The sequence below is a fragment of the Triturus cristatus genome, chromosome 2_2, assembly GCF_964204655.1.
Source record: "Triturus cristatus chromosome 2_2, aTriCri1.1, whole genome shotgun sequence".
Lineage (NCBI taxonomy): Eukaryota > Metazoa > Chordata > Amphibia > Caudata > Salamandridae > Triturus > Triturus cristatus.
Genome location: NC_140582.1, coordinates 1205004511 through 1205148689, shown reverse-complemented (window position 1 = coordinate 1205148689; position 144179 = coordinate 1205004511).

Sequence of the window (144179 nt, the reverse complement as noted above, 5' to 3'; positions counted from 1 at the left end):
ATCAGAGCGCTTTACAGCTGAATTTCGGTGAAACAGAACCGAATACGTTGCAAGTCATTAGATGCCTACCAAGTTTAGAACAGAACATTAGGCAACAAAAGATAATATATACAGATAATATATACACATATAGTCATCAGTCAACAATTGACTTACCATGAGTGGTTTAAAGTAATAGACTACATTTTGAACATGTATATACAAGCCCATATAAGGTTAGTGAGCGGCTAGCGGGCGCATGGAATAGTCATGAGAGGTTTGTAGACAGTGACAAAGAATCTGCTCTATGTACTTATGGTAGACATTTCCTCATATAGCATGCTTTTGCTTCCTTTTTGAATTCCGTGATGGATGGAATTCTTCTAATGTTAGGGGGGATAGCGTTCCAGATTCTTGGAGCTGCCCCGGAGAATGCTCTATCATAAGTTCTTTTCTTACAAAAACGGGCCGGTTTCAATAGTAGGTCTGCATGGCTCCTGGAGAATCGGCACCCTCCTGATAGCGTGAGTTTTTTTGCGAGGTAAACTGGAGTTTTGTGGTGTAATGCTTTGTGCGTGATGCATGCCAACTTGAATTGAATTCTTGCTTCGAAGGGCAGCCAGTTAAGGGCTTTCAAGTGAGGGGTGATATGGTCGAATTTTTTGGATCCAGATATAAGTCTTGTGGCAGCATTCAGACATGCTTTCAGTGGTGCTGTTGAGATCTTGGGGAGCCCGGCCAGAGTTGTGCAACCATACTCAATCCTTGATATGACCAGTGCCTGAACTGCTATTTTGAGATCTTTGTTATTTAGGAATGGTTTCAGTTTCCGCAGGTAACTTAAATGGAAACGGGCGTTTTTTGCCATTGAGTTAATATGTGCTAACATGTTCAGGTTTTTGTCCAGAGTAATTCCGAGATTTAGTAGAGTTGACAATCTTTGGAGTACATTTTAGAGCAGTGATAGTGTTGGTCCATTCTACTATATTTGATTTGCTTTTTTGGGGTGTAATCAATAGGAATTCTTTTTTCTGGGGGTTTAGCTTCAGGTGGTTAGCCGTTAACCATTGGATGGTTCTCGATAGTGCATGGTTCATGGTCTTTATCTCTTCAGATGATGTGACCTTGATGTACAGCTGGGTGTCATCGGCGTACATGTGGAAAGAAATGTTCGCTTTTTGTAGTATATCCGTTAGTGGTTCTACGTATAGGTTGAATAGCGCCGGAGATAGTGTTGACCCTTGCAGAACTCCGATATTGTTTCTGGTCTAAATTGATCTCTTTAGTAATCCTTAGGTTTGGATATATAGACGCTTTAAGCTTGAGAAAATTATAAAACTCTGAGGGCTCCAGGTGGTATTTTGTCAGTAAATTCGAAAAGGATAGGGGAGGTTCTGGCTCCTAATTGCTGAGGGAATTGCTGGTGTTTTTTAGGATGTATTTGGAGTTGGTGAGTTGCTTGCAGTTGGTTTTGAGTAGAGTTAGAGGTTCTAGATTATTCAAGATTGCTCTTTCATCTTCCAACCAAACAGGGGTGTAATTGTCTGGGGTTTGAAATCAGTATATAGCTTATTTTTCTAGAAAGTCTGTCTGATCATTCCTGAAGTTAGCCAAGTTAACGCCTCCTAGTGTATTGTGGAAGGGAAGTTTTTTCAGTGCTATTCTTGCTGTTTTAGCCTGCCAGATGTACCTTGAGTTCAGTTTGTCTTGTTTGTGTTGAAAGTAATCTGAGAGAAGTAGGGGGAAAATAGTGACAAATGTAGATGACTAGCTGTCTGATAAGTTTTTTGTTATTTTTTATGGTGTCTATTAGGTCTGAACCAAATTCCATCCCCAGGTATTTGATGAAGTAGGGTTGTCAGGTTAGGCCTGAATTTCCTTGTAGGCCTTTCGGCACATATGAGTTAAGGGGTTTAACTTCAGATTTGTCTCTATTCAATTTGTATCCCGAAAAGGGCCTAGATAGGAGTGTGGATTATCAGGGACTATAAAAATATCATCTACTTAGGCAGAAATTGGCACCAGTTTCCAGTTAAAGTCAATTCCCGATGTATTGGGGTTGCTTTTTTTATCCAGTGGAAGGGGTTCTAGCACCAATAAAAAGAGGGATTGTGAAAGTGGGCAGTCTTGTCTCGTACCTTTTTGTAGTTTAAGCCGGAGGGAATGGTAGCCATTAATGCAGATGCAGATGCAGATGCTTGGGTTCTTATATAGGGTCATAATCATTTTTACAAACTCGTCGCCTAGATTGAAGGAGCAAAAGGATTGTTTAAGAAAGGTACATGATACTCTGTCAAACGCTTTCTCAGCATCATGTGTAATAGAGGCAGAGGAGGATGATCTTGCTTTGTCAAAGACATGGCAAAAAAGGCGGGTAAAGTCATTTGACATATGTTTCTTTAAGAAGCCGATTTGGGCGTTACGTATTAGCTGAGGTAGAAAGATGTTAAGGTGCTCGGCTAGTATCTTTGCGTACATTTTTGCAGTCTAAATTCATCAAGGAGATGGGTCTGAAATTATTAGGGAGTGTCAGATCCTTTCCATCTTTCGGAATTACATAAAACAAAAGGGCCACCAACGACAGACAATGGTTAAGCACTTGAATTCCCAGGTACAATTATATCTGAAAAGGTGCATCCACTTCCAGCATCCGTCGTTGAAAGATGCTCTAATGGTTCCAAAAGTTCACAAACATAAGGAAGGTGCACTCAATATAAAAGTCATTCAGATTCACAAATATTTTCCTTTGTGATTTCAAATTTATTCCAGATTTAATCGGCAAACAGCCAACGCGTTTCGTCCCTTTTGCCAGGGGACTTCTTCAGGGCTGCAGGAGTAACATAAAAACATATAAACACATAAAAAAGCACAAATATAATCCGACAACCAACAAGAATACATAACAAAATACACATATATAAATACAATTTTGATCAATAACAATTGTACACATATATACAACAGTGTATGTATAAAATGACAAAGAACACACACATTACATGTGACGTGTTATGTTAGGTATATAGTGCAGATGTGAAGCTAAAACGTGCTTTATCTGAATCTAAAACTGCATACATTCTTTAATTAATAAAGAGAGAACTACTCTAAACGGACATGCAAAGAAGGAAAAGGAGAAAGGAAAAAGGAAAAGAATTAATTGATGAAAACCGATTGTAAAAATAAAAAGTAAGTAAATAGAAATTGAAAATATATAAAACCAACATAACCAGATAAGAAAGAGTAAATAATCTCTAAACCAGGACATGTGGCTTGGCATTAAAAAGACATAGGTATATCGTCTCACCTAAAAGTCAGATGAGATAAGGCTACTTATCGCCACTTCAGCTCAATAGATAGCCAAGAAACGTCCGTGAACCGCGCAATGTTCATCATATGTGTATCCCAATCTGAAAGTCAGAGTAACAATGGGCAAGTGGATGTATAATCTATCTAATCTAAGGCACGTCGCTAAAGTATTGTTAAAATAAAACTAATGTGAAACTAGGTATGTTCCTAAGGGTGACTTACATATTCATCAAGGGTATGTAGCAGCAACGTGAATAATGTCTTTGGTAAATTCTAGATCAGAAGGAGCTTCATAATAATTGCACTCCCACTCTAAAAGCAAACGATAAATAAAAAACGCAATGAAAGCGGCGATTTTTAAAAAACCTTCAAATTTCACAATTGCGCCGAGAAGCAGGTACATAATCTTACACATATGAAGAGCACCAATATTAGTCCCTAATATATACAACAGCGATGTGCAATAATCGTAATGCAACATATCACTAGTTTCCAATGGCTTGAAGTAATAATAGCATCAATATAATAGACGGCAATACCAATCGTGTGTATGATGCTCATATTTCATATAACGTATCTCGGCATGGATATAAACACCGTTAATAATCAAATTCCCAATATGAGACGCATCATGTCAAATGTCAAACTTGAAACCCAAGCGCTAAATATAAAATCGCACCTGGGTAATGTAATCACTTTCTATTTATCCCATTGAGTCTAATCGTACAATGTAATTAAAAAAAGTCAACAGAAAAACACGTCCCGAACCGCAAAGAAAAAGCAAACTGTTGCATGCTACATCCAAAACCTCTTGTTAATGCTCGCATAAAAGTCAATGCAATATACCTGACTACCAGCTCTGTTATCCATTACACCAAACTTTAGAAAGAAAAAAATATAAATCAGGGCGCTGTGTGTAAAGCGCAGTTATATGCGAACGACAATTTAAAACCATATGTACTATATGTACTCACTTGTGAATAGAAGTAGAACAGCAGCATGATAACTGGCCTTCAAACCCGTCCCGCAGGACGCGGTCGGTTTTTAAAACCCAAACAAATTAAACGTAAGTGACGTAGCCTACGTGGTGACGCGTCATCTAGCAAAACCGACATAGGTACTAAACACTGAAAAAGGAGCCTCCGTATGGAAGTGCGGTTGCCATCTTTGAATGGGCAACAAACTATAGAAGCTCTATAGGCAGTATTACGAACTGAACCAACACGGGCTAAAAAATCTAAATTGGGTTTCAAGTTTGACATTTGACATGATGCGTCTCATATTGGGAATTTGATTATTAACGGTGTTTATATCCATGCCGAGATACGTTATATGAAATATGAGCATCATACACACGATTGGTATTGCCGTCTATTATATTGATGCTATTATTACTTCAAGCCATTGGAAACTAGTGATATGTTGCATTACGATTATTGCACTTCGCTGTTGTATATATTAGGGACTAATATTGGTGCTCTTCATATGTGTAAGATTATGTACCTGCTTCTCGGCGCAATTGTGAAATTTGAAGGTTTTTTAAAAATCGCCGCTTTCATTGCGTTTTTTATTTATCGTTTGCTTTTAGAGTGGGAGTGCAATTATTATGAAGCTCCTTCTGATCTAGAATTTACCAAAGACGTTATTCACGTTGCTGCTACATACCCTTGATGAATATGTAAGTCACCCTTAGGAACATACCTAGTTTCACATTAGTTTTATTTTAACAATACTTTAGCGACGTGCCTTAGATTAGATAGATTATACATCCACTTGCCCATTGTTACTCTGACTTTCAGATTGGGATACACATATGATGAACATTGCGCGGTTCACGGACGTTTCTTGGCTATCTATTGAGCTGAAGTGGCGATAAGTAGCCTTATCTCATCTGACTTTTAGGTGAGACGATATACCTATGTCTTTTTAATGCCAAGCCACATGTCCTGGTTTAGAGATTATTTACTCTTTCTTATCTGGTTATGTTGGTTTTATATATTTTCAATTTCTATTTACTTACTTTTTATTTTTACAATCGGTTTTCATCAATTAATTCTTTTCCTTTTTCCTTTCTCCTTTTCCTTCTTTGCATGTCCGTTTAGAGTAGTTCTCTCTTTATTAATTAAAGAATGTATGCAGTTTTAGATTCAGATAAAGCACGTTTTAGCTTCACATCTGCACTATATACCTAACATAACACGTCACATGTAATGTGTGTGTTCTTTGTCATTTTATACATACACTGTTGTATATATGTGTACAATTGTTATTGATCAAAATTGTATTTATATATGTGTATTTTGTTATGTATTCTTGTTGGTTGTCGGATTATATTTGTGCTTTTTTATGTGTTTATATGTTTTTATGTTACTCCTGCAGCCCTGAAGAAGTCCCCTGGCAAAAGGGACGAAACGCGTTGGCTGTTTGCCGATTAAATCTGGAATAAATTTGAAATCACAAAGGAAAATATTTGTGAATCTGAATGACTTTTATATTGAGTGCACCTTCCTTATGTTTGTCATCTTTCGGAATTACTACAATATTGGCTTCTGTCCTTGTGCCCGAGATAGCTCCTGAGTTTGCAAAGTGGTTAAACAGTGTTAAAATGGTCAGTTGAAGTGACTGGGCGAGTGTTTTATAGAATTTAGCTGTGAAGCTGTCCGGGCCAGGTGTTCTCTTTCAACGTGCCTGTTGCATTGGAGATTTCAGTCAGGGAGATACGTTTACCTAGAGACACTTTGTTTTCTTCTGATAAGCGAGGTTTCTGTAATTTGTTTAAGTAGTTTTTGGATTGGTCAGAGCTTATAATCTGATCGTCCATGTATAGTGTCTCTTTTTTTTTATTTTGTTCATGTTTATGGTAAGAGGCCAGCATTCTGCCTGCTTTGTTGGCTTTGCATAGCCTGAGGCCTGTACATTTGTTTATCCATACACTGGCTTTTTTGCTTAAAATCTTGTCATAACCATATATTTTCTGAGTGACAATAGAGAGGGTATCTTCATCTAGGTTTTTAGTGTGAGATAGTTTAAGTGGTCTTATTTCTTCTTCCGGTTTCACAGGTTTGGCATTTTTTGTTCTATTAATTTTTTGTTTTTTAGGTCGATTAGAGTTCCTCTCAGCAATTCATTGACAGCGTCCCAAAGTGTATACATATTTGTGTTTGGTAAGTTATTGTCAATAAGGTAGTTCGTTATAGCCTCTTCAATGTTTTTGTTTTTGTCTGGATTGGATAATAGGTCATTGTTGAATCGCCATACTTTACTAGGGGATTTTGTGTTAGTACCTGCTAGGAGCGCATTGTTGCAGGAGTGGTCAGAGCATTATCTCGGAGATATATTTGATTGGTATATATGTTGTTTAGGAGACTGATATGAGGATATAATCAATTTTTGTATAAGAATTATGTTGTGCTGAGTAAGAAAGGGTACTCTCTGGATTCAGGGTGTTGTAAATGCCAGGTATCTTTGAGATTGTACTTAGAGCATATTTTTTGTAGTATTTTATGAGTTTTGGGTGGGTGATACTTACAAGTGGATTGTTGGTCTCAAGTTGCATCAAGTGGCAGGTTAAAATCTCCTCCCACTATAATAAGTTTGTCAGCGGGTATATAATCAATCTCGTTAGATTCAGAGGCCTTCTTTTAAGGCGCACTTTCTATTCAGTTTACTCAAAATGAAAAGAAAAGGTAATAAAGATAAAGTTAAAATTCAATCCAATGCAAGACCAAGGCAGACTCTTTGCCTTACTGCCAAGGGATTCTAAGCTTACTGCTACTCAAATGTGTGGCTAATTTAACACTTTGGGACCGATTCCGATTCCGGCCGCAAAACGTACCGATTGACACGGACCGGGAACGGACACTGACCGTCATGGACCGGCGCCGTACGACCCGTGTAGTACGATGCAACACGTGTGAATTACAACCGACACGTACGGAATACTAGCCGTACGACCGAGCCGTAGGGAAACCAGTGATTCGCCCGGAAACGGGATGCGATTCGCACCGACCGACATGCACCAGGAATGAACCCGACCGACACATACCCGCGATGTCCGATCCGCGCAGTACGATGCAATGCGTGGAAAACCAGACCGGCTCGCACGGAGCCCAAGCCGCATGACCGACACGCACAGAATACAGGTACCTGAAGCAATAGAGATCTCCGCGACCGATGAGTATGAAACACAGAAGAAAGTCAGCATGAAAGACCCGGAGAAGCCCGCACGAGCCAACATCAGCGTCCGTCTCGGCCAGAAGAACGTCTCCTTCATGCCTAGAAAACCCAAAGGAAAAAATACAAAAAAAGGATCAAACAAGCAATGACAAAGTCAATAAATTAAAAAAAAAAAAACCTTGGAACAACGACACTCCCACAACTCCACCTATATAAAGGACACTAATCACTACCATGATCCTTTGCAAATTCAAGAGAACAGCCAGCAGAGAACACCATCAGACAGCAACCACAGACACACTCACAACTCACCCATCACACAACTTTCACACCATTAGCACCTCACCAAAAGCACTCACACATACACCTAGCAAAACTGACACTCACCCACCCTCATTTGCACCCTCACACACACATCACTCACCACCAACACCCATCACCATGCCCCAAAGAAGAATCCAAAGTTCACAGATAGTGAGTTAGAAGTGCTGATCGATGGAATCATCAGAGTAGAGCCACATTTGTTTGGTACATTGGTCCAAAGGACCCCCATGTCACAGAAAACAAAGATGTGGGTGAGGATCGTGGACAAGGTGAACGCACTAGCACCAATGTTGCGCACAAAGGATGATATCCAGAACAGGTGGTATGACGTGCGTAGGAGGGTCAAGAAACTCATCGAGAAGGATTACGCCTTGAGTCAGCGCACTGGTGGTGGCCCTCCTGCAAAACTAGTATGCTTCAGGTCCAGGAGGAGAAGGTGCGGGACATCCTACCACCAGAGAGCGTCCATGGTCTATCAGACATACCAGAGCCTGGTGAGTACACAACCAATATACTCAATATTTTGTGGCAAGGGGACAGTGAAACCATGCACCGTTAGCAAAGCCACAGTAACCAATAGATAATCATCTCAAGATGTGTGTGCTAGTCAGACAAACACAATACCTACCATCTCATAGTGACTTGTAACTGTGTCATGACATGTACAAACCTACCAACAACTAGAGCAAGGCAGTGGCACAAAGCTACATAAACACTGTCAGACAGTTTGCCACCACAAACACACTACCTCACAGTGCAGCTGACTGACAGGAAGGAATAGTGGGTATGCAGGTGAAGTGAGTGTATCCAAAAGCATGATGGGGCCTGTAGTCACAGATAATGCTCCCTTTCCCAATTGGCCCATCAAGACCTCTCTGAACCATGCCCACATCACAGGGAGTGGAAAATGACTGGCAAGATGGCTGACACTGGGTCCTGCTGTGGGTAGCACAAGGCCCTGGTAGGGGTTGTGCGCAAATCAGAAACAGGACACCACTGACTGACATCCTGATAGCTAACTTGCACGCCCTCCAATGGAAGCACGTTTCAGGGTGGGATGTCTGGCCGGGTGGGAAGGAGGACTGACAGCTCTGACCATACTTACCAGCATGTGTAGACACACACACCCCTCAAAACAAACACAACTCACCCGGTATAATGCATTGACTCACACTATAGAGAAATATCACTCAAAGATACACCGCACTGGGTTCTGCTGGGTCAAGCACAGAGGCTCTCTTTGGATTTGTAGCCAAACAAACACCAGGACTTCACAGTCAGCCATCTTGCCATTGCTGCCACACTCCCTCACATGGAAGCAGAGTAAAGAGGGAGGAAGCATGGGCATGCTGGGAAGGGGGGTTTAGCCAAGAACATGATGGGAGTTGCAGTCACAGACAATACCCATCCACCCGCATGGCCCAGCAAGCTCACACTGAACCATGCTCACCTCACTGGGAGTGGAAATGGACAGACAAGATGCCTGACACTGGGCTCTGTTGTGGGGAGCACAAGGCCCTGCAGGGAACTGGGCACCAACAAACACCACGACTGCACTGATTGACATCCTGAAAGTTAACCTGCACCCACTGCAATGGTGGGACGCTTCATGGTGGGATAACTGGCCTGGGGGAGAAGGAGGTCCTGACTTGAAAGCAAATAACACCGATGCTGGCCATACACACACCTTCTATGCTAAAACACATTGCACACGTGGTACCAGTCACTCAAAAGATAATGCCCGGGCAAGATGTCTGACACATGGGCCTGATAAATGATGTGGCTGAAAATCACACATATGCACCGGCCAAACCAGGGTCGCACACACAGCCACTGCAACCATATGTTCAAACTCACTGTCTGGGGATGCAGTGTCCAGGGGTGCCACCTGGCCTGTCTGTGGAGGTGTGACTTGCAGATGACAAGTGTGGAGATCCATATATAGTACATTGCACAAAACACACAGGAACTCACATATGCATCATTGACAGGGGACATCGGACAGTGAATGGAATGGACACACCAATATAGCCGATACCGTAGAATGGTCTCATTCACTCTTGGTGCTATTGTGAGCTTCATTCCACTCCTACATCGTGCTGCAACATATACATCCTTCACACAAAACACACCACTCACTGACATAGACACTGTAGACACAAGGTCTAACCTGGACTGCATTGGAGGAGACATGCTACTCACAGTAGCCAAATCACAACACACACAACAAAAATCAAATCACATATGCACGTACAAAACTCAGCACCAGACTCAGTAACGATGATGACATCATCACTTGTATTAAATGAGATGGGAACTAGAAACACTGTAAAAAACACACTTTCTCCCAAGAGATCACAGGCATACCGGACTGTGACCATGTCGTACCAATACACCAATGTGACACACAAAGACTAGCAAAGTCTGCTACCACATGTGTACCATCAATAGATCCGATGGCGTTCGGCATGCTCCCCAGTGTATAAAAAGCATCCTTTATGTCAGTGAGTTGACCTGGGCTAGGAAACTTGATGTACAGGTCAAGGAAATGCAACATCCCCTCCTAGACATCACGTAGCACACTACTGAACATAGTTTGCGATATACCACCAGCAGTAGCCACAGTGTACTGGAAGGTACCAGTAGCAAAGAAGTGCAGGGCTGCCATCACCTTCACCTCTGGGGTCAGTGCTGTAGGGTATGTCCGGCCAGGTAGCTTATGTGGCGCCAACTGCTCTGCCAACTCCTCAATCAGTGGCCTGGTGAAGAGGTACAGTCGGATGCAATTGAATTCCTGCATTGTGTCAAGGTCTGGGAATGGTCTATGGACAGCTGGTGCCCTGCAGTACAGAGATGAACAAAGGAAGATTGTCGATTCATCCACCCATGTGGGTATGACCAAGCAAAATAACACATGATACATCATGACAATACACAATGTACTGAGGTGTGTGCTGTTGGGTATGGACACATATGTCACCTAGATGCCCATTGAAGAACCAGAACCTTTTGGGCCTGGCGGCGCAGGGTACGCCTTAATCTCCTGGATTCACCTGCTCAGCTACACAGAGACACGGGACACTCTGTCGGCGTTAGAAGATCAGATTTATTTAGCTGCAGCTAGTACAGTTATCCCAGAAGTACACAAGGTAGGTTCTCAGGAGACTGCCACTTCACTCTGTGGCGCACAATCTTATATACCATATAGAAACATATACATTAACCAAATATACACCCAGAGCATACAAGAAAGAGACAATAAGGAAAGTTGGAAAACAGGACAGAAGCAATAGGAGAGATTGGAAAACAAAATGTCAGATGACTCGAAGAAACCTCTCCTCCAACTATGTTTGTCACCCCTCCCTCAAACTAATTTATTAACGGATTCGTAACTAACTTACAGGTGGCGAGATACGTTTGTGTGTGTTGGAGGACAGTTGTGAAACGAGAGAATGCTAGCAGAAAACAGTGAAGGCCAGACGATAAGATAAAATCAGAAAAGAATAGTGTGAACCAACAGATAGTTGAGACGAGGGTTAGAAAACCAGACGGGGATTAGTGTACTCGGCCAGTCCTAACACCAGCTTTGCAAATAGAGGCAGAAAGGCTGTTTTTAACACAAAGCTGCAGAGAAAGCAGAATAGACTTTGTTCGCCGTGCTGCCTGAGTGATGGCAACACAAAATGGCGGCGGAGCACAAAATGGCGGGTCGATTCGATCGCGATCGGAAATCGAAGTTCCTCAGACCCTTCTTTTGCCAGAACTCAGGCAAGATAGACTCATGTTAATCTGAGTCAATGTCGATAGCCATAAGGTCATCGAGCTGTTGCTGTAACATCATTCTTATATTTTCTGTTACTTGTGGTTTGGGTTTAGGGATGCACATAGTAGCACATAGGTCACAGATGGCGGGACCACAGTCATACAAAGACAACAGGAGCAAATAATGGTCAAAATTATTCCAAGAAATGTCAACGCTTTCCAACCCCATTTGGACAGTAGTCCCCAAAACCACTCCGTAAAAGACCAATCTCCTTCGTCCTGATGAATAGAATCAGAGATTATGTGCAACTTGGAGATAGCTTGGTATACTGTCGGAGCGTCATTTGGTATGAAAATACAGCAACTTGCCCCAATCAATTTGCACACTCCACCACGATCCGCAAGAACAAAATCTAAGGCAACTCGATTCTGTAAGGTCATAAGACGATCTGCCTGTAGTTCTGCCGTGATATTACTTAAGGCTCCTACAATTATGTCTATTGTAGTTTCTACGACACGAACCAGTTGCCTTATATTTCTGCTGTTAGCCATTGGACCCCAGAAGTAAAGAAATCCTTTGAGGAATTCTCCTCCCTCTTGTCCTGCTGTGTCCTTCGAATCAATAATCCCTCTGCCGTATCTATTTCGATGATGATTTGCGGAAGCAGTGGAAGTATGGGGAAGATGGAAAGCTATATCGCAAGTACCAGAGAAACCCGTTGGCAACCATGTATAAGCCTTATTATAACAAATTAAATATGTGCCCAGAGACGGCACTAGAGGAGGAGAGTTTTGAGAGGAGTAAACATACGTGTGGGAACAGCTATTTCCTTGCATAGTGTCAGAAGAGCGAACGTTAATTTGCAGACAGAAATTTCCCTCATGAGGAATCGTCCAAATTGGTGGAGATTTTCTTTGTTTGACCTTATCATTAAGGCTAGTGACGTAATGGGTGACATTCCAGTTTGTATACGCTTTTCTTTCATCAACGGAAATCAACGGGCCCGATTCACAGAACTAACTTAAGACAAAATCCTAAACTTACTACCATTTTGGTATTCACAGATGGCACTTACTCATTTCGGTATTCACAGAAGTTAGGACTCCTAACTTTAGGACTCCTAAATGCCTTCTGTGAATACCGAAAGTCTTAAAATTAGGATTTTTCTCAATTTAGTAGTAATAAAGTTAGGACTCCTAACTTTAGGACTCCTAAATACCTTCTGTGAATACCGAAAGCCTTAAAATTAGGATTTTTCTCAGTTTAGTAGTAGTAAAGTTAGGAGTCCTGACTTTAGGACTCCTAAACTGAGAAAAATCCTAGTTTTAAGACTTTCGGTATTCACAGAAGGCATTTAGGAGTCCTAAAGTTAGGACTCCTAACTTCTGTGAATACCGAAGCGAGTAAGTGTCTTCTGTGAATACCAAAATGAGTAAGTGCCTTCTGTGAATACGAAAATGGTAATAAGTTTAGGATTTTGTCTTAAGTTAGTTCTGTGAATCGGGCCCTTACTATTTTCCATGATTTTAGCAATAGCTACCATTCCCTTGATTAATGAGCTATGACTAAAATCTGGACCACCAATATACGAATTGATGGATCGTTTGAACTTGCTTTGGTAGGCATTGGAGAAGATGACAAAATAAGCCCAAGCAGAACCCTCATAAGAAAACGGAAGAACTAAATATGGCATTCCTTTCTCTGTGGTATGTGGCATAAGTCCACACACCCAACAGTCAGTCGTATTGACCACTAACTGGTGTTGGTGTAACAATTGGACAAAGGAATTGTTATAATATTCAGTTCTTCTAATGAGTTCATGTTGAGGAAGGGTATGAAAGAGATGTGGAGAGACAGTAGAAGAAGATGAAGAGGAAGAAGGAGAGACAACTTTTTGCTGCAGAGCATAAATAATCCAACCTATAAAGGCTAAAGTAATACACAATAATATAATAATACATAAGGTTATATTAAAACGACTGTACATTAATTTACAGGATTATTTCTTTATTTCATCCTTTCTTTCTCTTTTCCCTAGTGTAGTTTCCATCTTTCTAATGGATGCTCACGGCAATCTTCCTCGATCACTCAATCACGATTGTCTGCCGTCCTATGACACTGCAAGTCCTGTAGGCCTATTGCCACTACTCAGGTCGCAATTAAGACTTCTTCCGTGATCCTGCAACCGGGATAGAATACTACACAAGAGAGAAATTTCCTAAATGTTCTTTGTTCTAGGTCTTAGATTGTAGTGTTCTTTTCCAGGTGTGGTCTGATCTTGGAACAATGTTCGAGTATTAGTTGTATTCAAGCGACGATGTGATGGTATTGCTTCCTGCAGAATGTCGTCGTCCTCTTTCTCAGACAGTGTCCCATTCAGGCGTACATCACTAAAGGGCATGAATCGTGGAACCTTTTCACTTTCGAAGTCACCAATGCCCCTGCGCACCCATTGATCGTAAGGTAAAGGCAAAGGCACTTTTTTACAATGCACGCCGTGAATCCAATTTTTCTTTCCTTCGACTTTAACTGCTGTTCTCATGGTGAGCAAAACCAGTCGGAGTTCTCTCCACCTGGGTTCCAAATTTCTCGTCCTTTGGAAATTCTTGGTACAGACCCAGTCACCTGGTCGGATGGAATGACCTGGGTCGGTGGAAGCCTCCGGTAAAGCACTCTGAACCTGTTGATGGAGAACACGCAATTTAGTCGTAAGATCATGCAAGTAGTCAATCAACATTGGATATGGCAAGTCTGAGTATTTCTTAGGGCGAGGGACTCCCCATACGTTAGCCGGACGTCCAAAAACCACTTTGTAAGGGCTAAGTCCCAAACGAGAGTGTACTGCAGTTCTGGTGGACAGCAGAGCCAATGGTAGGGCATCGGGCCAATTGAGTCCTGTACTAGCCTGAACTTTAGCTAGTTTTAACTTTAAGGTTACGTTGTAGCATTCTACTAAACACGCTGACCGTGGATGATTTGCCGCATGGAACTTTTGCTTGATACCAAGACCTGCACAAAATTTTTGCATGACTTGGCCAACAAATTCGCTCCCATTGTCACTCCAGACAATGCGCGGCAAACCAAACCTGGGGAAGAACTCTTTTAATAGTACTTTAGCTGTGGATAAGGCTGTGTTGTCTTTTAAAGGGTATGCTTCTATCCATCTTGAAAAGGCACATACTACCACCAGAACGTATTTGAGGTTGTTGCATCGCTCCATATGAATATAATTGATTTGCAACACCTCAAATGGATATGTTGGAGGAGCAAAGTGACCTGCTGGAGTTGGGGTTCCCTTTCCTGGATTATACATTAAACAAACAATACAATGTTTCACTATATTGTCTGCGCATTTTGGGATTTGTTCATTTTGCCACACTGGAGCCAGAAGTTTGCATATACCTTTTGCACTTAAGTAGGCTGGACCATGCGCCATAGTAACCACTGGAAGTACATAGGCATCTGGGAACAACCAACGTTGGTGTTCAGATAATTCCACCCAACAACCCATCTCATCCAACATTCCTGTACTTTCTCTCCACTTGCTTAACTCTTTCTCTGAAGCCTCTTTCTGAATCGCTATTACACTTTCCACTGTATCCTCATACATTCCTCTCTCTCTAACCCAATTCGCAGGACCCGCCACATACATTCGACTTGTTGTATCTCTCGCTGTCTTTTTCGCTATTTCATCTGCAAATGCATTTCCTCGGCCAACATCATTTGTAATCCTTTTGTGTGCACTACACTTCACAATCGCTATTTGGGTGGGTAAGGCAAGTGATTCAAGGAGAGCAGTCACTAACTGACCATGTTGTATTTTGGTGCCATGTGAAGTCAGAAAACCCCTTTCCTTCCAAAGACGCCCAAAGTTGAACGCTACACCAAAGGCATACTGACTCTCGGTGTACACGTTCACTCTCTTCCCTTTTGATAACACACATGCTCTCGTTAAAGCTTTCAATTTTGCTGCTTGAGCTGAATTATGTCTGATGCGTGCTGTTTCCACAATTGTATGCAAAGTAGTTACAGCATAGGCTGAAACTGTATCTCCATTAGGCATTTTAAAGCAAGAACCATCTACCCATAGAGTTCCATCCGGATTCTCTAGCGGTGTGTCTTTCAAATCAATTCTTCCTTTTGTCTCTTCCTCAGTACGGAAGAAACAATCATGTTGCTCCTCAACACTTTTCTCATCTGGAAGGGGCAACAGAGTAGCTGGATTCAGGGTATTAGATCGCTTGATGTGTACGTGACTAGCCAAAAGTGTCAGCTCGTATCCGGTTAAACGAGCACTCGTAAGATGCTGCGTTTTCGTTCTGTTTAGTAAGGTATCCACTGTATGTGGTACCATGACAATGAGAGTGTTATCCAACACTATTCCAGCAGACTGTCGAATAGAAATTGCTGCTGCCGCTGTCGCTTTGAGGCAACTAGGCAATGCTTTAGCTACAGGATCTAATGTAGCCGAAAAATAGGCACATGGCCGCTGTTTGTCTCCGAATTGCTGTGTTAAAACTGACAACGCACAACCTTCTCTCTCGTGAACATAGAGTGTAAAAGGCTTACTGTAATCAGGAGTACCCAATACAGGAGCAGAACACAGAGCAGTACGTAAGTCGGTAAAACTCTTTTGGCACTCATCAGTCCATGGAACGGGCTGAGGCGTATCTTTCAAAGTGAGTGCCAACAAAGGCTTGGCCAACAGAGAGAAGTTAGGGATCCACTGCCCACAATAAGAGGTAATACCCAGAAAGGCACGTACTTCCCTTTGTGTGGATGGCACAGACATTTGCGTAATCACCTGAATTCGTTCTGGTGTTAATCGCCGTCCCTCCTTTGATAGGAGATGACCCAAATAGGTAACCTCTCGACAGACATATTGTAATTTGGAAGGTGAAACCTTATGATTCAAATTAAACAAATGGCTTAACAATGCAACAGTGACCTTTTTGCAAATATCTTCTGAATCAGCAGCGACTAACAAGTCATCCATGTATTGGATAAGACCTGCACCAGACCGCAAATGAAAAGTATCAAGATGACATTTTAAAGCTTGGCTGTAAATAGAAGGACTTTCACAATAGCCCTGAGGTGCGCGCTTAAACCGGAAGCTTCGGCCTCCAAGAGAGAAGTCAAAAATGTCCCTACTCTCTTCTGCAAGGGGAATACTAAAGAAAGCATTCTTTAGATCAATAACAGAGAACCAAGACGCTGTGGAAGGTATCATCGTCAACAGAGCAGTGATATCTGGAACAACAGGAAATTGTGGTACAACAATTTTCTTTACCTCCCGCAGATCAATTATGAAACGATATACAGGTGGCTGAAAAGGATCAGTGCGTTTAAGAACAGGAAGAATAGGACTATTGCATGTGTTACCTCTTGTTTCCTCAACCACACCCTTTTGAATTAAATCATGAATGATTTCTAAAAGCGCTTTTTCACCTTCAGTGGAAATTCTATACTGTGGTATGAGCGGTAATTCAACATTCGGCTTGAGAGTGACAACATAAGGTGGAATCTCAAGACAACCCACATCATTCGGACCCGTGGCCCAAAGCGTTTGCTGGAAGAGAAAACAATTCAGGGGGGAACTGATCTTTGGACAAATACATTGGGGAAATCAATTTCTGTCCTAAAGTAAGATGTACACCAGAAGGAGAACAATATATCGTAGCATGCATTCTTTTCAATAGGTCTAGACCCAACAGATTCTCACCACAACTATTCGTCAACAGAAGTGGAGCTTCCAAATCGTAAGGGCCAATTGAAATAGGCAAAGGGCAAGAAACCGGATTACGAACAGGGGCGCCAGAAAATCCTACAGAAACATTCGTTAAGACAAAGGTGCCCCAGGGAGTTTAGAATGAATGATAGAACTTCTCATCGCCCCAGTATCTAGAAGAAATGGCTCTGAAACACCCATTGTAGTGACGTTAACATAAGGTCCATTCTGATCCACTGGAACCGACACAACTCCCTTACTTTGTCCATGGCTGTCCTAGTTACCATGAAGACTTTCATTTCCGTTTTCAATATAATGGTCTTCATTATAGTACTGAGTAGACCTAACATTTTGCTGGTCAAAGTAGTTCATGGTATTGGGAGAAGGAAGAACACGCTGTTCTTGAGTCAACACACCTCGACCTCTACCTCTGTTTGCTGACTGGAGGCCAGCACGACCTCGTGGAGCAGATAATGTTCCATTGCGCTGCAATAAAACCGGACAACTACTCTTAAAATGACCTTCCTCTCTACAATAGGCACATTGATTAGGTCCTAACAAAGGTCGCGGAATGTATGGCTCAGGCTTTTGATACACCCTCTGAAACTGCGGAGGCTGCTGTAACTGAGGCTGAGCATAGCGAGGAGGATAAGCTTGTTGCAAGAGAACCTTTGTTTTTAGTTCTTTCGTCTTTTTCTCTTGCTTCTCTTTTTCTTCTTTATCTCTGTTTTCATAATATTGTGCAGTAGCCAATATCTGGGCAGAAGAAGAAACAGCCCATGAACTTTCAGAATCTTTCAATTTGTATGACAGCTCGGGAAGCAAATTAAATACGAATTTGTCCACAAATAATCGCTGTCCACCTTCTGTAGCCATATCTTGACCACTATGATCAATAAATGTCTCCTCGAAACGAGTGAAGAAATCAGAGACACTTTCATCTTTCTTTTGTTTGCATGCTGCTAGTTTATCCCAATTAACTCTCAATGCAGGCATCATAGTTTTCATTAACGTAATAATCCTACCAGGGAGTTCTGAAATCAATGCTTCAGGCTTTGCACCACCCACTTGGTCTCTGTCTGTGGTAGTTATAACATCCCAAGTAGCACCTAGTTCCTGGGCGTGATCCTCTTTACGAATCTTAGCCCATATTGTCTGTGGAACTACATTTCCCATTAACATATCGATATCAGCTAGGTTCATGATGCAAGCATCAACTGTCTGTGATAATTCTTTATAATAACCTGCAGGGTTTTTACGAGGATCCGGTAGAGTCTGCTTAAGGGCTAAAACTTCAGATCTCTTCCAGGGGACATGTACCCATATATGTTGAAAATGTGCAGGAATAGCTGGATTAGCACCTACTCCCGCAACCTCTTCCTTCCAAACTGGAGGAACCTCTCTCATGGGACAATTTTTCAGTGTCAATTTAACCGACGGATCAGAATCAAGGAAAGCCTGAGAGAGCAACAAGGATCTGTAAGAAATAAGTGTCCTTACAGCTTTCTCAACCTTAGAACCCACAATAAGACCTTTATCAAAATCAGTCTGAACATCTAACAGATCTTGTGGGATCGGACTCAAATTCACGTCTTCCCATTCTTTAATGAGAGTATCGCACATTGCATTAAAAACATATCTTTGCGTAGGCGCATTCCATTGTGAGAAGGTAGGCATAATATCAAGCACACTGTATTGAGGACCCTTTTTGATCCATTTACGTGCGAGAGAGTCTAACCTTTCTAGTTCTTCAAAATCTGGGAACTGACTACGAGACTGTCTTCGAGCAAAAGCCAGAGACACATTCAAAGCTCCAAAGAAAGGAGATAGAATACCAGTGACAGTGTCTGTGAGACGCTTACGCACAGACGGAGAATTGGACTTAAGAATTGGAGACAAAGTATCAGGAGAACTGACAGGAGAAGAACCGATTATTGCAGGTGGAGCAGAAGGCAAAGGAGATCTAAGATCAGGAGATGAGGGCAAAGAAGTTGAAGTTAACGGTAAAGCCGGCAAAGGCGGTAATACTGGAGGAGGGAAATGCGGAAGAGCCGGAACAGGCGGAGGTATCGCTGGCGGCTGAACAGGCTGTAACAATTGGGGTGCATTGGCACTTTGTGCATAGGGCGGAGGCAACCTCAATAAATGCGACATTAGGGGATCTTCTTCTATTTCTTTCTTGTTTTCAGAAGGGGAAACAGGTAACACCGGATAGCATTTATCTATCGCCATGCGATGCTGTCTTTCTGAAATTTCAGTCACATTATCAATTTTATCATCTTTGAATTGTTGGGCAGCCTGTATAATTGTCATACCCTTTGCTTTTCTATCTCGTTTTGCTTGCTTAATTTCTTTCTGTTTGGCTTCCTTACGCCAAAGGCGGAAAGAGTCAAACATTGCCAGCCAGGCTTTTCTTTTGAATAGAACTGCTTCTAAATTATCTAGCACATCGGGATAAAAACTACAATTTTCTGGCCATTTTAGAACACCATCTTTCTTCGTGTATCGGGTCCATGCCTCGTTAAAGGCAATGGGGCCAATACCATGTTTCGAATAGAGCTCATATGTGGGAGTTTCAACCGAAGGAATCGGACGAGAGTCCTCAAGTCGGGAATCCCTATTACAACCAAAGCAACAAATTCTTCCAAACTTAGTCAGACCAGGCATCTCGTGATTTCACCGGACTGTTCACAAACTTCAAGGGGGTAAAACTCAGTTTACGCAGCACAAATGCACTTACCCTCGGCTTCGGCTATTGCAATAGTCGAATCTAAGGACCACAAATACTAAGAAAACAAAGGACAAAAATTGTGACCCACGAAGATACTTAACTAAGGACGTCTTCTCACACCAACAGAGGCACGTCTATCGTCTCGCCTTACCATACATCATCAAAGGAAGGGCCAAGGCAGGGCAGCAGTCGGGGCAGCGGTCGTTAGTAGCCGTCAGGAAGGAGTAACCGTGCTGTAAAAGACCTTCGGACCACTTTCGACATACAGGGGTCGCTTAACGTGGCTCGCGAACCCTCCGGAATTTTCTTGCGGGGTTCCTCACGACTTTCGGGCAGAACCGGTACCACTGAAGCCGCCCCACGTTGGGCGCCAGTTGAAGAACCAGAACCTTTTGGGCCTGGCGGCGCAGGGTACGCCTTAATCTCCTGGATTCACCTGCTCAGCTACACAGAGACACGGGACACTCTGTCGGCGTTAGAAGATCAGATTTATTTAGCTGCAGCTAGTAAAGTTATCCCAGAAGTACACAAGGTAGGTTCTCAGGAGACTGCCACTTCACTCTGTGGCGCACAATCTTATATACCATATAGAAACATATACATTAACCAAATATACACCCAGAGCATACAAGAAAGAGCCAGTAAGGAAAGTTGGAAAACAGGACAGAACCAATAGGAGAGATTGGAAAACAAAGTGTCAGATGACTCGAAGAAACCTCTCCTCCAACTATGTTTGTCACCCCTCCCTCAAACTAATTTATTAACGGATTCGTAATTAACTTACAGGTGGCGAGATACGTTTGTGTGTGTTGGAGGATAGTTGTGAAACGAGAGAATGCTAGCAGAAGACAGTGAAGGCCAGACGATAAGATAAAATCAGAAAAGAATAGTGTGAACCAACAGATAGTTGAGACGAGGATTAGAAAACCAGACGGGGATTAGTGTACTCAGCCAGTCCTAACACCAGCTTTGCAAATAGAGGCAGAAAGGCTGTTTTTTTTAGCACGAAGCTGCAGAAAAAGCAGAATAGACTTTGTTTGCCGTGCTGCCTGAGTGATGGCAACACAAAATGGCGGTGGAGCACAAAATGGCGGGTCGATTCGATCGCGATCGGAAATCGAAGTTCCTCACCATCACCTCACATTTAATGCATTAGCCAATCATTGGGCTGTGTCACAGTACCTATGTACTGCTGTCACGTTCCAAACACACACCACAGTGACAAGTGATGCCTGATGTCTCCCAGGCATCACAGCTCTTTGACATGCAGATACCCAGGGCCCATTTATTGGCACATGGACACTGGCATGACATGGCGTATCATGTACATGCCACAAAACAACCAAGAGTCCCACAGGTAGTGGCCACTATTGTTTCTGCAGGGCCTACATGGACGTCTCGTAGTCACACACAAAAGATCAATGTTGATGCAAAAACCACATGGATGTGGAGACTGTCTCCCATTGTGCACATTTGATCAGACACATCTGAGACACAACATGCACACAGACTGTGGGTGTACATCAGAATTGTGGCTATGGGTCTCACTGTGATGTACATACCATCTCACCCAGGACTCAGGGTGTATGTGACATGTCCTAAACATATCCAACTTGCAACTGTGTCCATGACTCATGCCCATAACTGTACAGTTGCACATCACAGTGGTAATGTGCACAACACATGAAGGATTCTGTCCCCATGAACACGTGCACAGCCTGGGAGTGGCTGCACCAAAGTGCCACACAACAAACCAAATGTTGCCCCCCTACACACACAGGTAATGCAGACTTACATGCCATGGGGCACAGTGTGGCACATGCTGTAGTGTGGTAGGTGTGCACCTGAGTCCCTGGCAAGTAATTGTGTGTGGAAGCCGTCAAAAAGTCACACCAATGTCAACAGACGCGGGTGACTGCTACAGAGACACATTGCACAGTTCAGGACTGAGCCATGTGCACGCTTAGCCATTGACTGCAATGAGAATCGATGCGGGTGACTATCATGCATACGCTTCATGCAGGCATGGACCGAGCCGTGCATACGCTTAGCCATTGACTGCAATGTGAACCGATGCTGGTGACTATCATGCGTATGCATTGCACAGTTCAGGACCGAGCCATGCGTACGCTTAACCATTGACTGCAATGTGAACTGATGCGGGTGACTATCATGCATATGCATTGCACAGTTCAGGACCGAGCCATGCGTACGCTTAACCATTGACTGCAATGTGAACCGATGCGAGTGACTATCAAGCGTACGCATTGCACAGTTCAGGACCGAGCCGTGCGTATGCTTAGCCATTGACTGCAATGTGAACCGATGCAGGTGATTATCAAGAGTACCTATTGCACAGTTCAGGACCGAGCCGTGCGTACGCTTAGCCATTGACAGCGATGAGAACCGATGCGGGTGACTATCATGCATACGCATCATGCTGGCATGGACTGAGCTGTGCGTACGCTGAGCCAATGACTGCAATGTGAACCGATGCGGGTGACTATCATGCATACGCATTGCACAGTTCATGACCGAGCCGTGCGTACGCTTAGCCATTGACTGCAATGTGAACCGATGCAGGTGAGTATCATTCATACGCAGTGCACAGTTCAGGACCGAGCCGTGCGTACGCTTAGCCATTGACTGCAATGTGAACCGATGCGGGTGACTATCATGCGTACGCATCGCAGATTTCAGGACCGAGCCGTGCGTATGCTTAGCCATTGACTGCAATGAGAACCGATGCGGGTGACTATCATGCGTACGCATTGCACAGTTCAGGACCGAGCCGTGCGTACGCTTAGCCATTGACTGCAATGTAAACCGATGCGGGTGACTATCATGCATGCGCATTGCACAGTTCAGGACCGAGCCGTGCGTACGCTTAGCCATTGACTGCAATGAGAACCGATGCGGGTGACTCTCATGCATACGCGTTGAATCGTATGGAGACGGGTGCATGTGGATTTTCAAACTACGCGTTGTACAGTCAGTTGACCGAGCCGTGCGCACCCATTGGCTCTGGACTGTCATGGAGACGAACGCGGATTCAAAACTTGTATGAGTTGTGCGCTGGAAATTCAGTTGGATGCCTACAACAATGTTGCAACTTCTTTGGTTTTATGAAGGTGAAGCTTTGAACGATGCGGAAGACATGTACGAGTCGTACAATTCCATGGATTGGCCAGATTCATAGAATGCAACCATGGTGGACCTATCACTTGGGATACATGGCACAGATTCTGCCTCCGCAGCACAGATATAAGGCTGGCTGGCCCCCAGGGAGCTCACTTGCCTGCACTACATGCTACTGGACCACATCTCTGCTACCACTGCTGCTGTCTCTGCATCCTCTGGCTACTGCTATGGCACGTACTCTGGAGAGGACCCCAGCCTTCACTGAGGAGGAGAACCAGGCCCTGCTGGATGGGCTCCTTCCACAGTACTGCAAGCTGTATGGGAAACACGGGGAGTAGGTGAGTGTGCAGTCTACTGCTTTTCTCAATTGTGCATGTTGTCTGACTGCAGTGTGTACGCCAGTGGCAAGCGTACTCACTGAGTACTTTCAACCCCCAAAGTGTGTAGGTACATGTGATGACCAAGTGTTCTGCAGCAAAAGTGCATTTGTGCAAGCTTCAACTTCCCAGGCTATGTTAACATGTCAGACATGCAGGGCATTTGTCCATTTCCATGGGTGCACTACCTGTGTAACTCATTTTCCTTTGTAATGACGACATGTACATCCAACTGTGTGCAGCACAAATATGGGGCATGTGTGTTAAAGGATTTTTAACTTTGTCATCCTCACAGGTTGATGCCCACCAGAAGCAGGATATCTGTCTGACTATCGCCCGGGCAGTTCGATCAGTGGGGGTCTACAAGCGCCGGATCCGCAACTGCCAGAAGAGGTGGCAAGACCTTCAGGGCTGGACCCGGAGGATCGCAAAGGTCCAGCTGAAGCTGTCGCCTCCTCGCAGGAAGGGTAGACACCGGACCCTGACCCCCCACATCCTTAGGATTCTGGCGGTGGTCTTCCCGGAACTGGATGGGCAGCTGAAGGCCAGACAGCAGCAAGGAGGGGGTAAGTCCATGCCTAATCTGTGTACTATGTCTGACGTGCTATTTGAAGTCTTTTGGCCTGGTCACACTTCAACATTACGTAGGTCTTGTAGTCCAGGACTCATGTCCCTCAATTGTGTGATGCACCCTCCTCATCTGATCCACAGGTGTGGACCCTGCAGTCTGTGGCTTGTGTCACTAGGGCACTGTGTCCCTGCAGTCAGCTATGCTTCAGGTTCCGGACAGCATCTGTTACCATGACTCTGTTGTGTGTTTAATGGTTGGGTCAATTATTTATACAATGCCTGAGAACTGACATGTGATCTGTGTGTGCCCTTGATATGTGTTCCAATTGCTGGTCTGACTCGCCATATGTGCCTGGGGTATTTCAAACACACCCATGCAGCAGGGGACTCCAAAGTTCGGGCCTCAGGAGTATGTATATCAAGTGTGTCACACTTGCTTAGCCACCTGCTTACTGTCCATGGCTATACACTGTTTCACGTAGACCTGGGCAGTCATGCCTACTCAAGGGCATTTAGAAACACTCTGTAATCCCACTCCTGTGTATCAACTTACAGGTTGTGCTTAGTGACATGTGCCTTCAGGTGTCTGCCTCAGTGTCATTGTGGTGTGGCTTCCTTTTCAGGACAACTGGGGTGTTCATGAGTTTGAGGGTCAGCAGGACATCTGAGATGTGACTATAGGAGACGAGACCTGTGTGACATATAGGTGTGTGATCACTTGACAGTGCACAATGGTGTATGCAACTGTGAACTTCAGGCAGCTGTGTTTCATGCACATCAGACTGTGATGTGCTCATGCACAGGGAGTTGTGTTCGCAGAGACTCATATGTCTGTTTTGTATGATGTGGGGTCATCTGGGTCCGGGATATGTTGTTTGCAGGGGATGGACAAGTGTACTTGTCAGCTGCAGAGTTTGCCTTACACATGACCTATGATTGTGACACAGTGCATACTGTTGTTGTCTGGATGCCCTGCCCCTGTGACAGGAGACAGTGATGACTGACTTTCCAGGCATGCCTGTGCCATGGCATTTAACTTGCTATGAGTGATCCTGCATTGGGGTCAAATGTGCTCCATGCACCCCATTGTGGCATTGACTATCAGGACATGAGAACATCATAGTGTGTGTTGCTGGTATGCATCACAAGCATGTGAAATGAGACTCTGGCCATCCCTTCTTCCTGACACCTGTACTGAGTCAAGAGATGTGATGTGTGTATAGTAACATACTCCTACATGTTCACTTGCATATCCAACAAATGTGTAGGTGGTGCATGTCTGCACATTGGGGTATTAGCATCCAACATGCAACAGACATATGGGTGGAAGTCCAGGAGGGATATGAGTGCCATGGGTGATGGTGAGACTGACAATTGGCTTATTCAAAACAGTGTGAGCACTCTGAGCAGTGTTCAGCTGATGATGCCAGGGCTTGCCCTGTGATGTGCTGTACTCACTGTGGTGTGTGCGGTCAGTGCAGGTGACTGATGTTGTTCTTTTTTTCCTAATTCTATCCAGATACATCCACGGCCACAGGAGGGGACAGCTCCATGGACCAGAAGGAGCCACAGAGCCAGACTGGGACAGAAAGCGAGGAGTTGAAGGGACCCCGTGGCACGGAGGGAGAGTGGAGCCACACCGAGGAGTCCTCAACACCATCCACCCCAGCTGAGGGCCACAGCAGCTCGGAGGATGACTCCCTTGTTGAAGCGGGTGTCAGAAGCCACCATACCCCAGCTAGTAAGGCTGTCCCCGCCACCACCATCACCACCCTCGCTTCGACTCCCATCCCAGAGGTTCGTGGAGGCTCCGGTGTTCGGGAGTATGTCTCCTTTGTGCCAAGCACCGCACCCCCTGCCCCTGTGTCCCCTGCTGCCCTGAGTGTGGAGTCTGTGGACTTGCTTTGACAGATCCATGTAGAGCAGACATCAATGCTGAGTGTCCTCCATGCACACACCAGTCTGTTGACACAACTGGTGTCGTTCATGGAGGGCATTTCATCAGGCATGTCTGCCCTACAGAGGACCAGATCAGTCCCTGGCCTCCTCCCTGACGGCGGCAGTGTCCCTCCTCTAACAGTCCCTCACCCCTCCTACCCCTGCCCCATCCACGATTCCTAGCACCCTACCTGTCCCAAGCACACACACACCAGCACATTCACCCAAACCCACAGACACGGGCAGCACACAAACACCCAAACCAAGGTCTAGATGTGGACAAAAGCAACCTCAAGGGACTGATACCACACTCACAGGGGATGGTTTGCAAACACTCACACAGGCATCCACAACAACTCCGCAGTCCTCCAATACCTCTCCCTCCAAGACCCTTTTCCTTGCCTCACCTGCAACCCCATCTCCTAAGAAGCTCTTCCTCTGTGACCTTGGCCTCTTCCCCATCAATCCAGCAGATCCAGCCTACAAGGGGAAGAGGAAGTCCCCGCACACAGAGGGGAGTGCCCCTCACACCCAGACACCCTCCCCCAGGCTCAGTCAGACTGAGGCCCCAACCCGCAAGTCCCCCCGGAGCCAGAAGAGCAAGACCCCACCCTCGCCCCGCAGCTCCACAACACAGTCTCCGTCCTCCATTCCCCAGGCCACCACTCCAGAGGTTCCCCCGCCACACCCTGCCCCAGGTTCCCCCACCCACAGATACACCATCCCCAAAATGCTCTGGCCCTCCCCCTACCATTTGCCCTTCCACCCCCACCCCCCGGTCAGACTGTTTGTGCCACTGGTGTGGGGACCGTGCCCCCCTCTGTCCTGCCGACCTCACCTGCACCCCATTCCGCTCCCATGGAGTTGGGCACTGCCGTGGAGTCCACGACCACCCCGTCTGACTTGGGCACTGCAGTGGGGACCCAGTCCACTCCATCTGACCTGCCCACTGCAGTTGTGCCGGCACCCACCCCATCTAACTTGTGCCCCACAGTTGTGACTGCACCCACTATGTCAGACACCTCCACTGCAGTTGCCAGTGACTCTCCTGCATCTACCACCCCTTCACTGCCTCCTTCTGCTGAGCCCTGATCCTGTCCCTGCGGTGCCTGGCCTGCCCCCATGTATGCCCCTCCGAGTGGATGTCCCCTGTCCTTACCAGTGCAGTCAAGCAACGTGTAACAGTTGTCAGTCAAATCACATTGTTGACATTTGGATATGGACTGGCCATTGGCCTTTGTTTTGAAAGGACTTTGCATTTGCATTTCAATTTTGCTGAATAAAGCATTTGTATTTATCCTTGTGAATTTGATTTAGCTGTACATTATGTTGATGATGTTTACCGTGACCTTGCAGTTATAATGCTGGATTTCCAATGTTGAATACTGAGGTGTTGATGTGATGTACTCCATGTGGTCCATGAGATATGTATCCTATTCTGGTCGGTATCCATGTCATCCTTTGCAGCTAACTGGGTGTGTCATGATGAACAATTTGTGAACATCTCTGTAAACATTTCATCTGCATGGTCACATCTGTGGCTTGCACATATGCACATATGATGTGCTTCCCATTGTCCAATTTGTCTATTTCCCTGACTGTGGGCACATCTCCACTGGACCTGCAGGTGTGGGCATCATTGGTGTAGGAGCAACTGGGTCCTCTGTGCAACTTGCTGGACAAATGTATTGAGTATGTGCAGATGACTTAAGGGACACTCCCGTACCCAGGCTGTTGTGACCAGAGCCTTCATTAGGTGGAAACTGATGGCTGACTGACCAACTGTTCTGCTGACATGACTGAGACCTGCTGGGACTATGTTTGACACAGCTTATCTTCCACAGGAGTTGAGTCCCCTCAAGTAAGTGTGTTGTTCCGTGACATTGTCTGGGCCCATGGTGTGTGTTGTGTGAGCATGTGTGTGTTTGTCCACATCCCTTTTTATACACAGGCAGTGTTCCCTTGATATTTTCCTGTTGTTGATGCTTGCTGAGTTGTACTGTGTTCATCCTACATCTTTGTCCTGGGCTACCAGATGTGTGGGTGCATGACACACTACTGTTAATTGGTGTTTCATCATTGGGATTTGTCAGTTCGGAGTGGTGATGATGTGGTCAGACGCAAATAGGACACAATCAGGGGTCTTCAAGGCACTTTTTTGTTCACAATATGATGTAGTTGTCCCTAGGTGGTACCTTTCGATGATTGAGACATGTGTATGTGTGTGTGACTGCTCCCACTCATCAGGTTCAGGGCTGCAATGTTGGCAGGTGTCAGCATGTGTGCCTTGTGGTTCTCCTTGGCTTCTGCATTGTCCTGGGACTGTGGCAGGGATTCCGAAGGTTACGGGAGCTTTGATGTCATGGCCATGTACTGCATACTGTGCAGTATGTCTGTCATTCACCAGGGTTGTAGACTGTCCTAGTGTGATGAGTCTGTGCACCTTAGTTCCCCCCAACATTACTGTGTTTGTCATGGGTGCATGTGCAATGTCACATGTCCATGTGGGCTTCACAGGTGCACTTTGGTGCAGTTCAGGGTGTGTGGTGTTGAGGGTGGACAGATGTGAATGTTTGCATAGATCGGCCCCTACCTCCCGTTTGTCCATGGATGACAGGCCATGTTGAGTGATTTGTGTTTGTGGAGGTGTGATGTACGTTTGTGGCACAGGACACATGTCTGGGTTTCACAGTTTGTACGACATCTACCTTTGTCATCACAGTGTACGTATCATGCATGCTTGTGTCACCCCAATGTATGGTCCCTGGGGGTAGTGCTGTTGTGTGTCAGGCTCTTTCTGTTTTAGTTGCTGTTCATTCTAGCTTCTGTCACATGTGTCTGTTGTGCTCCCTCTCATTTATCAAAATGCCTGATTGCCCACTAAGTGGGGCCCAATGATGGGTTACTTTTGTATGGCACTGTGTCCACATCTGTCTCACTGTGGTTCAGCCCCCCTCACATGTTGTGTCAGATGTGCAGTGTGAGGTTGACTGTTTGTGTTTTTGCATCTGCACCAGTGCATTGGTATTGCTGTTGGGGGCCATTGTCTGGATGTTGTTTTTGTGATTTTCCCTGCTGTCCCTGTGAGTCATATCATCCTGGTTGTTAGGTCCCATTGCTGCCATGGAATGGGAGTTTGTGACCTGACACCTACAGTCTACACAGGATGTGTTGATTTGTGTGTCTATTTTCGAAATGTGTGTATGCTTTGTGATGGTCACTTCTGCTTTTGTGTCATTGTACACTGTATGCAATGTCAGCCCCCATGGGTGGTGCTTGTCTGCACATGGCCGAGAGTATGTTAGATTTTCACATCAGCGCCGGGACACTCCTCGGAGTAGCCGTGCGCTATAAAAGTCCCGTTTTAACATAACATAACATAACATCACTGTTAGCCTCACCACATCACTGTGGGTATGGGACACAACCACTACTTTGCCACAAAAGTGTTTCATGTGTTGGGACCAGGAATCATACATGCTGTTTGGTATTTGCAGCTTTGACCGTGATGACACTTACCTTTTGGTCACTGTGAGGAGGGGGGTTTTAGACCCCATCACCACAATGCTCAACATTTGCTGCAGTTTGGAACCCCACACATAACATTTGTTCTACACAGTGAGAGGGTGTTAGTGCACATTGACACAGTGCTATTGTGATGCTTGCCTTGTGTAGGCCACACTCAGAGTTTGGTCACACATGTGATGGTAGTTACATTGTATGTTCAAAGTCATATTCACTGTTGTGGGCATTTGTCACAGACGACACACTGTTGTCATGATGTTAGGGGGGATGTATTTTGCTGACATACCTAATGTTGGTGTATGATGGATGTGTGGCGCATCACCCATCCTATGGGTGGGGGTGGCAGGAGTTATGGGCAACAGGTCCCCTATGAGTGGGGGTGGCAGTGGTGCTGAGCAACATAACCCCTATGAGTGGGGGTGGCAGGAGTGATGGGCAACATAACCCCTATGAGTGGGGGTGGCAGGAGTGATGGGCAACATAACCCCTATGAGTGGGGGTGGCAGGAGTGATGGGCAACATAGTCCCTATGTGTGGGGGTGGCAGGAGTGATGGGCAACAGGTCCCCTGTGAGTGGGGGTGGCAGGAGTGATGGGCAACAGGTTCTCTATGAGTGGGGGTGGCAGGAGTGATGGGCAACATAGACCATATGAGTGGGGGCGCCAGTAGTGATGGGCAACATAAAGCCCTATGATTGGGTGTGGCAGTAGTGATGAGCAACATAGTCCCTATGAGTGGGGGTGGCAGGAGTGATGGGCAACATAACCCCTATGTGTGGGGGTGGCAGGAGTGATGGGCAACATAGTCCCTATGTGTGGGGGTGGCAGGAGAGATGGGCAACATAGTCCCTATGTGTGGGGGTGGCAGGAGTGATGGGCAACATAGTCCCTATGTGTGGGGGTGGCAGGAGTGATGGGCAACAGGTCCCCTATGAGTGGGGGCGGCAGTAGTGATGAGCAACATAACCCCTATGATTGGGGGTGAAGTAGTGATGGCCAACATTGTCCCTATGAGTGGGGGTGGCAGGAGTGATGGGAAAAATAACCCCTATGAGTGGGGGTGGCAGGAGTGATGGGCAACATAACCCCTCGTACGTAAAATGAAGCTTGGATCGCAACCTATGCGTCAGTCGGATTTGTGTCAGTTATGAACATCGTACTTCATTGTCTGGACGTACCGGCTCCCCGGAACGTGTCGGTCGCTAGGTAAGGCTACGAACAGCTCTCGGAGAGCTGTCCGACCCGGACCGGAATCGACCCCTCTATGCTGTTATTGATCTTATCTTCATCTCTCTGGCTTGGTAAGGAAACTCACCAGAACAGAATAACCATGGATGTATTAATCACCCCAAGTGAAGTCAGAGTCCTCCTTTCAAGACGTGCTCTCTATTCAGTTTACATCAACTAAAAATAAAATATAAAGTTAAAATTCAATCCAATGCAAGACCAAGGCAGATTCTTAGCCTTACTGCCAAGGGAATCTACACTAACTGCTACTCAAACATTGCTCCTCCTCCTGGATTCCCAACCTGAGTGCCAAAGGGCGCGTGTTATTTAAAGATGACGTGCCTAACGAAGTGTGCAACTTGAGGTGTTGGCCGTGCATCAATGATAATGCCTGCATGAAAACAGAGCAAATCACTTGTTAGTCTTGATAAAAAGCACAGATTCAAATTACGAACAAAGATTGTATGCTGCCTGGTGTAATTGTACCATTCACACAAACTTTTGATATAGAAGAAAAGCCATAGAAAAAATATGATCCCACTATTGCATAATACAGTACAGTAACATTCAATTACTGAACATTCTCTCTGTACCGTGAATATACCAAAGGGCTAGAAATTACAAAGTCAAGGAGAGAGAAAAGATTACAAACATTGAAAAAAAAAACATTGTGGTTACTAATTAACAGCATTGTCACAGGTAGAATGACTGTTAGATTTGGGGGTCTCTGGTTGGCACAGGTGGGCACTTGTGACAAGCAGGGACCCTCTCCTCTAGGCAGGATAAGGGGATCACCCTTCCAAATAACCCCTGCTCCCCCGTTAGGTAGTGTGGCGCAAGCAGACAAGGCTAATCTCTGGGTGTCATAGGCTAAGCATTTGTAAGATATATACAGTAACCAAATGACCCCACCACAAATGGACACCAGGCTGTGCTTTATATCAAAATATGTAAAAATATACTTTCTTAGGCAGACTTATATACAAGACCATAAATAACGTATTTCTCTTTGGGGGCACACAATACCTTCTTTATGCGGGGATGTGTGGCTTCCCTAAGTAGGGTATCTAGCTCGTGGACAGTGCTTTGAAGAGGCCCCCAACTCGTCCTGCTCGCGACTGTAGGTTTTTTCTCCTTTAAGGAGGAGGTGGGGGCAAAAGCGGTGCTTCGGGGCTCATGCGCGTCGTCCCGATGGAGCAGGACGGGACGGGAGCCAATTTCCAGAACCACCCAGGCGGAGCTCTGCTACGGACGGACTCTCGGGTCCGGGGAGCACAAGGCTGAGGTCCAGTCTTTCAAGAGGCGGCAATGCGGCACGGGCGGCCTGTACCCAACGTACAGTGAAGCTCCCTTCGTGCAGCGCGGCCTCGGTGGCAAAGGGGCTAAGTAGTACGCTTCAGCGCACGGCGCGGACTGGCAGGCTCGGCGGCAAAGTGGTACGCTTCAGGCGCACGGTGCGGCTTCTCCAATCAGCGGCGAGGTTGTACGTTTTAGATGTATGGCGCGGACCCAAAGAGCAGCTGCGAGGCCGTACGCTTCAGAGGTACGGTGCGGACTTGCAGATCCGCTGCGAGAGGGTATGCTTCAGGCATACGGCGAGGACTTGCAGATCAGCTGCAAGGCCGTACGCTTCAGATGTGCGGCGCGAACTCAAAAAGCAGCTGCGAGGCCGTACGCTTCAGATGTACGAGATGCCCCCGGAGTGCTGCGCGGCTTTCTGATAGGTCTCTCCCCCCAGTGGGGATATGGCGGCCAATACGGTGTCCCCTTCACAGGAGGGTGAAGCGGGTGTGGGCAGCCCAACGGCACAGTGTGGACACGGATCGTTGGCAGAGCGGGTCACGCGGGGCGGGCAGGCACAGGTCGGCATCACGGCAGTCCGGCGTACGGGGAGGCACTGTGTCAGAACTGCTGAAATCAAGTGTGGCCACCAGAAATTCCTTTCCACCAACTCCAAGGTCTTGTGAATTCCTTTGTGTCCTGCGAGCAGATTGTCATGGCAAGATTTCAACGCCCTTTCTTGAAGCTCAGCTGTTGGGAGGAATAAACGATTATCTTGATAGGGAAGTCCATCTCTGATTTCTCTACCTTCCGCTCCTCTGATGCAGTCGCTCATTTCATGGTTGGTCATAGCCTCTTGGATCTTGACTGCAAACTCAGAAGTATTGGTGACTAGAATTATCTTTTCCTCTGGGATAATATTTTGCAGTTCTCTAGAGGATTCCAGGGAATCAGAGTGGATTCTTGATAGCGCGTCTGCCTTTGCGTTGCTCACCCCTGGCCGAAAGGTTATTACAAAATCAAAGTCAGCAAAAAACAAAGACCATCTTAACTGCCTGGCTGTCAGAGTGCGAGCTGATTTTAGAAATTGCAAGTTCCGATGATCTGTAAACACTGTAACCTTGTGTTTAGCCCCCAGCAGGTAGTGTCGCCACTCCAAAAATGCACATTTTACAGGCAGCAACTCTTTATTGGCAATAGAATAGTTGCACTCTGGAGGAGTCAGTTTTCTTGAGTAATAAGCCACTGGGTGAAGCTGACCAGTCTGAGGATGACGCTGAGAGAGAATTCCCCCTATAGCCACATCTGAGGCGTCCGCTTCAACATAAAATGGATCTTCTGTCTTCGGATGCAACAAAATTGGGGCTTGAATGAATGATTTTTTCAAGAATTGAAAGGCTTCTTCAGCTTCAGCTCCCCAAATGAACTTGACACCTTTTTTCAAAAGTCGAGTAATGGGTGCCACCTTCTGAGAGAAGCTCGGAATGAATCTTCTGTAAAAGTTCGAAAATCCCAAAAAACTTTGAACCCCTTTCACCGATCTTGGGGAAGGCCATTCCTGCACTGCCCTGACTTTTGTAAGATCCATACTCACTCCTTCGGGAGACAGTACGAATCCCAAAAACTCCACACGCCTTACATGAAAGGCACATTTTTCCAATTTCACGTATAGGTGATTTTCCAACAATCTGGTTAAAATGGCTCTGACATGCTGAGTGTGTTCATCCACATTGTCTGAAAAGATTAAAATGTCATCAATGTAGACAACAGCGAATCTATCCAGAAATTCTCCCAACACATCGTTCACAAAATGCTGAAAGGCAGCTGGAGCGTTGCATAGCCCGTAGGGCATTACTTGGTACTCAAATAGCCCATACCGAGTGCGAAATGCTGTTTTCCATTCATCTCCGGGAGCCACTCTGATTAAATGATACGCTCCCCGCAAATCCAGTTTGGTATATATCTTGGCATTTTTCACTTGATCCATCAAGACTGAAATCAGTGGAAGAGGATAACGATTTTTAATGGTCACCTGATTCAGGGCTCTGTAATCTATGCACGCTCGAAGATCACCATCTTTCTTGGGGATAAAAAAGAGAGGAGAGGAGACTGGTGACTGGGAGGAGCGTATAAATCCACTGGCTAGATGTTGGTCCAAATAATTCTTCAAAAATCTATTCTCAGTTTCGGTGAGGGCATAGATGGGACTGCACGGCAGCACAGCTCCTGGCTCAATCTCAATTTTGCAATCATAAGGGCGATGGGGTGGCAACTTCTCCGCTTCTTTCTTATCAAACACTGTGGATAGATCCTTATATTCCAAAGGAATTTCCTTGGTTCCCACAGTACAAATCTGAGCTGGATGATGATGAACCAGATTTCTAACTGGAGAGTCTTCTAAAAGTCTAATTTGATTACCAAAACAATTTTCTTGACAAAAGGGAGAATCCATAACTATTGTTCTTTTGCTCCAATCAATGCGCGGGTTATGTTCGGTTAGCCATGGCAAGCCAAGAATCAACTGAAATTGGGGTGCGTCAATTAAATTGAACATTAAAAGTTCTGAATGACCATTTAACCCCGTTAGCTGGACCAATTCGGTTTCATGAGTGATAGGCCCTGATGATAAATTGGTGCCATCCACTGCACGCACCACTTCCACTAATTGTTTCTCAACAAATTTTACTCCAATCTGCCGAGCATATTTTATGTCGCAGAAATTCCCGGTGGCCCCTGAGTCAATCATCACTGAGACCTTACTGATCTCTTTATCACGGAATTTCACTGTGAAGGAGGCCACCAAATGAGGGGCTGCAGACTGTAAAGTATTCACGATTTGTTGTGGTTCAGGAGCTGACTTAATAGACGCTTCCACCCGTGCAACTCCGTCTACGGGTGAAGCCGGCCTTTTCCCTGCTGAGAAGTCTTGGGCCTTTTCGGACATTCCTTCACAAAGTGCCCAGACAAACCACAATACAGGCAAAGTTGAGCATTCCTTCGACGATCCTTCTCTTCTTTGGTCAAAGGCCCCCTCACCGAACCAATCTGCATAGGTTCTTCTGAAGACACTCCCTCAGCACTCTTGTGGCCTTCAGTCTTTACTCGATCCCAACGAGGAGGCAGAGGACGAAAATCTTTTTTCTTCTCATTTCGACGCTCACTTAATCGATGGTCTAGTTGCAACACCAAATCAATCAACTCTGATATTTCAGTGGGTCTTTGAGGAATTTGCGCCAGGGCATCTTTTAACTCATCTTTCAAGCCTCTGTAAAAAATGGCAGCTCTTTTCTCCTCCGGCCAATTTGTTTCTACCACCAACTTGTTGAAGTTCGCTAAATATCCTACTAGGTCTCGACTCCCTTGCTTGAGCTCAAGAAGTTCATTATCCGTCGCTTGTGAGGCTGAACGACGATCAAATATTTGTGCAAACTCTACTTTGAAGGCGTAAAAATTGCATAGTATTGGATCATTTCTGGTGACCAGAGACATAGACCAGGCGGCTGCATCGCCTGTCAGATACGACAAAATAAATGCCACCTTTGCCTGATCTACCGCAAAGATTACTGGACGACACAAAAAGTGCAAGGAACACTGTGTCAAAAAAATTTGGGCCTTGTGGGGGTCCCCACTATATCTCTCTGGGGAAGCTAAAGGAATGATAGGTGAAATTGATGGATACAGGCCCCAGCTAGTCCCGCAGAATACAAGGGTTCGCTCTCCTGTAACGAAAACTAGAAGGAAATTGGCACGGAAACTGCAAAGTACAAAAACAGAGTTTATTAACCCTTAAGGGTGGTCCTACAACCTATACAACACTCTTCAGTATTGCATAGAGTAGCACAAAGAACTTGCGTACACGGTCCCCTTTTATACACAACAGAGGGGCTCATAAGTGGGTGGATACAACATGAAGCGAAAAGCATTACCTTTTATGGACATTTTCGATACAGAATCAATATGTGGGCGGAGTTAACACATTCCTAAGCCCGCGAAAACATGGTCAAGCGAGGACTAACTGATAACAGATGTGGTCAAGTTTGGGCATGCGCCAGACGGACAAAGGAGCTATTTATAGACTGTTACTAGGCAGATTACAAGAGCAACTAACACGAAGATAGGACTCTTCTCGTGCTGAGCACGTGGAGACATGACAATACAAAATGGAGTCCGGACATTGGTCAACATAAGACGGAACCATGATTTTAACTAGAGAGAATTTATGTCTTTAGTGAATGCTTAATCATATCGCTATTTTAATTTTCAACAGACGACCCTTTCAGCATTTACTGAAGACATTCGGCTTATTAGGATAATCATCATATATGTAAATTTTCATCATCTCTTCCACCTCTTTGGTTAAATGTTTCTGATAGGTGACATTGGCAATAGCTTTCTTATCAGGAATACAGACTGACACACATAGAGAACAGAGTAAAGGACCACATTGGACACAGATGCAACAAGAAAACAGAATTGCTACAATAATGCAGAGACCAGTTAAAACCTTCCATCCCCATGTAGTGATCAAGGCCCAAAACCATCCAGAAAAGGTCCAAGTGCCATTTTCTGTATGAATCTCAGCTGCGATTTTATGCAATTTATTAATAGCATTATAAACTGATGGTGTATGGTCAGGAATAAACACACAACAACTACTTCCGATAATTTTACATGCTCCACCTCTATCAGCTAACATAACATCTAATACCATACGATTCTGTAATGCAACAATTCTAGTAATTTGTAATTCTTCCGTAAGATTCCCAAGAGCAGCAGCGGTTTGATTCATCACAGCCTCTACAACTCTCGTTAACCTTCGAACCTTCCTACTATTTAGGGCAGCTCCAACAAAGAAAAACAATCCTAAGTTAAAATCAACATACTGCTGTAAACTAGTATCAGTTTGATCAACATCATCAATAGATAGAGTACGTTTATATCTATTTACAGTTACATTATTCAACAATTTCAAATCTTTATGATAGGATGCAGGTGCTAAGAATACAGGGGGTAATAAAAATGCTACATAGCATACTCCGGACCAGCCGGCTGGTAAACGATAATAACCCTTATTCCCACATACAAAGTATGTATTATGGGAGGCTAAGAAAGTACTATTGTTTAACCCATCAATGTTTAAAACAATAATACAGTCACTAACACCAACAGGAATATAACCCACACTCTGAACACACAGGTCCGCTTGAGCTTGTGCCACTTGGATCACGAAGTGTTCCTTCCCTGCAGTGTCTCTAGTGTTCGTTAAAATGTAGGGGATCGATTCATTGTCTGGTCGATATTCTTCCCATTCCCAGATTGTCCCATTCGCTTGTGGATAGCCATCTTTATCTTGATGACATTCCCTATTAAGTCTGAAAAGTAATCGTCCCACTGTAGGTTTCCGTGTGGCAAAAAGCAAAGTGTACCATGCTCTACAAGAGCCATTATGAGAGAATGGGAGAGGTATGAACGGCGTTCCTCCTTTCTTCTGATGAGCTGGCATCATACCACATATTCAACAGTTCGTAGCATTCGTAGCAACATGGGTATGATGCAACATCTGGATGAAAGTGTTATTCAAATAAGACTGACGATGCTTCAATTCTTGATACAGAAGGGTATAAAAGTAGTGCTCCTCAGGCACTGGAGTGGTTAAAACAAACAACTCACGGGCAGGAGTCACGTCTTCAACAAACCATGTGGTTATACCAACAATAGCTACAATGATGATAAAACTCGTCGCACAAAGAATCTTCTTCTTTTCCATCTTGTAATAAAGAGTCAATATCTTCCTGAAACTAAAAGGTTGTCAGAACTCTTCCCCTTAGGCAGCCGTTGATTTCTTCACCAGCGGGCCAAGACGGGTGTCACTACACTAATGCAGGGCTGATCCCCCCCCCCTTGGCACATTGGCTCTCCGTTTCACTAACCTAAGGGCTGTTCTGACAACATCTTTAGACACAAAAAGAAAATCACTTCCTCGGTCTGAGATGATATCTTCCTCTTCCAGGAATCGATTGGTCCGGGAAGAGCTCCTCAGCGTCGTTCGGTTCCACAGCACGGCCTTTCTCCGCAGTCAGGATTTCTCGATGGTCGGTCAACACAGCAGGCTCCACCAATCCAGGCGGCACTTTACGACAGTGCAAAGAGTGGATCCAGTTCTTCCGATTGGAAACTCGCACAGCTGTCCTCGTTGCAAGCAAGACCTGCTCAGGACCAACCCATCTCGGCTCCAGACTGTTCGTTCTTTCGAAGACTTTTATCATGACCTGATCGCCAGGTCGGAGATTATGACCTTCACCTGTGGACCTATCAGGGAGCGCCTCTCGAACCTGTTGATGAATAGAAACCAAATTATCCGTTAACTGTGCCAGATAATCATTCATCATTACACAAGGTATATCATACACTGACTGCAGTTTTGGTGGACCCCAAATATTCATTGGGCGTCCGAACACGATCTCGTAGGGTGTGAGACCGGTCCGAGAATGCGGTATCGATCTAATTGACAATAATGCCAGCGGTAAAGCGTCTGGCCAAGTCAAAGAAGTCGAAGCTTGGATCTTCGCGATCTTAAGCTTCAAAGTACCGTTATATTTCTCAACCAATCCCGCAGACTGAGGGTGAAATACTGCATGGAACTTCTGAGTAATGCCTAGGCCTTTCAGGACATACTTGATAACGTCAGCTATAAAATGAGGTCCGTTATCACTCCACAACAATCTGCAAACACCATATCGAGGGAAGAACTCCTTCAATAGCATCTTGGCTGTAGTCATTGCAGTATTGTCTTTCGTAGGGTATGCCTCAACCCATTTGCTGAAGGCACAAACCACTACTAGAACATACTTCAAATTGTTACAGCGCTCAAGCTGAATGTAATCCATCTGCAAAACCTCAAAGGGTGCAGTAGGTGTCGCAAATCCTCCTGCTGGAGTTCGCGTACCCTTTCCTGGGTTATACCTCAGGCAAATCATGCAGGTCTGCACTACCCTCTTTGCCGTACTAGCGATCTCCGGATGCTCCCAAACTCGTGTGAGTAATTTAACAATTGCGGAAGCTCCGACATGCGCTAGTCCATGTGCCATCTGAACCATAGGTTGTACGAAGGCTGTGGGTAACTTCCACTTATCCATCTGCTTACTTCTCCAACACCCTTCATCATCTAATTCTCCATCATTGGACCATTGCTCCCGTTCCTTATCGGAAGCGGTCCTCTGTATTTCCAGCACTTCTCTCCTTGCATCGTGCCATCTTTCTGCCTGCGACTTTACAACATACATTGCAGTAGCCCCAGGCTGCATCGCAGTCTCTCGTGCCACTCGGTCTGCCAAAGCATTCCCTTCTCCAATTTTATCAACCACCTTCTTATGGGCACTACATTTAACTATAGCAATCTTCTTTGGATATGTTAATGCAGTCAAAAGGTTGTGAACTAACTCCCCGTACATTATCTGTGCCCCATGTGACGTTAGAAAGCCTCTCTCCTTCCAGAGTAGGCAGAAATCGTGCGCTACTCCGAAGGCATAGCGGCTATCTGTATAAACATTCACACACAATCCTGTACTGAGCTCACATGCTCGTGTTAATGCTATCAGTTCCACTGCTTGAGCTGATTTCTGCGGTATGCGTGCTGTCTTCACTATTGTTTGTAATGTGGTAATTGCATACGCTGCTGAAGTCGTACCATCTGGTAGCTTCAGGCATGATCCGTCCACCCATAGTTCTCCATCTACATCTGTAAAGGGCGTATCCTGGAGATCAATACGACCCTTTGTCTGTTCCTCAGTCACAAGAATACAGTCATGTGCTTTTCGTGCTTCAGACTGAGTTTCCGGGAACGGCAACAATGTGGCTGGATTTAACGTTGCACACCTCTTTAACGTAATATGAGGAGCCAAAAGCATCAACTCATATCCCGTTAAACGGGCACTGGTCAAATGTTGCGTCTTTGTCTGATTAAGCAGAGCATCAACAGCATGGGGAACTAATACCAACAACTTATGAGATAACACAATTCCCTCGCTTTGGCGTATTGACACAGCTGTCGCCGCAACCGAGCGAAAACAACCAGGCAATGCTCGGGCAACAGGATCAAGTACAGCCGAAAAATATGCACAAGGGCGCTGCTTGTCGCCGTGCATCTGCACTAAAACTGATAATGCACATCCATCTTTCTCATGCACATACAGTGAAAAGGGCTTCGTATAATATGGGGTCCCTAACACTGGTGCCGAACAAAGGGCTTGTCGCAATTGCTGAAAGGCAATTTCACACTCATTTGACCAGGGAAGAGGAATCGGAGTGTCTTTTGTCAAGAGTGCTAACAATGGCTTAGCTATGTGTGAAAACCCCAATATCCATTGCCTACAGAAAGAAGCAAGACCCAAAAATGCACGCACATCCTTCTGTGTGGAAGGTACTGGCGTGTCCAAAATTGCTTGAATACGATCTGGTGTGAGTGCACGCCCCTCCTTAGACAAAAGGTGACCCAAATAAGTCACCTTTGGTCTACAGAATTGCAATTTCTTCCTCGACACTTTGTGATTGTGAGACGCCAAAAAGGAAAGCAAGGATAACGTGCACTGCTCACACAACTCCGGGGTGTCAGCCGCCAACAAGATGTCGTCGACATATTGTATAAGGGCGACACCATCGGGCAGAACAAAGGAATCCAATTGTCTTTTCAAGGCTTGACTGTAAATACTAGGGCTCTCTGTATAACCCTGAGGGACTCTACAAAATCTATAAGACCTATTATTCAAAGTGAAGCCGAAAAGATATCGGCTATCAGGGTGAATAGGAATGGAAAAGAAAGCATTTTTCAAATCAATAACTGAAAACGTGGTCGCCGTTGGCGGGACCAGAGTAAGTAACGTCGTGATATCAGAAACCACTGGATACTGGGGTATCACAATCTTGTTCACTTCCCTTAAGTCAATGATAAAACGATAAACCCTGGTATCTGTATCTTTCTTCAAAATGGGTAAAATAGGACTGTTGCAAACACTATAGGGAACTTCTTCCACTACTCCCACCTTAATCAAATCCTGCACAATCTGTATGAGTGCCTCCTCCCCCTCCTGGGAAATACGATACTGAGGGAGGCGCGGTAACACCGCACCCTCCTGGACACTAATGTGGACAGGCGGAATCACCATCTGTCCCACATCAGTATCCGAAGTGGCCCACAAAGAATGAGGGAGCAAAGCTAATACAGTATCCTCCGTAACCACACACATCCGATCTGCCATTGGGTGATTATCGTTTAATATCACACGTACCCCAGTAGGGGAGCAGCGGATCGTAGCTCTGAAGTGCTTAAGCATATCAAGACCCATAATGTTGTCGGGCGTGTTCGGAGCGAGCAAAAACGGACAGGGTGCAGAAAAGTGGTCAACATGGAATGCAAGGGGTCGGGAAAGAGGGCTTCAAGAGAGTGTACCATCAAACCCTACCGATGTAACCACCAAGCCAGATGGGGGAGCCCTCGGAACCAGTTGTTTGGACAGTGCACTGCGAGTAGCTCCTGTATCAACTAGGAACCGATCAGTAAAACCCAAGACATTTGCTGAAACATAAGGACCCTTCTGATCAACCGGTACTTCAACTGATTCCAACCCCCATCCAACGCAATCCTATGCCTGCTGCGAATCATGGTACCCAGAGCGGTCATTCCCAGACATCTGATACTGATTTTGCCGATCAAATACATTAGGTCTATCTCGTTGCTGCACGTTAGGTTCAAAGCGAGCACGATCATTAGAATTCCCTCTGAAATTCGAAAAGCCCCCTCTTCCTCTCGGTGGTCCCTGACCACGTCCCTGACGAGATGCATATAATACCGGACAATCTCTAGCCCAATGACCCGACTGTTTACAATACGCGCATTGATTTCTATTAACATCTGACCGACCGGAAGGGGGACCATAGAATCCTCCTCTACCTCTGTCTACACCCCGACGAGGCGGACCATACACTTGTGCTAACATCACCTTTGTTTTCAAATCTTTCGATTTCTTCTCCTCATGCCCCTTCGCTTCTTGTTCCTGATGCTCATAATACTGAGCCATAGTCAGGAGGGATGCCGGAGACGAAGCGGACCAAGAACTTTCACTCGCTTTTAAACGAGCTGGTATTCCTGGTAATAAATTCGCCACATATTTATCAACAAAAAGATGTCGACCCGTATCATCCGTAAGTGACTGACCACTGAAATCATGAAATGTCTCCTCAGAGCGCGTAAATAAATCTGAAACTGATTCATCTACCTTCTGTTTACATGAGGCTAACATATTCCAGTCAATCTTTTTAGGGGGGATAATTGTTTTCAACTTGGTCAAAATAGCAGCGGGGAGATCTAAAATAATCTGGGGCGGTTTTTGCGCGGGTTTTCTCTCCCTATCCTCATCCTCAATCTCAGACCACTTGGCCTTGAAAGTGGCTTGATCATCCACCTTCCGTACAGATCGCCACATATCCGGTGGTAAGATAAGCCCAAAGAACAAATCTATATCTGCTAAAGTCATAGTACAAGAATTCAAAGCCCCTTCGACTTCTTCGTAAAAGGCCGCTGGATTCTTGCGGGGGTCAGGCAGTGCATTCTTTAGTGCCATAACATCAGCCCTATGCCAGGGAGTATAAACCCAATTATACACAAAATAACCCCTAGCATCGGGGGAAGACATATCTGAGCTAGTCCCTGTTCCTTTAGGAGGAACATACAAAGGTGCCGCCTCTCGCATTGGTTTAGCATGCACTAGTTCGCTCTTATCTGAGTGGGAGGTAGATGATTGGTCGCCGCCGATACGTGAATCCGATTGCTCCTCCTCCCCTGTCTTTAGGCGCGCTCTCTCTTTAATTTCAAACGCCGCGTCCCGCAATGCAAACAGCCGTCGGACCGCATCAGGTGCCTGAGAGGGAGGAAAAACACCGTTACGTAATGCTTTAGCATCTGATACTACAGCATCAGGCTCGAAAACATCAGAATATTTCCGAAAGGCAGTAATCACTTCATCAGAAAAAGTTTCAAGAAAATACAACTTCGCTCTATCCGGCCACGTTTCCCAAGACTCCAATAATTCAGAAAGAGGTAGTTTGCCTTTAAGCGCACGCAAAGAGAGTTTCCGAAGCTCACCCATACGCTCAACCGATAACATCGACCGCGTGTCTACCTTATCCGAAGCCGATCCAGAATCCTGTGTCCTCGGGGCGGACACGCCAACATAAGGGGGCGGAGAGCGATCTAATAAATAAAAATCATCTTCAAGATTAGTAAGGACAGGATAAAGCGGCTGGCGGACAGCATATTGACCCGAGACTTGCAACCTACGTTCTTTCTCTTGTCTCTCCGCCAATTCTCTTTCTTCCCGACGCTTCGCTTCCTGTACTCTCACATGATCATTTTTCCGTTGCTCTTTATCAAACAGCGCTTTCTCACGTTTCTCTCGCTCACGCACTTCCTTCACCCATAACCGTACACATTCAAACATGTCTTGACGAGCACGCCGTTTACACATACACTGTTCCACATACTCAATCTTACGCATGTCAAATGATCCATACAAAGGCCATCGCAACTCAGGATCCTTTTTGGTGTATTTCCTCCACACTGTGCTGTACATTATAGAAGAAAGGCCATGCTTCACATACATATCCCTATTAGGAGTCCCCTCTGGCGGGGCTGGAGCAGATTCCTCGAGGTTTAACCGGTTTCCAAAGCAGCAGCACCACTTACGGAGTGCGCTAAAAGCAGGCATGCTCAAAAATAATGCAAAATATGCAGTATTATCAAAAATGGCACTTAAACTTTGCGCCGTTCAAATTTACACAGCTCCGGAGAAATATCTCCACATTACCTGCCTATATGTGTTGCAACGCATATATTCTCACAATAATCAATACAAAATATGACCGGTCATCACAAATCAAACTCAAATAGCCAACCCAGGCTTCAAAACTCGGAGCAAGTACCGTACAACGGTTCTTACCAATCAAGAGTGTCCAGATTCCAACTGCCAAGTTCCAAAAATCGCCCAAACGGCTGTCGCGGCAAACCGACAGAAGAGGTCTCAGTCGAGGACCGGCGCCACCCAGAAGGTCAGTTCGGAAGGGAAGGAAGAAACCTCGGGATGCCAGGACTTAAAACGCCACTGGCAGTGATCACATCCCCGGCCAAATTCCTCACCTTCGTCACGACCAGTCCTTCGGGCATCCGAGTCGCCGATGAGCCCCACGTGACGGGCGCCAATTGATGGATACAGGCCCCAGCTAGGCCCGCAGAATACAAGGGTTCGCTCTCCTGTAACGAAAACTAGAAGGAAATTGGCACGGAAACTGCAAATACAAAGACAGAGTTTATTAACCCTTAAGGGTGGTCCTACAACCTATACAACACTCTTCAGTATTGCATAGAGTAGCACAAAGAACTTGCGTACACGGTCCCCTTTTATACACAACAGAGGGGCTCATAAGTGGGTGGATACAACATGAAGCGAAAAGCATTAACTTTTATGGACATTTTCGATACAGAATCAATATGTGGGCGGAGTTAACACATTCCTAAGCCCGCGAAAACATGGTCAAGCGAGGACTAACTGATAACAGATGTGGTCAAGTTTGGGCATGCGCCAGACGGACAAAGGAGCTATTTATAGACTGTTACTAGGCAGATTACAAGAGCAACTAACACGAAGATAGGACTCTTCTCGTACTGAGCACGTGGAGACATGACAATACAAAATGGAGTCCGGACATTGGTCAACATAAGACGGAAAACATGATTTTAACTAGAGAGAATTTATGTCTTTAGTGAATGCTTAATCATATCGCTATTTTAATTTTCAACAAAATGGCATGAATAACTTGGGTAGATATGTCGGAAGGGGAAGGGTTAAATGAATGAGAGGGAACTCCTTTGAAAGCTGAGCCTGCCGCAACCAACTCATCTAACCTTTGCCGAGTTTGAGTGGACTCCTGACTGGACCTTCTAACCTCCTCCCGCAAAGATTTGTTTTCTTCTAAGGCATTATTTAACTGTTCCTGCATACTATTTAAAATCTTTGTTAAGGCCTTTAAATCCAAACCTTCCGTCATACTGTCAAGGAGGGGACCTAAATTCCCCTAGAAGAGGAAGGCACTTCAATCTGTCAGAACTGCTGAAATCAAGTGCGGTCCCCTCAGGAACAGATGACCTTACCGCAAATCCACCACGACCAAAACCAGTAGCAGGCAACAACCTCTGCCACTAGACCTTGCCCGAGGGGGAAAGGGGAAGTGGAAGACAAAACAAGAGAGACACGCCTTCGGGATACTGGCTCCTACTTCTGGAATTCTGTAGAAGTTCTGCAATATATAAGCACACAATTCTTCACTTGTTACTGCTAAACTTCTCTAAGACTCTCACCCTTACTCATCCCCACTATAGTGTTCCTTACCCGTATCTCATATAAGGCTAACTCCTCTCTGACTGTCTTGTCTGTAATGTATTATTATTATGCACCTCTGGTTAACTGAAAGAACCCTGCCAAATGCTGATTAAAGTCTTTCCATAAACTTGCAGGTTCTTGGCTCGAATGTCTTTTAAGTTTTTCCCTCAGATAAACTCTCACTGTTGCCAATAATATTCTCCATTAATATCTACAAGACTTGGAATAACCTGAAATTGTCTTTTGTCCACTCAAAGTCTGATGGTCTTGGTTAAAGTTGCAAGTGGATGATCATTACACAATTAAACACTCTTACTTGAAAGTTGAAAGAACTTCTCTTGACAGAAGTTACACTTCACCGCATCACTCCTACTGATCCCAAACTCAGAATTGCCACCAGCTTCTATTCCTCCAGGATATTGTATTTCTGAACTGGTGAAGAAAGATTATGTTTTGTTATATACTCATAATTAACCTTTAACTTCATATCACAAGCTACTTCCCATAAAAGTGTCAGGAAACGGCTCGTATTCTGATTCTTTGAAGAGAAACTGAAGAGAAGGCACAGAACGCGGAAAACTAGCTCCTGTCAGAATTTCTCCTCAGTTGAAGTGCGCTGTGCGATAGTCACGCACGCGCGTTAACTGTCAACACTGCTTCAAAAAGGAACAACTAGACCGCGCACCGCTATAGAAGTGGTAGCGAACCGGTCTTTCTTGGAAAATGGCGGAACGACGTAATTCATGCAACACAAAGCGGAGAGACGATCTCCAACACGGATTCAGCCTCTTCCAACGTGGGTACTTCAGATCAGGTAATCTAATGGAGGCTGAGCGTTGTTTCTTAAGTCCCCCCATCCGATCTTTCTTGTGGTTCCTGACACACTGGGTGCGGTTCCAGCAGCAGGGGGAGAGGTCAGCGATGTCTTCGCGGGTTCAGCAGCACGACCTTGGGGGGCTTCTTCTTCGGTATTGACCGCAGTTTCTTTGTTACTTTACAAGCAGGCCTCTTTAGGAGCAGGGCTCCTGCCTTTATACCCAGTTTCTTTAGTGTTTGCAGGCCAGGGGGCCTTAGACTGGTTTCGCCCAGTTTTTGGAGCATGTTGTTGTGGTTTCTTTGAAGGTGCAGGGCAGGGACACCAGACACTCCGCAGGAGGTGGAGCCAGCAGCGAGGTGGCAGAGCACAGCCCTATTCAGAGTCAAGGGGCACTCCTCCCACCTATCCTGGGGGTAATCCATCTGGCAGCCCAGACTGTCCCCTGGAATCCCCCAGCCCCGCCACTCACAGAAACCAGACAGCAGATACACATCCTAGCAGAGGCAGGCTGAACAATCAGGCAAGCAAATGCTAACTTTCTAAAAGTAGCATTTGCGAACACAGGATATTAAAATAAACTTTACTACAAGGAGTATTTTATTATTCTGAGTTCAGGCATACTAAACTTGACTTTCTACCATGTTCCCTGAGCCTGCTGGGATTATAGAGTGTAATAATTCCAGCAGCCCATTCTGGCCTATGAGAACAGGTAGCCTTACAATAGTGAAAAACGAAAATGGCTGTAATTCACTATTAGGACATGCCAAACATATCAGGGCTTGTCCTACCTTATGCTTACAATGCACCCTGCCCTTGGGCCTACCATAGGGGTGACTCACATGAAGTACAGGGAAGGATTTAGAGGCTGGCAAGTGTGTGCACTTGCCTAGCTAGCATGACAGTACCAGACTGCACGCAGTTTCTGCAATGGCAGGCCTTAGACATATTTTAAAAGGCTGCTTCTGTGGGTGGCACAACCAGCGCTGCAGGCCCACTAGCAGCATTTGTATTTACAAGCCCTGGCACTCCTGGTGCACTTTTCTGGGGGCTGACAGTAAACCAAATAAGCCAATCATGGAAATCAATTACAGGGACACTTTTCATAGGGAGCACTTGCACTATGGCACTGATTGGCAGTGGCACAGCGCCCTGAGCAGCTAACACCAGCAAAACATCTGAGGCACATCGGCAAAAAGTGGGAGGGAGACTCACGCCAAGGTGCCAGGTCTAACATGTGTCCCCCCCAGGTGAAATGTGGGGAGAACTACCCTACCCCAGGGAGTTCCTCATCACTAAGGCGGAAAAACCTGGACAGACCGTCAGCATTGGCGTGATCTGTGCCAGGGCGATGTTCCACCGTGAAGTCCCTACCCTGAAGGGAAATGGACCACCTCAACAGCTTTGGGTTCTCACCCCTCATCTGCATCAGCCATCTGAGGGGCCTGTGGTCTGTCTGAACCCAGAAGTGAGACCCAAACAAGTAGGGTCTTAGCTTCTTTAATGCCCAGACCACAGCAAAAGCTTCTCGCTCAATTGCACTCCACCTCTGTTCCCGTGGCAGTAACCTCCTACTGATGAAGGCTACAGGTTGGTCCCAGCCCTCCTCAGTCATCTGTGAGAGAACAGCCCCTACACCATGCTCTGAAGCGTGTGTTTGCACTAGAAATTCCTTGGAGAAATCAGGGGCCAGGAGCACGGGTGCCGTGCACATGGCAGTCTTCAGGGTGTCAAAAGCTTTCTGACAGGTGTCAGTCCAGATCACTTTCCTGGGCTGTTTCTTAGAAGTCAGCTCTGTCAAGGGTGCAACAATGCTGCCATACCCCTTGACAAACCTCCTGTAGTACCCTGTGAGTCCTAAGAAGGCTCTTACTGCAGTTTGGGTTTTGGGGGGCTCCCAAGCCAGGATGGTTTCAATCTTGGGTTGCAGGGGTGCCACCTTGCCGCTCCCCACTTGGTGTCCCAAGTACACCACTTAACCCTGCGCGATCTGACACTTGCTTGCCTTGATCGTGAGGCCTGCCTTGCGCAGTGCCATCAACACTTCCCAGAGGTGGCGCAGGTGTTCTGCCCATGTACCACTGAACACTGCAATGTCATCCAGGTAGGCGGCGCTGAACTCAGTCAGCCCGGCCAACATCTGGTTGACCAACTTCTAGAAGGTGGCAGGGGCATTCTTCATCCCAAAGGGCATAACCCGGAACTGGAAATGCCCATCTGGTGTGAAGAATGCCGACCTCCCTTTGGCCCCATCAGTCAAGGCGATCTGCCAGTACCCAGACGTCAAATCAAACATGCTGAGGAACTGGGCAGCCCCTAACTGATCAATGAGCTCATCAGCCCTGGGGATGGGGTGCGCGTCAGTCTTGGTGACTGAATTGAGTCCTCTGTAGTCCACACAGAACCGGAGTTCAGGTGTGGCTCCAGGCGCTGCAGCCTTTGGGACCAAGACCACTGGGCTGGTCCAAGGACTGCTGGAGGACTCAACCACTCGAAGAACAAGCTGTGGTACTGTAAATTTCGCAAATGACTAATGCGGTATGTATGAGTGTTTTCGTCATGTTTCACCGATGAATTCACCGTGTATACGATACTACATATTGAACCCTCGGGTTCCATTTTAGAACGGTAACCATTCTGTGGTTGCCCTCACATAGGCTGCGCACGAAGGCCATGCCTAGGCCTAAAGGACACGCAATCTTTCTTTGACTTCTTTGTGACCTGTGCAAACTGACTCCGCTGCCCGAGGTCAGTCCTGTCCGGCCGGTTCCTTTTACTGCGGCCAAATGGGATTAGCATCAGGGCCCGACACATCATAAAGTCATGCATCCCACACGAACCCTGTCTAAACTCTTTCACATCTGACTCTGTTTCCTACTTTATGGCTTGTTTTACGAGGAGGAGGTGCCCGTTTTTATTGGGGTCTGCTGATATCTGATGAGGGTTCTGAGCCTCGCTGGGTAAATAATTATGGGCTGACCGAGCTGAAATGTGGGATTATCATCATGACTTTGCTCTTTCTTTGAAGCGAAAATATGTGAATGACCACTTGTAAAATAGGGGCGGTATTGCCCAGAGCGTAATATTCTGTATATAAGAAAAGACTGGTTTTTGGTTCGGGAGCAGTCTCCTGAGAACATACACCGTGCTGTACTTCTCGGATACCTGTGATTGGTCTGCAGCCAATAAATACGATCTTTGACTTCACCTAGTAGACTCTGTGTTTCTGTAGTCTGAAACAGGAAGAACTCAAAGTCTTCGGGTGTGTCCACTGGCACCACTGGGTTGGTTCCGAAAAACCCAGTACTTCAGTTGGCGCCCAACATGGGGCGATTTCAGCGGTACCGGTCCAAGCCAGAGGTTCGTGAGGAGCTTCGTGTGAAAATTCTGGAGGAAGGCCGCCACTTCATCGACCCCTGCATGTCGACGTGGTCCGAAAGTCTTTACTGCGAGGTTCTCCGCGTCCCGACGGCTACGAGGGACGGCTGCCCTGTCTATCGCCCTGTTTTGGACCCTTGATGATTTGGTAGAGCGAAACGATTTAACGAGTCTTCTGGCGACGTCATCAATACCTCAGTTAAGTATAAGTGGAGCGTCTCCCAGTCTTTAGTTTGGTTCTTAGTTTGGTATCCCTTTGGGATCGCTTTGATTTGGAACTTGCAAGTGCCAAAGCCGAAAGTCTCGTGTATTCACGAGACTATTGTATTCGATAATCCTTTGAAGTTTGAAACTAGACTAGTGAGCGAAGATGCCTGGTTCTAGTATATTTGGAAATTTGTTTTGTCTAGGTTGTAATAAGGACTCCCGATTAGAGGATTCGTGTCCGGTTCCTCCAATTGGAACTCCAACTTATGAGCTTTATGTGAAAGATGGCGTGGGCCCCATTACGTACAATGAAGTATGGATCAGATACACCAGGAAAGATGGTGATTTAAAATGGCCCCAATATGGTAGTTTTGACACAGAGATTCTGGATAATCTAGAGGTTAAATTATTTAAAAAGAAAGCCCAGCCGGCGATGTTTGATTCTTTCCGCCTATGGCGAAAGGAAGCCAAATAGAAAGAAATCAAATTAGCAAAGAAAAATAAAAGAGAGAAAGGTATGTCGATAATGCAAGCAGCTTTGCAGTTTAAAGATAATGAAGAAGAACAAATGAATGAGCAGTTGCGAATGCAACGTAAACTAGTGATTGATAAATGTTACCCAGTTTTGCCGCCCCTTCAGCAAGATGCGTCAAAAGAAAAGGAGAAAGATCCCCTAATGTCACATTTGCTGAGTTCGCCACCCCCGTATGCGCAGAGTGCTACAGCGCCTCCGCAACCTTTAAATGTACAGCCTCCAGTTAATTTGCCGCAAGACTTCCCGCAGCCGCCAGCTCCTCCTCAGCCGGCTCCTATCCCTACAGCGCAGCCCTCTCACGAACCGCCGATTTCGCTACCTATCTCTTCTGCGCTTCCTGCGACTTTACCTAGTACATCAGCTGCCTCTCTCGGCGCTCTTCCTGATACGACCCCTGTACCTGTATCTGCACCCGTTTTTCTTCTCTCTGTCTTTCCCCCTGTTCTTGCCTCAACTTCACCTTCTACACGACAACGAATAGCTAGTGCGGTCACTAATTTTATATCGCCTCTCTTCGGGTCATCTATTATTTATTATTTATTAAGCTTGTATAGCGCACAGATACCCCAACGGGGTGTCCCGGCGCTTGTGTGTGAACGTGTATACTGCTCGCTGTAAAGTGAAGATTTAGCAGAATAGATAAGTTTTCAGGGCTCTTCGAAAGGGAGGTTCGTCTTGAACGCTCCTAATGTACAAGGGAAGGTTGTTCCAGTGGGAAGCAGTGCAAACGTGGAACGTTTTCCCCCCAGATCGAGCCTTTTTAGCCCTTGGGGTAAAAAGAAGATGTTGAGAGCTCGATCGGAGTGAGCGGGCGTTACTGTAAGGGCGGAGGCATGAGGACAGATGAGCAGAACCCTTCCCGTTGATAGCACGGTGGGCCAGGGTGAGGGCCTTAAATTCCGACCTTTTATGTACTGGGAGCCAATGCAGCCTGAGGCGGTGGGGGGTGATGTGTTCTCTAAGGGGGAGACCACAAACCAGGCGGACTGCGGCATTTTGAACTGTTTGCAAGCGCCTCTGGAGACCTTTAGATAGTCCCAGATAGAGGCCATTGGCATAGTCAAGATGGGAGGTGATTAGCGCCTGCACAATTGTTTTCCTAGTTTGATTAGGGATGAAGTTGATGAATTTTTTCATCATCCTTATTTTAGAAAAGCAGGCCACAGATACAGATTGAATCTGCTTCTTGAAGGAGAGATCACAGTCCCAAATGACTCCCAGGTTTTTGACGGAGTCCTTAGGCAAAGGAGGGGCGCTCAAGTCTAGAGGCCACCACAGAGTAGAATCCAGTGGAGAGGGCTGGTGAAAAAATATTACTTCGGTTTTGCCAGCATTAAGCCGGAGGCAGTTGTTATCCATCCAGTTGGCAATGCTCCGAAGACAATTTTTTAGTGGGTCGAAGGTAGACTCAGAAGGGGAATCATATGAAAAAAGAAGCTGTATATCATCCGCATAAGATGTGGCCTGTATTCCAGATTGGGAGATGATCTCGGCCAGCGGGGAAAAATATATGTTGAACAAAAGAGGGCTTAGTGACGAGCCCTGAGGGATGCCCCACTTAAGGGGTCGACTGCATGAAGTGAAGGGGGGAGTGAATACAGCCTGAGTCCGATTGGACAAAAAGGAGGCAAGCCATTCCAAGGCCTTGCCCTGGACACCTTTTGCCTGTAGTCGGTCGAGGAGGATAGGGTGAGATACGGTGTCGAATGCTGCTGACAGATCCAGCAGCACCAACACCGCTCTAGAACCCACGTCAACTTTCCACCTGATAGCGTCCGCCATCTCCAGGAGGGCAGATTCGGTACTGTGACCCGGCCTGAAACCATGCTGGGAGGTGTGGAAGGCGCCGCTCTTCTCAAAGAAACCAGCCAATTGGCCATATACAAGTTTCTCCAGCACTTTGGCTGGGGCAGGGAGCAAGGAAATGGGGCGATAGTTTGCTGGTTCAGAGGGGTCTGCGGTAGCCTTTTTGATGATTGGAACCAGTCGAGCATGTTTCCAAGAATCTGGAAAGATCCCTGACAGGAGGGAGTTATTCCATATTTCGTTCAATACTGGATTGAGCAAAGGAGCAAGGGATTTGTACTGCTTCGCTGGCCACGGGTCAAGGGGGGAGCCAGATTTGCACTTGAGTAGTTCCGCCAGAGACTGTTCTAGGGAGATCGGCTCAAATTTGGAAAAGACCTTATCCGAATCGGAGCTAGTTAAATCTGCTATCAGTTGAGGTGGAGTGATGTTGCTGGGAAAGGAGTTCTGAATGAGAGCGATCTTGTCTTCAAAATAGCTCGAAAGATTGTCGCAGAGAGCCTGGGAGACCAGAGGTTGGCGCTTAAGGGCCATGGGGTCGGTAAAGGCTCTGACCGCGTCAAAGATGACTCTAGATGAACCCTTAGCCCTGGTGATTTTCTCCTCAAGGTGAGATCTTTTATGATCAATGATTTTTCTTCTGTACTCTTTGAGGGAGGTTTTGTATTTGGATCTACTGTCAGGAGAATAAGATCGCCTCCAATTTCTCTCCAGCCTCTTGCAGGTAGATTTGTGTAGCCGCAATTCCTCAGAATACCAGGGTGCCGAGGGAGAGGTACGAAGGGATTTAATAGGTCTCATAGGTGCTAAAAGATCCAGAGCCGAAGTGACCCAATGGTTGAAACTGGCCACGCGAGAGTCCAGATCATGGGCCTCCCCTGGGGAGGTCGTGGAGAGATGAGGGCCTAGACTCTCAAGAGAGATTCTCCCCCAATTCCGCCCCATGGTGTTGGACTGAGGTCTGGAGCGATCCGCCAAGCGGGAGGAGATGGAGAAAGGGATTAAAAAATGGTCCGACCAGACAACGGGGGTGGGCTTACCTAAAATAGTGTCAGTAAGGTTGGTACATATCAGGTCCAGAGTGTGCCCGCCCTTGTGTGTAGGGCCAAGGACGAGTTGCTTTAGGCCACCATCAGATAAGGCTGACAAAAAGTTGGAAGCATTAGGTTCATTAATATTGTCAGCATGCAGATTAAAATCACCCAAGAGGGTGAAATTGGCATAGCGGAGAGATGCCTGTAAAGCAAGATCAATGAGGGCCGGAAGATAGGAGATTTTAGATTTGTGGGGACGGTAAACCAATAAACCGGAATAGGTAAAGTTAGCGGCCAGTTTAATGCAGAAAGGTAATGCCTCAATGCACTCTATTTGAGGGTGTGGGAAGGAGGAAATCGACCAAATAGATCTGTATATAATGGCCAATCCTCCACCAGGGTGTGAATTCTGCCTATTAGCACACAGAATTTTGTAGTCGGGAGGGATAGCGAGACAGAGGGCAGGATTGGTGTCATCTCCCAACCAAGTTTCCGTAAGGAAAAGGATGTCCCACTTGTTATCCTCGAGTGATTGGGCTATATCTAATGAGTGTTTTACTAACGAGCGACAGTTGATGAGTCCAGCTTTGATAGAAGTGTTCCTGTCGCTCACAGGTTGACGGTGTACGGGCTGACGTAAATGGCAAGCGGGGTGAGGAGTGTCATCAGTATGTCGTACGCAGCAGGGTTTGAAAACACGGGATGTCGGGTCGTCCGACAGTGCTTGGAGTGCCTGTGACCAAGAGCATGAATTTGAATTAAGGGCTAAAAGGGTTTCCCTGTTGTAGATGATGGGATTGAGGAACTCCGGCGGCAAGGGGATAGAACATGGCGTGGCCGCGTCCGAGACGCGGACGGGCGCAGACGGGCAGGACTCTGGCACGACTCCGGCGCGAGTCAGGCGCGCCCGCTGAGCGCGTTCGCTGCGCGAAGTCATGCCCTTCCCCTTTTATGCGCGACTAGAGCGCTCCGGGTCTGATCCACCCCCAAGATGGCCGCCACGCTTCAGAGCCCCGGGACCAACTCCACAGCGTCACTAGTTAGCTGCAAGTGAGAGGACGCCAGGCAGCGGGAAACGGGAAGACACCAAGGTGAGGAGGTCTGCCTAGTGCAAAGATGCTATCAAAGGTTAAAAATTCAGAAGTTAAAAGCAAGTCGACTAAATGTGCAAATATTCGCAATAGCAGCGTAAAAACACAATGTAACAACAGCAGAGCACACAGCCTCCCGGCTTCCGCCTCAGGAGGGGTACACGCAATCACACACAGACTGGCGCGTGAGATTTAGGCCCCTTTTATGCGCGACTAGAGCGCTCCGGGTCTGATCCACCCCCAAGATGGCCGCCACGCTTCAGAGCCCCGGGACCAACTCCACAGCGTCACTAGTTAGCTGCAAGTGAGAGGACGCCAGGCAGCGGGAAACGGGAAGACACCAAGGTGAGGAGGTCTGCCTAGTGCAAAGATGCTATCAAAGGTTAAAAATTCAGAAGTTAAAAGCAAGTCGACTAAATGTGCAAATATTCGCAATAGCAGCGTAAAAACACAATGTAACAACAGCAGAGCACACAGCCTCCCGGCTTCCGCCTCAGGAGGGGTACACGCAATCACACACAGACTGGCGCGTGAGATTTAGGCCCCTTTTATGCGCGACTACAGCGCTCCGGGTCTGATCCACCCCCAAGATGGCCGCCACGCTTCAGAGCCCCGGGACCAACTCCACAGCGTCACTAGTTAGCTGCAAGTGAGAGGACGCCAGGCAGCGGGAAACGGGAAGACACCAAGGTGAGGAGGTCTGCCTAGTGCAAAGATGCTATCTAGTACGACCCCTGGTTCACAACGTAAGCAGTTGCGTAGTCAGCTGCCTGGTTCTGAAGAGAAAGAAGTATTAGACAGCATGGCACATAAATGGATTGTTTATCCTTCAAGATATGATGTAAGGTCTGTTGTAAATGTTTTTCATCAATGGGAAGCACCAAAACAGAGATACATTTTCGAGAAAATGTGTGAATTCCTCTGTGAGGAATTGGAAGATCATGGTTTAGACTCAAGCCCGCAGGAGTTGTGTCATGTACGGTTTGATTTTGAAAAAGGTATGATTGTGGGTCCCGATGTTGAGAAAGCAGTTGCGAAATTGTTGTCTTTTAGGATTGAGGATCCTTCGCAGTCATTGTTTGAACGTGGCTCCTCTGATAAAAAGGTTAAACAATACCCGATGAGAGAAGTCCCTCCGGTATGGAAGGACGCCGTTGCGGCTGATGCCGCTCAAGGTATTGCTGCTATGCCAGCTCATTTTCAGCGTGTTTGGGTACATGTGCCTTGGAAGCGATCTGAAGTTTTAGCCCTTAAGCAGACCTTGCCTGACCCCCGTAAAAACCCTGCAGGATATTATAAGGAGTTATCACAGACCGCAGAATCGTGTGTCATGAATCTAGCTGACATAGATATGTTGTTCGGGAATGTTGTTCCGCAGCCTTTATGGGGATCGATTCATAATGCAGATCATGCTGCAGAACTAGGTGACACATGGGCTAATATCATTGCTGCAGACACTAGACAAGTTGGTGGTACGAAACCTGAGCCTTTAGTAGCACAACTCCCTGCTAGAATTATTACCTACATGAAAACTTTAATGCCCGCGATGCGTGTGAATTGGGATAAATTATCCGCATGCAAGCAGAAGAAAGATGAGTCAGTGTCTGATTTCTTCACCAGGTTTGAAGAAACATTTATCGACCACAGTGGTCAAGACATGAGTACGGAAGGTGGTCAACGGTTATTTGTTGATAAATTCGTGCATAATTTGCTTTCTGAGTTGTGTAAGAAATTAAAAGATTCAGAGAGTTCTTGGGCTGTTTCCTCTTCAACGCAAATACTGGCTACTGCACAGTATTACGAAAATAGGGATAAAGATGAGAAGGATAGAGCAGACAAGAAAACAAAAGAATTAAAGTCGAAGGTTCTGTTACAGCAGGCCTACCCACCACGCGGTAGTCAGAGTAACTATCAGCAACCTCAACAGTTTCAGAGAAACATGCAAAGATTAGAATATTTCCAACCGCGTGTTCCTGTAGGTCCCAATCAATGTTCGTACTGTAAAGAAGAAGGTCATTTTAAGTATAGTTGTCCTATATTGTTGCAGCGTACGAATAATGCTTATGGCACAAGAGGTAGAGGTGGTCAGCAAGCTTCTAGAGGTAGAGGGCGTGGAAATGTTCCCCAGAACGCGCGTCCTCTTCCGCCTCAAAATACGATGAATAGTTTTGATCAGCAAGCCAATGCAACTGGTAGGACGGCTCAGTACTATAATAACGACTATTATGCAGAAGATGAAAATGCGGAAGGTAATGATTACTAGGACAGCCATAGACAAAGAGAGGGAGTTGTTTCAGTGCCAGTGGATCAGAGTGGACCGTATGTCAAGGTGACTACAGCGGGTGTGTCAGAGCCTTTTCTATTGGATACTGGTGCTGCAAAGAGTTCTATTATGCACCCAAAACTCCCTGGCGCGCCTTTGTCTGGCGAAATGAATGTTTCAGTAGGTTTTTCTGGCGCCCCGGTTAGGAACGCGATCTCTAGTCCTATGCCCCTTTCTGTTGGACCTTGTGAGCTGAAAGCACCCCTTATCCTAACAACAGGTTGTGGTGAAAACCTGTTAGGATTGGATTTGTTAAAGAGGTTACATGCGACATTATATTGTTCTCCCTCAGGAGTACAACTTACACTGGGTAGGGAAGTGATTTCTCCAATGTATTTGTCGAAGAATAAACTGCCAGCTGAATTGTCGTCTCTTCCAGATGTCCTTTGGGCTACTGGTCCTAATGATGTGGGCCTCTTGGAAATACCGCCATATGTGGTCACTTTGAAAGCCAATGTTAAATTGCCACGCATTCCCCAGTACAAAATCTCTAATGAAGGTGAGAAAGCGTTGTTAGCAATCATCTATGATTTGATTGAAAAGGATGTAATTGAAGAGACAAGAGGCAACGTTTGCAATAGTCCTGTTTTGCCTGTTTTAAAACGTACTGACCCTTCTCAGCCACCTGTTTACAGGTTTGTGATCGATCTTAGAGAGGTCAATAAGATAGTTGTGCCACAGTTTCCAGTTGTCCCTGATATAACTGCCTTGTTAACTATGATTCCAGCTTCCGCTGCTTGGTTCTCAGTGATCGATTTAAAGAATGCTTTCTTTAGCATCCCGATTGCAGAGGAGAGCAGGGATATTTTTGGTTTTAGTCTAGGAGGTCGAAGCTTCCGTTTTAAACGCGCTCCACAGGGCTACTGTGAAAGTCCGTCAATATACAGTCAGGCTTTAAAAGCGCAGCTTGATGCAATTGTTTTACCTAGTGGTGCTACCCTTATTCAGTATGTTGACGATTTACTAATCGCCGCGGATACTGAAGAGATTTGTAAAGAAGCTACATTGTCATTGTTGCGTCATCTGTCTACCTTTCATCACAAAGTGTCTCTCTCAAAAGTGCAATATTGTCGACAAGAAGTGACCTACTGTTGGACCCGGCCTCGTGGCGTGGTCCTTAACCCCCCTGGACTGTGGCCGTTCCCCGCCCCGGCCTTCACGGGCCACCCGTCTGAACTGCTCCAAGGCCCTTCACCTGGAACTGCACGTGGTCGCATGCTCCTCATGGCTCCGCCATCTTGTTGGCATCTACGTCACCCCGTACACCAGCCGGCGCGACCCCGCTCAACCCGGCCTCGACCCCAGCGAAGCCCCGACCTCGAGGCACCACGGACTGGCCAGGGGGTGCCGCAGGAACCATTCATCGCCCCCGGCGGAGGACGGTATCGTTGGGACCCCCAACTGTCCTCCCCTCTCGAGGTGTGATCGCCCTGCAAACTCCCATGGGCCTGGCGCCTCTCCTGCTGGGCGTCTGGCCACCTCCACCCGGCCACTCCGCCCCCTCGGGCGCAAGGGTCCGGACATCAAAGGGCTCCAGACCTATATCTGGGGCGACCCCACCACAGCTCGGCAGTTGTATCCCGGAGTCGAGAGCCCTGCTGATCGAATCGCGGCTGACCCTACGGAGAAGAACTCTTGTCGGAACCATCACGAGCCCTGCTGACTGCGTCGCGGCTCCCTCTTGTGAACCTTTCCTGAACCACCTGGAACATCGGAGCCCTGCAGACGCCGTCGCGGCCCCACCTCGCTGAGACCTTCCTCGGAGCCCTGCTGACGACGTCGCGGCTCGAGCTGAGCAGAAACCATCTTGAGAGCCCTGCTGATTGAATCACGGCTCTCCACGAACTGTACGCCAGAGCCCTGCTGACGCCGTCGCGGCTCGACCCCTCCGGGATCGGAGGTCCTCCAGCTTGAGGATAAGAACTGGGCCCCAGGTACCCTCGTACCACATTCCTGCCAAAGACTGTCCCGCTACCCCTACCCTTCCAAAGAGACATTGAGACTTTTGGTGGATCCCTCGATCCCTTCGTGTAAATATTGAACTCGTAACCTTTTATTGATGATAAAGAATTGCTTGTCTTGAGACAACCTCCTTGAGTCCGGTGTGGTGGTGTTACTGTGCTAGTACGCGATAGGAGAAGGATCTCTCAGGAGACTTCTCAGCAGCGCTCGGCTACTTCGTGCAGTGCGAGGGCCCCCCTTGGTGGTCTCACCGACTCCTCGGGGTCCGCCTTCCAACATTTGGTGGCCAGCGACGGGATCCGAGCCGAACGCAGTACGTACCAGCCAGTACCCACTAGCTACCCATCCAAACGAATAGCATCATGAGCAGCCAGGAAAACAACGCGACAATGGAGTTCCAGCCCGAACGGCTGGAAGAATATACGCACAAAGAATTAAAACAGTTCTGCAGAGACAAAGGCATTGCAACCACCAGCCTCGGTACCAAGGAAGAGATGTAGAAAGCTCTGAGGACATGGCTGGAGGCCAGGGCAGGCCCCTCCCAGGAAGAAGGGCCCTTGCCCCTGACGGAGACCACAGCAACCGCACTGACCCCGGCAACCGGAGGACGAAAGAGCCTAGAAACCGGCCTCTCCGAAGAAGAAATACGAGAGCGGGAAAAGGTCCGGAGCCACGAGCTAGAGCTCGCCCGACTGCGACTGGACGGCGAACTCCAGCTGGCAGAAAAGAAACTGGCCCTCGAGCAGCTACGCCTTCAAGAAGAGATAGAAGAGAAGAGACGACACCGGGAGTTGGAGGAAAAGAAGCTCACCCTTGAGCACGAGCGCAGCCTCAAGGAGCTCGAGATCAAGGCCAAGAACGGAGGGACCAACACCCCCAGTACGAGAGACACTCTACCGCCTGCCGAGGCCAAAGTACATATCCCGAAGGAGGTCGTCAAGGAGTATTACAAAAATGACGATATCCAACAATGGTTCAAGGCCTATGAGGTGGCCATGACCTCCCATCGAGTGCCCCGAAAAGACTGGGGCGCAGGCCTGTGGGGGCGATTCCTGAGTGAAGGGCGGGACACGCTGCTCCAACTACCGGAGGAAGTGATGACCTCCTACGATCACATGAAGGAGGCCCTGCTCACCCGCTACGGGCTAACAGCGGAGATGTACCGCCAGCGGTTCCGAGACTGCAAGAAAATCCCGGGTACCACATGGGTGGAATATGTGGACTTTTTTAGTCGGGCCCTAGAAGGGTGGATCAAAGGCAGCAAAGTAACCACCTACGGGCAGCTGGTCGACCTCATCGTGTGGGAACATCTTTCCAACAATTGCTTCGTGGAGCTGAGACAGCACCTCCTCGACAGCAAAATGACCGACCCGCGGAAACTGGCCGTCGAGGCCGATCGATGGGTCAACTCCCGGGTCCCCCGGAGCTCAATGGGGGAGTACCAGAGGAACCCCAACGGACCCCCACGCCAGCGCGGTGGGGGGGGAGGGCCGAACAGGAACCGAGACCCCCCCGCTGGGGCCCCCAGGAGCCCCCCTCGAGGGCCACCGCAGCCACATCTCTCCCCGAGCCTAGCACGAAGGGTGGGCCCGGCCCGACCCGGACCACGGCCACCAGTGACCTGCTATGGCTGCCAACAAACCGGACACTTTGCCAGCGACCCGGCCTGCCCTCTGAACCGAAGAAACGGGGCCGGCGGGCCCCCGCCCCGGCAGCCGACAGCCGCCGCCTTGGGGGGAGGAGAAGAGGAAGAAGAGGCCCTCGACCGAGAAAACACTGAGTGGGAGCCGGCAGCCATGTCCCTGGTCTGCCTGGGTAGCCGGAAGATGGTACCCTGCACCCCCATCCCAACCAACACCCAGAAGTACCGGCAGCAGGTCACGGTCAACGGACAACGGGCCGAAGCCCTTCGCGACACCGGCGCCAGTATCACCGCTGTCCGCTGCCACCTGGTGACCCCTGAACAGATTCTACCGAATGTGCTGTGCCCTGTCCGGACGGCCGACAACAGTGAAAGCCTATGCCAGATGGCCCTGGTCCCCTTCGAGTGGGGAGGGGTGACGGGCCTGCTGAAGGTGACAGTGCGCGATGACGCCCCGGTCGACTGCCTCCTGGGGAACGACTTGGAAAGTTCCCCCTGGGCTCAAGTAGAACGACGAGAGCACCTCCGAATGTTGGGACTGGCTGATTGGGCCTGCGCCATCACCCGGTCCATGACCGCCCAGGCCCCCCGCTCATCCTCGACCTCCGGGACCGCCCGACCCGAGGGGCTCACACCCCCTCCCGCCAGCAGCGAGGAGGAGGCGGACACCGACCCTGGGTCCAGCGAATCCTCCCCCGAAGAGATGACTTCTCCGAGCACCCTACCAGAGCTGACGCAATGGCAACACGAAGGGGGCCCCACCCGAGAGCAGTTCCAGCAAGAGCAACAGTCCTGTCCCTCTCTCGAAGGGGTCCGGCAGCAGGCGACCGCGCAAGCCAACGGTGACCAGACCGGCACCCACTGGATCTACTGGGCCGAGGGCCTGTTGTACAGTGAACAGAAAGTAGCAGAACTCGGGGCCAGCCGCGTGTTGGTGGTCCCCCTCCGCTTCCGGGAGTTTCTTCTCAACCTGGCCCATGATGTGCCCCTCGCCGGACACTTGGGGCAAGACAAAACGTACAGTCGTCTGGTGACCCACTTCTACTGGCCCCGGATGCGGAGAGATGTGGACAACCACTGCCGGTCCTGCCAGACCTGCCAAGCCAGCGGAAAGACGGGGGGTCGGGTCAAGGCCCCCCTCCAACCCTTTCCCGCCGTCAGCACCCCGTTTGAACGGGTCGGAATCGACATTGTGGGACCCCTGGACCCCCAAACCGCCCTGGGCCACCGCTTCATCCTGGTCCTCGTGGACCACGCCACCAGGTACCCGGAGGCGGTCCCGCTCAGAACCATAACGGCCCCTGTGGTAGGCCGGGCCTTGATGGGGATCTTCTCCCGAGTGGGATTCCCCAGCGAAGTGGTGAGCGACCGCGGCACGAACTTTATCTCCAGGTACATGCGGTCCCTGTGGCAACAGTGCGGGGTCACATACAAGTTCACGACCCCATATCACCCTCAGGGGAACGGACTGGTTGAGCGATTCAACCGAACATTGAAAGGGATGATCCAGGGCCTGGAAGAACCACTCAGGCGGAAATGGGATGTCCTGCTGCCCTGCCTCCTGTTCGCCTATCGGGAGGTCCCGCAGAAGTCCCTGGGGTTCAGCCCGTTTGAACTATTGTATGGACACCCAGTCCGCGGACCGCTCAGTCTGGTCAAGGAGGGCTGGGAGATGAAGCCCCGAGGCGCCCCTCCTGACGTCTACCGATACCTCCTGACCCTCCGAAACCAGACCCGCAAGTTCCGAGCCCTCGCCGAAGCCAACCTCGAGGCTAGCCAGGAGGACATGAAGCGGTGGTACGATCGCAACACTTCTACTGTAGAATTCGAGCCAGGTCAGAAAGTATGGGTCATGGCCCCGGTCGAACCCGGCGCCCTCCAGGACAAGTGGACCGGGCCCTTCAAGGTGGTGGAGAAGAAAAGTCCCGTCACCTACTTGGTCGATCTGGAGTCCCCCCGGAACCCCCTCCGGGTCCTACATGCTAACCGGCTAAAACCCCACTTCGCCCGGACCGAACTGAGCCTGCTGCTGGCGACCGACGAGGGGGGCGAGGACGACTCCGAGCCCCTGCCCGACCTCTTGCAAGCCGACATTCACGATGGATCGATCGAAGGGGTCCAACTCGCCTCGTCCCTGACCCCGGAACAGCGCAACGACTGCCAGCGATTACTGCGGGACTACGCAGCCCTCTTCTCTCTCACCCCGGGGGTGACCCACTGGTGCGTCCACGACGTCGACACCGGGGAGAACCCCCCCATACGACACAGAGCCTACCGGGTGCCTGACCGAGTGCGGGCCTGCATCCAGGCCGAAGTAGCGAAGATGCTGGCCCTGGGGGTCATCGAGCCTTCCGACAGCCCGTGGGCCAGCCCTGTCGTCCTGGTGCCCAAGGCCGCAGCTCCCGGCCACCCCCCGGAGTTGCGATTCTGCGTGGACTACCGAGCCCTGAATGTAGTAACCAAGACGGACGCACACCCGATACCCTGGGCCGACGAACTCATCGACCGCCTAGGGGCCGCTCGCTACCTGAGCACGCTGGACCTCACCGCCGGGTACTGGCAAATCCAGCTCACCCCCGGCGCCCAAGAAAGATCCGCCTTTTCGACTCCGGATGGGCATTACCACTTTCGGGTGATGCCCTTCGGAATGAAGAACGCCCCGGCCACCTTCCAGCGACTGGTGAACAAAGTTTTGGCCGGGCTTGAGGCCTTCAGCGCGGCCTACTTAGATGACATTGCCGTGTACAGCAACCACTGGGCCGAGCACCTCCTCCACCTAAAGGCCGTCCTGGCCGCCCTCCAGCGGGCCGGGCTCACAATCAAGGCCAGCAAATGCCAAATCGGCCACGGATCCGTGACCTACCTGGGCCATCAAGTGGGGAGCGGGCAGGTGGCCCCCCTCCAAGCAAAGATAGATGCCATCCAGACCTGGGAACCCCCCACTACCCAGACCGCTGTCCGGGCCTTCCTGGGCCTCACCGGATACTACCGACGGTTTATCCGGGACTATGGGAGCATTGTCGGCCCCCTCACAGAGTTAACGTCCAAAAAGCAGCCCAAGAAGGTACACTGGACACCCCGCTGCCAAACAGCCTTCGACACCCTCAAAACGGCCATGTGTACTGCTCCGGTGCTGCAGGCCCCGGACTACCAGAAGGAGTTCGTGGTACAGACGGACGCCTCCGAGTATGGGATCGGGGCCGTTCTCTCCCAAACTGACGAAAAGGGGCTCGACCGACCAGTGGCCTTCATCAGCCGGCGACTACTGCCCCGGGAGCAACGCTGGAGCACTATTGAGCGCGAGGCCTTCGCTGTGGTGTGGGCCCTCAAGAAGCTCCGGCCCTACCTCTTTGGCGCCCACTTCCGGGTCCAGACCGACCACCGGCCCTTGCAATGGTTAATGCGAATGCGGGGCGAGAACCCCAAGCTGCTGCGATGGTCCATCTCGCTACAAGGGATGGACTTTGACGTCGAACACCGGCCCGGCAATGACCACGCCAACGCCGACGGCCTGTCCCGCTTCTTCCGCCTTGACGAGGAGAATCCCCAAGGAGATGGGTGACTCTCCATGCCTTCGGCTGGGGGGGACGCCTGTTGGACCCGGCCTCGTGGCGTGGTCCTTAACCCCCCTGGACTGGGGATCGATTCATAATGCAGATCATGCTGCAGAACTAGGTGACACATGGGCTAATATCATTGCTGCAGACACTAGACAAGTTGGTGGTACGAAACCTGAGCCTTTAGTAGCACAACTCCCTGCTAGAATTATTACCTACATGAAAACTTTAATGCCCGCGATGCGTGTGAATTGGGATAAATTATCCGCATGCAAGCAGAAGAAAGATGAGTCAGTGTCTGATTTCTTCACCAGGTTTGAAGAAAAATTTATCGACCACAGTGGTCAAGACATGAGTACGGAAGGTGGTCAACGGTTATTTGTTGATAAATTCGTGCATAATTTGCTTCCTGAGTTGTGTAAGAAATTAAAAGATTCAGAGAGTTCTTGGGCTGTTTCCTCTTCAACGCAAATACTGGCTACTGCACAGTATTACGAAAATAGGGATAAAGATGAGAAGGATAGAGCAGACAAGAAAACAAAAGAATTAAAGTCGAAGGTTCTGTTACAGCAGGCCTACCCACCACGCGGTAGTCAGAGTAACTATCAGCAACCTCAACAGTTTCAGAGAAACATGCAAAGATTAGAATATTTCCAACCGCGTGTTCCTGTAGGTCCCAATCAATGTTCGTACTGTAAAGAAGAAGGTCATTTTAAGTATAGTTGTCCTATATTGTTGCAGCGTACGAATAATGCTTATGGCACAAGAGGTAGAGGTGGTCAGCAAGCTTCTAGAGGTAGAGGGCGTGGAAATGTTCCCCAGAACGCGCGTCCTCTTCCGCCTCAAAATACGATGAATAGTTTTGATCAGCAAGCCAATGCAACTGGTAGGACGGCTCAGTACTATAATAACGACTATTATGCAGAAGATGAAAATGCGGAAGGTAATGATTACTAGGACAGCCATAGACAAAGAGAGGGAGTTGTTTCAGTGCCAGTGGATCAGAGTGGACCGTATGTCAAGGTGACTACAGCGGGTGTGTCAGAGCCTTTTCTATTGGATACTGGTGCTGCAAAGAGTTCTATTATGCACCCAAAACTCCCTGGCGCGCCTTTGTCTGGCGAAATGAATGTTTCAGTAGGTTTTTCTGGCGCCCCGGTTAGGAACGCGATCTCTAGTCCTATGCCCCTTTCTGTTGGACCTTGTGAGCTGAAAGCACCCCTTATCCTAACAACAGGTTGTGGTGAAAACCTGTTAGGATTGGATTTGTTAAAGAGGTTACATGCGACATTATATTGTTCTCCCTCAGGAGTACAACTTACACTGGGTAGGGAAGTGATTTCTCCAATGTATTTGTCGAAGAATAAACTGCCAGCTGAATTGTCATCTCTTCCAGATGTCCTTTGGGCTACTGGTCCTAATGATGTGGGCCTCTTGGAAATACCGCCATATGTGGTCACTTTGAAAGCCAATGTTAAATTGCCACGCATTCCCCAGTACAAAATCTCAAATGAAGGTGAGAAAGCGTTGTTAGCAATCATCTATAATTTGATTGAAAAGGATGTAATTGAAGAGACAAGAGGCAACGTTTGCAATAGTCCTGTTTTGCCTGTTTTAAAACGTACTGACCCTTCTCAGCCACCTGTTTACAGGTTCGTGATCGATCTTAGAGAGGTCAATAAGATAGTTGTGCCACAGTTTCCAGTTGTCCCTGATATAACTGCCTTGTTAACTATGATTCCAGCTTCCGCTGCTTGGTTCTCAGTGATCGATTTAAAGAATGCTTTCTTTAGCATCCTGATTGCAGAGGAGAGCAGGGATATTTTTGGTTTTAGTCTAGGAGGTCGAAACTTCCGTTTTAAACGCGCTCCACAGGGCTACTGTGAAAGTCCGTCAATATACAGTCAGGCTTTAAAAGCGCAGCTTGATGCAATTGTTTTACCTAGTGGTGCTACCCTTATTCAGTATGTTGACGATTTACTAATCGCCGCGGATACTGAAGAGATTTGTAAAGAAGCTACATTGTCATTGTTGCGTCATCTGTCTGCCTTTCATCACAAAGTGTCTCTCTCAAAACTGCAATATTGTCGACAAGAAGTGACCTACTTAGGTCATCTCTTATCGAAAGAGGGAAGAAAACTGACCCCAGAAAGAATTCAGGCCATTGCACAATTGAGCGTGCCAAGAACACAGAGAGAAGTGCGTGCTTTCTTGGGTATTACTTCATACTGTAGGCAGTGGATCCCGAGTTTTTCTTTGCTGGCAAAACCTTTGATAGCATTAACATGTAAAGATACACCGAATCCCGTCCCGTGGTCTGAAGAGTGTCAGAAAAGTTTTTCAGAATTGCGTAATGCATTATGTTCAGCTCCTGTGTTGGGTACCCCCGACTACAATAAACCCTTTACATTGTATGTTTATGAGAAGGAAGGTTGCGCATTGTCAGTGTTGACACAGTCTTTTGGAGACAGACAGCGTCCATGCGCGTATTTTTCGTCGACTTTGGATCCGGTAGCCAAGTTGCTTGAGAGCCACAGCCGCAGCAGCTGTGTCTATTCGACAGTCTGCTGGGTTAGTGATGAATAACACGTTTATTGTAATGGTTCCGCATGCAGTGGACACATTGTTAAACAGGACCAAGACACAGCACTTAACTAGTGCTCGATTGTCAGGTTATGAGTTAACACTGTTAGCGAGTCATGTGCACATAAAGAGGTGCAACACGTTGAATCCAGCTACATTATTGCCGATTTCAGCAGACACAGATGAGATTGAACAGCATGATTGTCTGTTCAGAACAGAAGAAGAAACAAAAGGGAGAGTGGATCTTAAAGATACTCCCCTGGTTGAGAGTGATGGTACCTTATGGGTGGATGGTTCGTGCTTCAAGCTTCTGAATGGTGATACGACTGCTGCATATGCTATCACGACTTTGCACACGATTGTTGAAACTGCACGTATACCACATAATTCAGCTCAAGCAGCAGAATTAATTGCACTTACAAGAGCATGCGTGTTGTCGAAAGGAATGAAAGTGAACATATATACTGACAGTCAGTATGCCTTTGGCATGGCCCATAGTTTTGGACGCTTGTGGAAAGAACGTGGGTTCCTGACTTCGCATGGAACTAAGATTCAGAATGGTCAGTTGGTGAATGATCTCCCTGAGTCATTGACCTCGCCATTACAAGTTGCGATTGTAAAATGCAGTGCACACAAGAAGGTTACCGATGATGTTGGTCGTGGTAATGCTTTTGCTGACGAAATAGCGAAAGAAACAGCAAAATATGTTACAACTCGAATGTATGTTGCAGGCCCTGCAAGATGGGTTGGTGATGTTGGAATGTGTGAAGACACGATAGAGAGTGTGAAGTCCCTTCAAGCTGAAGCCACAGAGAAAGAATCGAGTATGTGGAAAGAAAGTAAGGGTAAATTGGATGAAAATGGTTGTTGGGTTGATTTGTCAGAACACCAGCGTTTCAATCTTGGGTTGCAGGGGTGCCACCTTGCCGCTCCCCACTTGGTATCCCAAGTACACCACTTAACCCTGCGCGATCTGACACTTGCTTGCCTTGATCGTGAGGCCTGCCTTGCGCAGTGCCATCAACACTTCCCAGAGGTGGCGCAGGTGTTCTGCCCATGTACCACTGAACACTGCAATGTCATCCAGGTAGGCGGCGCTGAACTCAGTCAGCCCGGCCAACATCTGGTTGACCAACTTCTGGAAGGTGGCAGGGGCATTCTTCATCCCAAAGGGCATAACCCGGAACTGGAAATGCCCATCTGGTGTGAAGAATGCCGACCTCTCTTTGGCCCCATCAGTCAAGGCGATCTTCCAGTACCCAGACGTCAAATCAAACATGCTGAGGAACTGGGCAGCCCCTAACTGATCAATGAGCTCATCAGCCCTGGGGATGGGGTGCGCGCCAGTCTTGGTGACTGAATTGAGTCCTCTGTAGTCCACACAGAACCGGAGTTCAGGTGTGGCTCCAGGCGCTGCAGCCTTTGGGACCAAGACCACTGGGCTGGTCCAAGGACTGCTGGAGGACTCAACCACTCGAAGAATAAGCTGTGGTACTGTAAATTTCGTAAATGACTAATGCGGTATGTATGAGTGTTTTCGTCATGTTTCACCGATGAATTCACCGTGTATACGATACTACATATTGAACCCTCGGGTTCCATTTTAGAACGGTAACCATTCTGTGGTTGCCCTCACATAGGCTGCGCACGAAGGCCATGCCTAGGCCTAAAGGACACGCAATCTTTCTTTGACTTCTTTGTGACCTGTGCAAACTGACTCCGCTGCCCGAGGTCAGTCCTGTCCGGCCGGTTCCTTTTACTGCGGCCAAATGGGATTAGCATCAGGGCCCGACACATCATAAAGTCATGCATCCCACACGAACCCTGACTAATCTCTTTCACATCTGACTCTGTTTCCTACTTTATGGCTTGTTTTACGAGGAGGAGGTGCCCGTTTTTATTGGGGTCTGCTGATATCTGATGAGGGTTCTGAGCCTCGCTGGGTAAATAATTATGGGCTGACCGAGCTGAAATGTGGGATTATCATCATGACTTTGCTCTTTCTTTGAAGCGAAAATATGTGAATGACCACTTGTAAAATAGGGGCGGTGTTGCCCAGAGCGTAATATTCTGTATATAAGAAAAGACTGGTTTTTGGTTCGGGAGCAGTCTCCTGAGAACATACACCGTGCTGTACTTCTCGGATACCTGTGATTGGTCTGCAGCCAATAAATACGATCTTTGACTTCACCTAGTAGACTCTGTGTTTCTGTAGTCTGAAACAGGAAGAACTCAAAGTCTTCGGGTGTGTCCACTGGCACCGCTGGGTTGGTTCCGAAAAACCCAGTACTTCAGTTGGCGCCCAACATGGGGCGATTTCAGCGGTACCGGTCCAAGCCAGAGGTTCGTGAGGAGCTTCGTGTGAAAATTCTGGAGGAAGGCCGCCACTTCATCGACCCCTGCATGTCGACGTGGTCCGAAAGTCTTTACTGCGAGGTTCTCCGCGTCCCGACGGCTACGAGGGACTGCTGCCCTGTCTATCGCCCTGTTTTGGACCCTTGATGATTTGGTAGAGCGAAACGATTTAACGAGTCTTCTGGCGACGTCATCAATACCTCAGTTAAGTATAAGTGGAGCGTCTCCCAGTCTTTAGTTTGGTTCTTAGTTTGGTATCCCTTTGGGATCGCTTTGATTTGGAACTTGCAAGTGCCAAAGCCGAAGGACTCGTGTATTCACGAGACTATTGTATTCGATAATCCTTTGAAGTTTGAAACTAGACTAGTGAGCGAAGATGCCTGGTTCTAGTATATTTGGAAATTTGTTTTGTCTAGGTTGTAATAAGGACTCCCGATTAGAGGATTCGTGTCCGGTTCCTCCAATTGGAACTCCAACTTATGAGCTTTATGTGAAAGATGGCGTGGGCCCCATTACGTACAATGAAGTATGGATCCGATACACCAGGAAAGATGGTGATTTAAAATGGCCCCAATATGGTAGTTTCGACACAGAGATTCTGGATAATCTAGAGGTTAAATTATTTAAAAAGAAAGCCCAGCCGGCAATGTTTGATTCTTTCCGCCTATGGCGAAAGGAAGCCAAATAGAAAGAAATCAAATTAGCAAAGAAAAATAAAAGAGAGAAAGGTATGTCGATAATGCAAGCAGCTTTGCAGTTTAAAGATAATGAAGAAGAACAAATGAATGAGCAGTTGCGAAGGCAACGTAAACTAGTGATTGATAAATGTTACCCAGTTTTGCCGCCCCTTCAGCAAGATGCGTCAAAAGAAAAGGAGAAAGATCCCCTAATGTCACATTTGCTGAGTTCGCCACCCCCGTATGCGCAGAGTGCTACAGCGCCTCCGCAACCTTTAAATGTACAGCCTCCAGTTAATTTGCCGCAAGCCTTCCCTCAGCCGCCAGCTCCTCCTCAGCCGGCTCCTATCCCTACAGCGCAGCCCTCTCACGAACCGCCGATTTCGCTACCTATCTCTTCTGCGCTTCCTGCGACTTTACCTAGTACATCAGCTGCCTCTCTCGGCGCTCTTCCTGATACGACCCCTGTACCTGTATCTGCACCCGTTTTTCTTCTCTCTGTCTTTCCCCCTGTTCTTGCCTCAACTTCACCTTCTACACGACAACGAATAGCTAGTGCGGTCACTAATTTTATATCGCCTCTCTTCGGGTCATCTAGTACGACCCCTGGTTCACAACGTAAGCAGTTGCGTAGTCAGCTGCCTGGTTCTGAAGAGAAAGAAGTATTAGACAGCATGGCACATAAATGGATTGTTTATCCTTCAAGATATGATGTAAGGTCTGTTGTAAATGTTTTTCATCAATGGGAAGCACCAAAACAGAGATACGTTTTCGAGAAAATGTGTGAATTCCTCTGTGAGGAATTGGAAGATCATGGTTTAGACTCAAGCCCGCAGGAGTTGTGTCATGTACGGTTTGATTTTGAAAAAGGTATGATTGTGGGTCCCGATGTTGAGAAAGCAGTTGCGACATTGTTGTCTTTTAGGATTGAGGATCCTTCGCAGTCATTGTTTGAACGTGGCTCCTCTGATAAAAAGGTTAAACAATACCCGATGAGAGAAGTCCCTCCGGTATGGAAGGACGCCGTTGCGGCTGATGCCGCTCAAGGTATTGCTGCTATGCCAGCTCATTTTCAGCGTGTTTGGGTACATGTGCCTTGGAAGCGATCTGAAGTTTTAGCCCTTAAGCAGACCTTGCCTGACCCCCGTAAAAAACCCTGCAGGATATTATAAGGAGTTATCACAGACCGCAGAATCGTGTGTCATGAATCTAGCTGACATAGATATGTTGTTCGGGAATGTTGTTCCGCAGCCTTTATGGGGATCGATTCATAATGCAGATCATGCTGCAGAACTAGGTGACACATGGGCTAATATCATTGCTGCAGACACTAGACAAGTTGGTGGTACGAAACCTGAGCCTTTAGTAGCACAACTCCCTGCTAGAATTATTACCTACATGAAAACTTTAATGCCCGCGATGCGTGTGAATTGGGATAAATTATCCGCATGCAAGCAGAAGAAAGATGAGTCAGTGTCTGATTTCTTCACCAGGTTTGAAGAAAAATTTATCGACCACAGTGGTCAAGACATGAGTACGGAAGGTGGTCAACGGTTATTTGTTGATAAATTCGTGCATAATTTGCTTCCTGAGTTGTGTAAGAAATTAAAAGATTCAGAGAGTTCTTGGGCTGTTTCCTCTTCAACGCAAATACTGGCTACTGCACAGTATTACGAAAATAGGGATAAAGATGAGAAGGATAGAGCAGACAAGAAAACAAAAGAATTAAAGTCGAAGGTTCTGTTACAGCAGGCCTACCCACCACGCGGTAGTCAGAGTAACTATCAGCAACCTCAACAGTTTCAGAGAAACATGCAAAGATTAGAATATTTCCAACCGCGTGTTCCTGTAGGTCCCAATCAATGTTCGTACTGTAAAGAAGAAGGTCATTTTAAGTATAGTTGTCCTATATTGTTGCAGCGTACGAATAATGCTTATGGCACAAGAGGTAGAGGTGGTCAGCAAGCTTCTAGAGGTAGAGGGCGTGGAAATGTTCCCCAGAACGCGCGTCCTCTTCCGCCTCAAAATACGATGAATAGTTTTGATCAGCAAGCCAATGCAACTGGTAGGACGGCTCAGTACTATAATAACGACTATTATGCAGAAGATGAAAATGCGGAAGGTAATGATTACTAGGACAGCCATAGACAAAGAGAGGGAGTTGTTTCAGTGCCAGTGGATCAGAGTGGACCGTATGTCAAGGTGACTACAGCGGGTGTGTCAGAGCCTTTTCTATTGGATACTGGTGCTGCAAAGAGTTCTATTATGCACCCAAAACTCCCTGGCGCGCCTTTGTCTGGCGAAATGAATGTTTCAGTAGGTTTTTCTGGCGCCCCGGTTAGGAACGCGATCTCTAGTCCTATGCCCCTTTCTGTTGGACCTTGTGAGCTGAAAGCACCCCTTATCCTAACAACAGGTTGTGGTGAAAACCTGTTAGGATTGGATTTGTTAAAGAGGTTACATGCGACATTATATTGTTCTCCCTCAGGAGTACAACTTACACTGGGTAGGGAAGTGATTTCTCCAATGTATTTGTCGAAGAATAAACTGCCAGCTGAATTGTCATCTCTTCCAGATGTCCTTTGGGCTACTGGTCCTAATGATGTGGGCCTCTTGGAAATACCGCCATATGTGGTCACTTTGAAAGCCAATGTTAAATTGCCACGCATTCCCCAGTACAAAATCTCTAATGAAGGTGAGAAAGCGTTGTTAGCAATCATCTATAATTTGATTGAAAAGGATGTAATTGAAGAGACAAGAGGCAACGTTTGCAATAGTCCTGTTTTGCCTGTTTTAAAACGTACTGACCCTTCTCAGCCACCTGTTTACAGGTTCGTGATCGATCTTAGAGAGGTCAATAAGATAGTTGTGCCACAGTTTCCAGTTGTCCCTGATATAACTGCCTTGTTAACTATGATTCCAGCTTCCGCTGCTTGGTTCTCAGTGATCGATTTAAAGAATGCTTTCTTTAGCATCCTGATTGCAGAGGAGAGCAGGGATATTTTTGGTTTTAGTCTAGGAGGTCGAAACTTCCGTTTTAAACGCGCTCCACAGGGCTACTGTGAAAGTCCGTCAATATACAGTCAGGCTTTAAAAGCGCAGCTTGATGCAATTGTTTTACCTAGTGGTGCTACCCTTATTCAGTATGTTGACGATTTACTAATCGCCGCGGATACTGAAGAGATTTGTAAAGAAGCTACATTGTCATTGTTGCGTCATCTGTCTGCCTTTCATCACAAAGTGTCTCTCTCAAAACTGCAATATTGTCGACAAGAAGTGACCTACTTAGGTCATCTCTTATCGAAAGAGGGAAGAAAACTGACCCCAGAAAGAATTCAGGCCATTGCACAATTGAGCGTGCCAAGAACACAGAGAGAAGTGCGTGCTTTCTTGGGTATTACTTCATACTGTAGGCAGTGGATCCCGAGTTTTTCTTTGCTGGCAAAACCTTTGATAGCATTAACATGTAAAGATACACCGAATCCCGTCCCGTGGTCTGAAGAGTGTCAGAAAAGTTTTTCAGAATTGCGTAATGCATTATGTTCAGCTCCTGTGTTGGGTACCCCCGACTACAATAAACCCTTTACATTGTATGTTTATGAGAAGGAAGGTTGCGCATTGTCAGTGTTGACACAGTCTTTTGGAGACAGACAGCGTCCATGCGCGTATTTTTCGTCGACTTTGGATCCGGTAGCCAAGTTGCTTGAGAGCCACAGCCGCAGCAGCTGTGTCTATTCGACAGTCTGCTGGGTTAGTGATGAATAACACGTTTATTGTAATGGTTCCGCATGCAGTGGACACATTGTTAAACAGGACCAAGACACAGCACTTAACTAGTGCTCGATTGTCAGGTTATGAGTTAACACTGTTAGCGAGTCATGTGCACATAAAGAGGTGCAACACGTTGAATCCAGCTACATTATTGCCGATTTCAGCAGACACAGATGAGATTGAACAGCATGATTGTCTGTTCAGAACAGAAGAAGAAACAAAAGGGAGAGTGGATCTTAAAGATACTCCCCTGGTTGAGAGTGATGGTACCTTATGGGTGGATGGTTCGTGCTTCAAGCTTCTGAATGGTGATACGACTGCTGCATATGCTATCACGACTTTGCACACGATTGTTGAAACTGCACGTATACCACATAATTCAGCTCAAGCAGCAGAATTAATTGCACTTACAAGAGCATGCGTGTTGTCGAAAGGAATGAAAGTGAACATATATACTGACAGTCAGTATGCCTTTGGCATGGCCCATAGTTTTGGACGCTTGTGGAAAGAACGTGGGTTCCTGACTTCGCATGGAACTAAGATTCAGAATGGTCAGTTGGTGAATGATCTCCCTGAGTCATTGACCTTGCCGTTACAAGTTGCGATTGTAAAATGCAGTGCACACAAGAAGGTTACCGATGATGTTGGTCGTGGTAATGCTTTTGCTGACGAAATAGCGAAAGAAACAGCAAAATATGTTACAACTCGAATGTATGTTGCAGGCCCTGCAAGATGGGTTGGTGATGTTGGAATGTGTGAAGACACGATAGAGAGTGTGAAGTCCCTTCAAGCTGAAGCCACAGAGAAAGAATCGAGTGTGTGGAAAGAAAGTAAGGGTAAACTGGATGAAAATGGTTGTTGGGTTGATTTGTCAGAACACCAGCGATGGTAGTTACCTGATGCATATGTGCTTCCAGTGGTCACGATGGCACATGGAATGGCGCATATTAGTGTGAAAGGTATTTGTAAGTTGTTGGCTCCAGTATGGCAGAATGCTGGAATTCCCAAGTGTGCGGAGAATGTGGTCAAAAATTGCATGGTATGTTTGAAATACAATCCTGGTAGGGGAACCCCAACTCCAGCTGGTCATTTTGCGCCCCCAACGTATCCGTTTGAGGTTTTGCAGCTAGATTTCATCCACATGGAAAGGTGCAACAATTTGAAATATGTACTTGTTGTTGTTTGCGCTTTTTCAAGGTGGATAGAAGCATATCCCCTAAAATACAATACTGCCTTATCCACAGCTAAAGCCCTTGTCAAAGAATTTTTCCATAGGTTTGGAATGCCAAGAATGGTATGGAGTGATAATGGGAGTGAATTTGTAGGTCGAGTGATGAAGAATGTATGTGAGGGACTAGGTATTAAGCAGAAATTCCACGCTGCAAATCACCCCCAATCAGCTGGACTAGTAGAGTGCTACAATGGCACTTTGAAACTTAAGTTGGCTAAGATTCATGCGAGTTCTGGTCTTAAATGGCCTGACGCTCTGCCCTTAGCACTCCTATCAACAAGAATGACTGTGCATTCACGAGTGGGACTTAGTCCGTACGAGATTGTGTTTGGCCGTCCGGCCAATATATGGGGTGTGCCAAGACCGATAAAATTCAGCGAGATTGAACATCCAGTACTGCTTGATTATCTGTATGAATTGACGGCTAAATTGCGTGTTTTACACCAACAGGTGCATGATACTCTGCCTCAGGTCTCTGAAGCTCCAGGACACCCTATCAATCCTGGATCATGGGTGCTGGTCAAAAACTTTCAACGGAAAAAAAATGATGAGCCCCGTTGGACCGGCCCCCATCTCATCCTTCTCTCGACGAGATCAGCTGTTCGAGTGAAAGGGAAAAAGAACTGGATCCACGGCGTTCATTGCAAGAGGGTCCCTTTGCCTTTTCCTTACAACCAGTGGGTCCAGGAAGGGATCGCTGACTCAGAGACTGAGACTGTGCCTCGTTTTCTGCCGTTTAGCGATGCACGAGTAAGAGGAACGCTTTCTGAGAAGGAAAGCGATGACATTTTGCAAGAAGCTGTGCCACCGTCAATTCGATTGGACACTACAGAACCTGAACTTTTGTTTCAAGACCAAACAGTACCTGGGAAAAGCCCTTACAATTTGAGGTCAAGAACTATGGACAAATAAAATGTTCTTTTCCTTTTGCTATTTCGTTTTTTTAGAATAGTGCAGCTCTCTCTTCTGAGGAACTTGCTTATTTTTGCTTTTTCGAACCGCCATCCGGGTTCAGCTGTAGGGTCGCGGTGCCAAGACTTTGGGGTACAAGCCGGAGATGTTAGGTCAACGGTCTGCTTGGTCTAGGGCGTTCCCTGGACTGACAGGTGTACTCCTTAGCAGAAGACACTCATCCGCCGCGAGCAGCACGATTAGAGGATGGAGTTTTTCGAGATGGAGAGACCCGCTGAGGAAATAAATTTTAAGAACAGAATATGTAAAGTAATGAATAGCAAACGTTTTGTAATATTATGTCTGTTTGTACTATTTAGCATGATGATGTTTTCTGTAGGTTATGTATTATTGTCTTTTCAAGTGCCGTTTGCACCCACTATACAGCTCATACCTCCTCCTACTGTTCCCTCACACTCTTTCCACCCTCTGCCTGAACACGAACAAGCTAGACGTTCTGAGTTCGTAAAAAAATCGTTTATTCAACTCCTGCACCAACTAGTTATGAACACAACAAATTGCTGGGTGTGTGGTTTGATGCCGCATACCATTGATAAGGGTATCCCGTATCTAGTGCTGCCGTTTAGCTACAATGGGTCATCATGGGCATTCCAGACTATGTTTCTTTTTGCACTTGAGACCTATTCCCCACGACCACCGCGTTCCAATAGACCTAGCACGAACAATAAAGCTTTGATGAGAGGAGTTGCTGATATGAGTAGAGATATCGATGCATATTCATCTATTCCCAAGGATGAGTTGCGAGCTTATGTAGGTTGGAACGTGACGGGGTATAGCATTAGTCTGGGCGAGAAACAGCGTAAAAGTTCATCTCTGATTTGGGTCGTACCCCACATAGGTTGGTTCTGTTTACAAGGCAATAGTCAGAATCCGAGAGCTCAATTAGGAAAGAGTGACTGTGCTGAAACGTACATTTTTCCATCACAGTTTTCCCCTGCGTTTTTGGCTGCCAAGGGTACATACTTTGTTTGTAATGACCGAGCATATACATGGTTGCCCCCTGTTTTCTTGGGCACGTGTTATGTTGCAAATTTGCTACCGCCGACATTTACTGCTGCCTCTGATTATCACAAGACCAGAGTTGTGAGAGGCGTTGCTAGTAAGGAGGATACTGCCGGTCAGGAAGCGGGAGACTTCTTCATTGGTTTCCTGCCATTTTGGGGACCAATGTTCAATAGCAGGAACCTGAGACAACTGACTCGTGTAGTTGAATCCACTGTTAATGTAACGGCTGGTGCCCTTGGTAACTTGACAGCTGAGCTCCAAGCGGATCGCCTCATGATGTTGCAGAACCGTATGGTTCTAGATGTCATACTTGCAGACCGTGGGGGGGTATGTAAGGTTATCCAATCAAGCTGCTGTATTTTCATACCAGATAACGCTCCGACAGTCTATCAGGCCATTTCCAAACTGCATAAGATTTCCGAATCCATTCATGTGGATAAAGGAGACTGGTCGATGATGGGGTGGTTCTGGGGACTGATATCAGCTTGGGGATGGAAGATTCTAATAGTCATTGGGACGATCTTAGCCATTCTTTTCCTGTTCTGTCTATGTATACAGTATGCTCCTGTAATGTGTAGCCTCTGTGTTACATCATGTGTAAGGAAACCTGTATCAAGGGACGAGCTAAGCAATAGGATGATGCTACAGCAACATCTTCATGACTTTATGAATATAGACCTGGACTCAGATTAGTATGAGTATAGTTATTGCCTATGTAAGGGCAAAAGGAGGGTCTGTGGTACTGTAAATTTCGGAACCATGTTGGTAGCATGATCTTACCATGCCGATTTTGGTATCAGCGAACCGCAAATGACTAATGCGGTATGTATGAGTGTTTTCATCATGTTTCACCGATGAATTCACCGTGTATACGATACTACATATTGAACCCTCGGGTTCCATTTTAGAACGGTGACCATTCTGTGGTTGCCCTCACATAGGCTGCGCACGAAGGCCATGCCTAGGCCTAAAGGAAACGCAATCTTTCTTTGACTTCTTTGTGACCTGTGCAAACTGACTCCGCTGCCCGAGGTCAGTCCTGTCTGGCCGGTTCCTTTTACTGCGGCCAAATGGGATTAGCATCAGGGCCCGACACATCATAAAGTCATGCATCCCACACGAACCCTGACTAATCTCTTTCACATCTGACTCTGTTTCCTACTTTATGGCTTGTTTTACGAGGAGGAGGTGCCCGTTTTTATTGGGGTCTGCTGATATCTGATGAGGGTTCTGAGCCTCGCTGGGTAAATAATTATGGGCTGACCGAGCTGAAATGTGGGATTATCATCATGACTTTGCTCTTTCTTTGAAGCGAAAATATGTGAATGACCACTTGTAAAATAGGGGCGGTGTTGCCCAGAGCGTAATATTCTGTATATAAGAAAAGACTGGTTTTTGGTTCGGGAGCAGTCTCCTGAGAACATACACCGTGCTGTACTTCTCGAATACCTGTGATTGGTCTGCAGCCAATAAACACAATCCTTGACTTCACCTAGAAGACTCTGTGTTTCTGTAGTCTGAAACAGGAAGAACTCGAAGTCTTCGGGTGTGTCCCCTGGCACCGCTGGGTTGGTTCCGAAAAACCCAGTACTTCAAAGCATCTTTGAGACCTCCTCTTTGATGCAGGCTCTGACCCTGTCAGTTAGTCTGTAAGCCTTGTGCTTTACAGGCATGCTGTCTGCTGTGTCCACATCATGGACGCACCAATCTGTGACACCAGGAACCAGGGAGAACAGATCAGGAAACTGCCCCAGCAATTGGCGGCAGTCATTCTGTTGTTCAGGAGTCAGGGTGGGTGAGAGGTTAACTCCATCCACTGACCCATCTCGCTCTGAGGCTACCAAGAGGTCAGGAAGAGGCTCGGTCTCCTCCTCCATCCCATCATCGGTTGCCAAGAGCATGCCCACTTCGGACCTCTCCAAGTGGGGCTTAAGGCGGTTAACATGTAGGACCCTCAAGGGGTTCCTGGGAGACTGCATGTTCACCAAGTAGGTGACAGGACTCTTGCGCACCACAACCTCAAATGGGCCTATCCACTTATCCTGAGGTGGACAAGGCTCCACTGGGGCCAAGACCCAGACCTTTTGTCCCGGTTGAACATCTACCAGAGTGGCATTCTGGTCGTACCACCGCTTATTCTCTTCCTGGCTGGCTTCCAGATTTGCCTCAGCAAGTTGCCTGAATCGCCTAGTCTGGTTTCTGAAGGCCAGCATGTAACTGTATACATTCTGGGGAGGTTTCCTGGAAGATTGCTCCCAGCCTTCCTTAACCAGACTCAGAGGTCCTCTCACTGGGTGGCCATACAGAAGCTCAAAGTGGCTGAACCCTAGAGACTTTTGTGGCACCTCACGGTATGCAAAGAGAAGGCATGGCAAGAGGACGTCCCACTTACGCCTCATGGGTTCTTCCAGACCCATAATCCTGCCCTTCAGGGTTCGGGTGAATCTCTCAACCAACCCATTTCCTTGGGGGTGGTAAGGGGTGGTGAACTTGTATGTTACACCACACTCTTGCCAAAGGGATTTCATATACTTGGATATGAAATTGGTGCCCCTGTCAGACACCACCTCTAGAGGGAATCCTACTCTGGAGAAAATTCCCATCAGTGTTCGTCCCACCACAGGGGCCGTCACTGTCCTCAGAGGGATGGCTTCAGGGTACTGGGTGGCATGATCCACCAGGACCAGGATGAACCTGTTGCCCATGGCTGTCCTGGGGTCCAGAGGCCCCACAATGTCAATTCCCACTCACTGGAATGGGGTACTGACCACAGGGAAGGGCTGAAGAGGAGCCTTCTGCTTCCTCCCACTCTTCCCCCTTGCCTGGCAAGTTTGGCATGACCTACAATGAGCATCTGAGCTCCTGTGCATTTGGGGCCAATAAAAGTGGGTGAAAAGCCTGTCATAGGTCTTGTCCATCCCCAAATGTCCTGCTAAGGGCACATCGTGAGCCAGCCCCTGTAGGAAGGCTCTGGGGTACCACCAGCGCACGTGCTGCCCCAGGTTCAGCAACCTTAAGCTCTGAATACAGGAGGTCATTCTCCCAGTAAATGACATGTGTACCGGACTGATCACCATTGGCCTGGTCTGCAGCCTGCTGCCGCAGACCCACGAGAGAAGGGGATTCTTTCTGCTTCCTGCAGAATTCTTCCCTGGGGGGGCCCCCTTCCTGCTGCCAATGGGTCAGCTCAGGCAGGTCCCCTAGTTCAGCAATCTGTTCCCCGGTAGGCTCCAGGGCATCCCCCTCAAGGTCTGCTTCCTCCTGGGCCGTGGGAACTTCAGGGGCCGGTTTCCTGCGCTCCCCATGTCCTCCCTCTACGGCCTGTTCCTGGGCCTCTCCCTCAGGCTCCAGGACCTCTTGAGCACCCCCTACTGGCTGCCATTGACCGGGTGGTCACGCACGCCCAGTCAGGTAAACCCACCATCTTCAGGTGAGTTGTCTTCTCCACCTTTTCCCAAGGGGAGCTCTCAAAGTCATTCCCAAGCAAACAATCCACAGGCATGGCAGTCCTCACAGCAAACTGTAGAGTACCAGAGACCCCCCCCCCCCCACTCAAACGGAACTTGAGTCATTGGACACTGGCTCTCCGAGTTGTCAGCATTGACAACCCGGCAGTATGCATGCGGTACAACCTGCTCTTGAGACACCAGGTGCTGCCGGCTCCTGTGTCTATAAGAGCCTCTGCCTTCTTGCCGTTGATGGTCACTATCTGCCCATATTTCTTAGTGTTGGAGGGTAGGTAGCTTTCAGGGACCATTGCACTGTCTCCTAATGAGACTAGGAACATCTGAACTGGCTCCCACCCCCCTTGGACTTCTCCCTCTTCCCCAAGGGCTATACTAGCCACCTGCCTGGGGTGAGCACCAGGGGGTGCTGGTTTAATAAAAAAACAACACTTGGGATTACTGGCAACATGACCTACTTCACCACATTTGTAACATTTGATAGGCCCTCCTTAAACAGAGTTACCTGTCGGGGCCCCGGACTGCCTCTGGGGTGGGGGTGGGGGGGGGGGGCGGCGGAGAACCTTTCCCTTGGTTCCCTTGGGAATTACTTTGGGGCCCTCTATGGAACTCCTTCTGTTTACCCCTGTCCCCACCATTTTTTCTGCTGGGGACCCTGCCCTCCCCTGGCGGAATCTCCCACGTGACCCTTGTGGACCCTGGTGCTGGCCCAGTGGTCCGCCTCCTCAGCCAGCCTCCTAGGGTTAGTCAGCTTGCTATCAATCAGGTGCTGGCGTAGCTCAGGAAAACAATTACTGGACAAGTGCTCCCATGCCATTTAATCAAAGAGACCCTGAAAATCATTCACTTTGCTACCTTTTACCCAACCATCCAGTGCTCTGCAAAAAAATGTTACATATTCAACATAGGTACTTCCAGGAATCTTTGTACACCCCCTGAATCTCTGCCTATATATTTTAGAAGTTAACCCATACCTGGTCATCAAAGCTTCTTTCATGTGGTGATAGGAGTTATAATCTTTAGATGGCAAATCTAGCAGGGTATCCCGTCCCTCACCAAGGAATCGCCCCCACAACCCTGCTCCCCAATCTCGCTCAGGGACCCGGTGGGAGGACATGGCTACCTCATAGGCCTTGAACCACTGCCCTATGTCGTCCCCCTTAAAATATTCCTTCACCACATCTTTTGGCATGTACATCCTTGACTCTACCTGTACCGGCGTTGTGCTGCCACCAGAAGGAGTATTGTCCAAACTTTTGCCTTTCAGCTTCAACTCCTTCAATTTCATCTGATGTTCCATTTGGATCTTTTTCTCTTCCATTGCCAACCTTTGGCTTTCCATTGCTAATCTTTGTTTCTCCATTTCCATCTGTCCATTGAGTTTTGCCATCTCCACTTCATGTGCCCTGGTCGCTGCCCTGTCTGCCAACTCCTCTGGCGACAGGACTCTGCCAACCTCATGGATGCTGTCTGGGGGTACCATCTCCTCTCTATTCCCTGGTGCTCTTGACTCAATCCAGGCCCTCAGCGCCTTTAGGTAATGAGCCTTGGTTCTACATCCGATGTTGGGAACTCCAAATTTGTCACAGAAGCCCTTCATCTGTGGTACTGTGTAGCTTTCTAGTTTCTCTTCTTCCCAATCTACTTCTTCTATTTCACTTCCCTCAGAGACTATGGATGCTGCCTTCCCTACAGACTTTGGGCCCGGCATGACTTTTCAGAAAGATGGATATATTCTTAGTAAAAACAAATTAACAGTATGTGGCTACATTATAGGTCTGCTCTCACTACGCGGTGATCAAATAGTCACTGTACACAAATCACAAATGCAAATTCGGAATCCTCACCGCTGATACCAATGTTAGATTTGGGGGTCTTTGGTTGGCACAGGTGGGCACTTGTGACATCAGGGACCCTCTCCTCTAGGCAGGATAAGGGGATCAACCTTCCAAATAACCCCTGCTCACCCGTTAGGTAGTGTGGCGCAAGCAGACAAGGCTAATCTCTGGGAGTCGTAGGCTAAGCATTTGTAAGATATATACAGTAACCCAAATGACCCCACCACAAATGGACACCAGGCTGTGCTTCATATCAAAATATGTAACCTTTATATGAAAATATACTTTCTTAGGCAGACTTATATACAAGACCATAAATAACGTATTTCTCTTTGGGGGCACACAATACCTTCTTTATGCGGGGATGTGTGGCTTCCCTAAGTAGGGTATCTAGCTCGTGGACAGTGCTTTGAAGAGGCCCCCAACTCGTCCTGCTCGCGACTGTAGGTTTCTTCTCCTTTAAGGAGGAGGAGGGGGGGGTGCTTCGGCGCTAGTGCGCGTCTCCGGATGGAGCGGGATGGGACAGGAGCCAATTTCCAGAACCACCCAGGCGGAGCTCTGCTACGGATAGACTCTCGGGTCCGGGGAGCACAAGGCAGAGGTCCAGTCTTTCAAGAGGCGGCAATGCGGCACGGGCGGCCTGTACCCAACGTACAGTGTGGCTCTCTTCATGCGGCGCGGCCTCGGGGGCAAAGGGGCTGAGTAGTACACTTCAGCGCACGGCGCGGACTGACAGGCTCGGCGGCAAAGTGGTACGCTTCAGGCGCACGGTGCGGCTTCTCCGATCAGCGGCGAGGCCGTACGTTTCAGATGTACGACGCGGACCCAAAGAGCAGCTGCGAGGCCGTACGCTTCAGAGGTACGGTGCAGACTTGCAGATCCGCTGCGAGATGGTACGCTTCAGGCGTACGGCGAGGAGTTGCAGATCAGCTGCGAGGCCGTACGGTTCAGATGTACGGTGCGGACCCAAAGAGCAGCTGCGAGGCCGTACGCTTCAGAGGTACTGTGCGGACTTGCAGATCCGCTGCGAGAGGGTACGCTTCAGGCGTACGGCGAGGACTTGCAGATTAGCTGCGAGGCCGTACGCTTCAGATGTACGGCGCGGACCCAAAGAGCAGCTGCGAGGCCGTATGCTTCAGAGGTACGGTGCAGACTTGCAGATCCGCTGCGAGAGGGTACGCTTCAGCCGTACGGCGAGAACTTGCAGATCAGCTGCGAGGCCGTACGCTTCAGAGGTACGGCGCAGACTCAAAAAGCAGCTGCGAGGCCGTACGCTTCAGATGTACGAGACGCCCACGGAGTGCTGCGCGGCTTTCTGATAGGTCTCTCCCCCCCAGTGGGGATACGGCGGCCAATACGGTGTCCCCTTCACAGGAGGGCGAAGCGGGTGTGGGCAACCCAGCAGCACGGTGTGGACACGGCTCATTGGCAGAGAGGGTCACACGGGGCGGGCAGGCACAGGTTGGTTTCACGGCAGACCGGCGTACGGGGAGGCACTGGGTGTGGTTCCAGCAGCAGGGGGGAGAGGTCAGCGATGTCTTCGCGGTTTCAGCAGCACGTCCTTGGGGGGCTTCTTCTTCGGTGTTGACGGCTGTTTCTTGGTTACTCGACCAGCAGGACTCCTCTTTAGGAGCAGGGCTCCTGCCTTTATACCAGTTTCTTTTGTGTTTGCAGGCCAGGGGGCCTGAGCCTGGTTTCACCCAGTTTTTGGAGCATGTTGTTGTGGTTTCTTTGAAGGTGCAGGGCAGGGACACCAGACGCTCCGCAGGAGGTGGAGCCAGCAGCGAGGTGGCAGAGCACAGCCCTATTCAGAGTCAAGGGGCACTCCTCCCACCTATCCTGGGGGTAATCCCTTTATTCACCATCTGGCAGCCCAGACTGTCCCCTGGAATCCCCCAGCCCCGCCACTCACAGAAACCAGACAGCAGATGCACATCCTAGCAGAGGCTGGCTGAACAATTAGGCAAGCAAATGCTAACTTTCTAAAAGTACTAGGAAAACAGAACAGGAAGTTCAAGCTGAGAATCACTCAACAAAATACTTTAATAACTCCTAAAAAGAAGTGAAACTTGAGAGGAGGGTTTTATGAATTTCCTTATTATTTAACGGAAATGATTTTAATTAATTTCACATTTCAAAATGATTTTGCGCTGAGACATTGCTTCATTGCGCTAAGATCATATATACAAAATTTACAAAACATGTAGTACAACAACACATTAATAATGATCCCCTAGGTAACTGAAACAAACATGCAAACATTCATCAAGCACTCATGGCCATTATACTCATGCATACACAAAAACATATACACACTGTAAAGAACTGGGTCCTTGTGGCGACCTTTCTTCACTTGTAAAATTGATTACATCTCAATTTCAACATCCAAAAACCATTCTGTTTTTTCGTTGCCACAATGAATATAACAGATTATTTTGAAATACACAAGAAAAAATATATCTTGAAAGCGGTGCGACACAAGGAAAAAGAACTGGTCGACGCGTTTCGAACCACTGAATTATGGGTTCTCCTCAGGACCAACCAATTTCTGCAATGAACAATAAAAATGTTTTAGGATATGATACTGTGACTCAGAGTTCCTACGAAGCACCAACACGGCCTCTCAACACCCACCTTAAAATGTAGAAATCTATCTGCCTGAAATGGATCCAAGTCGTTTCCAAAGAAGAGGGACCTAAACAAGAAACCATCTACATTATAGTTTCCAACTTGTCTATAACAGGCTATACATATAGCACAGGACACACAACAGACTTTAGACTAAAATGATAGTACTCGCTCGACTTACTGGATCAGGGGAACGTGTCCTCTTTTCCGGCTACCAATGATTGAATATTTGCTTTTCTAAAGTGAAGGAAAACGAGCTCCGATTACTAACGTCATCCCTTTCAACCCCCGTAACAACCGTTAACAAAAGCGTTCAAAAGCCGAACAACAGCCAGCCTTGTGAAGTGCAAAACTTACTTGAATTCATTAGTCCACTTCAAATGCTTTGCCCGCGCCGAGATCTAAAAAACGAAACGAGCGGCATAAGTCATCGCAAAGACTCTTAGGACCTGATTCCTCAAAGCTCCCGTCCCCTTAGCGTTCTTATTCTTTGTTAACCCGCAAGCTTACCGGGAGTGCATTTTTCGTCCGTCCATAAACGTGTCAATCCATTAGTGAGATACACATTGCATTATGGGAACTAGTGACGGTTAAAACTGACTGAAACTACCAGAAGCCCAAAGGTTGCTGGTAGATGTAGTTTGTGCTCGGCCCCCCTCCAGGTGTATTTTGGAAAACGTGGCCACGATTTTATAAAGACTTTGGAACAATAAAAGGAGTATGCTTAGAATCGGAAAACGATGGTTGTCCATAAAACCGCCAAGTGGCTGCCGGGCAATGTGGTTTAAACTTCGCTCTCCTGAAGTTGTGTGTTCACGAATGTGAAAAAATATTTTCGCATATAAAACGAAGGAAGGATTCCAAAAGGGGGGAATGAGTAGCTAAAAAACGGAACGGAACTGTCCATGAATTATAATAAACAGACTTAGATGATAAGTAAAACTGTGCATAGTTTGAAAAATTGGAACAGCAGGAAGGACCAGGAAAAAACAATGGAGACAACGAAATGATGTTGTCCTCAAATTAAGCAATTGGTCTGAATATCTCCGCAACTTCATTCAGGCCGTTAATCGCCGTGTTGTATTTCATGATTAAAAATGCCTCACGTTGGCTTAATTGGCCTTCCAAATCTCCTCCACGTGGATCTCTTTCAATCTTGGACAAAACTGTCCATCTCAAATCAGCCTCACTGTGTGTATTAGTGACCCAGTGGTGGACTAATGGGGCATTCTCTACTCGTCGTCTGATCCTGGATTTATGCTGGATGATACGTTGTCGGACCTCCTGGGTTGTCTTCCCAATATACAACTTTGGGCAGGGACAAATTATTGCATAAACAACATTCTTTGTTTTGCAATTACTGAATGTGTTATGCATCCAGTGAGTGGTATTGAAAGAAAAGACATCACCCTCTATGGTCTGCTCACAATTTATGCAATTGTTCCACATTTGTGGTGACCAACAACTGGCGGTAAATTAAGCATACTCCTTAATGTCCGCTGTTCTTCTTTTGGTAGGGCAGCACGTACTATGTAGTTAGCTACACTTTTCTCCTTTTTGTAAGCAAACATTGGAGGTGTAGAAAAATCCTCATGGAGGTCCTTGATCAAATGCCAATTGCCTAGGATGAGTTTCCGGAGTTGGTGGCTGTTAGGGCAGAATGTTGTAACACAGACAGATCTGTTGCCCCTTATTCCTAGTTTTTTGCTCCAACAATGTCTCTCTTGGTGTCCACCAAGCTCTCTTCAAAGAGTGTTTAATAAGTTTCTTCGGGTATCCCCTCTCAAGGAGGCGATCTCTTAATTTGTTGGCATGCATGAAGTATTCCTCTTTTTTGGTACAGTTCCTGCGAATTCGCAAGAACTGACCGTAAGGTAGATTTTGTCTCAGACTACGAGGGTGGTTGCTCGTATAATGTAGTGCCTTATTCCGGTCTGACTCTTTTCTAAAAAGTGTGGTTTCAAGCTCTCCATCCGAAGCCACTACTTTGACGTCCAGAAATGTAATTGATTCGTTTGACGAAACACTACTAAATTTGATGTCATTTGATCTTCCGTTGAGCCAACCAATAAACTCGTCCAGTGTTTGCTGTGTGCCAGTCCAAATTAGGAAAATGTCGTTAATATAACGCATGTAGTTGGAAATGTTTGCAACAAACGGGTTGTTGTTATATATGAAATTGTTTTCATATAAACCCATGAATAGCACAGCCAACTCAGGGGCGAAAGGACAACCCATAGCCACGCCTCTTGTTTGGTAAAAAAACTGAGAGTCAAAAGAAAAGTAATTTTTGGATAGTGCAAACTTGGCCAGAGACAGAAGAAATTCCGTTGGAACTTGTACTGGTCGCTCTCTTAGATTTAAAAACCACTCTAAGGCCTCCAAAGCTTGATCCTGAGGAATTTGGGTGTAGAGTGACACCACGTCCATTGAAACCATCAGTTGTGTGCTTTTGTTGAAATGCACGGATGCTATTCTATTAAGGAAAGCAGTGGTGTCTTTCAAATGTGCCGGAACTTGATTGATGAATGGTTTCAGAAAAAAATCAATATATTGAGCCACTGGCTCAATGAGTGATTCACAACCAGATACTATAGGTCGTCCTGGGGGATCCAATTCATTTTTGTGGAGTTTGGGTAAGGCATAAAAGACCGGTATCCTTGGATTCATCTTTTTAAGAAACAGACGTTCTTTGGGGCCCACGAAGCCTTGTGAAAAGCCTTCCTCAATAATATGAAAAAGTTGGTCTTGTAGTTCTTTAGTTGGATCTTTCTTAATTTTCCGATAGCAGGTAACGTCTTCCAACTGGCGGAGTACTTCCTTCTTATATTTATTGACGTCCCAAAGGACAACTGCCCCACCTTTGTCGGCCTGCTTCACCACTATAGATCTATCATTTTGCAGGTCAATCAGGGCATCTTTCTCCTGTTTGGCTAAGTTAAACTTAACAAAGCTTTTTTTGCTTTCCATTGCCTGAATTCCTGATAAGATGGTTCTCTCAAAAGTTGCAATTTCCTTGGGGACCTTGGGTCCTGTTGGACAAAAAGTAGATTTCCTCTTTAGTCCAGTAATTTCTGCCGTTGCTGCTTCGGTTGTCTCAGAAAAAAATGTTTTCAAACGGATTTTGCGACAGAACTCCATGGTTTCAAGCTTCATTTTGATAAAGTCTGTGGTTCTGGAAGGAACAAAGCTAAGTCCTTTTTGAAGAATGGAAATTTCCGCAGCTGTGAGGATTTTGTCAGACAGATTGTAAATTGGTGATGAAGCTAGCTCCTGTAATATTGGCGTCGTGTCCTCATTTCCCATGGTTGGGAATATCGCACCCGTCCTCTGCCTTGTCGTTGGCCTCGGCCTAAAAAACGTACCTCCTGATTTGATGTTTGCGGGTCCTGATTTTGTTGGTTTCCCCTTTGGTTCTGATTAGCCCTAGTCGTTGTATCTGTAGTCTCACTAGATGATGATGAAGATTCTGAAAAATTAATTAATCTCTTCCGGGATCTTCCCTGATAATTTTGAAGATAATTTCTCGAATCGTTGGTAGAATAAAAGTCCTTGTTCAGGTAGGGATAAGTAGATTCTAACGAAAAATTCTTTTTATCCAACTCAAATTTGTTACTTTTTTGGATAACCGTGTAGTCTTTAAACTCCAAAATTTCTTTCTCAACCTTTTCCAATAAGGCTTTTGCATCCGTAAGATTAGGATTGTTTTTAATCTCAGTTTCAAGGTCCGCGATCTCTTGTAATTGTATCAACGAAAGTCTGTGGGCTGTCTCCACCGTTAGAACCATAAGGTCCCTGCTGCATTTAGTCTCTATGCAGCTGTATCCTTTCTTATAGATTGGGTCGTCTATAAAAACTACTGGAATGTTCCGTATCTGAAGCCCTGATGGAATGGTGCCTTCCTTTAAATGTTGTAGTAAAAAATGTCCGTGAAGGTCCGTGCGTATTTGTTTTTTTCGTAATCTAATGAGTTTATCCGACTCGTTCTGTGTTTTTGCTGAAACACTCAAGGTGGCCGATGCAAAGACCGGCGGTGCTCGTATTAAATTCTGAATGTGTTCTTCGCTGTAAGCGAAGGCATCATTCTCTGCCATCACAAATTACAAATGGGGGATAACAAAGACTCAGACAGAACAAGACAGACTGAACATTGAACATAAAATTAACCACACTAGCACTTATAACTCCAAAATCCAATTTCCACTAAAATATACCCTGAAGATCCCTAAAGGGTGGTGGCTATTTGGCCACTCTACTCAACCTCGCGGGCAACTGCCCGCTCCTCAAGCAAAAAAACACCACCGGGTTTTGGCTCAAAAACTCAGCTGAACTGAGCCGAAAATACTAGGAAAACAGAACAGGAAGTTCAAGCTGAGAATCACTCAACAAAATACTTTAATAACTCCTAAAAAGAAGTGAAACTTGAGAGGAGGGTTTTATGAATTTCCTTATTATTTAACGGAAATGATTTTAATTAATTTCACATTTCAAAATGATTTTGCGCTGAGACATTGCTTCATTGCGCTAAGATCATATATACAAAATTTACAAAACTACATCTACCAGCAACCTTTGGGCTTCTGGTAGTTTCAGTCAGTTTTAACCGTCACTAGTTCCCATAATGCAATGTGTATCTCACTAATGGATTGACACGTTTATGGACGGACGAAAAATGCACTCCCGGTAAGCTTGCGGGTTAACAAAGAATAAGAACGCTAAGGGGACGGGAGCTTTGAGGAATCAGGTCCTAAGAGTCTTTGCGATGACTTATGCCGCTCGTTTCGTTTTTTAGATCTCGGCGCGGGCAAAGCATTTGAAGTGGACTAATGAATTCAAGTAAGTTTTGCACTTCACAAGGCTGGCTGTTGTTCGGCTTTTGAACGCTTTTGTTAACGGTTGTCACGGGGGTTGAAAGGGATGACGTTAGTAATCGGAGCTCGTTTTCCTTCACTTTAGAAAAGCAAATATTCAATCATTGGTAGCCGGAAAAGAGGACACGTTCCCCTGATCCAGTAAGTCGAGCGAGTACTATCATTTTAGTCTAAAGTCTGTTGTGTGTCCTGTGCTATATGTATAGCCTGTTATAGACAAGTTGGAAACTATAATGTAGATGGTTTCTTGTTTAGGTCCCTCTTCTTTGGAAACGACTTGGATCCATTTCAGGCAGATAGATTTCTACATTTTAAGGTGGGTGTTGAGAGGCCGTGTTGGTGCTTCGTAGGAACTCTGAGTCACAGTATCATATCCTAAAACGTTTTTTATTGTTCATTGCAGAAATTGGTTGGTCCTGAGGAGAACCCATAATTCAGTGGTTCGAAACGCGTCGACCAGTTCTTTTTCCTTGTGTCGCACCGCTTTCAAGATATATTTTTTCTTGTGTATTTCAAAATAATCTGTTATATTCATTGTGGCAACGAAAAAACAGAATGGTTTTTGGATGTTGAAATTGAGATGTAATCAATTTTACAAGTGAAGAAAGGTCGCCACAAGGACCCAGTTCTTTACAGTGTGTATATGTTTTTGTGTATGCATGAGTATAATGGCCATGAGTGCTTGATGAATGTTTGCATGTTTGTTTCAGTTACCTAGGGGATCATTATTAATGTGTTGTTGTACTACATGTTTTGTAAATTTTGTATATATGATCTTAGCGCAATGAAGCAATGTCTCAGCGCAAAATCATTTTGAAATGTGAAATTAATTAAAATCATTTCCGTTAAATAATAAGGAAATTCATAAAACCCTCCTCTCAAGTTTCACTTCTTTTTAGGAGTTATTAAAGTATTTTGTTGAGTGATTCTCAGCTTGAACTTCCTGTTCTGTTTTCCTAGTATTTTCGGCTCAGTTCAGCTGAGTTTTTGAGCCAAAACCCGGTGGTGTTTTTTAACTTTCTAAAAGTAGCATTTGCGAATACAGGATATTAAAATAAAAACTTTACTAAAAGGAGTATTTTATTATTCTGAGTTCAGGCATACTAAACTTGACTTTCTACCATGTTCCCTGAGCCTGCTGGGATTATAGAGTGTAATAATTCCAGCAGCCCATTCTGGCCTATGAGAACAGGTAGCCTTACAACAGTGAAAAACGAAAATGGCTGTAATTTACTATTAGGACATGCCACACATATCAGGGCTTGTCCTATTGTATGCTTACAATGTGTCCTGCCCTTGGGCCTACCATAGGGGTGACTCACATGAAGTACAGGGAAGGTTTTAGGGGCTGGCAAGTGTGTGCTCTTGCCCAGCTAGCATGACAGTACCAGACTACACGCAGGTTCTGCAATGGCAGACCTTAGACATATTTTAAAAGGCTGCTTCAGTGGGTGACACAACCAGCGCTGCAGGACCACTAGCAGCATTTGTATTTACAAGCCCTGGCACTCCTGGTGCACTTTACTGGGGGCTGACAGTAAACCAAATAAGCCAATCATGGAAATCAATTACAGGTACACTTTTCATAGGGAGCACTTGCACTGTGGCACTGATTGGCAGTGGCACAGCGCCCTGAGCAGCTAACACCAGCAAAACATCTGAGGCACATCGGCAAAAAGTGGGAGGGAGACTCACGCCAAGGTGCCAGGTCTAACAATGACTTTCCACGTTGGACAGAAAAACACTATTCAGTCAACCATGTGACCACATTCCTGTAAAGTACACATAGTTGCAGAAACACAAATGGAAACACAATTGGGAAAAATTAAAATTCATGTCTATAACTGTGCAGTTCCCATAGACTGCAAAGATCTAAAGTGCTCATACAAAGGATGCCTGTCCTCAATCCTCAAGGGCATTCAGGCCTTGGGTGATCGTCCCGCATTAGTCTATCCAGAATAGTTCTCTTTTTGAGAAAAGTCCCGCTTTGTCTCCTCCTCAGGGTCCCAAAGAGATCTGCTCAATTACTTGCCACTTTGTGTCTACACTTTTATGTTACTATGTTCTATAGTCCTTGACCAGAGCTGCCCCTACTGTGCAACACTTTATTCTGTTCCTATGCTGCAGAATTCCAAATTTCACTTTCTTTGTGGCTCGTCCAATATACAAAAGTTCACAAGGACACCAGATCACATGGATCACATCTTTTGTGTTACAAATACTGAACCTTATTAGATCAACATTGATATCCTGATGGGTGAACTTACTTGTGTTCAAACTGAATTTACAAGCCACACATTGGCTACATTTGTAGTGACCCACTACTGCAGGGAGTCTCCATAGTGTGTTAAGTTGGCTATGGGTGCAATGGTGGCTAGTAGGCTGGGGGCAGGGGAGAGACGACGACAGGTGAGGTTTGAAAATATTTTTTTTTAAGAAAAGCACTTATCTTTTCTCCACTGGCCAGATCGCTCCTCCGCTTTTCAGCTTTTCCTGACTCCAGTCCGAAAGAAGCTACAGAAGCTCCCCGGCACACAGGCTCCCCTGAGCCAATCACAGCTCTGCAATGCAGCATTGGGATTGGTCAGAGTGGGGTGGATCGTCACTCAGATAAGGACAGGGAGCCTGTGTATATTCCCTACCAGGCTGTCCATCAGAGCCTGGTAGGGAATATACAAAGTGCACATGACTGCTTGGCTAGCCAAAATGACCGGCTAAGCAGTCATGCGCACTTATTGTGCACAGTGCACTCCTCCTCCCACCCTGAGCCACTAGCCCCGCCTTGCCCTAACCCAGCCAGCAGAAACCAAAAATAAAACAATAACCTTGTTATTATCATTTTATTTTACCCCTTTTCTCTGCTCTAAAAGCAGTGGGCGACCCTCCTCCGCCTTAGCCAAGTAGTCACCACTGTTTGAGTGGTTGAGGAAGAGCAGCCCTAACTATGCAATCCTCAAGATTCTTCTCTCCTTTAAAGGGAAAGGTGATTCTTTCTGTGTGAGATGTTCCTCCACTAGACCCCAATGCCGTTTCACAATCTTCTTCACCTCATTGCTTACGGAGCTAAATGTAGTGACACAGATAATCCTGGTGTTATTTCTAACCCGAGGCTCTAGGAGAACCCCCTGTTGGTTATACCAGGCACATGTTCTGGCTTGTCTGACCAAGCGTCTAGGGTAACCCCTTTTAATCAGTCTACTGATGAGCGAATCTGTCTCTCTGAAATTGTCGGTTCCCCTGGTGCAGTTCCTGCATATATGCAGGAACTGCCGAAGTGGTAGATTATTTTTCAAGCTTCCCGGGTGACTGTTAGTGTAATGTAGTAAGGTGTTTGTTGCAGTTGGCTTCCTGTATAACGATGCAAAGATCCTATTTTGTTCTGACTCCACACTGAGGTCCAGGAAGGAGATATTGGTCTTGCTCTGTTCCATAGTAAACCAAGGGGCATATTAGCAAGGGCCTTATTGCCGCTACTGTTAAGAGTCTCCATAGTGTGTTAAGATTGGCTTTGGGTACAGTGGCAGCTAGTAGGGAAAGAGGGTGGGGGTGAGACGACGACGGGGGCGTTGGTTTGAAAATATATATATTTTTTAAATGCACTTACCTTTTCTCTGCTGGCCGCATCGCTGCTCCGCTTCTCTGCTCTTCCTGACTTCAGTCCGAAAGAAGCTGCAGAAGGTCCCGGGCACACAGGCTCCCCTGAGCCAATCACAACGTTGCAACATTGTGATTGGTCTGAGCGCCATAGATTGGTGCTCAGAACAGGCCCGGGAGCCTGTGCATATTCCCAACCAGACTGGTATGGAATATGCAAAGTGCACATGACTGCTTGACTGGACATTTTTTGTCAGGACATAGAGGAAAAATCCCATGTATTTGACACTAACGTTTTCCCCGTGTTTGCTCATTTTGTCATGTTTCCTTAATTGAAACGCTGATACACACAACATTTGTTGAAAATGTATGAAATAATATCTATATATGAAATAAGATTTTGATATGACTTCTAAGACATTAGGATGTTTGGTTTATGATTTTTTCACATTAATGTTTACTTAGATTGTGTATTTAAAACACAATTTTGTTGTTCAGTATTTTGTTAATCATATGTACACAAGTATTTTCTGTATATAGACATTATTGTCTTTTTCTGTTCCAAATATGCAGCAAAGAATTTTTAAAAAAGCTGAAGAAAAAGGTATGAATAAAGTACCAGATCAAATAAAAGAAATAATTTGGTCTAGCGCTAATTTAAGACGCAAAAACAACACAGGTCCTGGCCCACTTCCCTGCTACACATATAAACAGCCCAGCCAGAACCTGGCCCACTAGACCTAACTCCCCTAGTTACAGGATACCTAGATTCAGCACTGGTACATTTTCTGCAAACAAGTAAGTAAATACGTTTTGGTTATTTGTGCGATTTTTAAAGAATATTTTTAGGTTTCCAAACTCCACACTTAAAAACTTTTCACAGAAACACAGTCAATGTTATCCTATGGAGGAAAATAGTGTTTACAGGTAAGTTACTTTTGAGATTACTTTTCTTACCCAGTGTAGTCTACCTGGATACTACATTGGAACATCTCCTGCAAACAGGTAAGTAAAATAGTTTTTGTTAATCGGTACAATTTTAAAGAATTTCTGTAGGTTTTCAAACTCCACACACAAACTTTTCCAAGAAAAACAGTCAATGTTATCCTATGGAAGAAAATAGGGTTATCGGTTTGGAGGTAAGTAATCGGTCTCTGGAGTTGAGGTTCTGGGATTAGAGTCAGGGGTCCCCCAGGGTCAGTGATGCACTGTTGTTGCACACTCAGCGGCACTAGGGCGGCCGGGTGCAGAGTGTTGAGGCCCAACATTATCATATCGAGGATGGTGGGTCTCTGGTTGGTGGCTGCTGGCAAGCAGGCCACTGGGTGGTGGGAGCAAAGCTCCTAGGGTTTAGGTCAGGGAAAATGGGGAAACAAAGTAGCACAAAAGTTGCACCCTCAGCGGCACTAGGGCGGCCGGGTGCTGGGTGCTGTTTCGAGGTCGGGTGCCCATTGTTTTCAGTGGAGAACCTGCGGTTTGCAAAAGCACTGCAGGCAGGGAGACAAAGGACTTCTAGGTGTGACCACCACTTTGAGGGGTAAGTTGGGAAGTTAAGGGTTGGTTAGGCACCACTGGTTTGGGCACACAAGGCCGTGGGGCATTGGTGCAGGGGTGCCTTTTGAGGTCAGGTCTTCTTATTAGCTCTGGCTCGCGGTCAGGGGGGTCTTCTGGATTTAGGCTGCAATCGTCGGCTAGAGGCTTGAGGCAGGTCAGGGGTCACTGGATCTCGGGTCAGGATTGCCGGGGGGACCTCCTCATTGTGTTTTTCCACTTGAGCTCAGGCCGGGTTCAGCGGGTTCAGAGTGGGCTGGATTCGCAGTATCCGGCCGTAGCCAGAAGCTGCAGTTTGAACAAATCCGATGTTCATGGGAGAAGCAGTCTTGGAAGTGAAGGCAGGCTGGTCCTCCAGGGTTTTCGAGGTTGCTGGCTGCAGGACACACTGGAATTTCGCAGGAGCAGGTTCGAGGGGAGACAGGCCGGTAGGGCTGGGGACAAGACAGTGTGCGTCGTCCTCTTGTTAGCTGGCTGCACGGCTGTTTGGTCCTTCTTCTTTTCTTCTTGTTGTCAGGCTGGATCTGAGGAAGCAAGGTTCAGGGTGCCCCCTAACTACTAGATTTAGGGGCGTTACAGGTAGGTAAAGGGCAGGGACCAATGGGTCGCTTCCCTGGGGTCGGTACACCCCCTATCGTGCCACCTTCCAGTGGGAGGGGGGCAGGACCCTGTCCCTGGTTGGTTGGGTCCCCCATCCTCAAGATGGCAGGAACTTGGAGTTGTGCTTCACCTCGCCTCCCCCACCTGAGGGGTGGAGTTGGCAGAGGTGGCCACACGTCTTTCCCTCACTTGTTTTTCCAGACAGTTCTCCCGCTCAAAGTGGGGGATAGAACCAGTGGGGATCAGTTGCTTAAAGCAGCAAATGGTCTGGGGCGGCTCACAAAGGCGACATGCCTTTGAAGCTTCCCCTTCGTGAACCCTGCTCTTCCTGGGGGAGGAGGCTTGGCACCTCATCCCAGGATGTGCATTGTTTCAGGCCCAATAGAGCAGCCGGCTCTCGACCCAGGGGTCCAGAAACATGTCTGGTGGGGGCAGCTGAAAGCCTGGACATCAGTGGTGGGTTCGTTTTCAGGAGGCATCTCTGAGATTCCCATTGTGTGCATTTTTTATTAAATGTTTAATTTGCTGAGAAGTTTGATACCAAACTTCTCAGTTTTCAGTGTAGCCATTATGGTGCTGTGGAGTTCGTAATGACAAGCTCCTAGCACCATATACTCTTAATGGCAGCACTGCACTTACAATGTCTAAGAATGGGCTTAGACACTGTAGGGGTACATTGCTCATGCAACTGTACCCTCACCACTGGCATAGGGCACCCAGCTAGAGGGGTGACTGATCTATGTCAGGGCAGTGGGTTGTAGGCATGGCACACAGGGATGTGCACCAAAATAAGTAGCCTGCAAGGGCAGTGTGTGTGTATAAAGGTACAGGGCCTCTAAGGGTGGCACAATAAGTGCTGCAGCCCTTAGAGGCCTTCCCTGGTCAGAGTGCCCTGGGTACCTGTGGTACCATTTACCAGGGGCTGACCTGTGGCCAGAGATGCCAGTTGGGTTACTTTGGGGGAAAGAACACAGGCCCTGGGAATCTGATTGACAGGGACCCTGGGCACACCAAGAAAAAGTGCATCAGGAGTCTGGCAAAAAGTGGGGTGGGGGGTTACTGCAACAGAAACCCACTTTCCTAAAGTGCAGCAGTGTTGTGTTTTACAGAGTTGTGAATTTGATTCTGTGTATTTTTTTGTCACTCATTGTTTTGCCTTTGTGCGTTTTTAATACCCATGTAAGTGTGTCCTGCAGGGGTAACCACTCCTACAGATTATTTTTAATTTTATATACTAATAAATTGTGATTTTAAAAGCTGATTGGGTGGCCCCTGAGCATTATTTATATTCCCTGTGCATTGAATTTTGAACACCGTGGCAAAGCCAATATAAGCCAATATATCTGGCATAGGCGAGAGCTATTGCCACTGCTTGTTTCTGAGGGGGTCCTCAGGGCAGAGGGATGAGCAGGAGAGAGTTCCCACACTAAACTTTGGGACCTCATGGAGGCCTATTCATATGTCACTGATTCTTCGCGCGCGCACACACACGCACGCACGCACACACACACATACACACACATATCCATACACACATTCCTACACATACTTGCAACATTGGCACGTTTTCTGTTTCTCAACATTTAGATAAACATTGTGAGATTGCAACACTTAAACTGTAAACGTGCAGAAAAAGATCCTACCTACACTTGCCATCATTCAAAATAGACATTTAAATGTAAAAAGTCTGCATACATTAGCCATGTTGGCTAGGCTTAGAGTGGAAACTATTTGCAATTCACTGAAAACATTCCGCCACAGAAAGAAGTCTTTGCACCTGCCCAAAAGTGCCATGACTACATTGACATAGAATCGAATCATTTATTATGCATGATTAATAAAAGCCTTTGCTGCATGTACAATACGCTGCACTAGGGTTATAAAAACACAGTATAAAACAACATTAAAATACTAATAACAGCAATCAACCGTTTTGTGTTTCTCTTTGCACACCGAGATGTGTACTAGAGAATTCTACACTTGGGGGCTTATTTACAAACCCCTTGCGCCGCCGGTGCGTTACTTTGAATATGGGAATAAGTGACGCACCAGTAGCGCAAGGGGCTTGTAAATAAGCCCCTCGGAGTCTGTCCCTAGGCAGGGTCTTAGGAGGATGGCCACTAGCAGAGAGTATGGAACGCGCTTGGCTGAAGGGCTCCGTGTTGTGCCTTACAGTGCTGGGCGAGTGCAGCCCGCAGGCTGGAGCTCAGAAGGGGCAAAGTGCCTGGTTCCGTCCCTTAATGCGATGGGAACAAGGGGCTAGAAAGGAACGGAAGTGCACAAGAGCAGGTTAAGGCACGATCGTGTCCCTAGATGTACGCTCGGGCAGCTAGAACTGATTCACTAAAGCTGGCGGGACGTTTCATCGGTTCCCAGAGGAGCTTCTTGGGAGCTCATTGAAGCCAGGTCTGTCAGGGGTCTGTGGCTGTCGAATGTTAGGAACATTCTGCCATAAAGTGCCACTTCCATACCCCCCCCCCCTCCCCCCCGAGGTATTTCACAGCCCTAGATATAAGTTGTGGATCTGCTGATTTGAGGCAGGTCAGTGTCGCTTGTCTACATCATTGTCATGAAATGGAGACAGAGAACATGGTTCTAGAAATGAAACAATTTCAGGAACACCATGCAGGAGATATGAAACTGGTGGAAAGGTCGTGTTTCCCCCATACTCACCAGATGAGTGTCTTGAGGCGAGGGCTTGAAAGGCATCCGGAAGTATCATTTCATTTTGGGTTCTCCAAACCCAGAAACGAATGCAGCGCAGTGCCGCAAGTCATTTTGCTGTGCCGCGCTGCGTTAGTTTTGAAGGATGGGACATATTTACAAAAAATGTTTACATCTCTGTGCTTTCCCTGCGCTGGCGCACAAACTGCAGCCATTCGCCGATGCAGGCACCCTTGCAACATGGTGCAAGGATGCCTGCGTCATGGGAAGATTTTTTTTTGCAGGAAGGTACCTTCCTGCACAAAAACAGTCAATTAATGTGATTTCCTCTTTCAATCAGTGCTGTAGAAAGCAGAACACATTAAAAGAGGAAAAAAACGAGGAGAAATGAAAACATCTCTCCTCGCTGCGCCTCGCTACGCCACCCCTGGGGGAGGTGTAGCATTCTGACACATTTCCAGATTTGTGCTTGCTCGTAAATCTGGAAATGTATGAGTGCACATGGGTGTTGCGTGGGAGCACCCACAGCAACAACCATGTCACGCCCCTAACATGCAAAATGTTGCTTGTAAGTATCACGCAGCAGGTTGCACCGCCGGTGCATCACGCTAAGTGGCGCACCACCGGCGCAAGGGGTTTGTAAATAAGCCCCCCAGTGCACAGACTCCCAGAGGGCTGCTTCATCTAGAAATGACTGAGCCTTGTTGATACATCTTTCTATTTTTGGACTGTGAGTCACAAGGTCAGGAAATTCTTCTTCTTCACAATGAAGGTCTGCCTACAGGATGTCAGTTAGACAATTGAAAATCAAGATCACAGAGTTAGCACTGGATGACGTTTCCATATACCGTAAGATAGTTTAAAGTTTCGCATAGTCAACTGCTGAGTGATAAGATACTGTACTGTGCTCGTGGGGTCATGGGGATGCATGGATGTCGTGTAAATGTTTTGTTTTTTCCCCCCACTCTCATTTGGGTGATAAGTGAGTGAATATAACCATTTATTTCTACATCCGGAAGCCAGCACTTCCTCAGCACATCTGGAACAGCATTTAGGACAGGATCGATTCTGTTACTTAAGCACCATTGGACGGATCACTGACAGAATATCGAAGACAAAAATATTGTGTGGACAGAATATTGTGTCAAAAATATGGAGATCAAAATATTGAGAAGGTGCACAGAGGTAAGTATAAATTCACTATTCTTAACTACACATCTGCGTACCTTGACAATATATATTGTCAAGGTACATACATGTTATTCAGTATAGTACAACTTTACACATCCACAGAAACTTACCTATACAATATGCTTGTCCTCAATGGTCTTGACACATTACTTTGTCTAGACAATATTTTGGACTCAATATTTTGTCCAAACACCCCATTGGACAAGAGGTCTGCAAGAAGTGATGGAGGCACCATAAGAGGCTTTTACTTGGACTCAACAGATGACCAGATGGAAAGGTGGGTGGAAGGACGCGGATTTGCCCATCAGACTATGGCAGAAGGTGGGCTAGACTGTGATAAATATTGTGGGGCAGATCTACGAGGAATTGCTGCAGCGTGGCAACGCAAGCCCTTTGGCTGCACCACGATGCGGCACTTCTGAAGCACAGGAATGCGACATATTTACAAAAATATGTCGCATTCCTGTGCTTCCCCCTGCGCCGGCCCACAAACTGCAGCCATGCACCGGCGCAGGCACCCTTGCACCATGGTGCAAGGATGCCTGCATCATGGGGAGATTGTTTTTGTGTAGGAAGGGGGACCTTCCTGTACAAAAATAATCACTACAGGCATTTTCCTCTTTCAATTCATGCTGTATAATGCAGCATGTTCTGGAAGAGGAAAAAATGAAGAGAAATAAAAAGTCTCTCCTTGTTGCGCCTCGCTACGCCTCCCTTGGGGAGGCGTAGCATTGACACGCATTTCCAGATTCACGATTCCTCACAAATCTAGAAATGTGTCTCGTTCCATGGGTGTTGCATGGGAACACCCACAGCAACACCCATGGAGCACCCCTTCCACGCAAAGTGCTGCATGTGAAGGGGCCATATTTACAAGGAAAGGAAAAGTCACGCAGGGTGGCATTTCCTCTCCTTGTAAATATGGAGAATTGAAATGCGCCTCCTGTACGTCACAAAAAGTGACATACTGGTGGCGCAGGGGGCTTTTAAATCTACCCTGTGTCTGTGGTGGGATTCAAGAGTATTGAGAGAAGAAAGAACAGAGTTGTGGACTTCTAAACCATTCTTTGATCCGCAACACTTTGTATTTTACAAATTAAGCCCTGGATGATAATAATCAATAATCAAAGTAATCACAGTGTATCTGAATGCCCTATTATTTTTGGTGTTCGTATACATTAACATGATGTGCAGAGTATTCGGAGCCCTTCCTCATGCCTGCTTTGCTTGTGCAGAATCTTACAGAATAATGTTTCGTTTTGGGTGCGCATTGCCGCACGCCTTTTACTTCTGCACTGCTTATTATTAACTACAGCCTGGAAGAAACATTTCTGCTCGTTCATTGCTTGTTACTAATATCATGAGGGTATAACTGTCCTTACAATGCCCTGGCTAGGTGTTTGGTTTGCCCACTACTGCCCTAAAATCTAATATATGCTAACTCTCCTATGGCAGCATTGTGGGAGTCATTTTCAAGGTTTTGGCATAGGGCAGCGCTGTAAGGAATCTTGTGGCGCTGCCCTGCGTCAAAAGAAAAGGGCAGGGATGCATCATATCTATGAGATACAGCACTTTCCTGTCCTTTTCCCCTGCACTGGTGCACAATGGGCTGCCATGCGCCAATGCAGGCACCCTTGCACCATGGTGCATCGTGTCTACATTGTAGGGGTGATTGTTTTTGTACAGGAAAGGACAGCTTCCTGCACATAAACAATCATTAATGGAATGTAGCTCTTTCTATGTGTGCTGCAAAATGCAGTACACATAGAAAAAGCAAAAACGAGGAGAAATTCACTTTTTTTCCTCGTTTAGTCATTCTAACACCTGCTCATGCATGGCATTATGTTTTTGGCTCAGCCTCAGATTTACACCTTCTTGTAAATCTGGGGCAGCGTCAAAAGCAATGGGTGTTGTGGTTGAACTCCCACAGCAACACCCATTGCACGCTCCTTTCACGCAAAATGATGCATGTAAAGGGGACTTATTTAAAAGGCAGTGTTAAGCCAAAAAAGTGGCTTTACACCGCTTTGTAAATATGGAGAAGGGCATTGTGCCACCAGAACATCGCTAAAAGTGATGTTCTGATGGCGATATCCTCTTGTAAATATGCCCCCAAGTCCGTCTTCTTTTGGACGAGCGTCACCATCATCAGCTCACCAGGCTGCCTTGTATTGAGAGTGATAGCACTGATGTGTTTAACGCTTTTACCTGTGATCTCTGTGGGGGGAATGACCTACTGACATCTCAGATTGTCGGTCTTCTACAACTGGGTCTCAGGAATGTTTGTGTCTGATTGACTTTGGACATAGTGGAATCCATTTTGGATTTATAATGTGAAAATGGAGGCTGGAATTAGCCTGCCAGACCAGCAATGTATATTGCAAGGCCCGGTCAATGTATTCTTGAAGCCTTTCTCAGGTGCCAGTCCCTATAGAGTGGGAGGACAGGAGAACCTCTGCCCATGTCCTCTTTCTTGTTCTCCAAGTAGTAACAGGTTGATAGGTGTAAAATCTGTGTATTCTTCTGATGGGTTCATCTTCCTGCAGATTCCACAGCTCATAAATACTTATTTCAGGCTTCAGACTGGTCTGGAAAATATTTCCCCAGCCAATGCTCTCGAGCAGGTGGGACCACACAGCTTTTAGCCAGAGCTCTACTCCACGTGTGACATCTGTTCTGCAATGAAAGCAGTCTTACAAGTGTCCCATAAAAATGGAAATAAACACAATTATACATGTTTCTGAAAATTAAACAATTTTAGAAAAACTATGCAAGAGATATGAAACTAATGTAAAGGCTTGTGTTCCTCCTTACTCATCAATCAGTGTTTTGAGACGGGGGCTTCAATGGCATCCTGAATTATCATTTCATTTGCCATTTTTAGGTCGAGCCTATAGCGGCAGCGCGCATGCGCTGCTTGCTGTGCGAGGCATGAGGTATTCAGTATGGAGTGGAAGCTCCGTAAAAGCTCCGCCCACTCTCTGCCCATCTTTTTCATTAGCGTGTGTCATTGTCGGTCCTAAATGCTGCTCTACGATTGGTTTTAGGCTTGTTAGTCCTATCTTATGACATCCATGTCATCATTTGTATCCTTCCATGGCTAATGGCCCCTTTACTTCTAGTGTTGCACAGTATGTTTTATTTAGATGTCCCCCATTTCGCAGTCCTTGCCTTCTTGCACCCTCCCACACTCTGTTGTTCATGCCTTCTCGTCCATAGTCCCGTTTGCAATGCAATATGTCTCGCGTAAATGCGAGTCCTTTTGCATTGCAAATGCTTGTTGTGTAAGTCAAAGTCTGTTCCCGAAAGTAGCGCCAGGAAGATCGACTCCAGCAATCAGCTTTTCAGGGTGTCTCTGTGGTGACCACTGCTCAGCCCTACGACCACCCCCCTCGCCCTGCACACACACCCTCTCTTTACTAGAAAGTCCATTTAGCAGTCGCTCTGTTAATTTGCTTGTTCTTTGAGGCAAAGGTGGGCCTAATTGGAAGCGCGAGGTGAATCACGCTCCGGACTCAGAGTGATCCAACCGCACTTAGAAGCATACTGTCTTCCGAGCAGTCCGGGGCGTGAGCCCCCACCCTTGAGCCCCCTCCACATTCTGTCGCATTCACCGAGCACTTGACCCACTGCATCAGGCGGCAGCGAGCGCAAATCTGTCCATCTCCCAGACCGGATGTCATTTAATGGGACTGACTGGTGGTGTGATGGCTGCTAAGCAGCAGGATCCAGCACAAGTGTGGCGTTTTTACCACAAACACTCTGCCGATACCGGAAGAAGCGATTTAGATAAAGACAAAGGGGCAGATTTACAAGCTCCTTGCGTGACTTTTCCGCTGCAGTTGCGTCACTTTTTTGACGCAACAGCGACGCAAACAATGCGGCCTATTTACAACGTGACGCATCTAGGGAGATGCGTCACGTTGTAAAGCCCTGCGTCACATTATACCTGCGTCAGGTATAATGTATGCAGGGTGGGCATTCCCACGCAGGAAGGCCTCGTAAAAGTGACTCATTGTAATCTACAAGATTTCACTGCGCCACTTTTAGGATGCCACTGCGTCAAAACCTTACGCCTGCTTCAAGCAGGCGTAAGTAGTGACGCAGTGTAGTGGGAATAGGTCTCAACTTGCATTGCTGGAGTTGAGTCGTGCTTGCGACACGACTCCAGCAATGCGTGACTTTTCCTCCAACAGATGCGCAGAATTTCTGACGCATCTGTCAATCCTTGCGCCATAGTGCGCCTTATTGTAAATACGGCGCATCTATGGCGCATCTATGGTTTAGCAAGGGTTTCTAAGGGTGGCACAGAGAAAGTGACGCATCTCGTGACGCATCTGTACAGATGCGTCACTTTCTTGTAAATCTGCCCCAAAATGAGGCTCAGAAATACGATTATTTCTCTGAGGTGAGTGGGGATTAATGCAGGGTGCAGAAATTGAAGAGTTTTTCTGCCGCCACTACCCCTCCTTCACAAGACATGTGCATGTACCACTGAAGTCACCCTCGTTTGGAGGGTGTCTCCTCCCTCTGCTATCAACTAAAATGCTTCATGCCATAAACTGCAGTAGGGTCATCCACCCAGAAAACCTTTCACCACCCGCCCGATATATTTATCATTACAAGTAGGCGAGCCACTGAAAGCTCGCGCCAGGCTCGAGCCAGCTATCTGGCTCAGCTCAACGATCCCTTGACCCCTCGAGCTTACATGTGGCTGCTGTCTGCCGCTCAAGCGGTCATCTCCTGCGCCAAGAAGTACATATATAGGGGCATATTATCAATATAGGCGATAAAATTATCGCCGCTTTAGCGGCAGAAAACCGCTGCTAAAACGGCGATAATGGGCTTGATAATATGCTCTATGGAATTCCAATTGAAGCCCATGTTAAATGTGAAGGACGTCTAACCTGAGCTTCCTTCAGCTCACATCAATACTCCCTCCCATTCTCTCTGTACTCCCCCCCCCTCTTTCCAGTGACTGGCACTCCAAAATATTGCCATACATTGAATCAGATCCTCCTAAAGTACACAACATTACCCCGCCACGTCCCCTCTCCACCCCTTCCTCCACGGACTATCACATTGGAAAACCACCATACATCGAACTAGTCCACGAAACGCCCCAGGACCCCACACATGCAATAACCCCACCTCATCTAACCACAGTCCAGGCTCCAAGCCAACCGGCCAGCTGGGAAACCTGGTGGCGTTGCCGCCATTATCAAACTCTCCCTCAGGTTCACTTCCCTCTCCCTACTCACCATTCCCCAGGTTGATTGCCTGGCAATCAGATTCGAATCCTCTGTGTCCCCCCTCACCTGTGTCCTGGTATACTGTCCTCCTCAACCCATGCCCAACTTCCCCTCGCTCTTTGGCGACCTACTCTCCCAGCTCGCAATCAATAACTCCAAACTCCTGGTCTTGGGAGACTTTAACTACTGGCCGTCAGACGAACACGAAAGCTCCCACTCCTTGGCTTTTACCGACCTATTAAGTGGGCTCAATGGCCTTCAACACATCCATACGGCCACTCATTCCAAGGGCCACATCCTAGACCAGGTTTGGACCTACAATCTTGAAGTCCCTTGCGATCTCACCTTGCCACTGGTCGGACCACTTCTTAATCTCCTTTCTTCTCCTGGTCCCTCCATCGCCCCCCGTAACCGAGGCCCTAGCCTCCTGGCCCGTAACTGGAACAAAGCAGACCTCGATCTATTTCTCACCTCTTTAACTTCTTCGATTCTGCCCAGCCCCGGTTCCATAGACTCCCAGGAAGCTGCACATGTCAAATGGCTAGAGTCCGCTAGCGACAAGGTCGCCCCCCTTAAGTTAATTAGAACTAAGCGTCCCCATGACGCACACCGATGGTTTTCAGATAGCCTTAAATCTTTAAAACTGGGACTCCGCCAAGCCGAGCGTCGCTGGCGTAGAAACTATGACCCCTCAGAAAAATTACAATTCTTAAAACTATCTGGAGAATACAAACAGGCAATCTCAGTCGCCAAAACTGCTTACTTCTCTACAAAAATTCTTAATTCTGCGCAAAAATCTAAAGAAATCTTTGCCATTGTGGAGGAGCTCTCACACCCGGACAGGGTGACCATCAAACCCCTCCCATCTCAGGCACTATGCGATTCCCTTAACCAATTCTTCACAGATAAAATCAGCAAAATCAAAAACAGTATTTCCTCTGGATCCCCTGTGATGTCCCTCACAGAGGTTACTCCCTTTTTTAACCTCCACTCCCTGACCCAGCTTCCCCCCATACTAGAAGGAGATTTTCTCTCTTTGCTTAATAAAGTCTCATCTGGCTCCCCCACGGATTGTTGCCCTCCTGTGATTCTCCGTGCTGCCTTTTCGGCTTGCCCTGCCCCTCCGCTGGCCCTCCTGAACAATTCCCTCCTGCTCGGTGAGGTCCCCAGCCAGTTTAAGAACGCTGAGGTGGTTCCCATACTAAAAAAACCCAACGCTGACCCCGCGGTTATGGGTAACTTCCGTCCCATCTCCCTTCTCCCTTACCTGAGTAAGGTACTTGAAACACATGTAACCAGCGTCCTCAGTTCTTTTTTTGAAGATTCCAACTTCCTAGACTCCCAGCAAGCAGGGTTTAGACCTGCCCATTCTACGGAGGCGGTCATCCTTTCTGTCATGGAGGAACTCCGTAGAGGTGCCGACTCCAATATTAGTCAAGCCCTGATCCTCCTGGATCTATCAGCGGCCTTTGACACGGTCGACCACACCATCTTAGTCGACCGTGTCAAGGAGGCGGGCATCAGTGGGACGGCCCTTAGCTGGGTCTGCTCCTTCCTGACGAACCACCACCAATCTGTCCGACTCTCCCAGTTCTCGGCTGACAGGATGAAGCTCACCTGCGGCGTCCCGCAGGGTTCGTCCTTGTCACCACTCCTATTCAACTTGTACCTCACCCCCCTGATCCGCTCCCTCCGGGGAAGGAATGTCACTGCATTTAATTATGCAGATGACATTCAGCTTGTCTTCAACCTCTATTCCTCGGACGAAGCGGCCCAAGACTTTCAGTCTACCCTTTGCCACATCAGTAATTGGATGGGTGCTCACCATCTTAAACTTAACCCCGACAAGACTGAGCTTGTTCTTGTCGGAGGCCCATCCAACCCCTGGAACTCCACCTTCTGGCCCCTTTCCCTTGGTCCCCCTCCCTGCCCCGCGGACAAGGTGAAAAGCTTGGGAGTTTACATCTCCCATGATCTCTCAATGAAGCATCAGGTCAGTGCCACTGTGTCCTCCTGTTTTTTCCAGCTAAGGAAGATCCGGAAAATAGCTCATTTCTTGACCACCGAAGCCCTCACTTTGGCACTGCTGGCATTAGTCATCTCCCGGATTGACTATGCCAACGCCCTGTATGCAGGCATTCCACAATATCAAATCAAAAGACTACAGCTGGTACAGAACCAGGCAGCCCGCCTGATCTACCATCAACCCAAACACCACCACGTCCGCCCCCTGCTTAAAGCCCTTCACTGGCTCCCTGTATCGGAGCGCTGCAAGTTCAAACTAGGCTGTTTGACCCACAAATCTCTGGCCGGCATCGGCCCTTCCTTCATCTCCTCTCTTCTGCATCCTTACGTCCCCTCCAGGCACCTCCGATCCTCTCACCATGCGCTCCTCCAGACGCCTAGGTTTAGCCGCAAAAAACACGGAGGTCTCAGATTTTCTTTCCTGGCTCCCTCATTCTGGAACTCACTCCCGTTGGAACTCAGACTCTCTCTCTCCTACCCTCACTTTAGGTCTCTCCTCAAAACTCACCTCTTCCGCAGCATCTACACATAAGCACTCATCACCTTCCCTTTATGCCATCTTCCCCAAATAAGTGAACAGCGCCAAGAAACCGTCCGGTGTAAGCTGCGCTTTACAAGAATTTTTTACATTACATTACATTACATTACATTACAGGCTATTAACATGATAGCCCCTGCATCTGACCACAGACTCGATGAGATACTACTATCCCTACAACAAATCAAAGAGTACATCCAAACCCTTCACTGCCTGATTCTGCAACAACACAAGCCACAAGCGAAACTCAAGCCCCCCGCCTCAGTTGCCCCCCAGATGGAAAACAGTACCTTACCCCAATGCTTCATCACGTCTGTTAGAGTCGGGGATCTCTGGTTGGCGCAAGGTTGCCCTTGTGTCAAGCAGGAACCCTCTCCTCCACGTCAGGGCGCAGGATAACCCCTCGCGAATGACCCTTGCTCACCCTCTAGGTGCGTGGCGTGAGCAGCCAAGGCGATTCCTCAGGCGTTGTTGGTTAAGCACTTACAATCGTACACACAGTAAATACATCAATCCCCCCAGAAACGGACACCAGACTTGGATATATATAAAAATACGATTCTTTATGTAAAAATAAGGTATATATATCTCAGCAGACTTATCACAAGACCAATAACGTTTTCGCTATGCCACCAGGTTATACAGCAGGCAAATGTTCTTGGTTCGTAGTTTCAAATGGATAGTTCGTAGTCTCTTTACTTGTAGTTCCAGTACTCACAGAGATCGGTTCCTGCGAACGGGGAAATAAGGCGTTGCGGGCCCCGAGCCCGATACTGGACTTCTTTCGTGATTAGGAGAGTCGGCACAGGTCGGTGCGACTCTCAACTTCGGGAAGTGTTCTTGGGTCCTCAATCAGCAGGTGTGGGCAAGTAGGCAGGCGCGGCCCGCGACCCTTTGGCACGGCGGCGCAGGAGGGTCTCCACAGCGGGGGCGGCGCGGCCTGAGATGTCCGGGGATAGCGAAGCGGGGTCACAGGGCACAGTCAGTGCAGCTGGACGACCCGGCGTAGATCACAGTCGTCGGACGGCTTCCGGCAGGAGGGGTGATAGCGCACTCGACGCACTCCAATGGCAGGCGGTGACAGGGGTGCAGGCGGCCTGGCCCGGGGACAGAGAGCGGCTCCGGACGGAGCGGGGCTCTCACGGGATTGCGGCAGGCGAGCTCCTGAGTGTCACGGCCCTAGGAGGGGCGATGAGGGGCGCAGTCTCTTTTCCAGCGGGATGCACACACGGCTCGAATTGGAGGACGAGCAAGAAGCACAGAGAACCCACTGTTCCTGGGGTTCAGTTCAGGGGGCAAGCTCAGATCAAGCCCTTGGAGAATGTTCAAGCACAAAGTAGCAAAGTCTTTTCAGTAAGTCTCTTCCTCTCCTCTCTCAGCAAGGCAAGCAGCAGGCCAGCTCCTCCGGCGTCTTCTTCTCCTTCTAGTCGGGCAGAGGTTCTTTGTGGTAAACAGGATTCTGATTTCTTAGGAGCCAGGCTCCTACTTTTATACCATGATTCTTTTGTTCTTTAGCGCCAGGGGGCCTAGGCCTGGCTCAGTCCAGTTCTGGAGCACTTTGTTATGGTGACTCTGCTCTTTCCTTTCAGCAGCAGGGCAGAGACATCAGCCGCCCCACAGGGGGTGGCGCCGGCTTTGTGGTGGCAGAGCACAGGTCTATTCAAGAGTCAAGGTGTACTCCTCCCACCCATCCAGGTGTAATCTCTCTACCCACCACCTAGCAGCCAACCTGTCTCTGGGGATCCCCCCACCCTGCTCCTTACTGTTGCTAGGCAGAACACACACACACAGCAGAGGCGGACTGAGATGGTCAGGTCAGTAAATACTAACTTTCTAAAAGTAGTATTTACAAACCCAGGATATTAAAATAAACTTGACTACAAGAAGTATTTTATTATTCTGAGTTCAGGCATACCAAACTTGACACTCTACCATGCTCTCTGAGTCCACTGGGGTCACAGCGTTGGCGTGATCCCAGCAGCCCATTCTGGCCTATGGAGAGCAGGTAGCCTTCAATAGTGAAAAACGACAAGGGCTGTAATTCACTACTAAGACATGCCACACACATCAGGGCATGTCCTACCTTATGCCTACAATGCACCCTGCCCTTGGGCCTACCAGAGGGGTGGCTAATATGTAAGTAAGGGAAGGTTTAGGGACTGGCAAGTGGGGGCACTTGCGCAGTCCGCGCGACGGTCCCGGACCGCGCACAGGGTCTGCGGTGGCAGACCCTAGACACACTTTACAAGGCCGCTTCCGTGGGTGGTGCAACCAGCGCTGCAAGCCCACCAGCAGCATCGGCATTCACAAGCCCTGGCACCCCTGGTGCACTTTACTGGGGACTGACAGTGAATCCAATAAACCAATCATGAACATCAATTACAGGTACACTTTACCAAGGGAGCACTTGCACTGCGGCACGGATTAGCCGTGGCGCAGTGCCCTGAGCGGACAACACCAGCAAAACAATCGAGGCACACCATCAAAAAGTGGAAGGGAAACTCACGCCAAGGTGCCAGGTCTAACACGTGTCCCCTCCAGCTGAAATGTGGGGAGAACTACCCTTGCCCAGGGGGTTCCTCGTCACTAAGGCGGAAATACCTGGACAGACCGTCAGCGTTGGCGTGATCTGTACCAGGACGGTGTTCCACCGTAAAGTCCATACCCTGTAGGGAGATGGACCACCTCAACAGCTTCGGGTTTTCACCCCTCATTTGCATCAACCATCTGAGGGGCCTGTGGTCCGTCTGAACCCGGAAGTGAGACCCAAACAAGTAGGGTCTTAGCTTCTTCAGCGCCCAGACCACAGCAAATGCTTCTCGCTCAATTGCACTCCACCTACTTTCCCGTGGAAGTAACCTCCTACTGATGAAGGCTACGGGTTGGTCCCAGCCCTCCTCAGTCATCTGTGAAAGAACAGCCCCTACACCATGCTCTGAAGCGTCTGTCTGCACTAGGAATTCCTTGGAGAAGTCAGGGGCCAAGAGCACGGGCGCCGTGCACATGGCAGTCTTCAGGGTGTCGAAAGCTTTCTGACAGGTGTCAGTCCAAATCACGTTCCTGGGCTGCTTCTTCGAAGTCAGCTCTGTCAAGGGGGCAACGATCGTTCCATAGCCCTTGACAAACCTCCTGTAGTACCCAGTGAGCCCCAGGAAGGCCCTCACTGCGGTCTGCGTCTTGGGGGGTTCCCAAGCCAGGATGGTTTCAATTTTGGGTTGCAAGGGTGCCACCTTGCCACTCCCCACTTGGTGTCCCAAGTACACCACGGAACCCTGCCCGATCTGGCACTTGCTTGCCTTGATCGTGAGGCCTGCTCGGCGCAGCGCCATCAACACTTCCCAGAGGTGGCGCAGGTGTTCAGGCCAGGTGGCACTGAACACTGCGATGTCATCCAGGTAGGCGGCACTGAACGCATCCAGCCCAACCAGTACCTGGTTGACCAACCTCTGAAAGGTGGCAGGGGCATTCTTCATCCCAAATGGCATGACTCGGAACTGGAAGTGCCCATCTGGTGTAGAGAATGCTGACCTCTCTTTGGCCCCATCGGTCAAGGCGATCTGCCAGTACCCAAACGTTAGATCAAACGTACTGAGGAACCGGGCAGCCCCCAGCCGATCAATGAGCTCATCAGCTCTGGGGATGGGGTGCGCGTCAGTCTTCGTGACTGAATTGAGTCCTCGGTAGTCCACACAGAACCGGAGTTCCGGTGTGGCTCCCGGCGCAGCAGCTTTGGGGACCAAGACCACGGGGCTGGACCAAGGACTGCTGGAGGACTCAACCACCCCTAGCGCAAGCATTTTGGAGACCTCCTCCTTGATGCAAGCTCTGACCCTGTCAGTTACCCTGTAAGCCTTGTGCTTCACAGGTAAGCTGTCTCCTGTGTCCACATCATGGACGCACCAATCTGTGACACCAGGAACCAGGGAGAATCGGTCGGGAAACTGTCCCAGCAAGTGGCGGCAGTCTTCCTGTTGTTCGGGCGTCAGGGTGGGTGAGAGGTTAACTCCATCCACTGACCCATCTTTCTCAGAGGCCACTAAGAGGTCAGGAAGAGGCTCGGTCTCCTCTTCCATTCCATCATCAGTGGCCAGCAGCATGCCCACTTCGGTCCTCTCTAAGTGGGGCTTAAGGCGGTTAACATGTAGGACCCTCAAAGGGTTCCTGGGAGTCTGCATGTCCACCAAGTAGGTGATAGGACTTTTGCGCTCCACAACCTCAAATGGACCTGTCCACTTATCCTGAAGTGCACACGGCTCCACTGGGGCCAAGACCCACACCTTTTGTCCAGGTTGAAGCTCTACCAGAGTGGCATTCCGGTCGTACCACCGCTTCATCTCCTCCTGGCTGGCTTCCAGATTTGCCTCAGCAAGTTGCCTGAAACGCCGAGTCTGGTTTCGGAAGGCCAGCATGTAACTATATACATTCTGGGGAGGTTTCCTGGGAGATTGCTCCCAGCCTTCCTTCACCAAACTCAGAGGTCCTCTTACCGGGTGACCATACAGAAGCTCAAAGGGGCTGAATCCTAGAGACTTCTGTGGCACCTCTCGGTAAGCGAAGAGCAGGCATGGCAAGAGGACGTCCCACTTACGCCTCATTGGACCGTCCAGGCCCATGATCATGCCTTTGAGGGTTCGGTTGAATCTCTCAACCAACCCATTTCCTTGGGGATGGTAAGGAGTGGTGAACTTGTAAGTTACCCCACACTCCTTCCACAGGGATTTCATATATGTGGATATGAAATTGGTCCCCCTGTCGCTCACCACCTCTAGAGGGAATCCCACTCGGGAGAAAATTCCCATCAGTGCCCGTCCCACCACGGGGGCCGTCACTGTCCTCAGAGGGATGGCTTCAGGGTACCGGGTGGCATGGTCCACCAAGACCAGGATGAACCTGTTGCCCAGGGCTGTCTTGGGGTCCAGAGGCCCCACAATATCAATACCCACTCGTTGGAATGGCGTACCGACCACAGGGAAAGGTTGCAGAGGAGCCTTGTGCTTCCCTCCGCTCTTACCACTTGCCTGGCAAGTCTGACAGGTTCTGCAGTAGGAATCTGAATTCTTATGCATTTGGGGCCAGTAAAAGTGGGTGACAAGCCTGTCATAGGTCTTGTCCATCCCCAAATGTCCTGCTAACGGCACATCGTGAGCCAGCCCCAGTAGGAAGGTTCTGAACTTCTGGGGTACCACCAGCACACGGGCTGACCCAGGTTCAGCAGCCTTAGGCTCGGAATACAGGAGGTCACTCTCCCAGTACACGTAGTGTGTTTTGGCCTGAACACCATTGGCCTGGTCTGCAGCCTGTTGCCGCATACCCACGAGAGAAGGGCATTCTTTCTGCTCCCTGCAGAATTCCTCCCTGGAGGGACCTCCTTCTTGCTGCCAATGGGTCAGCTCAGGCAGATCTCCCAGTTCGGCAATCTGTTCCCCGGTAGGCTCCAGAGCATCCCCCTCAGGGTCTACTTCCTCCTGGGCCGTGGGAACTTCGGGGGCCGGTTTCCCGCGCCTCCTGCGCCTTCTCCCTAAGGCCGGTTCCTGGACCTCTCCCTCAGGCTCCAGGACCCTCTCGACACCCCTACTGGCTGCCATGGACCGGGTGGTCACGCACGCCCAGTCGGGTAGACCCACCATCCTCAGATGCGTGGTCTTCTCCACCTTTTCCCAAGGGGAACTCTCCAGGTCGTTCCCTAGCAGACAGTCTACAGGCATGTCAGTTCTCACAGCGACTTGTAGAGTACCAGAGACCTCCCCCCACTCAAAGGGAACTTGAGCCATTGGACAACGACTCTCTACGTTGTCAGCATTGACAACCCTACAGTAGGCATTGGGTACAATTTGCTCTTGAGACACCAGGTGTTGCCTCACCGAGGTCACGCTGGCTCCTGTATCTCTAAGAGCCTCAACCTTCTTTCCATTGATGGTCACCACTTGCCCATATTTCTTAGTGTTAGAGGGCAGGTAGGTTACAGGGACCATCTCACTGTCTCCTAGCGAGACTAGGGTCATCTGCCCGGGACCCCCACCCTCCTGGACGGCTACCTCCTCCCCAAAGTTAACACTAGCTACTTGCCGGGGTGGAGCACCAGTGGGTGCGGTCTTACCAAACAGGCGACACTTAGGATCAGAGGCAATGTGACCCGGGTCACCACACTTATAACAATTGAAGGGCCCCTTTGGAACAGGTCTACCTGTCGGGGCCCCGTTCTGCTGCGGGGGTGGGGGAGGCTGAGAACCCTTCTGCTGGTTCCCTTGGGAATTACTTTGGGGGCCTTTTTGGAACCCCTTCTGTTTACCCTTGTCCCCCCCACTCTTCTGCTGGGGACCCTGCCCACCTTTGGCGGAGTCTCCCACTTGACCCTTGTGGACCCTGGTGCTGAGCCAGCGGTCCGCCTCCTCAGCAAGCTTCCTCGGGTTGGACAGCTTGCTATCTATCAGGTGCTGGCGTAGCTCAGGAAAACATTGACTGGACAAGTGCTCCCATGCAATTAAATCAAGCAGCCCTTGATAATCATTCACTTTGCTACCCTTCACCCAACCATCCAGCGCTCTGCAGAAAAAGGTCACATATTCCACATACGTACTCTCAGGGATCTTCTTGGTCTCCCTGAACCTCTGTCTATATAGCTCAGGAGTTAACCCATACCTGGTCATTAAAGCTTCCTTCATATGGGGGTATGAGGTTTGGAGATCTAAGGGTAAATCTAACAGTGTGTCACGCCCTTCAGCAAGGAACCTTCCCCACAACCCCGCTCCCCAGTCTTTCTCAGGGACCCGGTGTGAGGACATGGCCACCTCGTAGGCCCTAAACCACTGCCCTATGTCATCCTTTCTGAAATACTCCTTTACTACATCTTTGGGGATGTACACCTTGGACTCTACCTGCGCTGGTGGAGTGCTGCCACCAGAAGGAGCGGTGTCCAAACTTTTCGCCTTCAGCTCCAACTCCTTCAATCTGATATCATGATCCATTTGGCGTTGTTGTGCCTCCAGGGCCAACTTCTGCTTTTCCATTTCCATTTGTCCTGCCAACTTTGCCATCTCCATTGCATGCGCCCTGTCGGCTGCCCTGTCTGCCAGCTCCTCTGGCGACCGGACTCTGCTGGGCTCCTCAAGGTTGTCGGGTGGAACGATGTCCCCCGCATTCCGTAGGTCTCGTGACTCCTTCCAGGCTTTCAACGCCTTGGTGTACTGGGGCTTCCTCTTGCATCCAGCATGGGGGACTCTGAATTTTACACTGTAGCCTTTCAATTGCTCCATCGTGTAGCCTTCCAGTCTCTCCCAATCCACCTCATCTATTCCAGAAATCACAGAGAGTGCTCTTCCAGCGGAGTGCGAGCCAGGCATGGTTGCAGTAATGGCAGATGTCTCAACAAAGTTCAACAATTACAAACCTGTGGCTGCGTTATTTGGTCTGCTCTCACTATCTGGTGATTAATAATTCACTGTATGCAAATTACAAGTGCAAATCCGAAATCCCAACCGCTGCCAACAATGTTAGAGTCGGGGATCTCTGGTTGGCGCAAGGTTGCCCTTGTGTCAAGCAGGAACCCTCTCCTCCACATCAGGGCGCAGGATAACCCCTCGCGAATGACCCTTGCTCACCCTCTAGGTGCGTGGCGTGAGCAGCCAAGGCGATTCCTCAGGCGTTGTTGGTTAAGCACTTACAATCGTACACACAGTAAATACATCAATCCCCCCAGAAACGGACACCAGACTTGGATATATATAAAAATACGATTCTTTATGTAAAAATAAGGTATATATATCTCAGCAGACTTATCACAAGACCAATAACGTTTTCGCTATGCCACCAGGTTATACAGCAGGCAAATGTTCTTGGTTCGTAGTTTCAAATGGATAGTTCGTAGTCTCTTTACTTGTAGTTCCAGTACTCACAGAGATCGGTTCCTGCGAACGGGGAAATAAGGCGTTGCGGGCCCCGAGCCCGATACTGGACTTCTTTCGTGATTAGGAGAGTCGGCACAGGTCGGTGCGACTCTCAACTTCGGGAAGTGTTCTTGGGTCCTCAATCAGCAGGTGTGGGCAAGTAGGCAGGCGCGGCCCGCGACCCTTTGGCACGGCGGCGCAGGAGGGTCTCCACAGCGGGGGCGGCGCGGCCTGAGATGTCCGGGGATAGCGAAGCGGGGTCACAGGGCACAGTCAGTGCAGCTGGACGACCCGGCGTAGATCACAGTCGTCGGACGGCTTCCGGCAGGAGGGGTGATAGCGCACTCGACGCACTCCAATGGCAGGCGGTGACAGGGGTGCAGGCGGCCTGGCCCGGGGACAGAGAGCGGCTCCGGACGGAGCGGGGCTCTCACGGGATTGCGGCAGGCAAGCTCCTGAGTGTCACAGCCCTAGGAGGGGCGATGAGGGGCGCAGTCTCTTTTCCAGCGGGATGCACACACGGCTCGAATTGGAGGACGAGCAAGAAGCACAGAGAACCCACTGTTCCTGGGGTTCAGTTCAGGGGGCAAGCTCAGATCAAGCCCTTGGAGAATGTTCAAGCACAAAGTAGCAAAGTCTTTTCAGTAAGTCTCTTCCTCTCCTCTCTCAGCAAGGCAAGCAGCAGGCCAGCTCCTCCGGCGTCTTCTTCTCCTTCTAGTCGGGCAGAGGTTCTTTGTGGTAAACAGGATTCTGATTTCTTAGGAGCCAGGCTCCTACTTTTATACCATGATTCTTTTGTTCTTTAGCGCCAGGGGGCCTAGGCCTGGCTCAGTCCAGTTCTGGAGCACTTTGTTATGGTGACTCTGCTCTTTCCTTTCAGCAGCAGGGCAGAGACATCAGCCGCCCCACAGGGGGTGGCGCCGGCTTTGTGGTGGCAGAGCACAGGTCTATTCAAGAGTCAAGGTGTACTCCTCCCACCCATCCAGATGTAATCTCTCTACCCACCACCTGGCAGCCAACCTGTCTCTGGGGATTCCCCCACCCTGCTCCTTACTGTTGCTAGGCAGAACACACACACACAGCAGAGGCGGACTGAGATGGTCAGGTCAGTAAATACTAACTTTCTAAAAGTAGTATTTACAAACCCAGGATATTAAAATAAACTTGACTACAAGAAGTATTTTATTATTCTGAGTTCAGGCATACCAAACTTGACACTCTACCATGCTCTCTGAGTCCACTGGGGTCACAGCGTTGGCGTGATCCCAGCAGCCCATTCTGACCTATGGAGAGCAGGTAGCCTTCAATAGTGAAAAACGACAAGGGCTGTAATTCACTACTAAGACATGCCACACACATCAGGGCATGTCCTACCTTATGCCTACAATGCACCCTGCCCTTGGGCCTACCAGAGGGGTGGCTAATATGTAAGTAAGGGAAGGTTTAGGGACTGGCAAGTGGGGGCACTTGCGCAGTCCGCGCGACGGTCCCGGACCGCGCACAGGGTCTGCGGTGGCAGACCCTAGACACACTTTACAAGGCCGCTTCCGTGGGTGGCGCAACCAGCGCTGCAAGCCCACCAGCAGCATCGGCATTCACAAGCCCTGGCACCCCTGGTGCACTTTACTGGGGACTGACAGTGAATCCAATAAACCAATCATGAACATCAATTACAGGTACACTTTACCTAGGGAGCACTTGCACTGCGGCACGGATTAGCCGTGGCGCAGTGCCCTGAGCGGACAACACCAGCAAAACAATCGAGGCACACCATCAAAAAGTGGAAGGGAAACTCACGCCAAGGTGCCAGGTCTAACAACGTCCTATCAGGAAAATAATCCCCATATCACCGAAAGATCTTACCTCCCTACTTCACTCCTTCGAACTATCATCCCAACTCCCTGAACGGACAACATGCAGAAACTGTCCTTAATCCAACCCATCCATTCCAATGCCTCTAGAGTTTCAAGACACACTCCCAGAGGTATTGTTAAAAATAACCTCAAGAGGGTACCCATCCTTCACAACCACAACACTACTCCCACCAAGACCCAGCTAAAATGTATCCTACTAAACTGTAGTTCGGCTGCACGTCATGCCGCTGATATAGCTGACCTCATAATAACTAATGACCCCGACCTCATAATTTTAATGGAAACTTGGCTAAACGAATCATCCACGCCCCTCTTACACATACTAGTTCCCCCTAACTATTACAGCACTAGACTAGATAGATTTGATAGGCCAGGGGGGGCATTGCCTGCATCCATAGGAACAACCTCTCCGTGAACCGCTCCAACTCACCGGCGCTCTCCTTCTGTGAATACCTTTGCCTAGACATCACGAGCAATAACAAGCCTATATGCTCACTACGTTCATTTTACCACCCTCCTGGTAACAACCCCATCTTTATCGAACACATAATGGATATCCTAGCCACAAATGTCGGACAACAAAATACTCAAATCTTCCTGGGGGACTTCAACCTCCACTGGAACGATCCTGACGACCCAGAGGTCAATACCTTCAAAGCTTTCCTGTCCGACCTTAATTTGTCCCAAATCTGTGACAGCCCCACCCACGAAAAAGGTTCAACCCCCGATCTAGTAATTTCCAAAGCAGACTCTACCCAGCTGGAATCGATTCTCCCTTGCGACTGGTCTGACCATCACATAATCACTTTCCACATCAAGGAAGTAGTCAAACTACTCTCTGTCCAATCTACGATAACGAAAATCTGCAAGAGGAACCTAGAAAACGTCAATCCTGCCTCTCTTGCAACCACTAGTCACATCTTCACAAACCTACCGGATAGATTAAAGGATGTACATGATCTGACCAATCACTATTTTCACTCTATGAACAGGGTACAACTTAGCTCCCCGACAACTGAAAAGAGTCGCCACAAAAGAATCAAACCCCTGGTATGATGGTAGGCTAAATGAAGACAGAAGATCACTAAGAGCAATTGAAAGACATCTGCTGCCCACCTCAAATTACTAAGAAGCACGAGAAATTCCTGTTACAGAAAGATTAGACGATCAAAAGCTGACTTCATATGCAAACAATTAGACCAAGCAAAGAATTGTCCCAAAAGACTATTCGAAATAATCAAAGCTCAATCTAAGGGTGTCTCCTACTCCCCCCAAGCTAATCCTGAAACACTTCTCAATTGCGAGGATCTTGCATCCTTTTTCACAACAAAGACTGAAAACTTAAAGACAGACCTACTTAACGATCTATTATCCCATACCGACCCACACATGAGCACCTCACTGACCACTGTCCTGGTGGTCAGATAATCGGGGTACCTGGTCCACTGACCAGGTACCCCGATTATCTGCTCTACAAAGCTCGACCTTAAGAACAATGCCTCCTGGACCACCGTCAGCTTTTACAGTGAAGAAACTATCTTAAAAATGCTCACGGCTCTGAATTCTTCCAATCACTTCACAGACCCTCTCCCAGCAACCCACTCAAAAACCTTCACTCCACTGCTAGTGTCCCTATGGACTAGGATTATTAACACCTCTCTTCTGCGAGGAACCATACCAGACATCCTCAAAGCTGGTCAGGTATCCCCCATCTTAACGAAACCATCGGCAGGCCCATCAGACCTGAATAACTATCGCCCAATTTCCAACATCTCGACCCTAGCCAAACTACTAGAAAAATGTGTCCACACGCAGCTTAGTAATCTCATAGACCACTTCGACCTGCTCGATCAATTCCAATCAGGCTTTCGATCAGGGCACAGTACAGAATCAGCCATGACCCACATAATTGATGACACATTACAAATACTGGATCAAAACAAAGCCTGACTGCTAATCCTGCTTGACTTATCCTCAGCCTTCGATACAGTCAAACACGACAACTTACTAGACCTCTTGAAACAGAATGGGACTATCTGGTCCCCCAATACAGAACACAAAGATTCAAGATCAACCAATCGTTATCTAACCCCTCCCCGGTCACTTTGGGTGGACCCCAGGGATCCTCCCTCTCCCCGACACTCTTCAATCTGTTTATGGAACCATTCACTGAGCTTCTCAACTCCTCAAATATCCAATATCACATGTATGCCGACGACACACAACTCTACATTAAGGTTCACTCACTTGAAGACATCAAGTCCCTTAATGCAACGCTCCATAAAACACAGACCTGGCTGGCAAACAACCATTTAAAACTAAACACCCTGAAAACAGAATTTCTCTTAATTGCTTCTCCCAACTAAACAACCATCATCCTCGAGTGGATGAAGCACATTACAGCACTCAATGGTCTACCTCTCATCATTGATTCCACTAAATCACTAGGAATAACCCTGGACAATAAGCTAAATATGCAGAAGCACATCAGCGCTGCAACTAAAGGAGCACATTTTCAAATGAACACGCTGAGAAAATTGAAACCCTTCCTACCCGCAGGTGACTTTAAACAGGCAGTTCAATCTCTAGTAATTCCCAGAGTGGATTATGGGAATGTTGCTCTTTGCAGCCTGCCCAGATCAACGACCGCTCCTCTAAGAGCCTCAATCAATACAGCCGCTAGACTCATCACAGGCTCTAAAAGAAACTGCCACATTTCCCCTGACCTTCGCGTCCTCAACTGGCTACCTTTTGAGGCCAGAATCCATTTTAAAATCACCTGTATCACACATAAGGCATTAAATCACAAAACACCGAGATACCTAGCGGAGAAGCTGGTACTATCGGGTGGTAACAGGTCTACTAGGAGCTCTAATAATCTTCTGCCTACACCACAACGTTTCTCCAAAAAGTAGACATATAACTGTATCTTTTCAGGAATGGCTCCCAGGATTTGGAACGCCTTGCCCCCAGAAACGAGACATAATCCGTCCGCAGCTTTTTAAAAAAAAAGAAGTGAAATCGATTCTTTTGGCCAAATTCACCTGAACCTTTTTATACACTCCTGTAAATATGTGCTGTTCCCTAATATTTCCCACTACTGTATTCACTTAATTCATTGTACTTATGTTAAAATATTTGCCCTATAAAGCGCTCTGATACCCACAATGGTCTTGTTTGCGCTATACAAAACTGTCAAACTAAATAAATAAATAAGGTCCTTAGGCTTAAAACCTTGCAGACCATCTCCCTTTTGGACCCCAACAACAATTGTATAGGGTTTCTGGGTGGTGTATGGGGTTTATGGGTTTTATGGAGGGTTTCTGTGTCGTGTGGGGTTTCTGGGTTGTGTGAAGGGTATCTGGGTCATGTATGGGGTTTCTGGGTTGTGTATATGGTTTCTGGGTCATCTATGGGGTTTCTGGGTCGTGTATGGGTTTTTTGGGTCATGTATGGGGTTTCTGGGCAGGATCAGGACTCCATGGCTTGGGGTGCCTGTGCCTCCATTCATCCCAGGGCTCTAAAGGAGTTGGGATTTTTGACCAAGGCCGACTCTCCACCAAAGGTACTCTCCATGGAACATTCTTAACAGAGTCCTGCCCACAAAAACAACTGTACAGCATGTCTGGAGGGACAGAGCATGTGCTGCCTAGGCTGGACCTAAAAGGCGCCATAGGAAGCAGAAATCTTTACTCGAGGAAGCAGTCCAATATCCAGGACTGGTAGAAGTCCTGGCACTGTTCTCTGACGAGAAACAATTCCTCGAGTTTGATTGATCCTGCCCTCCATTAAAAAGGATTTCAGATTTTCCCAGTCCTTAGCCGATGCTGCAGTCATTGAGACCTTTCAGGCATTGATGCTGGATCTTTGTAGTACAGCTTGACAATCCTTTGGTTCTTCAAGGAGGGCAGGCCATTCTTCTAGGGACTGTGGCACTGTTAGCTCTGACCCCACAGCTTACAAACACTGTGCATCTGCATGCTTTGGCCCCAGCACATATGGAGAATCGACATCGGCTAGAGTCCCATCTCTACCTCACTCGCGCCCTTCTTGGGCTATGATGTCAAGACAGGTTAGTGTGATGCCCATGGAGCTGGGTGAGTCAGCGCTAGACTGAATGGGCCTGATCTGCATTTGGAGTAGTGGGAGGAGTAGCCCCTGACCCTGAATAGGTCTGTGCCTGCCTTGTACAAACCTGGCTCCGCCCCCCGTGGTGTGTCTGGGGCCAACACCTACACTTTCAATGGGGACTGTTGTGTGCTTGTTAAGCGCCTCCCAGAACTGGTTTGAACTGGGACCCAAGCCCTGTGCCAGGGCAGAACAAAGGAGACGTGGTATGGGGCTGTGACCCCATGTAAAGAACTGCTTGGTGCTTACTTGAGGCCGACAGTCTGCCTGACTGCCAGGAGGAACCGCCACTGGGAGAGACTAACCTACTGCCTTGCTTTGCAGCTGAAGGAGCTGTTATTGTGCCCAGGGAAACCCGGTGTGCTGGCCTGCCTGTGCACTTCTGGGAGAGTATTGCTGCCTACTCCCTACTGGCGTTCTTTCGGAATGAGACGGCTGGGTGCTGCTGGGGCCACCGGTGGCATGGAGAGCGTTGTGGCCATGTGAGGGGGCGTGTGGAGCCCTTCGAGCGGTTTTACTTTGGCACTCTCGAGCGCTTTGCCCTGCAGTAACAAACCACGGCGTCCAGGAAGCTAGGCGGGCTACCGAGTTGTGGGCCGGGCCGCGTCACGCACGGCAGACCAATCAGAGTGGACCTAGCCAGGCAAGATTGTGCCTGGAGGAGGGCGAGGCCCCTGTGTGCTGGTGGGAGCCCTGTGTGTCACCAGGAAAGAAGAGGGAATCGACGGAGACTCCGCTCCGTACTGAGGGATCCCCACGTGGCCCAAGGGGGAGACGGAGCCTCGCAGGCTCCCTGCAGAAGTCCGGCCCCTGGCTCGGTTGCCGGATGAGGAGAAAGTCCGGAAAAGCCGGAAGTCAGTCATGTGGATGCCTGACGGTGGGTGGGGCTCCCTGTGGTGAGGAGGAGAGCCCGGCGTGCCGGCATTCAGAGATGGAGCCTTGAGGGCTCGCCGGGCCCCAGGAGAAGAGGACCGGAGCCTTGCGTGCGCCCTAGGGGACTGCTTCCATTTTTGCTGCTCACATTGGCCACAAGAGAAGGCTTGGTGAGTGGGGCCTGGAGGGGAGCACTGTTGGTGCCGGCGGGTGCCTGCTGAATTTCCCTGCGAGAGGAGCCCTGGTGAGGGAGACTCCCAAAGTACACTGTTGGTGCCTGCTTTCACCAGTTGCCCCAAAGGAGTCCCAGTGAGTGGGGCTCACAAGGTACTGTTGGTGCCTGGTGCGATTCGTACAGTTGCACCGCCGGATTGCAGGCATCTGCAACGTGGGGGGCATTTTGTTTGGTGTCATTAAAAGACACGGTGAAGTGCACCCTTGCCCCCATTTGTGTAGCGGGCCTTGGGGCCAGTACCCAGCTGCATCGGCAGCCTGGTGGCCCAAACAAAGCCACGTGCTCAGAGAGCCCTGACTTTTTGGACAGAGGGCATAACAGGACAGCCCAAGACAGCCCAAGACGGGCCCCAGAGGAAGGCCAGTTGGCCTGGAGGTCACCGTGTGTTTTGGTGAGGCATAAGGCCCTAAAGTGATGTGTGCACCTTACTAGTGGTGCACTGCTAATTAAGGATGTATGCCTACTGTGATTTATGCATAATGTATTTATGCTAAGTTCTTAGGAGCTGGAATAAAATCAGAGCTGAGGACCTGGTCTCGGTCCTCAGTAAATCCAGTCCCTGCAGTCCCACTCAAGGAGACCCCGATGCACAAAGTATCACCCTTGCGCAAAGGCTGAATAGCGCTATCAATATACTCGCACCTGCACAAAGGGAAAGAATAAGGGACAAAGGGAAAGGGGCTCCTTGGTTTAGTGATGCCCTAGGAAGTATGAAGCAAGAGCTTCGCCAATGTGAGAGAGCCTGGCGTAAAGCCTATGACCCCGACGCTCAACTAGAATACCATGCAAAATTTGCTGCGTACAAAAAAGCAATTTTAATAAAAAAATCAGAATTCTATGAAGTCAAGATCCTGAAAGAACTAAGACAAATGAAGGAACAGAAGCCTTCCTTCTGTAGGGAAGATAGCAATACATTTCAAGCCTTTTTCACATCAAAAGTGAAGGATCTCCTGACTGAAATCCAGCGCACCCCCACGCTCCCCTGCCTTTTAGAACCGACACCCTAGCCCCCCCTTTTGACAAACCCCTCACCTCCTTCCCTACGCTTACGCCTGACTCTTTGGCTCTTCTAATAGGGTGTGTGAAATCAGGTTCGCCTGCTGACCCTTGCCCCCCAAGGATTTTTAGGATGGCTTTCCCTGGGATAAAAGTCGAGATCTTATCACTTCTCAACTTATTCCTAGAAACTAAGGGACTTCAAGGAGGCACGTGTCATTCCGCTCCTAAAAAAATCTAGGCCGACACAAAGAACCTGAAGAATTTCCGGCCAATCTCCCAACTCCCATTCCTTTCAAAGATTCTGGAACAGCATGTAGTACTCTCGCTATCACATCACCTGGAAGTCAATCATCTCTTACAAACTAACCAGGCATAATTTCGGGCCCACCATAGCACGGAACTGGTTATGCTCTCGGTATTAGATGGATTAAGACTGAAGGCAGACACAAAAAAAACATGTGCCCTGATTCTGCTAGATCTATCCGTGGCATTTGACACGGTCAATCATGACCTACTACTGTCGCGGATTTCTGATCTAGGGATTCAGGGAAAGGCGCTAGCATGGCTCATGTCCTTTCTGAATGGCCGCTCCCAGAGAGTACAGCTGACTGATGCTGTGTCCAGCCCAGGCACACTTCCCTGCGGGGTCCCACAGGGGTCGTCACTGTCACCCCTCCTGTTCAACGCCTATCTTCAACCCTTGATAGTCGCACTGAATCAGATGGAGTGCCAGATTTACAACTATGCCGACGATACCCAAATTATCATTCAGATTGATAATTCTCCAACTGCCCATGCAAGAGTTCAGAACATCCTTAAATTCACAGTCAACTGGATGACGGCCAATTCCCTCAGGATCAACCCAGATAAGACAGAGGTGCTGGCCATCACCACGGATGCCAACCCTTGGAGCAATCTCTTTTGGCCACAAGAGCTAGGCAAATACCCAGAGCCAGCCTTGGCTGTAAAAAGCCTGGGTATTAAAATCGATGTTAAGCTATCCATGACTCAACAGGTGTCGGCAATAGTGGGCACTTGTATAGGGTTGCTGAGACAGCTACGTACACTGGCCCCCTTCTCACTTTTAACACCCTTAAACTAGCTGTTTCAGCTCTAATTAAATCAAGATTAGACTATGGCAACTCCCTCTACCTCAGCCTCCCGGGAAAGCTACTGGCAAGATTGCAGATAGTAATGAACGATGCCGCCAGACTGATCTTTAGAGAGCCCAGACTAACTCATGCCACACCTTTCCTTCGCCAGTTACATTGGCTCCCAATCAGGCAGAGGACAAAGTTCAAAGGCCTCTGCATCGCACATAAAGCCATCTATGGCCAAGCCCCGAGATATATTAAAGACAGTCTAGCCAAATACAACCCAAGTAGAATGCTACGTTCATCAGAGGCCAGTCTGCTGGTCTGCCCCCACTCTTGCCTGTCCTCCATTGGATGAAGAGCGTTTTCCACTTGCATCCCTCAAATCTGGAACAAGTTGCCTGAGAATGTACGAAAGGAACACTCTTTGCTCTCGTTCAGGAAGAAGCTCAAGACAGTACTCTTTCAGGAGGCTTGGGGCACACGGTAACCTACTCCACTCCCACCTGGGCTAAGGCAGCACCCTCTCATAGCACTTAGAGACCGTACGGTGATAACGCACTTTACAAATGACAATTACAATTACAATAAGTGCATTTACCAGTAGTTACTGGTAGTGTTTATCTACTTTTGTGATTCTAATGGTAATGACAGTGGCCCGATTGGCCCTGTAATGTATATAATGCTCTGTAAAGTAATACCTAGTGCCAGGTGGCACAGTGTACATATGTAATTATGCTCTAATGTGTTTGTACTGAACCGCTGTATGCAGGGACATGAAATGACTTATACAGCTCAGGATGTGTGATATTATTCTTTTTTATTATACGTTGTTTATATTCCAAACTCTCTTTCAATTGTTCCTTTCTTGTCTCCGTCTTCTTTACAGGGTCTTAAACGTCAGTAGTATCACAAAAGACAACTGCTGTTGTCTGTTTTCCAACTGGATATACAGACTATTGGACTGGTAAACTTCAAAACCGGAGGATCCCGAAAAAGTTTGTCCTAATACATAACCACTCTAGGTGTGAGAATATCCACAGATATTGGAGAAGAGAAGACGCCTCACTCACTAATAGTGACATGCTTCGTCATTGGCGTCTTTCCACACCCAGGTAAGATGGTACTACCTGGGCGGACTCAACCAAAAATGTTATGGGAGTTCTTATATAAAATATTGACTGGTTATGCAGGGAACCAGATAACCCACACTCTACGTTTTATTCCTGGGTTACCTGGGGTATAAGATAAAATCGTGAACGCATTGGGGTTCTTTGAATTCAATTCGTTCAAATGTGCTCGCTTTAAAGTGCCAACATGTTTTGGCCCTCAACGTGAGCCCTTAACGGGTGTGGGGCCTTCTTCAGGGCTGGAATGTCGACTCCTCGCAAGGAAAAGAAATCAGCAAAATGTGATGGGAGAGGTAAGTGTATCGAACCAAAGAAAACAAAATGGCATTCAATAAGCCTAAAAGGGCTATTTTGTCTTCCTTTTATTATTGAGTCTCTTCCCCTCATTCCCCTTTTCCCTCTTGGCCCCCTTCCGCCTCTCCCCTTAGTTATCCCCGCAGACGCCCACGCACCTGGGAGAGCCACGACCCTCCGGGGCCGTGATGGGAAGCTTCTCCTGTTCTGTTTCTTAGAATATCCACTCTTCCCTCACTATCTTCCTCCCTGGTCACAGGGGAATCGCTCTTCTTTAAGGTCGACTCTTCCTTCCGCTTTCCGTTTCCCGGCCACGCCACTCCACGTCTCTCATCTTCTTCTCGTTGCACTTCCTCATAGCCCATGTGTCTCCTCATGTGAGCTGTTTCTGATGCACTCTTAAAGGGCCCACAACCATATCTTTCGCCTTCTGTTGCGGTAGAAGGAACGTCAGATAGCGGATTACATGGGGGCTGCAAGTAAAGGAGGGGAGAGATGTGAGACGGAATGGAGTCCTTGTATTCCGTCTCATGCATTCCCCTGTGTACCATAGTGCAAGGCTATCTGCGTGCAGGGGAGGATTGTTTATGTGTAGGAAGGTGCCCTTCCTGCACATAAACAATCCTAAAATCCCATTCTGTCACTTTCATGTGTGCTGCTCTATGCAGCACACATGAAAGTGACAAAATGGCATTTTCTTTAAAGATTGTTTATGTGCAGGAAGGGACACCTTACTCTACTAAAATAAACCATGGCAATTTGCTTTTTCCATGTGTGCTGCACTAGGCAGCAAATGAAAAAATAAAGCAAGGAGAAATAATGCATTTCTCCTTGTTTTGCCAACTTAAAACCAGGATTTACCTGGTCTTAATTTTGGCGCTGCCTCCTATGTACGCCACGCCTGTACATAGGGGGCAGCGTCAAAATGAATGGGTTTCGCGGTGGAAGGTACACCTCATCACCCACTGCCAACCCCTTTCACGCTAACATAGCGTGAAAGGAGGCCTTATTTACAAGGCAGCGTCAAGCCACTTAAAGCTGCCTTGTACATAAGGCGCAGCTCCTATCACCACCACAACGTTGGTAATTGTGATGTTGTGAAGGCGATAAGGACTTGTACATATGCCCCTTAGAGAGAGAACCTGACTTACTTGCTGATTGAGTGGTAAGTCAGGAGGTAAAAAGAAGGAACTGTTAGTACCGCTGCCAGAAGAAGGAGTTCCATTCAAGCAGGTAGACCTTGACTTTGTAGGCTTTTTGGATCCCCCTTCAAAGTAAGCATCAAGGGCCTCATGTAGGTAGCCAAATACCGGTCGGTAACGGCCGATTTTCGGTAAATATGCCGTTACCGACCGGTATTCAGACAAGTGAGATGTAGGAGTCCAAAAACGACTTTTCGGTAAATATGAGGCGGTAAATACCGAATCATATTTACCGAATCCTAAAATACCGAATCAGCGTTACCGAATACATACTTAACGAATCGGTAAATATGAAGTGGTAAATATGAAGTGGTAAAAATTAAAATGACATGTAGGAGCACTCGGTAATTAAGAAATCCAAGAAAATCGGTAAATAAGAGTCGGTAATTAACACGGATTGAAAGCAGGTGGTAACCATCAACAGTGCACATAAGCAATCCCAAAATGCAACAGCGTGGACAACATGGCCGCTATGTATGTCATAGCAAGGCGCCTACGTCTACAGGCAGCAGGACTGAGGGTTTGGCGACGGGAGGAACGCATCTACAGACAGCGCATCACACTATTCCACCTGACTGATGCAGAGATACATGAGAGGTACAGGCTACACCCCGAAACCATCATGGACTTAATCAGGGACCTTCACCCACTCCTGGACCAGCCAATAAGAAGGGCGCACGCCATACCCCCACATGTGCAGGTGCTCTGCAGCCTACATCTGCTGGCATCCGGCAGTTATCAGGTGGTGATAGCTGCGGTGGGTGGTGTATCCCAGAGTTGCCTGTCACGTTTCTTCAGGAAGTTCCTGGATGCCATGATGCAGAGAATGCACCACTACATCAGCTTCCCCAACACACAGGCTGCACTGCAGAAAACAAAAACAGACTTTTATCACATGGCACAGTTCCCCCATGTCATCGGCTGTATTGATGGTACACACATCCCAATATGTCCACCAGCTGACACAGAGCACATCTACAGGAACAGGAAGTCCACCCACTCCATCAACGTGCAGGTGATCTGTGATGCAGGGAACATCATCACAGATATTGTTGCAAAGTTTCCAGGGAGCACCCACGACTCGTACATCTTCCAGAATAGTGGGATCTACACACGACTGAGTGCCGGAGAATTTGGAGAGGGATACCTGCTAGGTGAGTAACAGTGACGCCCCTTGCAACCTGCAAATCATAGTGTAAAGAGGCATGTGACTGATGTTTCCCTTTTACTCATCTAGGCGACAGTGCATATGCATGCCGGTCATTCATCCTCACTCCCTACCTACACCCAGCAACCCAGAGTGAGAGACGATACAACGTGGCACACAAAACAACACGCAATGTGGTGGAGCGCACGTTTGGACTACTGAAGAGCAGGTTCCGCTGCCTCCACAAGAGCGGAGGCGCACGCCAGTACACACCCATCACCTGCTGCAAGATTATTGCCACTTGTGCAATGCTGCACAACCTTGCCACGAAAAAAGGTACAGATGTGGAACTAACATATTTTGAGGACAACGAGGATGAGTCAGGCCAGCCACAGGGCAACGCAGCTAGAGTGCCAACTGCAATCGATGGGAGAGACGGTCAGAGATCACATGCAACTATTTCTGAGTAAGTAAGGGGACACAGCCAGTTGTGATGAGTCATGACGTAGTTTTAATGTGGCACCACGCCATGAACACATGAACAAGCCAATCTGGCAATATACCATCTATACAAGGAGTATGTCCAGGGTTACGTCACCCATTGGGAAGTGGCTAAGCAGGGCCACATCAATGTTTGCGCATACGCGCTGCAGTGGTGGATGGCACGGCCTGTGCATCCTCACTAGAGCCAACCCCAAGCCGCCTGCTGCTCCTGCGTGCTTCTGGGACGGGGGGTGTGCTGCTGCTCCTGCTGCTGGTGTCGATGCTCTCCGCAGCATCCCCTGCAGCAGTTGTCGACGCCTGACTGGTTAATAGCACCCCTAGTGCACTTGTCACCTGCACCATCCCCCGAGACAGGTCGCTGCAGCAGTGTGTTAGTCCCTCCTGCATCGTCACAGAGCGCCGGCACAGTAGAGAAGTCGCAGTTGCCAGACGGTTGAGTGCCCTGTTGGTAGTGTCCCTTCTCTGCCGTTCCCTGCGCCGTGCGTCGAGGTCAGCATCTAATTTGCTGCACAACTGCAGAATTGACTGGGACATGTCCCGAATGCCCGCAGCCATGCCGCTGATGTTCTTGTCCATGTTGACTAATGTGGTTTTCGTCACCCGCATGTGCCTCTGGACTGACATGACTGCCTTTGTTTGCAGGCGCTGTTGTTTCAACATTTGGCCCTCGAGACCCAAGAAGACACCATGGCCGTCAATGGTTGCTGGTGGACTCTGGACACGCGACCTGCGGCGCCCTCTTGCTCCCGTCTGTGCTGCCTGTGAGGTGTGGGGCGCAGTGGCATGGCTCCCTTCCTGGGGCCTGGTGAGTTCTTCAGGGCCCATGCTGTCGTCTGACGAGGTGTCTAAGGCTCGTAGCCTGGCTGCTGGACGCCTCCTCATTCCCACACCTGCAAGCGGAGATGTGGCCGGTGATTCGAACATGAGTGGCGATGCTGGCTCTGGGTGAGGTGATGCTGGCTCTGGGTGAGGTGATGCTGGCTCTGGGTGAGGTGATGCTGGCTCTGGCTGCGGCGAGGCTGCCTGTGTTGGTGGTGCGGCTGCCAGTGGGCCTGCTCCCTGGTCTGTACTTGTGCTGGCTAGAGGTGATATTTGTGGCCGGTGTGCCGTCTCTCCTGCAGCATGCCCTGTCCTGCATGATGTCACATCTGTGGACAGAAATACAACATTGGCTCAGTGTCCCCGAAGGGCTGCATTGAAAGCGTCACAATAAATCATTTCACATTCCAAAATGTCCTCTGTCTCCTTGTGCCTCGAGTGCGTGACATGCCTTGTTGCCCTGTAACATTTACGTCATGGTTGGTGTTTCCCTGACTACATCTCCCGGAATGCATTGCCTGTCTGCACTGACACGTGTGGACTGCAGTGTGATTCTCGTTTCACAATGGGGGATGTGGGATAGGGGTAGGGGGGGCTACATTGCTGTGCTTTCGTCTTACCTTGGTGTGTGGCGGCTCTGGCAGAGCTGTCGGCGTCCCCAAGACCCACGACGCTCTCTTGCTCGATTGTGGCCGCCACCAGCTCCTCCAGTTCGGTGAGGGCAGGTGCCCTGTTGGTTCCACCTCCAGTCTGGCTGGCCTCCTTCTGGATGTCGCCCATCTTCCTCTTGGTTACAATCCTCAGGTCATACCAGCGCTTTTTGAGGACCTCTATGTCCCTGTGGGTCACTCCCACAGCATTGACCTGCGCCTGGATGGCCAGCCATATGTTGCGCTTTTCAGCCTCAGGCACTTGCAGGGATTGCCTTCCAAACAGCTTCTGGTGCTGCTTCACCACCTCCTCCACCAGCACCTGGAGTTCCTTGGGGCTAAATTTCAGCTTCCTCCTCCTTTCCCCTCCGTCTCTCTGTGTTCTCTGGCTGGACATGATGTTCGTTTTTTCGCTCGCACAGGCACCGGCTCCCTGCCTCTCCTCTGCACTCCAAGCCTCTCCAGGGTCGGCTAATTATGTACACCTGCCTGGGTGTGGCCACTTCCTGGTTGGGTGGGCTGTCGTTGCACAGGATTAGCTGTTTCGTTAAGTCATGTGATTTTATTTACCGAATCCGTACATACCGATTCGGTATTTTACGATTCGGTAAATACCACCTCGTTATTTTCCGATTCGGTAAATACCACCTCGGTATTTACCGATTCGGTGAATTCCGATTCGTGATTACCGAATGTTACCGAATCGGTAACTGTTACCGAATTTTTACCTACATATAACTTACCGATTCTAATTTACCGATTCGGTACGGCTCGGTATTTAAGAAACGGTAAAATTTATTTACCTACATGAGGCCCCAAATGTATTAGACATGACGTCCCCAGTGTGGTAGTGCCCCACACTTTTAGTCTTTACAACTCCTGGTTTGCTGAATTTGGTTTAGTTCACATTAGGACTGTACACTTTACCACTGCTAACCAGTGCTAATGTGCTTGTGCTCTCTTCCTTAACCATGATAACACTGGACTACACCTAACTGGCACATTTAATTTACTTGTAAGTCCCTAGTAAAGCAGTACAACCTGTAAATCAAATGCAACTGGTGGGCCTGTAGCACTAATTGTGCCACCCACTCCAGGAGCCCTTTAAAACATGTCTCATGCCTACCACTGCAATCCTGTTGCCAGGGCTAAACCATTCTTTTTAATACACATAAGTCATCCCCCAAAGTAGGCTCTAAAGATTCATAGGGCAGGGTGCATTGTATTTAAAAAGAAGGACATTTTTGTTTAAGTTTTACGTGTCCTGGTAGTGAAAAACTACTAAAGTCATTTTTCACTACTGGAAGGTCTATCTCTCCCATTGGCTAACAGTGGATTACCTTATTACATTTATTAAGTGCTTATTTTGAATTGGGAGCAGACAGAGATATGTTGTTTGGATTTAAATAAATTCTAATTTAAAATCCTCCTTAATGGTGAAGTCGAATTTCATCTCACAATTCTGAAAAGTCCACTTTTAAACAGTTGCCATTTTCTTGTCCTTACCATTTGTGCCTTCTGTCAGTGTCCTGGGTCACATGATTGTGAATGGCTCTGATGTTAGGGTTTTGTGTATTCCTCCCAGACAGTGACATAAAGGGGACCAGATATAGACAGGTTGGCTGGGGGTGGACCTGTGGCTTACCCCACATACACTGTAAAGGGTTCACCCCCAGCACACATAGGGGTATAGTCTCTACGAACTTCTATTTCGGCATGCAGTGCATGGCCCACTTACCTGATTCAGAGAAAGTTAGGAATTAACTTTGCAATCACCTCTAAAGGATGTGATGGGCTATGTGTTTGGCCTCAGGAAGACGATGGTGCAATACATTTGTCAGGTGAAGAAAAAAAAACATGGGGCAAGAAAACAGCTGCTGAGCAGGTGGTAAGACCAGAGAGTGACCGTCAATGGATACCAGGAGGCTACAGGAGATATTGGTGCTGAAGCTCCTTTGTCCTGGAGCTCTAGAGGGCAAGTGTTGTGGACCATAAGGATGTAATCATAATTTATTTTCTTCATTGGTATCCCCATTGCATTTCATGTAATCATTTATTTATGTGCATGTTTTTAAACATAAAAACATTTTGCAGGTAGTATTGTTTAATGTTTGCTTCATTACAATTTGATAATTCAGGTTGCAAAAAATAGTTTAGTGTTTGTATCAGTATGATTTGATAGCTCGACAACTGTTTTTCAGCCCACAATGTTCTACATTGTTTAATGTTTGTTTCAGCAATTATTTATAAATGTAAATTAAACAGTCAACAATGTTTCACAGAAGCATAAGTAGGTGAAAGTCCATCAATGCTCAAATATTGATTGCGATTTTCAAAACATTCCAAAAGGCCCATATTCCTTTTAAAACAATCTGGAAGAAGTATTTAAGCTGCAAATAGGCAAGTGTTAGAGAGAGAGGAATCTTCACACTTTCAGAAAGCTCAGAACTGTGGGGCTTATTTACAAGCCCATTGCACCACGGTGCATCACTTTTTTTGATGCAACGGCGGCGCAGTGTGCCTGCCCATATTTACAAGACCCTGTGTGGCTTGTCATGGTCTTGTAACTAGGGCCCCCTTTCACGCATTACTCTGCGTGAAAGGGGCATTCCATGGGCGCTGCTGTGTGTTTTCCCACGCAACATCCATGGAACCTGACACATTCCCAGACTTAAAAGGTTTTGTAAACCTGGGAGTGTGTCAGATTCCTACACCTCTTCAGAGGAGGTGTAGGAATATAATAATAATAACTTTATTTCTCCACGGTTTTTCTTTTTCTATGTATGCTGTATTCTGCAGCACACATAGAAAGAGGTAAGCACCTCGTGATTGTTTTTGTGCAGGAAGGCATTCCTGCATGCACAAAAACCATCACCCCTACAATGCAGACACCCTTGCACCATGGTGAATTGGTACCTGCTTTGGCATATGGCAGCCCATTGTGCGCCAGCGCAGGGGAAAAGGACAGGAATGTGCAGTATCTTGTAGATAGGGTGTATTCCTACCTTTTTCTTATGTCGTACAGCAGGAAGGCTTGCTGTGCTGTAGAGCATCGAAATATTGTAAATGAGGCCCTTAGACATTGAGTCCTTGCAAACAAAAGATGAAAAAGACTGTTTGAAGGCCCCCAGCAGACACTTTGGAGCCGCCAGATAGGTCTTATCCGGTTGCTGAGACACCATAACTGTTGACCTCAGAGACGGAGATAACAGCTCTCTTCGTATGTAACAGTACTTCCATTGTTCCACTAGGTTTGCGGGTGAAAGCCAGGGTCACCTAAGATGCTCGTACTGACTGCTTTAGGCAGAGGCAACGAGGGAGGTTTTCGAGAACAAATAAGGGTAACTCTAAATTACCAATATTATGTTGTTCTATGTAATTTTAAGTTTATTATCTGCTATTGCTTCCATTATTTTGTTTGTTTTTACAGTAAGAACTTTAACAATTATATGCACTAGGATAGGATTTTTATTTGAATAAAAGTTATGAAGCTATGTTCTTATAGTATGTTCTTGAGTGCATTTATTCCTAGTGAAAGGAGGGTTGGATCCCACTAATAAATTCTCCTTGAAGTCTCACCGGACTGATCACTGCCTAGAGTGAACCATCCTCATGTGATGCACAGATGCTTCTTGGGTTACAGTCCCCTGGATTCTCATGTCTCATGTTGGTATGTTGACTAAGTTCGCCCTGCTTGAAAGTCTAGAAAGCCCAAAGCTCGGGCTGTATTCTAGATCAGTTCAGGAAAATGTATTATTTAGGGCCCATTGTGGGTCTGATCTTTGAGTAATCTTGAATGACGCACACAAGATCTTACCAATCATTACTAACAGCGGAAACATCCATTTTGATATTGGTTTCATTATTGTGTTCTCTACTGTTGGTCTGTCAGGTGCTCGACTAGTTAAAGGTATTTCCCACTTCAACTTCAGTTTTGAATCTCATTTTGAATCTGATCTATAATGTTCAAGTCTGTTCTGATGGGAGTAAAGGTCAGGGCATCAGAAACACAACACTTCAATGCTAAGGGCTCCCTAACATGGTAGTGGGGGGCAAAGTACATTGCAAATGCATTTGCTGTATAACCCTCCAAAATATTTTACTGATGGGTCCTTTAGGTCCTAATTAACCCTGAGCGTAGTTCACGAAGTAGCGCTATGCGTAGCTACGCAAAGTGCACTTCGCAATACGCGCGCTACGCGTAGCACCTCGCAAACTGCGTAGTACCCTGTTCGCATTGTGCAAGGTGCCATTTTCAATGATTGCACAGTGCGGACAAGCATCCAGCACTGTGCAATCATTGAAAATGGCATCTTGAACAGTGCGAGCTGTAGTTTTCTGCCACTCGAGTAGATTTTTATTCGAGCTGCAGTTTTCTCAACGTAGACTGGTAGTTTCTCATCGCGAGCGGTCGCGAGCATACGCGACCACTCGCAATGAGAAACCTGATCTCCCCGCGTTGAGAATCTCGCCGGGAGGTTTATTTTCCACGCTCGCGATCGGCAACTTCATGTTGCTGATTGCATACAAGGAAAAAGTCTCGCCGGGATATCATTTTGCTTGCTCGTGGTCGCCAACTTGACGTTGAGGACCGCGAGCAAGCAAAAAATGACCGCTGCACTACGCTATGCTACGCTACGCGTGTTTGCACTGTGCCACGTGCAATTCGCGAAGTGCAAAGTAGCGCAAACTTCGCAAACTACGCGAGCGTAGCGTAGTGCTTTGCCCATGCTTATTCCTAATACTGGTGAATTTCATGCATGTAGAGCAGCTGGTATACCTGCTAATTATGAAACTAATTCTGACTTAGAAATCCCACTAGGGTATCAGAACCACCAAGCATGGTTTGGTGGAAAATGACATCATATAGCGCCGAAAATGAGAATGGGCCCCTTAAGTAATGAAGGGGCTACTTGGCCCATATTGCTGTACAGACACTGCATCCATATGCAGTAAATCTGGAAGCTGTAGGTTTAAGACTATCTGGCTATTTATAGGCAACTTTGACAGTAAGTTTTAATTTCGACAGTGACTAGAGCTATAGTTTCTCATTCTGCACAACAAGTGCATCCGGCAGTATCGACAATTAGTGCACAGACTATTAATGATATCATGGGCAAAGTGCCCACGAAGCAAGACAAAATTCAATTTTGAAAATGTCGCAAAACCAATCAACTAGAAGCAGTCTGTCCTCACAGAACACTCCAATATAAACAGAGAATGTTGCCTTTGTGGTTCCACCGGTAGAAGAGTGCACCGTATGGGGAGGAAATTCTGTGAGTATTTATACTGCGGCGCATGGCACACCCTTATTGAATGATGTTATCAGATATTTTAAAACAAATACAGAATAAACATGGAACTGCACAAGCTCTTGATTTAGGTATGAAATTAACAGGGTCTTTGAAACTGTTTCTTCGATAATTCTTAGTAACATTTGAAGAGAAGTGGTGCCTCTGAGTATGTGCCAGTGTTTAGTTGTTGCCCATGTTCAAGCTCATGAACAGAAGCTTCCTAATTTCTTTCAGTCATATACACCTCGATAGGCCAGGAAACTTTAGATTCTGAAGTCGCAAAAAATAAGTGCTAAACAAAATACACATTTGAGGGTTCCAGTAAAGAAAAGGCTGCACTTGAAACTAAGAAAAAGCTGAAGGCTAAACAAAAAAACAGGGAAAAACAAATGGAGGAGAATACATAGGGGTATATTCACAAAAACGTGTGATAACTACAGCAAGAGTAGCGTAACGCAACTTTCAATATCGCAGCCTATCATGGTAAAATAACCCCGTATCAACATGGAATTCAAAACAAGGCGGTATCATGCAATAGTCACCAGATAACGCGCCAAATCTCCGCGTGAAAATCAGTGCCACGCTGCATAAATGCGATACGGGAACGTAAAAAAACATGCGATGAGGCCAACGTTGGTACAAAAAGTAGCTAAAACCAGCCGCAGCCCTGCAAATCCCACGCATCTGGCGGAACAATGCACCATAAAAACCACAGAAAAAATACACCAAAAACAATCCAAAGTGCGTAGCAACATGGATGCACCCTGACACAGCGCAGGGGCCAACTCAAACCCCACAACCCCCACAGACTACCAGCAAGGGCAAAACGGGGTCGGGGAAGGCCAAGGAGAAGAGGGAGAGGAAGACGGGGTGCAGACTGCAGGAAAACAAGACCAGCGTCATGGAGGTGACAGAACACTACCAGCAACTGACCCACTAGCAGACCACCTGGATTGCAGTCGGAGTGCCGAGGAGGCCAATCCAGGAGGCCAATAGGTGCCGGCATGACGTGACTACCTAAACCAGGCACAAACCTGCTGCCAACAGGAAGGCAGCAACTGCGACAGGAGGTGGCAGTCCAGCGCCACGGGAGGAGCTGAAGGAAACACATTCCACAGTCATCAGTGTGGAGACGGTGCAAGGAGTAGGGAGTCCGGACACAGCTCAAGAGGACCTGACACAACATCAACAGGGAGTGCAACGAACAGGGACTGGGGGGATGGGTGGAGTGGGCACAATGGCATACATGCAAAACGAGGTGTAGCACACTGCACACCCACAATCACCCAGGTCTATGGGCCCAATCCCCTTGGCACACTGCAGCACACACACATAGCACAAACAGCACACCCACATTGACAACAACGAGGAACAACGCGCATAGCCGACACTGTAGAACTGAGGACACAACTAGCTCCGCACATGCACAGAAACATGCCTACTACATCTGAGAGAGCTGGAAATTGTGAAATGGAAATGTACGCGTATGACCTCACATCCGTCATGTAGACCAAATGTTCACTGTCCCACAGAAGAATCCAGCACCCCCCAAACAGTTTGTAGTAAGTTTACACCAAGCAAGGCTGGAAAGCTTTAAAGAAAAGCTTTATTCTTATCACAGGTGCTGCGCAGCAGCCGGCTCCATCTACAACCAAACAGCAACCGCCCAACACATTCAAAGTACAGTATTCCATATTCTACAGAAGAATGCTCGCAGCCAGAACATCATGGAGTGAGCATTCTAAACATGAGAGGGATAAAGAAGACCACTACATAATCCTCCTCCTCATAAACAGAAAAATAGAGGAAAGCAGAGAGGTAGAACAAGAGAAGAGAAAAGCAGGAAAAAGAAACAGAAAGAAAAGAGGAGTGCAATCTACCGATGCTTAGCAGGAACAAAACGTTGTCGTCAACTTCTATGTAAGCCAACCATTGACGGAAGAGAAGAGGAAAGACCCTCAGCTCGACCACAGTGTGAACCTTGATTTAAAGAAACGTCCAGTGATTTTTACAATTCTAGAAACATTCCACCAGTTCTTAAAATTAACTCTAACAGCATTATCGCAAACTTTATCCACAGTAAAAGGTTCAGAGAATTTTGAGCTTCCTTTTTTACTGTGAATAGGGATTTTCACACGTACTACATCACCGGTAACAAATGATTGCAGAACAGAGCTTTTCCTGGAATCAAAATACAATATCTGGCAAAATTGAGCTTGAGACACGTTGTCTCTCACAAACTCATCCACACCACTCACAGAATCCATCTTCACCCATTTAGACATCCATCCAGGGCAAACCTTGGAACACGGTTTCCTCCCTCGCAAGAGTTCAGAGGGAGGAACCTTGGTAGACGAGTGAGGCGTGGTACGATAGAACCATAACAGCATTCTGGACATTACACCTCTCAGCCAACGCCCACTGTACACAGTTGTTAAGAACCCTATTCATACGCTCCACCAAACCATTTGTTTGTGGATGATGGAGTGCGCTTCTGGAATGTGATATACCTCCGTGGTGTAAAAACAATTCAAACTCCTGACTAACAAATTGTACCCCGTTGTCACTTACGATAGTGGAAAGAAAACCATCACGCAAGAAGAGATCTTTTAAAAAGTCAATCACATTCCTAGAATTAGGTTCACTAATAAAACGTACTTCGGCCCATTGTGAATAATAATCTATGGCCACAATCGCAAATCTTGAAGTAGAAGGAAGCATATTGAAAGGACCAACCAGGTCAATGCCAATCTTCTCCCAATGCCTATCAGGTAAATCAATGGGTTGAAGAGGAGGAGTTCTGACATTGAAACTCTTCTCAGAGTTAGAACATACAACACACTTGGCAACAAATACATCAACATCTTTGTCCATTTGAGGCCACCAGAAATATTCACGCAATCTTCTCTTGGTAAAAGTTTTCCCCAAATGTCCCTCATGTACACCCTTGATCAACCTAACTCTAATCGCATCAGGCAGGACCAATCTATCACCACGCACCAATAGACCATCCTCCTCAAAAAGTTCCAAAGAGATTTTAACAAAAGTCTGCAGGGAGTAATGTGCATTCTTTTCCCTTGGCCAGCCACAAAGTAACACATCCTTGGAGAGTTCATCCCTCCATTCTGTTTCATTCACAGGACACATGTTGTCCAGCACCAGAGAAGCAACAAAACAATCATCATCGTCATCATCATTCTCACTATCCCCCTCAACAGGATACCTTGAAAAATAATCTGCCCTTACATTCTTGTTTCCAGGAATATACGAAAACTCGATGTCATACTGCAACAATTTTGTTGACAAACAAGCACTGTTTAGAGTATGTTCCTTTAGTTTATCACCTGTGAGAATAGATACCAGGGGACTGTGATCTGTGCGCAATTGGAAGTGTTGCCCCAGATATAAGGACTAAACATCCTTATGGCCCACCAGCATGCTAATAACTCTCTTTCAATGACAGCAAAATTCAGTTCTGATCCTCGTAGCACCCTAAAGGCATAACCCAAATTATGCTCATGCCCGTTGATACTCTGAGTGAGAACGGCACCTAGGCCAAGGCCACTGGCATCCACCGTAATAGTGCACATTGTGTTTGGGTCGAAGGGTTTGAGTACTTTAGGGCTAATTAACTGATGTTTTATCCATTCAAACACCTCTTTACAACGATCATCCCAGAGAAAAGAAACATTCTTCTTGAGCATGTTAGACAAAGGTTGAACTCTAGAAGCATAGTCCGGTATAAACCGTGAGTAAAACTCACACAGTCCAATGAATGACTTAAGACCAATCTTGTCTTTGGGAGGAGGGCTGTCAACAATAGCTTTAACCAGACCTGGTCTCGGCTCAGCACCACTCTCAGAAAGTGCATGCCCCAAGTATTCCACTGTCTGCACTCTGAATACACATTTTTCCTTCTTTAGGACAACACCCCCTTCTTGCAAAACATCCAGAACACGAAACATAGTATCATCGTGTGAGTCACATGACTCACCGTGAACCAACACTTCGTCTTGGAAGACAACGACACCCTTTATTCCCTTAAGCATGTTGGACACAATTCTTTGAAAAACTGCTGCCGCAGAGGCCAACCCGTACGGCATGCAACAGTATTGGAAAGAGCCAATAGGTGAAACAAATGGAGTAGGTGCCTAGAAGAAGGGTCCAAAACCACCTGGTGGTAAGCTGATGCCAAGTCTAGCTTGCTAAACTACTTCAAACCACTAATTAACGGCAACATGTCAGAAATCTTTGGGAGGGGATGGGAATCTATCCAAATATTTTTATTAAGACTGCATAAGTCAACACAAACGTGAAGTTCACCATTCTTTTTCTTCGCGACGACTAAGGGGGATAGCCAAAGGGACGATTCAATAGGCTCAATGATTCCTTTCTTACCAAGAGCGTTAAGTCCTTGTTCCAATTGATCCCTAACGCTAAACGGAACATTTCTAAGCCTGTGCTTAACAGGTATGGCATCATCCTTGACCTTAATAACGTGAGTAAATCCTTTAACTTGTCCAAGACCCTCACCAAAAACAGAAGTGTAGCATTCTGTCAACTTATCGACAAAGTCATCAGAACGAAGAATGGAAACTTGATCTCTGGTACCTGGTCTAAGTATCATCTTGAACAGTCCCTGGTGAAACCACCCAAGTATGTTTAACCCTTTGATTGCCACATATACTTTGCCAAGTATCTTTCTGCCCCTAAATACCAGTGTGTCTTCAAAGTATCCAGCCAGTTCAATGCTCCTCCCTTCGTACGAAACTGGAGATCTATCTGGAGGGTGCACAGAACGAGACCCCTAAACTTTATTAAGCAATTCCTGAGTTAATATAGTTATCCTCGCTCCGGAGTCTACTAACAAGCAAATATTCTTTCCACAGATCTCAACATCCACATATGGATCCACACACTCAGAGGTGTCACCTGTAATGGTATTCATCTCCCCCACAACGACAACCATGTCTCTCAGGTCATCTTGAATATTTTCAAAATTATCAGGAGTGCATTCAGAGGCGGACACATTCGCAACAGAAGAAGAAGTGTTTGAGACCTGTTTTGCATCAAATGAAGGTGAAGAATAACGCTTGCCACTCTGGCATACTTTAGCAAAATGTCCCAACCTCCCGCATGTTCTGCAAACCGCATTTTTAGCAGGACAAGGTCATCCTGATTTAAAGTGAGGAAAATTACCACATTTAAAACATATATTAGACTGTCTGGAAAAACTTGTTTTCAGGACGTACTGACACATTGTTTTCAACATCTTTAGCCCTTACAACAGTTACAGATTCTTCTTTCGTGGGTGTGACCTTCTCATCCAATTCCTTTACAGAAGACTTTGAAAGCTCAATGCTTTTTGCAATGTGGATTGTCTCCTCAAGGGAGGGATTGCCCAAAGACAGCAGCTTCTGCTGAATGCTTTTGTCAGAACATTTACAAATGTACTGATCTCTTATTAGTTGATCCCTAAATGCCTCAAATTGACATTCTGCGCTCAACATACGTAGAGCAGATATGAAGTCTTCAACATTTTCACCATGTCTCTGTTCTCGTTTGAAACATCTGTGTCTAACAACGACAAGACTGCGCTGAATATCAAAATGTAACTCTAACTTTTTGACTATCTCTACGAATTTGTCTATCTCTTCATCTTCAACAGCACGTACTAAAGGAGGCAAATGTTTAAACACAGATCTCCCTTCAAACCCTAAAGCATGCAGAAGCAGCCATTTTTTCCTTTCAGCCCTGTAACAGGAAGCACCTATAGCACCAAGATAATTGATGAACGCATCATACCATTTTTTCCATGAAATGGGAGGATCTCCAGGCAGTTCAAGAAAAGGTGGAGGTGGAGAAACAGACTGCATGTTTGTTACAAAGTAAGAAAACAAAGCAAATTGTATGCTTAGAAAGAGAGATGAAAAAAATATAATATAGTGCCGAGTACTAATGAGATAGAATGGTGTGTACTCAAATAGAACTAAACAATATATCTTGCCAACATGTGCACCTTAACGTAATAAAACATGGAAATGCTAAAGATATTATAATGTTTTAAAGACAACCAATGGAGGTTGGGGTTTACTAACTCAATTGACACGCCTGGTGTGCGTATCACTGCATTGCAAGACAGAATAAACCTCCTCGCCAAATTTTACCATGCACACTGTGTATGTCACAGTAAAGACTAAATAGAAGAAATGGCTAAAATACGGTATCGTTTTGTTCATAAACTACACCTAGAGTGCATTTCCCCAGACGTCAAACAGTTGTTCCTGTAGAGTCTGATGTGCGCAACACCGATCCGTGATGCGCAAATTGATAACTGTAAAATACCTGTTTATTGTCTGGTGAAAAATATATGTCCTCAACGTAGTGTCTGTTCTGCGTTCCACCGATGTGCGATGCGAGTCGTAATCTGCTAATAGCGTACTTCTGTTTGGTGTGTGTGTCACCGACGACAAGCACCGATGGTCAATAATAAACAAAAATGTAACTTATTAAGAATTACGTGATGTTGTGCTACTGGAAACCATCGAAGACCAATTTACGCCACACACAAGATGGCGGTGACGTCGTGCGTAGACTCACGTAGTATCACCACCTCTAAAATGGCCGAAAATGCTTCTTGACACGCAAAGAGGTTCACGGACTTAAAATGTTCTCCCCGTAGTGTATCCACATCCACACTTACATGGAAAGACAAATCCGCAGAACTGAGGGTGAAACAACTTCCCTCTATGTGCTAGTGCCGCAATTTGAGCAAAACGTTTCGGACAGTACCTCATGATCTTCAGCTTCCCATTGGGGTAGAACATCAATCGTAGATCACAGCTTCAACTTTCATCTGTCAATCGTGAGACCCTCAAAGGACGACAATGAAAGGAGGATGTTTGAACTTCTCCCGTGGGTTCGGCAGTCACCTGGAAATCGTCGCCATATAATTTGTAGTAAGTTGACACCAAGCAATGCTGGAAAGCTTTAAGGAAAAGCTTTATTCTTATCACAGTTGCTGCACAGCAGCCGGCTCCATCTACAACCAAACAGCAACTGCCCAACATATTCAAAGTACAGTATTCCATATTTTGCAGAAGAATGCTCGCAGCCAGAACATCATGGCATGAGCATTCTAAACATGAAAGGGATAAAGAAGACCACTACACAGTCACAATGTACATTGCCATACAGTCTACATGCAAACCTGCACAATGCGCCAACATATATGTCAACACAAAGTCAATACGCACCTCCCCTTCACATCGCAGAGGGGGACACAACACCTTCAGCAGAGCACAGAATACAACACATCAGTGATGCCGGAGAGGAACACCACCTTCGACACTGATGCCCTACAACAGCACATGGATATCCCACACAACACCCCACCAGGACCCGGACAGCCAAGCTACTCAGAGGAGAACAATGAGCCTGCAACAGACCACACAGCAGGAAGTACCCGCAAGCACAGCTGGCTCATGACACTTCACCCACCCACACATCGTACCCCAATGCCATGTTCCTCCACGCAGGTGTGGGTGGGGGCCGAACCCATGGAATGCGAACCAGGACACATACGTAGGGGTCTATCACCCTTCAGGGGCCACCAACACCCCACTAAGGAGACCCACACTGCCATAGACACACATGCAGATGCACATTCACAGTACAGAACCACGGGCAGGGGCGCTCAAATATCAGTCATACACCCATGTTGGCTTTGCGTACGATGGCCCTGGCCACTCCCCTTGCTGATTGAGTGGGTGACGACAAAGCTACATGTCTAAGCTCCAACCCGCTGCCTGCGATAACATGTCTGCATCCAATGTACACAGCACAATGTAATGGCGTAGGGCTCAGGGCCCTCATGCATACAACAAGACCACAGGGACACACGCAGATATCATGTTGAACTGGCTACGGGCACATGCGCCCGGCCTCTTTATTGGCAGGGCCACGTGTACAGTGACGCCTGTGCTGGATGTGTGTGGGGTGAGTGTAAGCCATTCCGCACGGAATGTCTGGTGCTGGCAACCACTTGAACATTAGACACCAGTGCAACGGAAACAGAAAACACATGCATAAAAGAGTCAACTGCTGAGCAACATGGAGGGAGCCGGAGAAAGTCCAGAGGACAGCCAACATGCAAACAGAAGTGTCAGTGAGTTGCAGTGCACTGGGGATGGGACACTCGAGATGAGTGCGCCCATGTGAAGAAAAAGTTTTGAATTGTGTCCCTAGGACAGATACCTGATGCAGATGCAGAGGGGTGTGTCATACCTGCATCATCTTCCCCATCAGGGTCTCAGGGCCCCCACACTGTTTGAGGTGACATAGCTTCGCAACCTCTCCACAGCTCAAAACTCAATCAGTAACAGACAATGGCTTGCAGTGCACTGGCACCTGGAGTGCTGTGCAGGGTATCAGGCCAATGATGGCAACCACAACAGGTCTGAGCAACTCCGTAAGTCTTTCAGGACCACCGTGTTGACTGTGGCAGATGGCGGTTGGAGGTGGTCCTTGCGGTGGTAGCGTGTGCCTCCTGCGGTGAAGCCATGTCCGGGCCGGTCAGGACTCGATTTGGTGTGTGAGCCCTCATGGGGCACTGTTGGGCCCGGAGGCTGCGTACAGCGCAGGACCACAGAGAAATGGCATTGATGACCCCAAGGCCAACGATTTAGGGGCCGTCCAATATCTCAGAAGAAGGGGTCCCGGACCTGACAAGTACAGAGTTAGTGGCCCCGGATGCACAGCGGCCGGCACAGGCACCCAGCCATGGGACGGTGACTTGCGGTGCATTCAGATGGGCCATGCGAACTGAGCGGGTCGCCATTAATGTCCGAGGTGTATGTTGCGGAGGGTTTCGGGGGACAGTGGAAAGTGTCCTCCAGGGCATGACGCTGTAAGGTTTGATTTTATCTGGAAGCAGCAAATGGAGGAGTGGAATGCGACAGCCTCGTTGCCACCACCAATTCGGTATCAGCTACATGAGGACGAAAACTGCCCCCTAGTCCATAGACTCAGACGCCACCAAAATTCGACCAGAGAGTGTCCATGATTGTCAGGTACAGCCTTAGTGGCACCGGGGCTGAGAGGGGATGCAGTCTGCGCTGATGAGGGTACGCTGATATGAACTCAGCCATTAAAAAATGAAGAGTCTGTGATCTACTGGACCGCAGTGTAGGCCGGAGGCAGTGGTCAGCAGTGGCTCACAGCCTAGTGTCGGCTGGCGAGGCACAGAGTTAGTGACACAAGGGCAGTTGTCGGTAGTGTTCGATCACCTCCGTAACGATGATCTTGTTCCCTCTGTACTGCAACTCGTCATCCTCTTACGCCTCTCCGTGCGTGCGATGACATGTATTCTGCCTTTTGAATAACCGATGTTCAGTTCCATAT